Source organism: Thamnophis sirtalis, unplaced genomic scaffold, assembly GCF_051295495.1.
Source record: "Thamnophis sirtalis isolate CommonGarterSnake01/CBP01778 unplaced genomic scaffold, rThaSir2_p1.2 scaffold_2, whole genome shotgun sequence".
In the NCBI taxonomy this organism is placed as follows: domain Eukaryota; kingdom Metazoa; phylum Chordata; class Lepidosauria; order Squamata; family Natricidae; genus Thamnophis; species Thamnophis sirtalis.
In genome coordinates this window covers 17,010,175-17,153,690 of record NW_028261382.1, presented here as the reverse complement: position 1 = coordinate 17,153,690, position 143,516 = coordinate 17,010,175, and the positions used below count along the sequence as shown (strand labels likewise).

The 143,516-nt window shown below is 41.9% G+C and overlaps 6 protein-coding genes and 1 long non-coding RNA gene across 14 annotated transcripts in view; 3 read left to right on the top strand and 4 right to left on the bottom strand.

Annotated features, from left to right (window-relative positions):
* The window catches only part of UBAP1L (ubiquitin associated protein 1 like), a 23,641-nt gene extending 15,205 nt beyond the window's left edge, over positions 1–8,436 (bottom strand). The window contains exons 1-3 of the mRNA XM_087704356.1: positions 8,291–8,436; positions 6,457–6,609; positions 1,694–2,479 (exon numbers count right to left, since the gene is read on the bottom strand). Coding sequence (XP_087560482.1) covers positions 1,694–2,479; positions 6,457–6,588 — 918 coding nt within the window. The 5' untranslated portion in view covers positions 6,589–6,609; positions 8,291–8,436. The remainder of the gene's footprint in view (positions 1–1,693; positions 2,480–6,456; positions 6,610–8,290) is intronic.
* A 264-nt stretch (positions 8,437–8,700) lies between these two features.
* PDCD7 (programmed cell death 7) lies at positions 8,701–18,495 on the bottom strand. Its single transcript, XM_014057126.2, has 5 exons — positions 17,749–18,495; positions 15,070–15,208; positions 13,400–13,636; positions 11,814–11,901; positions 8,701–10,738 (listed from the first exon to the last, which is right to left on the bottom strand). The coding sequence occupies exons 1-5, from the start codon at positions 18,493–18,495 to the stop codon at positions 10,621–10,623; spliced, it is 1,329 nt and encodes a 442-aa protein (XP_013912601.2). The 3' UTR covers positions 8,701–10,620.
* LOC148048479 (uncharacterized) lies at positions 18,483–21,945 on the top strand. Its single transcript, XR_015695439.1, has 2 exons — positions 18,483–18,840; positions 20,430–21,945. It is a non-coding gene; the product is annotated as an uncharacterized LOC148048479 (long non-coding RNA).
* CLPX (caseinolytic mitochondrial matrix peptidase chaperone subunit X) lies at positions 21,605–47,801 on the bottom strand. Of its 4 annotated transcripts, XM_087704352.1 has the most exons (15): positions 47,566–47,801; positions 45,384–45,410; positions 42,845–43,005; positions 40,763–40,880; positions 37,788–37,942; positions 35,812–35,971; positions 33,979–34,020; positions 32,408–32,584; positions 30,761–30,925; positions 29,494–29,582; positions 28,776–28,940; positions 26,391–26,690; positions 25,444–25,536; positions 23,413–23,519; positions 21,605–23,154 (listed from the first exon to the last, which is right to left on the bottom strand). In XM_087704352.1, exons 1-15 carry the CDS (start codon positions 47,636–47,638, stop codon positions 23,064–23,066), a joined length of 1,923 nt encoding a protein of 640 aa, XP_087560478.1. In that variant the 5' UTR covers positions 47,639–47,801; the 3' UTR covers positions 21,605–23,063. The 4 variants fall into 4 exon arrangements, with proteins under 4 accessions (XP_087560478.1, XP_087560480.1, XP_087560479.1 ...); XM_087704354.1 differs by lacking the exon at positions 33,979–34,020; XM_087704353.1 differs by lacking the exon at positions 45,384–45,410.
* Positions 47,802–50,461: 2,660 nt separating this feature from the next.
* SPG21 (SPG21 abhydrolase domain containing, maspardin) lies at positions 50,462–82,612 on the top strand. Of its 4 annotated transcripts, none has more exons than XM_087704348.1 (10): positions 50,462–50,598; positions 56,661–56,761; positions 59,289–59,381; positions 71,853–72,014; positions 74,062–74,142; positions 76,867–77,012; positions 78,573–78,681; positions 80,207–80,314; positions 81,080–81,220; positions 81,851–82,612. In XM_087704348.1, exons 3-10 carry the CDS (start codon positions 59,319–59,321, stop codon positions 81,974–81,976), a joined length of 936 nt encoding a protein of 311 aa, XP_087560474.1. In that variant the 5' UTR covers positions 50,462–50,598; positions 56,661–56,761; positions 59,289–59,318; the 3' UTR covers positions 81,977–82,612. The 4 variants fall into 4 exon arrangements, with proteins under 4 accessions (XP_087560474.1, XP_087560476.1, XP_087560475.1 ...); XM_087704350.1 differs by having other exon boundaries at positions 50,472–50,558; XM_087704349.1 differs by lacking the exon at positions 50,462–50,598 and adding an exon at positions 50,621–50,688.
* A 259-nt stretch (positions 82,613–82,871) lies between these two features.
* On the bottom strand, positions 82,872–122,501 carry ANKDD1A (ankyrin repeat and death domain containing 1A). 2 transcript variants are annotated; one of them, XM_087704345.1, is made up of 15 exons: positions 122,232–122,501; positions 119,081–119,184; positions 116,746–116,844; positions 113,310–113,408; positions 111,040–111,144; positions 109,774–109,872; positions 104,589–104,687; positions 101,856–101,954; positions 100,386–100,484; positions 96,504–96,602; positions 93,735–93,833; positions 91,958–92,053; positions 89,445–89,646; positions 86,355–86,486; positions 82,872–85,510 (listed from the first exon to the last, which is right to left on the bottom strand). In XM_087704345.1, the coding sequence occupies exons 1-15, from the start codon at positions 122,263–122,265 to the stop codon at positions 85,446–85,448; spliced, it is 1,530 nt and encodes a 509-aa protein (XP_087560471.1). In that variant the 5' UTR covers positions 122,266–122,501; the 3' UTR covers positions 82,872–85,445. The 2 variants fall into 2 exon arrangements, with proteins under 2 accessions (XP_087560471.1, XP_087560472.1); XM_087704346.1 differs by lacking the exon at positions 93,735–93,833.
* Positions 122,502–143,080: 20,579 nt separating this feature from the next.
* SV2B (synaptic vesicle glycoprotein 2B) overlaps positions 143,081–143,516 on the top strand; it is a 79,668-nt gene continuing 79,232 nt past the window's right edge. The window contains exon 1 of the mRNA XM_087704344.1: positions 143,081–143,308. The gene's annotated coding sequence lies outside the window, so the exon portion shown is untranslated. The remainder of the gene's footprint in view (positions 143,309–143,516) is intronic.

Below are 143,516 nucleotides of genomic sequence, written 5' to 3'. Positions count from 1 at the left end.
CTGGAAGGCCAAATATCAGCCGGCCGGTGTGCGCACACACGGTGGAGCTGAGGGCTGCCAATGGCTGCCGTGTCAGCAAATATGGCTCCGCATGCCACAGGTTCACCATGAAAGCCTTATACCATTCTGGACAAGTGACTACCCAGTCTCTTCTTAAAAACCTCCTGTGATGGAGCACCCACCCCTTCTGGGGAAAAGGAACCGCTGGGATTTGAACCCCGATCTCCTAGACCAAGGGCAACAATGTAACCGCAAAGTTATCCAGCCACTCACCCCTTTTAAACAAATGCCATAAAAATGGTAGATGGTGCTTTATTAGGAATGTGCCATCAGCTCAAAAAAAACAAGGCAGTGTTACACCTGGGCTATTTTAAGAGCTCGAAGAAATGGTAGAGAGCAACTTCACTGGTTCGTTTTTGCTAAATGGGTATTTTGTGACCAGGCAAACACAGTGTAAGGTTGAAATGCTCTAGCTGCCCACTGGCCTACAAAGGCTGCCCCTCTCTGCTTTTACGCTACCACCCAAGTCAGTCCAATTCAACCCCTTTTTCATACAATACTCAGTTTCCATATCAGGCTAAGGCAGTAAACTAGAGATCTCCAGACACTTAATCCTTACTCAGCTCTTGGCTAGACTTTTCAGAAAGCGTCCATAGATCATTAAAAAAAAATATTATATCGCAGAGAAGAACAAAGCCATAACCCAGGGGCTGACAGCCCATATCAGTGCAAAGAGAGCAGAATTTTCATATGTCTATCCTGCAGCTTTTAAGTTTCTTCCCCCTGTGCTGCCAAGTTCATGGGTTATTTTGGTGTCTCCCTTGGGCGTTTGTTAAGCGACTTAGTGGCTAAGATGCTGAGCTTGTCGATCAGAAAGATCAGCAGTTTGGAATCTCTAGTGATGTATAAGCTCCCGTTACTTGTCCCAGGTTCTGCCAACCTAGCAGTTCGAAAGCACGTAAAATGTGAATAGAAAAATAGGAACCACCTTTGGTGGGAAGGAGTTCCATGCGCCTTTGCTGTTTAGTCATGCCGGCCACATGACCACGGAGACGTCTTCAGACAGCGCTGGTTCTTCGACTTTGAAACAGAGATGAGCACCGCCCCCTAGAGTCGAGAACAACTAGCCCAGATGTGCGAGGGAAGCTGGCATGACTAAACACCGTAGGCGCACGGAACGCTGTTCTCTTCCCACCAAAGGTGGTCCCTATTTTTCTACTTGCATTTTTTACGTGCTTTCGAACTGCTAGGTTGGCAGAAGCAAGCTCAGCGTCTTAGCCACTGAGCCACCGCATCCCTTGCTAGGTATACGTAATATAAAATTAAAAACCTGACCCCAAAAAAGAAGTTGTAGGCGCTCCATTGTAGGAGGTTTTTAAAAAGAGACTGGACAGTCACTTGTCTGAAATGGTATAGGGCAGTGTTTCTCAACCTTGGCAACTTGAAGATGTCTGAACTTCAACTTCCAGAATTCCCTGGCTGGGGAATTCTGGGAGTTGAAGTCCAGACATCTTCAAGTTGCCAAGGTTGAGAAACACTGGTATAGGGTAATGGTATTTCCTGCTTGAACAGGGGGCTGGACTAGAAGACCTCCAAAGTTCTGATGTTTGGCTTCCAGATCCTGTGATTTTATAACCATGAGTCAGAAAAAAGGGAGAAACAAAAAAGAAAGAAAGAAAAGATTGTTACTTACTGCCACTGTAGGTTTATGGTGTTGGATGGGTCGGACAAGCTCTGCCGAATGAATCTGACTTGGCTTACAACAGGAAGTAGGTGGTGGAGAGGGGATTAAAGTTTGTGTTAAGCCAGGAGGGGAACCGACATCGAATCTGAAGTTCCTGTTGCTTCTGGAGTGGTGATGGAGGGAGAAAGCCTTAGAAACCAAGGTGGAGTCCGTGGTGGTTCGGTTTGAGGGATGCATGACGGCCAACAGCTTCTTCTTGGCGCCTTGCAACTCATTCTTCACATTGTTGAAAAAATACGTGGATTGCCTCTGCTTGCCCAAAAGGGACCTTGGGCAACTGCTTTCTGACGCAGCAGTTAGATGCCCTGGAGAAGTCTTCGGCCTGCTTTGGGGAAGGTCAAAAAGCTGTGGTAGAGCACTAGGCATTGGCGCTAAAGGCTCTTCACTGTCATGTTCTTCAGAGGTGGCTGAGGAAGACTCCTTGTCTTCTGAACCTTCCTGCTCCTGAGGACACTGGTCTAAGTCCTCCCTTGTCGTCTTCTCTCGGCTACCAGGGCATCGGAGGCTCTCAGACCTGGTGCCCAGATTCATACAGCTTTGGAGACGTGACATTTCTTTGGTTTTGCAACTTGTTGCCTTGTGGCTATTGGCCACGTTTTCCTTGGAGTCCACCAACAGAAGCCAACAAGGAGGGGCTGTGGGATACGTACTAGTGGTCCTGTTAAACCAGGGAATCTCTTGCCTTGAGGCTGAGTCGATCCAGTAAAGGACCTTTTTCTCTAGTGAAAAATCAGGCTGTTGAAAGGCAAGATGATGAAACATTAGCATCTTCCCAGCCAAGCTAAACACGTAGAGAAGATGAGACAGAATATGTGATGTCATTCCAATATCCAATGTTACAACATCTGGAGCTTCTCTTTCCTTGAGCCAGATCCCAAACTATCTTTGCCCATCAAACCCCTTGGTTTCATCTTGAAAATATGATTTTGATATAAACAAAACCAAAACAAAACCCCCAACCTTAAAGGAACCATTTTAACTGAGACCAAATTGTACCTTAAATTCTACTATCAATAGTAATTGTCTTGGGATGCTTACAAGTACAGGGAGTCCTCCACATACGACCACAAGTGAGCCCAAAATTTCCATCGCTTAGTGAGACGTTTGTTAAGTGACTTTTGCCCCCAATTTATGATCTTTCTTGCCACAGTTGTTAAGTGAATCACTGCAGTTGATAAGTTAGTAACACGGTTGTTAAGTGAATCAGGCTTCCCCGCTGACTTTGCTTGCCAGGAGGTTACAAAAAGGGATCACATGATCCTGGGATACTGCAGCTGTCATAAATATCAGACTCAGTTGCCAAGCACCTGAAGTTTGATCATGTGACCATAGGGATCCTACAAGGATCGTACGTGTGAAAACCGGTCCTAACTTACACACTATTGTAAATCTGAATGGTCAGTGCAATGAAGTGCTGTTCATTTACCTTTAGTTGAGCAATATCTTTAGATGAGGTTGGTTTTAATTCATCCAATATCTTAAATTCTCTTGGCAGATTAGAATGTTGCCAAAAATATTAAAACTTTCTAAAAATATTACTGTGTTTTCCCAAAAATAAGACAGGGTCTTATTTTCCTTTGGCCACCAAAATAAGCGCTTGGCCTTATTTTCGGGAAGGTCTTATTATTTTTGAGGTACAGGAGGCAGTGAGCGTGGTCATCTCATGGCTGCTGCTGTGCTGCAATATTTTCGGGAGAGAGCTTATTTTAGCACATGTGCTCAAAAGCACGATTGAGCTTATTATCCCAGGAGATCTTATTTTCCGGGAAACAGGGTTAAAATTAACAAAAACAACAGTAAAACAATGTAACTAGTAAATAGTGCACCAAACAAAAATTATAAATCCATCACTTCAATGTAGAGATATCCAAAATCAATCTGAAAATTATTCTATCTGTATGCATATTTCTTGAGTAGGCAGGGATCCGAGGAAATAATGAATGTTGAACTGCAGGTATGATTCCATCAGAGGTGGGTTCCTACCAGTTCGCACCTATTCGGTAGAACCGGTTCGTCAAATCTACCGAACCGGTTAGAAGAGTTTCCACCAGTGGACCCGGAAAGCAAGTCACACCTACAGAAGAGGTTCCAAAAATTTTTGAAACCCACCACTGCCATACACACACACACACACACACACACACACACACACACACACACAGAGAGAGAGAGAGAGAGAGAGAGAGAGAGAGAGAGAAAGAGAAAGAAAGAAAGAAAAAAGAAAGAAAGAAAAAAGAGAAAGAAAGAAAAAAGAAAGAAAAAGAGTGAGAGAGAGATGAAATAAAAAAGAAAAAAGGGACAGAGAGACAAAAGGAAGGAAAGAGAGAGAGAGAGAGAGAGAGAGAAAGAAAACACATGGCCAGCAAGCCACTCCCACCAGGTCACATGGCCGGCAAGCCACTCCCACAAAGGAGGCCAAACCCACAGAGTAGGTTTCAAATATTTTTGGAACTGGATTCCATCTAAGACAAACTTAAGCCAATGATTGTAAACAGATCATAACCAAATTTAAAGTGGACTAAATTAAATTCTGCTAGCGAAAAGCCAATACTGTAGATATGAAAAACCAAAACACTAACACAGGATCATACTGACACTTCATTTTTATGATAATAAATAAACCTGATTCATTTAGAAACCTGAGTCAGCTTTCCCCCATCATTGTAAAGCTCCCAGAATTTGAATATTAATGCAGCTATATCATTTTTTCCCTTCCAACTTTACTCAACCTTCTTTCAAAAAAGGTGACTTTTTCTTCGGGAAAGCTTTGTATAGTAAATTAGATTAATAAGTGTTCCAGCTGTTATCACTGAATTTTAACCACATTGGTTTCTTCTTTGTATTGTTTAGTCAAATTACCCAAAACACCAGTTCTTTCCCTATTTTGTGCATATACAGATTTGAGTGTTTTAAATAGGAAGCCTCAGAAATCTAAGCAGATGCGTACACAAAGTGGCATAAGAAGTTCTGAAAATTTACGCTGCTGTATAATAGCAAAAAAGGATGTTTAGATGATTTCTGAAGAAGTTCTTATTCCAAAAATGCAATGATGCTCCCTGCTGGTGGGAATGCTCTGAATACCCAACACAATAAGAAAAAGAAAAATATTGAAATGTCCAAGCCCAAACTTCTAAGTTACTGAAGATTGTCTCTATATAGGAGCCTTGGGGTGGCAGTGGTTAGGATGCAATATTGCAGGCTAACTCTGCCAACTGCCAGCAGTTTGATTCTGATCGGCTCAAGGTTGACCCATCCTTCCAAGGTCAGTAAAATGAGGAGCCAGATTCTTGGGGGCAAGATGCTGACTCTGTAAACTACTTAGAGAGGGCTGTAAAGCACTAGTGCAGTGTTTCTCCACCTTGACAACTTGAAGTCCTATGGACTTCAACTCCCAGAATCCCCCAGCCAGCATAGCTGGCTGGGGAATTCTGAGAGTTGAAGTCCACAGGACTTCAGTTGTCAAGGTTGAGAAACACTGCACTAGGAAGTGGTATGTAAATCTATGTGCTAAGTGCTATTGCTAAAGGTAGCCCTCAACTTACAACAATTTAGTGACTGTTCAAACTTAGAACTGGACTGAAAAAAGTGACTTATGACTACTTTCACATTTACAATCCATGGTATTGTGATCAAAATTTGGTTGCTTGGCAACTGGCTCATATTTATGATAGTGTCTGTCCTGGGGTTAGGTGATCCTCTTTTGCAATCTTCTGACAAGCAAAGTCAATGGAGGATAGCAATAGCAATAGCAGTAGACTTATATACCGCTTCATAGGCCTTTCAGGCCTCTCTAAGCGGTTTACAGAGAGTCAGCATATTGCCCCCAACAATCTGGGTCCTCATTTTACCCACCTCGGAAGGATGGAAGGCTGAGTCAACCCTGAGCCGGTGAGATTTGAACCGCTGAACTGCTGATCTAGCAGTAGCCTGCAGTGCTGCATTTAACCACTGCGCCACCTTGGCTCAGCCAGCTTCATTTCACAATCATGTTATTATGCTAACAACTGCTTTTATTCACTTAATAAATACGGCAAGAAATGTCAGAAAATGAGGCAAACAACTGTCACTTAACAACTGTCTTCTTAGCAACAGGTATTTGGGGCTCAGTTATGGTCATAAGTCAAGGTTTACCTGTACTGTGTCAGAAATCTTTTGAGAATAACTGTAGGCTAGGATGTGTGGATGGACGGACAGACAAATAGCATTTTATTTTGAAACTGCTATAGGGATTGTTATAGAAATATACTTCAAAATTATCAGGAGACAGTTAATTATTTGCAGATGGATTTGCATGTGTAATAGAGAAAAACCAAAAAAAACGTACTGCATTGATAATGATCTAGCAATTGCATTTTTAGGATTAGCTGAAATACAATATTTCTGCTGTGAATAACACTTGGTTTGCAGAGATTTGTATCCAATTCCCCTCTGGCAATTCAGTTCTGTTTTCTTGATTTTAAGGCAAGCCAATACCAACTAGCTTTTTCAAACCCACAAACTAGGATTCAAGCTTGTTTTGCAAATTACAGAGAGAATCCAGACACTCACTGAGATGACCACTTTTAGCTAGTACAGCAAAAAAAAAATTGTTTGTAAAAATGGTGAATATTTGCAGCTCGGGTGTAGGATGAGGGTAAAGGTTCCTTCTTTGAGCTTATAGGTGGCCCATCAATGTAGTAATTAAAAGGTATTACAGCAATTCATCCATTTACCATTGTGCACGTTAAGACCTCTGCAGACTCGGGCAGTTCAATTTCCATCTGGCCGGCAAAGTTGGTGTCTCCCACAGGATCGTCCACAAAGCTTATGGTCACTCTGAAAGGTACACCTTCCAAGTAGCTCATTACGTCCCCAACTATGTTATTCTAATAAAAAGAAACCAAAAGACTTAAGACCCCGTTTAATTGCTACTGGCTATTTCAAAGGACTTATTGCCAGATGTCTAATGCAGAGATTAAATCACTTGGTGCTAACATGGAAGCCAGCTTTAATGTGCTGCACGTATATTTTTGTTAACTCGTTCCACAAGCGGCACTGTTGCGTTTCCAGAACATTAGCCATGTGTTGCTCTAACACAAAAGACTTATTAAGCCAAGTGTCATGGGAAGGTGAGGGACTGAACAAACTAAGCAGGAAGTGATGAATCACGTTCTTATTTTGCCCTGTCTTAAGAGTCAGCTAAGGGAGGACAGCCACCATCAATCTACTTGCTTTGGCCAGGAGTTTAACTGTTTAACTATAAATTTCAATTTAGTAGTGATTATATATATAATTACTGCTTCCCATCAGAAATATGGGACTGAAATTACAAGTACGACTGCATTACAGATCATATATTACTTATGTTTCTACATTCTCGATTTTGTTTGTGCAAAAGTTGGAAAAAGAAGATGTGTACAAGCTCCTTCCCATCTGCAACTTATCTGTATTTGTTAACAAGTCAAAATTAGACATTCCTAAATTCTAGGCTCCTGGCATGGTATACTATTTCACAGTAGAGAAGCTAGTGTGCCACACTCTGCAGTCACTTCTGCGACACAAGAAGAAACTAAGACAAAGAAACCTGTTCTTCTTAAGTCCAGAGAACTCCATATGTTGATCTAACTCAGGTATACATAGCACATAAAATCTGTTTTGAGTTTATCAACTGTTATCTTAAGGAACCTTTAGGCATTAAAATCAGTTAAGATAATTAATGACTTCAGATGGAAGTTATAGAAGATTCGAGGCAAGGAAACAAAATTGTCGATTTCCAGAAATCTGTTTCCATGTATCTATTAAATATTGTAATTGTTTTACAATTTACAACTTTCCTTTGTAAAACATTTAACAGGTAGCATTTTCACCTCTTATCTATAAAGCAACATAGAATAGAATTCATCATATTTCCTCCCAATTCAGCACCACAGTTCCCGTAACACCTAACAAGACCGATGTGAAAGGCATCAAGTTAAGAAAAAACTGCCCCAGTCATTTTAACAGCTGAATATGAATAGATTTAAAAGTGTCAGTTAAAATGATGAAGGCAATACAATCCTTTTATTGTGCCAGTTTGAATTAAGGATAGAAGATAAAAATCTGAATTAGCAATTCCTAGATGGAAAAAGATAATAGATTTCATGAACTCTCTAGTACTTGATCCCAGAATAGATCACAACTAGAATATTAGACATGTAATATTTATCTCTGGTTGCAATTTAAAATGCCAACTTTAAGTGCTATTAATTTTAAAAAATATTATTTTAAAAAAAAAATAAAGACTATACAAGCAAAAGGAGCAAAATATTAGAGAGAAATGTATTAAATGGAAAAAGGAATTACTAAGAGTGTGAATTTAGTACTCAGTACATGAACTATTGATTAAAAAAACAAGTACATTCAATTATTTTGTAAGGATTGGAATCCCCGAGCTAAAAAAAGAAATGTTAGATTTATATTTCTGTCTGCATACAAGAAACCCACCTATGAACTCCTACCTATTTCTACAGTTTAACATTCAACTCTCCAGATTACACACATTTATTTCTTAGGTAAAGGAAAACTCACCTTAGCAAGGAATTAGAAAGGCATTTGCCATTGGAAGACAAAGGCGACTTGCTGGAAATCACCTCCACTGTTGCAGAGGGGCCCTGGCCAAGCCTAATGATTAGAGCTGCTTGAGTAAGCGCTTGTCGTCAGGTTTTCCAATGGGGTAAGCAGCCTAATCAGCTCTAGAATCCATATATAGGTCACTGTGCCCAGTGAAAACATATAATCAGGACTGTCTCAATTGAAAATGTCTGGAAACAAGAAGATGCTTTTTGGGTATTTGTGTGTGTGTGTGTGATTCAATAATAATATGAAGTAAAATATGCAACAATTTTGTTTCCCACAGTGGCCACTGCTGCATCTTGTGGCTTTTTGCTTAAGGAGGTTCTGTGCCATGAAAGAAGCAAAATAAATGCCAGATACAAGCATTGAAATGCTGAGAATTTATTAAGTACAAACAAAAGGCAACCTTCTTTTATTAAACAGGGCTATCAGTCTCTCTGACAATTTACAGTTTCCCATTACAGCATCCTCCAGACTTTGTCTCCAACTTTACAAAACAATAAAGCAAGCTTTGCAGATGATTTGACAATTACCTTAAAACAAAAGTTTATTTATTGCACACATGTACCAGATAAAAGCTATAGTTTGCACTAGCAATTTGGGTACAACTTTCTCCTTTATGCTATTAAAAGCCATGCCTGGGGTTTCAATTTTTCTTAGGTCTGAGAAAAGATGATTTAACAGGGTTTGTGGGCGTATTATTTATACAAATAAAATGTGTTAAAATAGTAATATTTTTTTCTTAAAGAAATGCAGGAAGAAGTACGAGATAAAGAACACTCAGTCTTTCCAGTGTAAATAATGCTAAACTAAAACTGGTATTAAATACTTAGAACTTTGTTTCAGAAGTAAACAGATCTGAAGGAGCAAGTGGACGTAAAATAACCTAGTATCAAAATGGTATTCACCGAGCAGTAGAGAAAAGTAACAAGGTCTGGTATGAATACATTTCTTTTGGTCAACAATAGTAATTTCTAGGTTGTTGTTTTTTTTGCAATTTATGAATATCAGAATTTATACAGAAATGAACATTTTTTTCTTAAGAACTTTTTATAGGAAATCTGTAGAAGCACATACAGAGTTCCTAAGCAGTTAGTAATTCACAGGTAACAAAATCTCTATCCGCTTCCTCTTTACATTTTTTCACTTCAAGGAATGAATTGTGTTGCTGCAGTGTTTACCATTTATTTAAACTAGAAATGTGCCCTTCAGCTAGGGTTGTAAACTAGGCTAGCAAAGGGGTCATTTATTAAAACACAGAAAGGGGAGCAGGAGAGCACAGAAGTTCAAGATTCCTTTTTTGAATGCCAAACTATGCTTTGATGTTATAATGAAAATATGAAGAGGCAAAACCCTTTTAGATTATATCCCTATCCTATTATCCCACTTTAAGAGAAAAACAAAACGAAGCAAATGCTTCCCTAAGCATGTGAATCACATATGTGTGTATAAATGAAAGTCACTTTTTATGGCAACATGTAAAAAGCTAGTTAATTCACTCCATACAACTCCAATTTAATGCCATAATTTTTAAAAGCAGTCACTCGAACTTCAAAGGAAACTACTATCAGCCACATCTGTCAATTCACTTAACTCCTGCCACATAAGGCCAAGATAACCACAGAGGTGTTTTGGAAAATACCTTGAGTTTAAACATCTGGATACCATTCCAAAGAAATCATCTTTAATGTTGCCTCGGACAATAACTTCTGACTTCCCACAGTTTAGTTTACATTAAGAACACATAGAATAATGTTTAGCTGGTGCATTAATTGCATGGTCTCTGAAATGTATAAGCTCTATAGATAAGCTAAGCTTTACATCTGGCCTCTATTAGCCAATGTAACCTAGCAGATCCATTATTTTTCTATTGCTGGGATTACACTTTTGATTTTGTAGCACTTACATCCCTTTTAAGGTAAACTCAGATAAATTTCCGAGGAGTCATTTTAAAATATAAATCTATCCCACAAATTCCAATACATGCACAGCAGTGATTCATTGACACTTCTTTCATGATCAAAATCATTTGATACCAAAGTATAATTAGATGCTAGAGAGGATTTACAAGCACTACAATAAGTATCAATGCTTATCCTTTTAACAGCACCTTTAAGGACAAGGCTTGCCTTCTCAATCAATATTCTCTGGCAACCTTTAGCCACCTATAACACATTTAAACTCAAAGAACTCTTCTAATGTGAGTTGTCAATCACACATCGTTATGGCAGCCTTCCCAAACTGGCAAATCATGCCTTCTTATCTTCAACGGTGATTCAAACTCATCACCTGACAGCAGTGGCCCAGGTGTCACTGGAGGGAGGACTTGGAAGGACCCATCCTGGTGGAATGAAATCTCCTTCAGGATGATCTGTAGGCACCAAGTATTGATCCCATTCATGCCTTTAAGGGAAAAAGTTAGACAACACATTGAGCACTGTATCTATTCCTTGCCTGAATTATTTCACCCAAAGGATGCATTCAGACAACTGCAGCTGAATACGGAGTTCACAAATAGGTGCAAAATATTATAGTAATGTGGTTGCAGGCAATATGAATGAACTGTGGCTACTCCAGAGACCATCAAAAAAGATGTTCTATTTATATTTCATCTTTCTTTCAAGAGCATGCAATGGCATAGATTAGATCCACTCCAATTTTATCTTCACAATTAGCTTGTGAGGTAGATTAAGATATTGGATGCATTCACATAACAGGTTTGAATTAACTTGTTTTGTGGATTTGCACAATAAATCAAATGGCTGGCGTTTGTATAACAAATAAGTCATAAAGTACTAGCCAAATACAGCACGTTGTGCAAATGCAGCCATTAGGTTTATAAATGATTTAGTTCTATATACGGTATAAATGCAAGACTGTTTTTTGAGTGACCTGCCTGAACTTGAGTGGTGGGCTGAATCAAAATCTCAAGATTATAATCTACGATAGATATCCATACTGGTTCTACTCTGGCCAGAGAGATTCCATCATGCTGGAGACGGAATTTATATCTTTTGTTAGAGCAATGCGTATATATTACAAAAACAAATGATCTTTCCTATTTCAAAGAGAAATAAAGCAGACAAGGAAATTAGGTGGGAAGAAAGATACATAAAAATGGTCTTTTCTCGCCATTAATTTCAGTTTTGGGTCTCGTTAAAACCTCAACAGGTTTTATTAAACAGGACTATAAATCATTCTGGCAATTTATTGTTTCACATTACAGCATCCCGAACAGACAACTTTAATGCTTTACAGGACAATAAAATATTTACTTTACACAACTACTGACAGTTATACAACCTGAGTGGTGCATACTCAACAGTTGCAACTAAATATTAACATCTATAACAAATGGATTAAAAAGGAATTCATATGGAAGCCAGAATTCAAGACAGCTGAGAATTCCCAGGTTTTTATGTAAAATAATGTACACCAACACCTCAATTTGTTTTATTTACTAAACAATGGCTCTTACCTGATCTGGAGGAGAGCTGGCAAGGAATATTCAGCTTGCAAATAGTATTGTGTGAATGGCTCCAAGACGTGGCTAAATGGAAATTCTTCTAAAAATATAAATAAGTAAGAAAATCTTTACAGTCACCGAAATAAAAGCCTCCATTAATTGTAAGAATAGATCTCCTAGGTCAGCGATGGCGAACCTTATTTGGCTCGTGTGCCATAAGCGGGGGGAGCGCAGGGGGGGGGCATGCGTGGGTGTGCCACACCCATAATGCAATGTGTGACACTCCCCAGCGCGCATGTGCGCATGACAGGAGCTCCCCACCCCCATTTTTTGCATGCTTTTTCCCCCCTCCCCAGGCTCCAGAGGCTTTATAGGAGCCTGGGGAGGACGAAAACAGCCCCCCCCCTCCCTGAGGCCCCCCGGAGGCTTCAGGAGCTTCCCCGAAGCGCAAAAAAATGGCCCTACAGGCAAACCGGAAGTCACTTCTGGGTTGCTTGTAGGGCCGATTTTAGCCTTCCAGAGCGTTCAGGACAGAGGTAGTTTCAAAATTTTTTAGAACCTCTTCTGTAGGTGTGGCCTGCTTTGTGGGAGTGGCTTGCTGGCCATGTGACTGGGTGGGCGTGCCCAACTTGTAAAAAGTGGTGAAACTCACTTAACAATGCTCTTGCTTAGCAACAAAAATGTTGGCTCAGAAATTCTGGCATTTGAAGCACGAAAGTCTTAAAGCTGTCAAGTTACAAGACCCTTGCATCCCTAACCCTTTAGGAAAAAAAAAAAAACCCACGGGTGTTCAAACTTGACAGCTTTAAGACTTGTGGACTTCAACTCCCAGAATTCCTCCTCTCACTCTTCATCTTGATGATGTGGGGGGAAGGAGCTGGAACCGGCTCTAAACAGCACTGTGGAACCTCTTCTATAGAAGAGATTAGAACTGGCAGGAATCTACCCCTGGTTCAGAAGCCCTCAGGAGACTTTCCTGAAGGCCCCTGAAGGCTTAAACCGACCCTACGAACAAACCGGAAGTCCATTCCTGAACTTCCGGTTTGCCCGTAGGGCCAGTTTTTTGCACTCCGGAGGCTTCAGGGAAACTCCTGAAGCCTCCGGAGGGGGGGGGGGGGAGAGAAAGGAGCTGCTGTTTTCGCCCTCCCCAGGCTCCTATAAAGCCTCTGGAGCCTGGGGAGGGCAAAAAATGGCTTAAAAAAAGGCTGAACTCAGCTTGCCAGCGCGTACATGCATGCTGGCCACCTGACAGGGCAACGCCTCATGTGCCCTGACAAATGGCACCATGTGCCACCTGTGGCATGCGTGCCATAGGTTCATCATCCCGGTCCTAGGTTGTTTTTTTAAAGATGAAACTTAGTTTTAAATCCAATAGGTCAATTCTTATGTTGACATAGAAAAACTACATAAATAAACATTTTGGAGAATAGCTACTTTTTTTTTTTTTAAAAAAAACTTTGCCACTGAAATAAAAATAAACACTTTTAATGTAACTATTCTCTCTACAAAATCGCTACATAAATGAAGCAGAACATTCCTGGATTTCAAGGATAAATCCCCTTCTCCCAAACAATGAGCATCAGCATTCTGAACATTACCTGGATCCCCAAACAGTTTGGAGTCCATGTTGCGCTTCTGCTGCAGGAGTTTTTCCCTTTCCTTCTTCAGCTTCTTCTCCATGTCTCGTTTTCTTTCTTCTTCCTGCTCTCCTTCCAGCATGACTCGGAGAGCTCGTTCTTCAGCTTCGTAGAGTTCTGTGCGTTTTTTAATCGATGCTTTTAAACTCTCAACTTCGCTTTCAAAGGCTTCATCTGCAGCTGGCGGCGGACAAACACCTGCACCGAATACACACAAGGATTTATTGCTACTTTCTTTTTCTTCTTTTTGTTTCAGAAGAATCCCACAGCTCCTTTAGTTAGTAGTTCTTAACTTCCCAAGCTAAAATCCATCAAATGTTCGGTCAAAGAATATATGCCTCAACATGAAAGGGGAAAAAAAAAACTCAAATTCTTTCTCAGAAGGACATTTATATAGTTTATAAGAGCTGTGGTGGCACAGAAGTTAGAAAACTCTCCTGACTGCCAGCAGTTCGATCCTGATCAGCTCAAGGTTGACTCAGCCTTCCCTCCTTCCGAGGTAAAATGTGGACTCAATTGTTGGGGGCAATTTGCAGACTCTGTAAACTGCTTAGAGAGGACTGTAAAGTGGGATATAAGTCTAAATGCTATTGCGGGTCCTTTTTCTCAAAAGAGCCGAGGTGGCGCAGTGGTTAGGGTGCAGTACTGCAGGCCACTTCAGCTGATTGTTATCTGCAGTTCAGCGGTTCTAATCTCACCGGCTCAAGGTTGACTCAGCCTTCCATCCTTCCGAGGTGGGTGAAATGAGGACCCAGACTGTGGGGGCGATATGCTGACTCTGTAAACCGCTTAGAGAGGGCTGAAAGCCCTATGAAGCGGTATATAAGTCTAACTGCTATTGCTATTGCTATTCTCATTTACATTAGGTTTTATTTCAATAATATAGTTTCCCATCTAGATTTCTGGATTTGATTTAAATCAATGCCTTGGGGTGGGGGAAAGAATATGATCTCTGGGATTTTTTCTCCTCCTCTACTCCATTCCTCAATTATTTGCAGCTATCTTTGAATTACGACTACTTGTTTAACAGTGGTTTGCAGTTACAACGACAATGAAAAATTTAGTTTATAACCCATCCTCAAAGTTGCAACTGTAACACCACCCCAGTGGTGATGTGCTTACAATTTAATTGTAAACGTCACCTGGCAACCAGGTGACATTTACAATGATTGCAGCATCTTGCAGTCACATGAATGCAATGTGGAACATACTCAACAAGCATAGTCAATGTGGGAAACCAGATTCATTTAATAACTGCAGTAAAAAAATGGTAATAAAATTAAGTCTGGTCACATGACGACTGGCTTATTGACTATACTGATTAGCAACCAAAGTTCCCGTCCTAATTGTGGCTGTTAAGTCAAGGACTACTTGCATGTCTCTTATCGTCTATGCTACAAGATTGGATTGGTTCACTATGCAAGTCTTCTAAGTTTATAGTGAACATTAATATCTAAAGCAGATTTTAACAAGAAAATCAGAAAAAGCAGTGTGAGATCCACTGGCAGAAATGTTAGGACTTTTGCACCAAGTTTCCCAACCATACAGAGTACTGTACACCAAAAGGAGTAAACACAAAGTAAAACACGCAGAATCAGAATTAGGAATGATTTTAAAAATCCAGAATGTACCTTTCCTTCCTGCTGCTTCTTTTCTTAGTTTCCTAAGCTTTTCTAAGCCACGCAGAATTTCTGCCATCCGCTTTGTGTCTGCTTGCTTTTTTCTCACTTCTGATAACACACTATCGGCAGCAGCTTTAAGTTCTTTTTCCTAAATTAAAAGAGTATCAGTTAGAAAACAGAACAAGAAGGCCCACAACCACCTTCCAAACAGTAGGTAGAAGTGGGTTTGTTAGGTGCAAGGAAAGAGAGATCTTTGTCGAAAACTTTTTTGCTCAGCAACACCGTGTGAAAGGCACCCCTTGGGAAGTTCAAGATAATATACGGGCAAAAAAATGAACAAATGGCATCTCTGAGACATTCTGCCTTTATCCCCAAAGTACAGTCCAATAATACAGAAATAATCCCCCCGCAGTTTTTTAGTTTCTTTCTGCTATCAGTCATGCTTACAAGATAACTTGTAAAATAAGTAAATACATGCAGTCCTTGACTTACAACCACAATTGAGCCCAAAATTTCTTTGCTAAGAAAGATAGTTGTCAAATGAGGTTTACCTCATTTTACGACCTTTCTTGTCTGAGTTGCTAAGTGAATCACTATAGTTATTAAGTTAGTAACAAGGCTGATAACTGAATCTGGCTTCCCTGTTGATTTTGCTCAGCAAAAGGTTGCAAAAGGCAATCATATGACCTCAGGACACTACGACCGTCATAAATACATGCCACTTGCCAAAACTCTGAATTCTGATTGTGTGATCATGGGGATGCTGCAACCATCCTAAGTATGTCCCAAAGGTGCTTTTTCAAGAGGCAACTGGACTTTCTTGTTTTTCTTTGAAGATGTTTCACTTCTCATCCAAGAAGCCTCTTTAGCCCTGTTCTAAGTATGAAAAACGGTCATGTCACTCTTCTCAGTGCTGCCGTAACTTCGAATGGTAATTAAATGAATAAATCAAGGACTACCTGTACACAGCAAACCTTTTTTTTACTCCTATTGCCATGGCAAAACTATAGAGGTTTGTATTAGCAATGTCATCATAAGTTGAATTGTAAAATTATAAATATTTCCTGGTGAGTGTATATGTGAGTGGGTGTCTGTATGTCTTGTTCCTCATTGTCAGTGAAATCCATTACCCCGTAAACTGGCATTGAGGAAGAATAGGGCTAAGAATAGAATAGACCAGTTATGGCTAACCTTTTTTGGCTCGGGTGCCGAAAGCACGAACGTGCGATATGGCCTCCCTTCCGCCCTGCCCGCGAATGTGCACATGACCCCCCCCGTTGCCCCTCACATGCGTGCATGACACACACACACCCTTCTGAAGCCTGGGGAGAGTGAAAACGGCTTCCCCCGGCAGCTGGAAACAGCCTGTTTCTGAACTTCTGCTAGGCCCATTTCCCCCCCTCCTCAGGCTTCGGAGGCTTTACTGAAGAATGGGGAGGGTGAAAACTGTCTCCCCTGGCTCTCCGCAGGCACTTCAAAGGCTGAAAATCAGCTGGCCGGTGTGTGCCTGCACGCTGCAGCTAACCTAGGGCAACAGCTTGTGTGCCCTCAGAGATGGCTCCGCATGCCACCTCTGGCACGTGTGCCATAGGTTCACCATCAAGGGAATAGACTATTCTTTATTGGTCAAAATATGACTAGATGCACAAGGAATTTGTCCCCAGTGCATACGCTCTCAGTCTAGCTACAAACAACAAAGTGGTAACTCATAGCTCATAAATCCTACTTACAATAATAAACCTTAAAATACCTAAATCATAAGATGCCAACAAGAGAAATAGTAGAATAGATGAGAAGGATAATAACAATAACAGTCCTTACTACATAGTATAATATCTTTAGGCATAAGACAGGGTTGTGGGAGTTCAGCAAAGTGATGGTGGCAGAATATGCTGCCTCTACAGGCAGTCCTCGACTTATGACCACAATTGAGCCCGGAATTTCTGAGGCTAAGAGAAGCAATTGTAAAGGGAGTTTTGTCCCATTTTACAACTTGCTTTGCCACATTTGTTAAGTGAATCACCGCAGTTGTTAAATTAGTCATACAATTGTTCAGTGAATCTGATTTCCCCACTGACCTTGCTTGTCAGAAGGTCGCAAAAGGGAATCATGCGACCCCAGGATGCTGCAACAGTCATAAATGTGAGTCAGCTGTCAATCGTCTGAATGTCAATCAGGTGACCATGGAGATGCTGCAACTGTCGTAAGTGTGACAAATGGCCACAAGTGACTTTACCCAGCACCGTTGTAACCTCGAATGGACACTAAGTGAATTGCTGTATGTCGAGGACTGCATGACTCGGTGGCTCAGTGACTAAGGCACTGAGCTTGTCCATCAGAAAGGTCGGCATTCAACGGTTCGAATCCCTGGTATAGGTCTCCTGCGTGAGCAGGGGTTTGGACTAGATGACCTCCAAGGTCCCTTCCAACTCTGTTAATTAAACCTGTATTTTCTCTGCATTTCCACACCGGGAACATCCACCCAGCAAAAGGAGCAGAGCAGTAACAATAACAGAGTTTTGAAGGGACCTTGGAGGTCATCTAGTCCAATCCTCCCTGCTCACGCAGGAGGCCTGTACTAGGGATTCGGACCATCAGAAAGCCTCTGCTTCCCAAAGCCCGGCCAGCCGCTTCTCTTCTCTCAATGACCCGAGGAGCCCTCCCACCCCCATGGACCCCAAGACCCACCCGGTGCCGGTCCTCCTCCTCCTGGGCTCGCCGGGCCCTCCAGAGATCGATGCGGGCCTTGCGCTCCGCGCGTTGGGCTTCCTCCTCCTGCCGGGCGTCGCGGGCCTCTTGCCTCCGCTGCTGCCGCCGCTTCCTCTTCTGACGACCCCGCTCCAGCCGGCCCCGCAGCCGCTCCAAAGCGCCGGGATCGCGTAGCGGCCCCACCAGAGCGCGGAGCTCCTCCAAGCCGGCCTCGGCTTCGGCCGTCTCGCCCGGAGTTGCTTTATCGCCCCGCCGCCGCCAGGCAGCGCAGAGCCCGGCCACGCGCGCCACCGCCCGTAGCGCCTCGCCCGCCGCCTGCGCTGCCTCGTCCGCCGTCAGGCCCCGTTCCCGACGGGGAGGCGCGGCGATCGGCCGTCGGCGCCTGATGAAGCGGCTGAGCCAGGCTTCGTCGCCGTCGCAGGCCTCGTCGCCCGGCACGTCTGAGGCCTCGGGGGTAGGCCGCGGCGGGGTCACCGGTCTCCATGACAACGGCGGCCTCTCCGGCAGGGTCGGCGGCCACTGAGGTGGAGGATGAAGCGGCGGCGGCGGTGGCAGGAAAGGCGGGAGGCCTCCGCCTGGGAACGGTGGATAGAGGCCCCGCGGGAAAGGCTGAGGCGGCGGTCCCCGGAAAGGCCCCGGGGGAGGCAACGCGGGCGGAGGAAAGCCGGCGGGCTGCGGCGGCCCCGCGAAACGCGAGGCGAAGTGAGGAGGCGGCGGCTGAGACATCATCAGAATAGGCCGCGCGGCCTCGTCTACACAACGGCCTCTATTCCTGCGCTTTGGGAAGAGCGGCGCCCCCTGCAGGCTCGGGGGAGCGTCGGCAGGAGGAGCTTCTCTGTCCCCGGAGCGACTGTTGCGCCAGAACGGAGCAAGCTTCTCGGATGGAAGAAGTGATAAGTCTTCAAGGCAAAAGGAAGTCAGCACCTTTGCATTTTTTTGGAGGGGGTCGTAAATGGGGCAAAGAAAGACCCTTGATGGAAGCCTCCAGGCTCCAGAGTCTGTACAGGTAGTCCTTGACTTACGACCACAGATGAGCCCAATGTTTCTGTTGTTAAGTGAGACATTTGTTGAGTAAGTTTTCCCCACCCCATTTTATGGCCTTTCTTGCCGCAGTTTGTTAAGTGAATCACTGCAGTTGATAAGTTAGTAACACGGTTGTTAAGTGAATCTGGCTTTCCCATTGACTTGGCTTTTCAGGTCATAAAAGCTAATTACATGACCTTGGGACACAGTAATGGTCATAAATATGAATAGCAATAGCAATAGCAGTTAGACTTATATACCGCTTCATAGGGCTTTCAGCCCTCTCTAAGCGGTTTACAGAGTCAGCATATTGCCCCCAACAACAATCCGGGTCCTCATTTTACCCACCTCGGAAGGATGGAAGGCTGAGTCAACCTTGAGCCGGTGAGATTAGAACCGCTGAACTGCAGATAACAGTCAGCTGAAGTGGCCTGCAGTGCTGCACCCCTAACCACTGCGCCACCTCGGCTCTTATCACCTGCCAAGCATCTGAATTTGGATCACTTGGCCATGGGGATGCTACAAAGGTGGTAACTTGAAAAACAGTCATAAATCACTTTTTTAAACTTTGAACAGTCACCAAATGAACTGTTGTAAGTCGAGGATCTGGCCACAAGGAGATATAAACCTCTTGGGTTATGATCTGCCTGGGTTCAAATGCCTGAGTTGGGATCTGGGTGATTTTTGAAAAGCTAGCTCATCATTTTCCCGTTGATTCCTCAGGCAGAATATTTAAGATGGGGAAAAGAAGAGGGTGATTGGTGATAGATAGTGGAATTATTTCTTTGCTGCTGGCACCCTTAGCAAAGGGGGGGGGCAAGGGGGCCCAGCTTTTGATTCCTCCGGGATTGGGCGGCCTATAAATAAAATTAAACTTGAAACTTGATAGAGCTGAACTCTACATAAGCCTTCCCAAGTTAGTATAGTATTTTATTGTCATTGTACATCATATGTACAATGAAATTGGTTTTATCCTCACTGGTGCAATCCATGACAAAAAAATACAAACAACATATAGTATAAAGAATAATCCCTATGCAAGGAATTAGGAAAAGAAAAAAAAAGAAAGAAAAACATACCGGTACATTTCTGCCTGTGCGTGGAATGATTGTGGTTGTGTTTAAGACTGACAGCCTAAGGATAGAAACCATCTTTAAACCTGTTGGTTCGGCTGGCTATACTTGGATGTCTTCTGCTTGATGTGAGAAGTGTGAAGAGACACTGACTAGGGTGTGAATCATCTCTGAGTATCTTCCTTATTCTGCTAAAGCAGTGAGACCTGGCAATGTCATCCAGTGCTGTTAGAAGGCAACCAATGGTTTCTTGTGCTGAAATGATCATTCTCTGTAGTGCCTTCCTGTCCACAGCTGTTAAACCAGCATACCATACTATAACACAGTATCTGAGGACACTTTCTATTGTGGACCGATAGAAAGAGGTCATCAGCCATTGTTCCACATGATTTTTTTTGCAGGGCTCTAAGGAAAGAAGTCTCTGTTGGGCCTTTGCAAAGTTGCAATCTTTGGAGAGGTGAAGGACTGGGGTGCAGAGTTAACACAACAGGGTATATGATAACTTTTCTTTTTGCAGGAATTGATTGCACTTGTTAAAACCTCTGCTGCCTTTCTTTGAAACAGGCATGATTGGATTTAGTGCAAATTTCGGTCGTGGCCAGAAGGAATGCTGGAATTACTGGATCTATCATAACAACTATGTATATACAATGAACATTCAAATAAATGCCTGCTCCAGGAAACAGACTTTCAGGACAGTGGGATTCTCCCACTTTAAAAAGCAGACAAGGTAAAGCACCACTGCAAGCATCTGCCAGTCTGCTATACTGTATCTTCAATTTTCCAAGTACAGTATCTTTCGAATAATTATCATCCTGCACAATGGCAGCACCAATGGGCATTCCTGCACTGTGTTATCTGAAATCTAAAGACATATTCCCCTATTGGAAGCCTTCAGGACATCTAAAAAAACAGACACTGATCTTTTACAAATTGCCTTTGTAACATAATGGTGCATCGGATCAGGCAGAAGTGGTCAGAAATCTATGGAAAAGTAATAGACTTAGGAAGCTGGCAGGCTGCGAACCAGCAGTATTTTGTCTTTTGAATGAAAAGGCCTGGAGACAAAAACATATGAAGAATGGTTGCAGGAATTGGGTATGGCCAGTCTGGAGAAAAGAAGGACTGTGGTGATATGGTAGCAGCATTGAAGTATTTCAGGGGCTGCCACAAAGAAGATGGGGGTCAACTTATTTTCCAAAGCACCAGAAGGCAAGACAAGAAACAATGGATGGAAACTAATCAAGGGGAAAAGCAATTTGGAATTAAGGAGAAACTTCCTGACAGTGAAACAGTTAACCAGTGGAACAGCTTGCCTTCAGAAGTTGTAGGGACTTCATCACTGGAGGTTTTTAAGACAAGACTGGACGGGCACCCATCTGAAATAGTATAGGGTCTCCTGCTTGAGCAGGGACTTGGACTAAAAGACCTCCAAGGGCACTTCCAGTTCCATTCTGATTGATTTATACTGTCACACTAAAAAGTGAGGAGCTGTGCACAACGAATCTGCAGAGCACCGAAGATCAATTCTTCTAAACTCATACCCACCCGATGACTGATATCCACACATGGGTTGAGGAATTTGAAGTTGAGGTATCCCTCATCCACCATCAGTCATTACCGGTTGTGATGGAGATTCCCATCTGTTTTAACCAACTGGTTGAAATAATTATATGCTTAAGCAGAGGTTATAATTTGGTAACAGATTTACATCTCACACAGAGAGGAAAGACATCAAATTTGCAGGTAGAGACTTTAATTTTCAGAAATGAATCAAGAACATTAGCGATCCTTTTTCCGTGTTTTTACAGATACTGAAGGATCGAGTTAACTGAAAAACAAAAGAGATTTAAAAGTAACAGGATGCCGTATCAGCATTTGAGCTTATAATTTAAATAAGAATTTTGTGCAAACAGTGCCTACTGATAATATTGAAAAATATACAATTTTGTTATGTTCTGGTGTCCTTTTGTGGTATAAGGTAATCTGGGGAAAATATCTGGCACCAAAAAACTGATGCTTGATGGTTTCAGTAGGTTCAATTAATCTACAATATTAAAAAAAAATTGGCGTAACATTTTCAATGTTGTATTGGACTGTTTCTAAATCATTATTCTCATAAAGGGTGCAGCCCCTCCTTTAATTCACCTGTTCTTATAACACATCTATTTTTCCCCTAAGTGACATATATTTTTAAATATTAAAAACCTTTGGTATTACACATAATTATTTAATGCATTGCATTATGTTTTTAGGGAAACAGACTGCAATAATCTAAAATATGGCCTTTGTACAGTCTGTTTAGAGCAACCTGGATGCATGACAATAAATTTGTGGGTGAAAATACAGCCTTTTAAGCTTCAATATCCCATTTTTAATGGTGGTCTCCAAAATAAACATAACAAGAAACTCCAGCTCCCACTGCATTTAAAGGAGAGCTATTAACCCATACTGAATGATCCTCAAACCAAGATAACCAAAATCGTGTATTCATATATAAAATAACTTCCCCATTTTCCAGTTTCATTGCAAAAAATATCTAAATATTGCTGGTATCAGCACTGCATTTTAACTTAAGACTGAGCAAAATTAAGCAGGACTTGGGAAATTTGCCTTTGCCCAATGACCATTCAAATCTCTCTTTTTTTTTAATGATGGTGACAAACCACAAGATCAGTGTTTGTTTGTTTGTAGCAACTATAGTTGTTTGCGAACGTGTTGTTTAACCTCAGAGGGGAATTGCTGGATTATTCTTAGTTTTAGGAAAGACTGCAGGTTTCCTAAGATATTTCGTGTATATGTGAAGGTCCTGAACTCAACAGGATTCTAATTGGGAGTGGGGTTAGGGAGCACTTAGGGAGGAGTGGGGGTAAAGGGGAAAATGTGTTTGCATTACCATCCCTCTTCAGCCAGTTTAAAAAGCACATTTTTGTGGGTTTTTTTTAATTGAACAAAACTTAATATACAGTTCACTTTCTCAACATTATATCATTTTTAGTCCACGTGTCCACTGAACAGACCCAATGTGATGTTATAGAAACTCATGATCTGGTTTCCCATTAGAGAGAGGCCAAAGTTTTCAACCATGGGTCCTATAGTCAGGAGGAATCCAATGTTAGCAACAGCCTGCAGGGCCATGTATGGTCTCAAACAAAGACAGACACATTGGGTGCTTTTGCTGAGGAACATTCTGACTGTTTAATGGTTTGCGGCATCTGCTTGGCGGGCCCAACTTTCTTCTTCTACTCCCGAGTCATATTCTTCCTCCGAGGAATCTTTCGTTGGAGTCCTATAATTGAAATGGGAGCAATGTCAAATGTCTGAAATAATCAAAGTGGAGATCTTGTCAGGAAACAGAAAGAAAGAAAGCTGATTTGTGATTCATACTGAACTGAACGTTTAACAACAATCTCCATAGTTCATTGAAATTGCCCTTAGCAACGACAGACTTAATTGCAGAATAACCGCTTACCTAGAAAATTGTCTGAAAGGCTCTTGAGAAAGAAAAAGTCAGGAGCCAACCCAATCTAACTCTAATCAATTTTACCTGACGTATCCTGGTTCTTTTTTTCCTTCCACAACTTCTTTGTCCACTTCCACACATACTATGTCAGAGTTGGGTACTTCAAACATTGGTTCCAGCAGTAACTTTTCCTAAAGTTGCGGGGATGAAGAGAACAGTTCAGGTATTTTTCTCCTCCCCTCTAAATCACAGTACACAATTTCTGTTTTAACAACAATCTAACAATAGGCAGTTGTTTGGCCCATTTCTGGATCTGAATGAAAGTGCCAAAGTTTGTCACTCAAACTGTGCTGTGCACTTGCCAAGGAGACATACCCAAATGCTATTCCCTGATTTCATGATTATGAATGAAACCATTTCCTCCCAATCCTGCTGTTAGGCCTGGAAGCCATCTTTTGCATTGGGCCTTCAGGCCTATCACATTTAATGCTGTGGGAAACTGGGAGGGGGTTTATATGGAGTATGGGATATGTATGTATGTATGTATGTATGTATGTATGTATGTATGTATGTATGTATTTGTTTGTTTTCTGAGGTTTTCGCGGGTGTTGGTATGTAGGTCTCTAGTTATTCGGGTTTTCTCCCGCGTAAAATTGGAGATGTCTTGGCGACGTTTCAACGAAGTCTCATTCGTCATCTTCAGGCTTGGTGCTTCCAGGAGCAATGGTGGAATCCTGGAAGCACCAAACCTGAAGATGATGAATGAGACTTCGTTGAAACATCGCCAAGACATCTCCAATTTTATGCGGGAGAAAACCCGAATAACTTAGAGACATACATACATACATACACATACATACATATATATACATATATATACACACATATATATATACACATATATATATATACACATATATATATACACATATACACACACACACACACACACACACACATATATATATATATATATAATGTCTGTGTGTGTTTAAATAATATTCCTTTCTCAGAGAGCCAAGGTCGTTTTGTCCCTGCACCTGGACTGACATGGATGGGAGAGATGTTCCTTTGTGACTGTGGCTGATTGGGCCATATGATGGACATGTGGATGCTGGGCAGGGACTTTCATTCAGATTCGGGTTTTCCCAGATATGCCAATATGACATCTCTAATAAAGTGGAACTTTGAGGAAGCTCAAGCCTCGGAGTCTTCTTTTGTTGGGGGTGTTACTTGGAACCCTGACTCCTGCCTTCTAATCCCAAAAGCAGTGCTGTTACCCACAAGGCAAAGTGAGACAGCTCTTAGAAGGAGAAAAGTTTTGGAAATGAGGACAAAAGGCACAGACTGAAAGACAAACTTTATTGGGTTCATGGCATACACTCCTTCCACAAATGGAGAGGATGAATGCACAAAAGAAGCACTTGCCTTACAAGCCTCCTGCTTACTGAAGTCATGCAAGCATCAATGTATTTTTCCTTAAACCAGATTTTTATCTTAAGATGATAGCCAAATATGGACCCTCTTCATATTACCTATATTTTTCAGTTCACAGGGAAGAAATTAGAAAATCAATTACCATGGAATTGTCTCCTATCAAGGAGGATGGTTTTTTGTGTGTGTGTGGTCCCGTTCTTGACTCACCAACTACTTCCAACGATTTTATACACAGACCAGTGATGGGTTCCAGATCCCGTTCCAACTGGTACGGTTGGAACGAGCCTGGCAGCGCCCACATGGCGTGCGCATGCGTCATACCTACCCGCGACAACTCTGCAAGCCTCCGCAGCGCTCCAGCTGCTCGGCAGAGCATTGCGCAGGCACTGTACACACCATGTGTCTGTGCAGAAGCGCCAAAGGCTTAAAGGACAGATAAGGAGCTCAGGCGGGTGGACCGGCCCTCCGGAGCACCATACCGGAACGGTACCCAATGCTCCGGGCAGGCTCCGGTACGCTCGTACTGGGGCGGACCGCCTGCAACCCACCACTGACACAGACATAGAGAACAGGGGAGAGAGTGTAAAACATCCTGCAGTCGCCCACATAAAATTATTATATGGAGGATTAATGCCTGCACACCCGGTAATTAAGCAGCAATCAGGCAAAAGCTCTTACCATGATAGATCTAAGGCCTCTAGCTCCCGTCTTGCGGTCCAGAGCCAATCTGGCTATTGCTTTTAAAGCATCCTCTGTGACGTTTAATTCACACTGTAAGACATAAGATTATGGACATTTTAAGAATGCTACATTTACTAATACCTGATTTCTTTTATGCTTCTGGTTTAATAGAAGTGTAATAGACATAAAGGCAAAACAGATACAGTCACTACAGGTAATCCTCAAGCTTATGACCACAATTGAGCCCAAAATTTCTGTTGCTAAGCGAGAGTTGTTAAATGAGTTTTGTCCCATTTTATGACCTGTTAAGTAACTGCTGTTAAGTGAATCACTGTAGTTATATGGCTGTTAAGTGAATCTGGCTTCCCCACTGACTTTGCTCATCAGACTTTGAAAAAGGTCACTAAACAAAGCGTTGTAGGTCAAGGACTGCCTAAAATGACACACGAACACGTTCATAAGAAGTCAAAAGAAGCGGATGCTGACCGGCTGCCCTGAAAAAGGGATGTTCATCTGTCCTGGGGTAGTAAAAAACAACAGAAAATAGCAATAGTAGACTTATAATATAGCCGAGGAGGCGCAATGATTAGAGTGCAGTATTGCAGGCTAACTCTGCCCACTGCCAGGAGTTCGATTCTCGCCAGCTCAAGGTGGACTCAGCCTTCCATCCTTCCTAAGGCTATAAAATGAGGACCCAGATTGTTGAGGCAAGATGCTGACTCTAAACCACTTAGAGAGGGTTGTAAAGCATTGTGAAGCAGTATATAAGTCTAAGGGCTATTGTTATTAAAGATAAACCTAAATCATATATTATTATATTATACCTTTATTTTAAAAGGTAATCCCTTCAACCTCACTTAAGATCAATCCACTCTTTGAGCAAACCCAAGCTTGATCTACAAGAAATAATATGCTATCATAAGAAAATACCCTAAGAGGCAAACCTTGTCCATGCTGAATAACGCCTGGTACTGGGGAATGACTGCATTCCGGGGCTCTGTAAGTATCCGCACAAGAGTTTTCTCATCCAGGCTGTGCAGGGGAACGACCACCGGTAAGCGTCCCACAAATTCAGGGATCATGCCAAATTCAATCAGATCCCGGGCTTCGACGTGTCGAAGCAAGCGGTCTTTCTCTTCCATCTCTTGCTCAGAACTGGACTCGCTGCTCAGATTAGCCAAGTCGGCGGCAGCTGCGGCTCTTCTGCCTTTCCCCAGATTTGACGAGGCACCGAAGCCAAGATACTGCAAGGCAAAAGGTTCTGGCTTTAATAACAAAACTAAAGCTAATGTTTCGTTCTGGGGGTGTGAAAATGCATTGCAGGAAATTATACAAAGCCCATATGGGAGGAATCACCCTTTAGCTAAGGATCTTTTCCAAAACTGATGGGATAGAGGAAAACCTCTGTATTGTATGTAAGTAAGTTCAGTAGATACTGAATGCAACCAAGAGAACATGGAGTCAGCCTTTTTAAATGAATCATAAAATCCACTGGTTTATAAATTAGACTGGATGTTTACACACTTCATATAATTTGTAAATTTAGATACACGGAGATCCCAATGTTATATACAATGTTTCCCCCTATTTGGTTTGTAAAACTGAAGTTTAATTGTTGTCATTCCTCTATTTTTTCATGAGAAGTTTAAAGAGAGCGCTTTCAATAAGATCAACAAATCAGTCTAAATTGGATCTAGCTTATCCAGAAACTTCACAACAGGATTTGAATCCATTTTTTTCATCTAAAGGCCCTGGGTAAACAAATTTAGTCCAAAAGAAGTCATTATAGCAATTAAAGAACAAGATAGCTTTCATCTTCCAGACAATGACAGCATTTCTCCTAAAAAGGACATGGTTATTAATGAATATTCTCTTCTATTGGATTAACAAATATTTAGAGTGCTGGATGCAAACTGCCAGGCATCAGGACTTCTTGAAGACATTTCTGACTGGAAGCTTATAATTTAAAAAAGAATTTTATGCAAACAGTGTCAACTGGTCACATGAAAAGTATACAATTTTGTTATGTCCTGCTGTCTCTTTGTGATATAAGGTAGTCTTGGAAAAATGCTTGGCAACAAAAAATGGATGCTTGATGGTTTCAATTAATGTACAATATTAAAACATTGGCAAAACATTTTCAATGTTGTATTTGACTGTTTCTGTAAAACTTAATTCTCCTCATAAAGGGTGCAGCACCTCCTTTAATTCACCTGTTCTTATAACATCTATTTTTTCCCCCTAAGTGACATATATATTTAAATATTAAAAACTTTTGGTATTACACATAATTATTTAATGCATTGCATTATGCTTTTAGCAAAACAGACTGCAATAATCTAAAATATGGCCATTGTAGAGTTTGTGTAGAGCAACCTGGATGCTAGACAATAAATCTGTGGGTGAAAATACAGTCTTTTAAGCTTCAATATCCCATTTTTAAAGGTGGTCTCCAAAATGAACGTAACAAACTCCAGCTCCCACTGCATTTAAAACAGGAGAGCTATTAACCCATACTGAATGATCCTCAAACCAAGATAATCAAAATTGTGTATTCATATATAAAATCTCTTCCCCATTTATCAGTTTCCTTGCAAAAATATTATCCGTTTGGGTCACCACGATGTAAAAAAGATGTGGAGACTCTAGAAAGAGTGCAAAGAAGAGCAACAAAGATGATTAGGGGACTGGAGGCCAAAACATAGGAAGAACGGTTGCAGGAACTGGGTATGTCTAGTCTAATGAAAAGAAGGATTAGGGGAGACATGATAGCAGTGTTCTGATATCTCAGGGGCTGCCACAAAGAAGAGGGAGTCAATCTATTCTCCAAAGCTCCTGAAGGCACGACAAGAAGCAATGGATGGAAACTAATCAAGGAGAGAAGCAACTTAGAGCTAAGGAGAAATTTTCTGACAGAAAAATTAACCAGTGGAACAACTTGCCTCCAGAAGTTGTGAATGCTCCAACACTGGATGTTTTTAAGAAGATGCTGGATAACCATTTGTTTGAAATGGTGTAGTGTTTACTGCCTAAGCAGGGTGTTGGACTAGAAGACCTCCAAAGTCCCTTCCAACTCTGTTATCTGTTATCTGTTATTCTATTCTATTCTATTCTATTCTAAATATTGCTGGCATCAGCACTGCATTTTAACTTAAGACTGAGCAAAATTAACCAGGACTTAGAAAATTTGCCTACCATACTCAATGATCCTAAAATCTATTTTCCTTGTGAGCTGAACTGAATGATATCTTTGCCTTTTAATGGTGACCTCTGGAGGATATTTAGCAGAGTTCTCTTCTTTATACAGCTAAAGCATGCAATTTCCTTACCTTTTCATTTTTCCTCCGGCTGATGATTCTATCCAGACCATTAAATGCACCAGAAGCAACAAAGAGGATGTTGGTTGTATCAACCTGCACTGTTTCACCTCGTAATTTGCGGGAATTCTTCTCTGGGACATTCACAATGGTGCCTTCCAGTAATTTTAACAACCCCTATGTAAAAATAGGAGAGGCCTAAGCAACACATTCATTCTTAAAAACAAATTCAGGCAGTTTACAACAGTAACTAACTGCGGCCTATGGGAACCGTCAAACGGGCACTGAATGAATGTAATTACACAACTGTCCTTCTGTTTCCTCAACAGGTCTTGAGAGGCAAATCAGAGAGTTCCAATAGGAGAAAATGTGTGGAGCTCAGGGTTGAACTGTAGAGTCTTTTGTGCTCTCTGAGCTTAGTTGGTCCCAGATGTTTTATTACCCAACTAGGTAATAACTTCAGTGGGAGTGAGTGTAGAATTTGCTCAAGGTACAGAAGCTTGCTCTGCCAATTTTGGTAAGGGTGTGATTTTCTCCTACACAAAGATGCATGAACTTGTTAAGAAGGGGAGTGATGAGCTCCCATAAGCATTATCAATGCTTAGTGTGAACGCCCATGAAAGAGTTAAGAAGGCGGCTTAGAAAATAACTTCTGCCTCAGTCTTGCACCTCCCAGGGAAATAAAACTGGTTCTTCTCTCAATCGGGGCGGGAAAGCGAAGGTTACTTACTTGTTGAACTCCTTCTCCTCCCACATCCCGTAACTGGTGAATGCCTGGAACGCTGCCAATCTTATCCACTTCATCCAGGAAAACAATGCCTGCAAATTAGAGGCAGCTTTTGAATTACACAAACAATTAGCACATAAGGAATCCTGTTTTTTTTCTCTAGGATGATAGTGACAGGGGGAGAAAATGCTCCCTGAGACATACACTTGGAATAAAAAGAGGTGGTCAAAGATAAAAAAATATCTGGTTCAATAATAGCAAAGTTATAAGGAGCAACACAAAGGTGCATTTTTCAAGAGGCAACTGGATTTTATTTAAATCAAGTCAATTTAAATCACGATTTAAATCACTAGTAAAAAGTCTTGATTTAAATCAACCCAATTTTAAACCATAATTTTTGAAGAGCAACTGTCATCTCTGTCCCAGAGCGGCTCCTCCTCTGACCCGCCGTTGACTCACTGAACAGTCCCAATATGGCAGAATATACAGCCTCATGCTACATAACTAAGCTCCATTTCATGCTGAATAAACTAAATTAGGAATGTATCTTAAATAGAAAACTATAGATTTTTACTCCAAAAGCATTTTATTAAAATAAATTTGATAAAAATAAAAAAAATCTAATTTAAATAAAAAAATCCGTCTTTTTAATTATTTTGTTTTTAAAATAATCATCTATTTTTATCCACCCTGTTTTCTCTTCTCATCCAAGAAGCTTGTCAGAGCTGAAGAAGCTTCTTGGATGAGAAGTGAAACATCTCTAAAGAAAAAAGAAGGAAGTCCACTTGCCTCTTGAAAAAGCACTTTTGGGACAACCATGACCTGGAGGACTGAGAATCTCCACAAACATAAGGAGCAGCCCTTAGCTATGCTTTGAGGGAAGGGCACGGGAAATGGTTTTATCTTGTTGAGCCATTGGATTTGTAGTTGAATCAGGAAGGAAAAGAAAGTCAATTTGAGAGTAAGAGCAATGCTCCTTCAATCAGCCACATGGATAATTCCAGCTGGTCAGATCTCCAATGCTGCATGCTGCATGTGTAATTCTTTTCATTTTCCCACAAATCTAATCTTTCCCTAAAAATTACTATCAGGGGATGCTTTGGTACTGTTGAAATAATTAACTTCATTCCTTTCAACTAAATCCTATTTTATGATGGGAGTAGCATGTAACAAGAAGGAGAAAATAACTGAATGCAGCAACACTTAATTCTAAATGAAGGGGAAAAAAATAATAACACGACATCGTTTTGGAAAGGGGAAATGGCTTTACCTTGTTGAGCCTTTTCTACGTTGTAATTTGCGTCCTGCAGCAGCTTTGCAATGACAGACTCAATATCTTCTCCAACATAACCAGCTTGAGTCAAAGTGGTACAATCACAGATTGCAAAAGGAACATCCAGGCACTTGGCCAAAGTCTGGGCCAGCAGAGTTTTACCTATTTGTTATTTTTTTTAAAAAAAAATCTGTTAGTGCAAATCACAGAATTGGAGTTTCAAATGCATTTTATTTTGCCATGGAAATAATGATTACCAGTTGGGTGGTGTGACTGTTCTAGCTGGAAAAAAAAACCAATGCATTAAAACAGTGGTTCATAACCTGTGGTGCATGGATCCCCTGGTTGGGGGGGAGGCATGTCATTACAGGGAGGCCTGCAATGTGATGGTTTAAATCTTGAGTTTTGGGGGTCCATGGCCACAAAAGATATTTAAGGATCCGTGCTGAAGAAAAAGTTGAGAACCACTGCCATGGTTAATAGCACACACTTTTTCAAAATTTGCAGGGATTTGTCATGTAAGTTTGTCATACACACACAGCAGTAGATGTAAATATTCTTAATACACATCAAAGTACTTGAATTTTGAGTTATCACTACGATTCTGGTATTCAAGAGGACTTCTTTCTCCTATGACCAGTCTTGATAATCTTGTTTATCACTGACCAATAAATATGAAGGGCCCTCATTACAAGGCTTATGGGCTCTTTGTATTAAATCCAAATTAGCTTTTAGAGGAGCAAATCCTAATTGGATTCCTGGAACAAGAGGTGTTTAGAAAGCTGCAAAAGAGATGGTATGATTTATAGGCAGAGAAACGCAGGGAGGTGGCTATTATTTAAAAGCCAAACTGCATGATCATAAAATCATCAAACTAAGCTGAACTATTCTTCAAGCAGCAGAAATAAAAAAAAATCCTGTATTTTGGGCTAAAGAAGAATTTTGTTCAGTTTGGAAGGTATTTATTTTTTTCAGAGCATAGTGGGAAAGTGCCTGTGTGGGCTAATGATATCATTGTAGGTACAGTGGACTGGAGCTTTCCAATTGTTTCCTGTGATTGGGGAGGGAGTCTGTCCAGCAGCAGAGATAGGGATGCAGGAAGCTGCACAGAACTTTATGCTTTTTTTAAAAAAAGAAATCTGCTGCCAAATATCCATAAGGCCAACTGAGTAGCATCAGGGACAGCTGATCCACTCATGCTACATGATAGCTTCTGTTCCTTTTTGCCAATTTATGCAAACTTCATTTACTTTATTAAATGTACATAAATGTTTATGTACATAAATAAATGCACGTGTATTTATGTGCTTTCAACTAAATGTGCTTCAAACTTTGTATGTTTTTTATTCATTCTTTTACTGCTTTAAAAAACAGTAAACAAAACAAAACAACACAAAATATACTATGTACATCATGAAAGAAAAAGAAACCCCATAGATACAATGTTTTTAAAAGAAAAAGAAAAAAGTGTATCATTTTAACAATAACTATTTACAATTCTATGTAAAGTTAACTAATGCAATTATTATTCAAGTAATACTGTATAACTCTAGTACATTTATGAAACTACCATATTTGTTTAACCTATTGCATTTTGCACAATACTTTCTAAATTTGATTTACGATCCGACAGGGCTTACACACCTGAGCCAGTTGGTCCAAGCAGCAGAATATTGCTTTTTTCGAGCTTGATGTCATCATGGGCAGAATCTAATACTTCGCCTCCTCGTTTTTCTGGAGGCATCTGTTGATTCACCTGCTGCTGCATGGATGCCCCTAAAGCGTTGCCGTGCGGACTAATGCCAGCAATCTGGAGAAGTTCTGAAATACACAAGCATTCCACAAACTGAGAAACGAAGTGACTTGATGGGCCATACAGTGTGCACATTTACAATTCCAAACATTCTTCCACTTGCCTGAAAGTTACCAGAGAGAAGACCATTAGAAACTAGTCTTGCAGTACAACAGCTTAGTTAAGACACCTCAAAAATTTCTGGATTGCTTTAATATTGACTGTTTGAATTGGAGGTAACAATGCAGGTCACATTCAACACTAAGCCATTAACCGTGGTTCATAAACCACGACAGCTGCACTTGCAAAACATTCCAACGCACAGACAAAACAAACAAGCATTTGGTTCAGGTCAAGGGTGGATTTAGGTTCTAACAAACGGTTTAGCAACGCAAGAATATTCCATTTAAACCAAGTAAATAATTCAGATTTCCACAAAAATGACAGCTACGCATTATGCCTTTATGAAATATTGAAATATTTATTCTGCAAGTAATTAAAACACATGTTTGGTTTCTCTTCAAATCGTGTAAATCTTTCACAATAAAGTTAGGGGAAAGCTTTAAAAAGTCAAATGTTCCTGGCAACCCTGTAACATGTAATATTGCATCCTTTTTTTAAAGATTAATGTAGGACTTTGTGCCCTTCCATTCATTCATCACAGATCCCAGGAGTGTCCTTGCATTCTAGTTTCGGCATCGTTAATGTAAAATGAGAAAAAAAAATCCAACAACAGGATAATAATTTCATTCCATAGCCTACATGGAAATATTTTAAAAATAAATTTCTGACAGATTTCAGCCGGTAAAAACCTGAGGAACTATTCATTTTATCTCTCCTCGTTATTTACTGTGTGTTTATTTATTCCAAGTAAACATTGACTACAGTGGGGTAAAGAGGCCAAATTCTGATTACATGGAGAACCTTCTGAAAAAAAAACCAGAGATCTGAACATCCCTGAAGTGGGTAAATCTGTATCTGAATAGAACCACTGCAGTCTGCAGGAAAAGGTTCACAATTAAATCCTTTTCTAGCCAATAAGTGTTTCTTTATACACAGAAATTAAGCAACTATAATCTAATCTAATCTGATCTGATCTGATCTGGTCTGTCTATCTTTCTTTCCTTCCTTCCTTCCTTCCTTCCTTCCTTCCTTCCTTCCTTCCTTCCTTCCTTCCTTCCTTCCTTCCTTCCTTCCTTCCTTCCTTCCCATCAATGCCCTTTCATCACCTGTGAGCTAAAAATGGCAAAGGTGAGACACAAATTCACCTTCACAGCGAAAATGAGGCTCAGGTGTCTGGTTGAAAAGTGAACACACGATGGAGTTGTAATGTTTCTTCACAGCTGCAGTTTAAATGCTACTTGTGGTTAAAATAGGGGGGGGGGAGATATTGCAGAGGAGGCCATGAGGAGAGACCACTTACTTGTAAATCTGTACTCATCCTCCCGTCTTCTTATCTCTAATTCTAAGAGACAGGATGAAAATAGTAATATGATGGAGAAAGAGATAGAGATATATTAAAAAGCACTACATTTTCTTCACCTCTTGCCCTCTTCTGAATACAGGTTTATGGATCAACGGACATCACTAACAGCAAGGAAAAGACATGCTCACCCACACACATACACTCACCAGTGAAATATTTACAATTTTATAATGCAGCTTATAAATGACACAGAAGACTTGCTAATACAAGCATATATGGTTTTCACATGGCAATAAAAGGAAAAAAAAACAAATTCTGCAGCGTTTTATTGCGTACAGGTTTTATTGCGTACAGGTAGCCCTCAATTTACAACCATTCATTTAGTGACCATTCGAAGTTACAACAGCACCGATAAATGTGACTTATGACCATTTTCACACTTACAATCCATGGTCATGCGATCAAAATTTGGATGCTTGGCAACTGGTTCGTATTTATGATGGCTGCAGTGTCCCGCAGTCATGGGATTTACCTTTTGCGAACTTGTGACAAGCAAAGTTAGTAGGAAAGCCAGATTTATTTAACAATCATGTTACCAACTTAACAACTGCAGTGATTCACTTAACAACTATGGCAAGGAAGGTGTAGAACAGGGCAAAACTCACTTAACACCTGTCTCACTAATCAACAATTTTGGGTTCAATTTGGTTGTAAGTCAAGAACTACCTGTGATAAACGTCTAGCCAGAAAGAAAGTTCTGCTGAAATCAATAGGATTTCCTCCCAATATTGCAGTCACATGGGATAAAAATGAGAAAATATGGGATAAAAATGGGAAAATATTTCTGTATCATATAGTGCCAAAGAAGCCTTCATATTGAAGACTAAAGAACTTAGTAGTTCTACTCTTATAATATAGCAAATCCCTAATGCCCCCTTTTAATATCAGCATAATTATAGGAAATCAAATGTTTTGATTAAACTACACCCCTTAATAATACAGTCACCTACTCTCGTGATGGCTGCAACATTTCCATGAATTTTTAAAATAGTAATACTGCATTTTTGTCTGTCCTTGTGGACGGAAAGATGATTTGTATTAATCTGTTTTTTTTAAATTTGCTAATAATAGTATGTATGCCATGCTGAAAATAACTGTTGGCTTTGGCCCTATACAGTTTTTATTACTGCTTACAGCAGAATCAAAGGTATCTAAACTGCTTATCCATTAAGAGAATATTTGGCATTTGGGATTCATAAATTCCTTATGTGAATTTATTTGCAAACACCAGAAAGAATTTCAGCTGTTAGTTCCTATGTGTTGAAAGTACAGAGAATATGTAACTAAAACAGGTATTTAAAGCAGCTTTTAAAATATTTTAATAACGGGAAAGAAAAACTGCTCTAGGAGAAGACAGTAAAAATTTTTGGTCTGCTCTCATTGCATTCTTCCATTTTTTACCTCAAAAAACTGTATTTCAATTTGATTTATTTCGAATATATATATCTTCCTTCATTTTCTTTTCTGTGGCCTCTTTTAGATATGTGTTTTCTACCTTTTTTCAGCTTTATTTTTTATTTATTTTAAGTTATTAAGGAAGACTTAGGGCTAATCAGGGGGATAATACTTTTACTATTAAGGGCTAATTTGCAAAAAAAAAAAAATTAAAAAGGAGAAAATAACAAGTACCACTTATCCGCTCCTTGTGTTAAGTGAGCTACTAACACCAACACCCTCTGCATTTTTTTTAAACAGTCATTTTCACGTAGACCACAGGAGGAAAGTTTGTGCCAAGCTGTCCCTGAACACAACGTAAAATGCTCTACCAACCTCTTGGAGTCAGAGAAGCCTGTTTTTCAACTTCGGCTTGTTGCCTCAGATTAGCAGGGATATTGTTGTAGATTCTCTTGTAGTGATTGTACACGGCAACCGAAAGCACCTTCTTTGCGAAACACTGACCAACAACGTACTTGTCGAGGTAGTTATAAATCTAGCAGAAAAAAGCCAACACATCCTCAACGACACAAGGGGCTTCATTCAATAGAGAGAAAGAATAAAAATCCAGGGTCAGAGGGGGAGGGGAGGCCTGACTGCTAAGGCTTCAGGGCTGTTGTTTACCTTTCAGCTAGTTAAGATTCAAGAGGTTTTTTCCCCCCTCTGCAAACTGTTTTTAATACTGTGAGCTTTTAAGATTCTTTGTCTGCCCCATTGCTTTGGGGTGGGGAGTGGACAGTGCAGAGGGTTGTTGTTTTTTTAATGATGGGAAAGCTCTCAGGTGGCAACTGCAGCAAAGACTCTTTTTCTAAAGTTTTTCAAAACTATAGTGTTGGGATGGCGAACCTATGGGGCATGTGCCACAGGTGGTACCGCAGAGCCCTCTCGGCGGGCATGTGAGACGTCGCCCCAGCACCTCCTGCCGGCCAGCTGATTTTTAGGTCTGTGCCGCACATGCGCGGTGTGTGTGTGTGGATGCGCAGTGGGGTGCTGCACGTGAGCATTACATTATGGGTCTGGACGCGCACATGCACACATGCTTTTGCCACACTACAGCAAAAAGGTTAGCTGTCACAGCTCTAGTGCTTACAATATTTCAGGGAAGCTATAGGGGGCCTACAAAACTAGGGAAGCCAACAAGGTCTTTTTGGAAACCAAGAGGCTTTTCTTGTTCTTTAAAAGTGTAATTCTTGGAAAAATCGAGAATACGTGAGATGGCCCCAGTACTTTAAACGGGTCTTGGAAAACATGAGGAATGGAAACAAATTTTGAGATGTACGTGAAGTGTCACATAAAATATAACAGAAAAACAGGGCAGAATAATAGAGTTGGAAGGGACCCTGGAAGTGTTCTAGTCCAACCCCCTGCTCGAGCAGCAGACACTACCTCAGGGCTGTCAAACTCCTGGCCCGTGAGCCGGGTACGTCACGCACTGGCCACGCTCATGCTCGGTTTAGGGATGGCAAAAAAAGTCCCGATACGTCACGTGATGATTGCATGATGACATGAGTTTGGCACCCCTGCACTATACTATTCCAGACAAATGGCAGTCCAGTCTCTTCTTCAAAACCTCCAGTGATGGAGCACCCACAACTTCTGGAGGCAAGCTGTTCCACTGGTGCCGAGGTGGTGCAGTGGTTAGGGTGCAGTACTGCAGGCCACTTCAGCTGACTGTTATCTGCAGTTCAGCGGTTCTAATCTCACCGGCTCAAGGTTGACTCAGCCTTCCATCCTTCCGAGGTGGGTGAAATGAGGACCCAGACTGTGGGGGCGATATGCTGACTCTGTAAACCGCTTAGAGAGGGCTGAAAGCCCTATGAAGCGGTATATAAGTCTAACTGCTATTGCTATTGCTATTAATTGATCTCACTGTCAGGAAATTTCTCCTTAGTTCTAGCTTTGTTCTCTCCTTGATTAATTCCCATCTACTGCTTCTTGTCCGGCCCTCAGCTGTCTCATGGTAGATATTGGAACGTTGTTATCATGTCATCTCTAGTCCTTCTTTTCACTAGACATACTCAATTCCAGCAACCATTTTTTGTATGTTTTAACCTCCAGTCCCCTAATCATCTCTGTTGATCTTCTCTGCACTCTTTGTAGAGTCTCGACATGTTTTTTACATTGTGGCAACCAAAACTCTTGGACTAGATGAAAGGGTAGTATGATTTCACAAGAGATGGTAGATTAAGGGCCCAACTAAGGAAGATGGACAGCCAGCCATAGGCTAGGAAAATTTAGATGAATCATTTAAATTAAAAAAGCACACACTATGAAAGAGGTGATGTCCCTTCAGCTAAGGTTAACTGACTTACCTTTTTGGGTGGAGGTGGTGGCTTCTGTTGGAAGGCCAATTTTACAGCTTCTGCCGCTGTCTCTGGCTCTTTAAGGATGCTTTTCTTGGAGTCGGCTTCTGACAACACAACGAAGAAATGGTGGCATTTTTCACATTTCACAAAGCGGGTGGAAGCTGCAAAAAAGTAGAATCAGAACCTGCTTGGCAACGGCTGGTTTTCCAACCAGGCAAGTTAAAACAGTCTGTTTGAAATACGGTGCTTACAGAATGAATACATAAATAAAATAAGGATAGGAAGGAGGAGAATAGACCTTGGTCCACAAAGGGCCCCTGTCAGTTTGAAAGGTTTGATGTTAAAAGCACTGATTTTTGTTACTATAAGCCTCCCTCTCCTTTTTCAAATGAAAAAACGTCCTGGAGTCAATTTCACAAACTTCTAATGATAGACTAAATTCCAGCCATGCAAGTCCCAATTCAAGTTTCTCCTGAAAAGCCCCAGGCCACATAGCACTGCCTGACTTTCTGCACATAAGAGATCAGTCGCATGAAAACTGCTGTTTGATACCTATGTTCTTTCACAAGATTTTTGAAAACAATCGCCCAGAAAATGGGCTTTTCATCTACTTGAAAACTATGCACATTGTGATTGCAGTATATTTATTCCTACTGTGCCATGCACATTCTTAGACAAAGGGATGACATCATATATATATTTACATAGACTTAAGAATGAATGTACAGCAATTCTCAGGATCAATTACCATTGTTCTGAGTGGTGGTTGAGACAAATACTCCCTTTCCCATTGTTTAAAGTTATCTTAAGGCATGATTTCCAAATATTTTAAACAATTCCCAAAAAGTTTGGAATCTTCAGTTGGACCTAATGAGGCAACCTCAGGCTTTTTTTTCCTGGTGCTTATAAATCAGAACATTCAACTTTTGATCTAGAATTTTCACTGCCTTTCTAAATGTTTTTAAGTTCAATGCAAGACCTGAGTTTAACTTTTAAAGATCTAAGTATTTGTGGACCATCTCCATTATAACTCATTATAAACTCACAAGAATCATAAGGACTTTACTCTCCAGCTCATCTTGAGATTGAACTTAAAAGTTAAAAGTTCCTCAGTAGCATTGCAGCTTTGGCACTATGTCATTTAATGGCTTTAGGATGCCTCTTCTACGGGAAATTGACCAAACCTAAATTTTGATAGGATCTTTAACACATTTGGAAGACTAGAACAGTTTGCGGTAAACATTAATGGAATTTTGGTGTGACATTTGGAATTCTTTACTTGTTTTTAATGCTTCAAGTGTTAGATATATCTTATGTGATTACTGATTATATAATCTGGTGCACTGTATGGTTAAATAATTAATTTTGCATACCGGATATTTCCTGTAAATGAGAGGGGTATAAGGGAACTATTTTGAGGTAATTTAGACATGAAATCAAGCATAATATAGAACACCAAATCTATTCTACTTTCTAAGTAAAATTCAATTTTATTTATTCATTTAAGAACCATGGGTATTGGTGTATGGGATTTATTTTCTAACTGAACACGCTGAAGTGAGAAAAAATGGTCCTTCAATAGCCATTGTCCACATGAATTTTTCGAATCTTATTCTAAAAGAGTATGGCAAAAACAAAGGCCACAGATCTCTGCTGGAAACTGTGTATTACACCACAATGCTGCACAAAGCTTGCTAACCCTGAAATTCTGCCTGTCAATGGTGGTGATTAACTAGTATGGAGTTTGGGTTACTGCTGATATGCACCAGGAGATCTCATTCAGGTACAAGCTCTTGTCTAAAAATGTTCTTTATTACTTGCTTCTTGATAAAGAGTTCACCATAGCCTTCTATTCAAACCATTTAGGTGGGTTTGCTTAACACAGCAGTTTTTTTGTTGCTTGGATTACTGTTAATATTTATGACATGCTTTTAAGAAAATCTGGTGTTCTTTAACATTTTTCATATACCATATCAGTCAGAGGACTTTAGCAAAACTGCTGCCTTGTTCACAAACTAATCTACTTCAGAAAGCGGCTATGAGATAAACTTTCATTTGTCCCCTGAACTCTTACGAAGGTAAGAATATAAGTAAATAAAAAACATTAACATTCATTTCCTTGAAATGTAGCTTAAAGTCCCATGTTAAAAAAAAAAAGCTAGTTCTAGCAGATAATCAATTTCTAAAACATGAACCTATCTATTTCCAACAATCTTAGCTGCCAAGAGGACATAAACATAGATTTATAATGCCACTTGAGATACCAGAAAAGAAATCACATAAAGGGTTTTTTTCCTTGTCATGTTGAAAGATTGGTGAGTAAGCGGACGACAATGATAAAGCACGATTTTGGAACATGAAATACAGGTCCCACCCTTTGTTTGGAGGGAAACTGCCATGTAGCAATTAATGCAAAGACACCAGTAACTAGGGCTAATAACCACGCCTCTACCCTTTGCAGAGTATCACACACAAAGCTGATATGCTACATGTAGAACAAAATCACTCTGAAGTTAGCAAGAAAGAAAAAAAAAGAGTTAAGAGATCAAGATTCAAGCATATTATAAAGACTACCTAATATCAGGGCTTCTAATGCAGGTTGCATTGACAGCTTTTAAGAAGATCAGATGGCTGATTATTATACAGCTGAGAAACATGCTGTAGTATTTACCCTCCATTAATTTCTTTGATTAGGACATGCTGAATCAGCAAATAAAAGAGAAGGACCAAAACAGCACAAGGACATGGTTTCTGTAAACAGTAATATGTAGCTGTGTTGTTAGTACCACAGTTGTTATTCCAAACTCTGGATGTTAAGTGGAATGGTACTTATTTCCACAGCATTCGAGAATCGATATCTAAACTCCTTTGCAAAATGACTGACATGCAGGATGGATTGTTAGCACCTTAAGCAAATAATGCAGTTCTTTTTTTTTTTACAAAAACTGAGAAAGTCAGAAGATATGTCTTGTAGAACTTACAGACGAAAGTCTCCACGTGTGTGCATAAATCACCGCATTTTGGGCATCGCAGCTGGCCTCCACCTTTTCCTGAGTTTCCGGAACTTGACTTTTTACCACTGCCTTCCCCAGCAGTTTTCTAATTAAAAAGAAAAAGAAAAGAAACAGGATCTTAAAAGTCAGACAACAGATTTATAATTAGCTACTAGTTAGTCCTCGGCTGATGAGCACAATTAAGCCCAAAGTTTCTTTTGCTGAGACAGTTAACTTTGCCCGATTTTACAACCTTCCTTGCCACAGCCTGTTAAGTGAATCACTGCAGTTGTTAAGTTAGTAACATTAAGTGAATCTGACTTCCCCATTGACTTTGCTTGTCAGGAGGTTGCAAAAGGGGATCACATGACCCCAGGATACTACAACTTCATAAATATGAGCCAGTTTCAAAGTATCCAAATTTTGATCATGTGACCATGGGCATGCTCCAATAATCGTGTGAAAACTGGGCATAAGCCACTTTTTTCAGTGTTGTTGTAACTTCGGTCACTCAATGAATGGTCATAAGTCACGGACTACCTGTACATCTTCTGCTATGTTGAGATCAGCAACTACCCTCCCCTCCGCACAAAGAGTTGTGATCTCCACTTGTAACCTTGCCTTCCTTTTCTCTCTCAAACTGTGTGTTGTGTTCTTTAAAATCCAAACATAACACCAAATGTTCATAGGGAAGCAGATACCTCCAAGTGTGAGTGAAACTGGCATCTTCAGTGAAGTGTCACCATTCACTTGAACGTGCTTCTGATTCCAATAGATCAAGGGAAAAAAGTTGCCCAAAATTCACTATATACATACACACACATACACATACACACATACACATATATATTAACAATAAACCTTTAGGGAATCTCCTTCAGTTTCCTTTCCCTACTGTTAAAGCTACTCATAAATACTTTAGCCACCTAATGAGAAGGAAGGACTCACTGGAGAAGAGCCTAATGCTGGGAAAGATTGAGGGCAAAAGAAGAAGGGGACAACAGAGAATGAGGTGGCTGGATGGAGTCACCGAAGCAGTCGGAGTGAGCTTAAATGGACTCCAGAGAATGGTAGAGGACTGCAAGGCCTGGAGGAACGTTGTTCACGGGGTCGCGATGGGTCGGACATGACTTCGCGACTAACAACAACAAAGCTACTCATTTGCTTCCTCCTCAAGTCAGTCCCCAGGCTGTCAAAAAGAGGACACAGGAACAAGCAGAGAACACTTCTCCATTTTCTTTTTCCATACGCAGCCAAGGGAAATGGGGCCAGGAAACTCTCATCGTTGGCAGAAAACTCAAGTGGAGGGTGCCAGCTGTAGCAGATGCTCGATGTTGTTTCCTCGGCAAGCCAGCCATATTCGTAAGCCAAAGATAATCTTCATGCAGAATATATCAAGCATTTAATCCGAAAAGTATCTTTGCTGAATTTTAAAAGGCACCAATTTCTAAACATGAACATTGATTGCTCAACTTAACAATTACATTGAGTATTTCAACATAATTTATGCTCCAAATCACCATCTGTGCTTTTAAAAAAACCCAGACAGCAAGTTTGGGTTTAAAGTAATTTGTCTGTGTTCAGTTTTTCATTTACTTAGCTTTATAAGATCAAAAGTCCTCTGACAGCATGAACATGTTGCTTAAATTCAGACAACTGCATTCCAAGTCACAGTTAAGGTTGTTTTCTTTTCAAAATCAGTGACTTAGTTTATGGCCTCCGACCTGGTCCCTGTGTCCATCTCTCTATACTGAATTAGATGGGAGATGCCATGATTCAAGAGATCACTCAAAACATGTACATTTCTTTGCCCTACAGGCAGCCCTCGACTTATGACTTGTCACTTAGCAACCATTCAAAGCTACAACAGACTGCCCAGAAAGGTACTTATGATCCTGATGATTCAAAGTTCTGACAGCTATAAACCTGGGTCAGTCATATGATGACCTGCTTCATAACCGGCATGACTTAGGGCCAAAATTCCAGACACAATTGCAGTCATAAGTCAAGGATTGACTATGGTATGTGGGATAGGGTTGTGTTTTTTGAAACAACACACAAAGTGTTTACCTTACTGCCATCTCCCGAACCATCTTTACTTGCACCATCTTTAGAAGCAAAGTATGCTGGTGTTTCAGAAAAAGTTCTAAAAGGAACAATTCTTAGAGGCTGAGTTTCACAAGTCCCAATTATTCCTAAAGCAGAGAAGCAGGAACGGCCACATGGAATTCCTGAAAAAGGAAAAAGAAACGAAAGATATTTGATTATTTGGTGTATCTTTTCGGTGTAACTTATCCCTCACTTCATGGAATCCACTTGTTGAACCTTGAACCCAAGAAGTCATTAGATCTCATTCCCTTAAGAGATTTTCTCAACGGTGGCAACTTCAGATGCATGGACTTCAACTCCCAGAATTCCCCAGCCAGCCCTCCTGGATCATGAGTCTGATCCAACTCTCTTAAACTTGCCAAGGTTGGAAAACCTTGCGTTAAAAATATACAATCAAATCCCATTAACAAGTCCTCCCCTTCTATGGCCAATTTTCCTCCCTAATATGAATATTCTTTTAGGACTAGAGTGCAACTATGCTCAAAATGCAGACCAAATTTATACAACACATAATGGGGGATACTTTCACAAAGTAATTTGTGCTGAGGAACGGCATCCCAAAGGTACTTTTTCAAAAGGCAACTGGACTTTGTTTTTTTTTTTCCTTTTGGAAAAAAACAAAGTCCAGTTGCTGCTTGAAAAATCACCTTTGGGACAACTGTGACCTGGAGGACTGAGAATCATAGACATGAGGAATAGCATCTGTTATATATTAAGCCCCCAGCATTATTTCCCCGTAAAAGGTATTTTCTTCTTCTTTTATTTTGGTAATTTTTAAAATGACCAACAGTCTCAAAGCAATTTATCATAACAAGAACAACATAATAAATACTTACAAAAATAAATTGCCAGGGAGTGTACCCTTGACCTTACTAAAAGGACAACAGCAAAACATCAAGGATGTTGAAAATCTTTTGCCTGGCAGAATTTAGACAGCATTCCAAAGTTTATTTACCTCAATTACTGCTTGTTAACTGGATTTGTATAGCATTAGCATTCAAATTATTTCAGTTCCAGCATAACTCAGAATCACACAATGGCTGTCTTTGCAGAATAATAAGTTACATTTCTGTTTTCTGCATGAATGCTGCTCTGTTTGTGTCTTGATTCTAACGAACTCAGATCATGAGTCTGGCTTGCTCTCCTTTTCATAAATTAATTTCACAAGCCTATCTGTCTATGTGAAAGTACCTATTAATTCAGACTATGGCTAGTGCCAAACTACAGAATGTTATTATGCAAGATTCTTCCCTTGCAAATTCAGATTCAATTTGCTACTTTGGCTTTTACAACTCAAACCTTGCAGAGACGTCTGTATAGAACAGATTGTGCCTGTTTTCTATACTTAAGAACCAGACAGTTCTGAATTTTAGAGTACTGTACTAATACATATCCATTTATTCTTTGAATATAACAGAACCAGTCCAATGTCTGCAATTCTCAAAAAAGATTGCTTGAGGACATTTCAACTTGTTTTTCAAAAATGTTCACTTTCCAGTTTTTTAAAAATTAAACTGCAATTTAGCAGAAAGCATAACTACTTGATTATACCCAGTGTTAGGTTTGCAACTACTTATTTATATGTTTACTATTCTTATACTAATAATACCTGAAGTATATTTGAATATTTCAAGTGTATAATTATGATATGTCTAATAATACTACACTGGTGTATAATTATAAGATCAGACAATGATATGCTGAAATAAAAAAAGGTTAATTCTAAGCCCAGGCGAATGTGATAGCAAAAGACAGATAGGGCACCTGAGAACAATGTTTGTAAGTACATGAAGGTAGAATAAAAGATTGTGATATGATGTTAGAAAATAATATTTATTTTCAGCTTTGGTGTTAAATAATTCAAGACAATAAGTTGCTTCTCTGTAGCAAAGCAATTACCAGTGATGGAAGTTAGAATGTTCATTGTGCAAATTCTTAAAAACAAATACCCATGTTATTTTTGCACACATAAAGTCAGCCACTGTGGCTTTTTCAGGCAGAAAAAAAAATTGCCTAGCAAAATGTGTGAACCAGTCAGTATGTTGCTTGACTGTGCAAGTAACATGAAAGTAGGAATACACAGAATACTTTACAGATACGCTAACTAAACCCTACAGAAGCAGAATTTTTATTCATTTTTAAAAAAAAATTGGAGACATAGGCCAAACAAAATATGTTTGTTTCACCAAGATCACAGGGGTGTTCAAGGAATGCCTGTCAAGCAATGCCCCAACACTAAATCCTAGAAAAATCTTTCATCAGCACAACAGAGCAAAGAGTTTACACAATAGTTCATGAAGAATCAAAGCTCAGGATACAGATTGGGCATTATTTTGCAGTGAGCATGAACCCTGATCAATCTGAAGCAACATTACAAAGGTCTCTTCTCCACACATGGTATTCTGGCAAGACTATTTAAGACATAAACATTATTAAGGGCAAATTGGTACATACTTATCCATCACTAAGTCTAATGGAAACATCAATAAATGGGACTTACTTCTGGGTAGATAGGCATAGATCTGTCCTGTCAGAATAAAGTAGAGAAGAGAAAATATACAAATAAACAAGCTGAATTATATTTGTGGTATCGTATCTTAAAAAATGCTACGAGGATATGAAATAAGTAAAACTTTGCTCGGCTGATGAATGACCTTCCCTTTAATATTGTTTGCTCATTAATCCAAATTTGAAATACCCCAAATTGCCAATGAGTAATATATATATAGCTTTATGTGTTAAGACACTAAAGAATCTTATGATAAATTTAACAGCCTTCCAGGATACAATTATCAGTTTTATGATAACAAAAAAGCCAACAGTTGCACATAAGCAAACAAGATCTTAACAAAATTAAGCACAGATCTAGCAGAACAGAATACCACAAACACAAAGTCAACAAAAAAAGAAACAACACTGCAAATCTAGACATGTCTACGGAATTGTCAAGTTCTCACTGGGTTTAAGAGGAGCATCCACTCAAGAAAATTCAAACCTAAATATCCTTGACTTCCAACCACAATTGGGACCACAATTTCTGTTGCTAAGTGACGTTATTCATTCAGTTGTGTCAAACCTTTGGCAATTCTATGGGCCAGGTCTCTCCACAGCATTGCTAAGTAAGGAGGCTGTTAAGAATTGTGCCCACTTTTTCAATTGCGGTCATATTACGCTTTCATTTGTGAAATAGACACTGAAGCATTAACCATCCTAGAGCAGCCTCACCTTAAACAGGATCCCTCTTAGCAGATAGATTCTACTTTTCAGCTTATGTTTTTATTGTCCAGGTAGTCCTCGACTTACAACAGTTCACTTAGTGACCGTTCAACATTACAACAGCTCTGAAAAAAATGACCTAGGACTATTTTTCAGTTACAATCTTTGCAATCTCCCCATGCTCACGTGATCAAAATTCAGATGGTTGGCAATTGGTTCATACTTATGACCATTGCTGCATCCCAGGCAAAAAAAGTCAATGGGGAAGCCAGATGGACTTCACCACCTTATCCCACTGCAGGGGTTCACTTAACAATGGTGGCCATGAAGGTCGTAAAAAAAACAGGGCAAAACTCACTGAACAAAAGAGAAATGTTGGGCATTCCTGTGGCTGTAAGTCAAAGACTACCTGCATTTGTAAGGGCAATCTCCCAGAGTCCCCCACGCCTATGGCAAAATGGGGAGGAAATTTAAAATACATTTCAATTTATTTAATAAATAAACTCCATCCCCCTACAAAGACAGCTTGCTGGACGAAGGTGTCCCGAGGCTCAAACAACAGCCAGAAAACCGTCCCTCCCCATTTCATTCATACTCCTATTTATTCTTATACTTATTATCTTGTAAACAATTGACAAATCAAATAAATACATAAAGTAAAATAAAAAAATTTGAGGGGGGGGGGAAAGACAGGAAAGAAAGATGAGTGGTATTTGCTGGAGACCCAAAAAATCAACAAACATTTGCAGGTGCAAGTTTCCACAAGGTAGACATGAGAGGGAAGGGTACGAATGACAATAACTTAGTATGGAGAATAAGGATGTATACAATTATGCATATAAGATGGAAAAATTGTAAATACGCTAATGTATGCAGAAATTTAGTAAAAGGTCATTTTCTTTTATCTGTTTTTTTTGGTTGTATTACTATAATTACTGTAATATATACTGTACTATATATTACTGTTACAATTATTAGCCTGTATGTTAAGATTTGCTATTGATTTTTTTCTTTTGGCTTTGCTTTATTTGCAATTGTTATCCTGACATGGTGCTGTCTTTACACACACACAGACACACACACACACACACATATTAACACACACACACGTCAGGATAACAATATATGGGCGTGCATGCACACTTAAAGGCACACCTGCCCACCTCCACCCCACAAAATAAAAACAAACAAGTGCTTCTAATCCAAAGGTTGGGGAGGGGGGTTTGTCCTGCCTCCGCCTCCCCACGAAGAGAGTCGCTCCCCCACTCCTGTCACATACAACCCCCCCCCCCGAAAAGGGGATCAGATTAAGGGCCTCCTTCCCACCCCGGGCCTCCAGATGTGCAGCTGTGACCGATGAGTGTTGTAGTCCCCGCCTCAGGGACGGCAGAAAAGAGGAGGGGAAAGGGCTTGCTGAGGGGATACGGCGGCTGAGGGAAGAGGGTCCTGCGGCCGGGCGGGTTTACCTCGGCACGCCGATGGCAGCGATGAGCTGACGAGTCGCGCCGCGACGGCGGCGCAAGTGCTGCACCCGGCCATGTTCCCAGTCCCCGGCCGGGAGGGAGCGAGCGAGAGGAAAAACAGCCGACCGAAGAACCGCTCTCGGCCTACCCGCCGCGCTCGACGGCCTTGTGTGGCGTCACGGGCCTCGGCCGCTCCAGACGACGGAAGGCGGCGGGGAACTACGCCTCCCGGCAGGCATCGCACACCGCCCTTTTCCCCGAGAGACGGGAAGAGCGCGCCGCCTGCAGGTCGCGCGGGAGAAAGGAAGTCTCGCGAGAGGAGGAGGCGAGGAAGTAAGAGAAGAGTGGGAATAGAAAAGTGGGTGGATGGAGAGATAGATAACAGAATAACAGATGGAAGAGACCTTGGAGGTCTTCTAGTCCATCCACCCTCTACCAGGGATGACCTGTAAGCAGAGTCAAGTTACGCATTTTCCAAATGTTTTTCAGTTTTGAGCCCCAAAGTTTCAATAATCACTCATCTAACATTATCTGCTGACAGTTTGAGATCTCGTTAGCCTAAAAGCTTAGCATTCCTCAGTTGTATAAGAAATGTAGTGTATGGTTTATGGATTAAAAAGGGTGGGGGTGGGATTTCCCAGGGGTCCTTTTTCCATTTATTCACCAGGTTCAAGCCAGCTGAGGTTGCAGGAATTGGGTTTGGCTAGTCTAAAGAAAAGAAGAATTGGGGTGACATGATAGCAATGTTCCAATATTTGGGGGACTGCCACAAAGAAGAGAGGGACAAGAAGCAATGGATAAAAACTCATCAAGGAGAGAAGCAACCTGGAATTAAAAGAGAAACTTCCTAACACTGAGGACAATTAACCAGTGGAACAGCTTGCCTCAAGAAATTGTAGGCGCTCTGTCACTGGAGACGTTTTTAAGAAGAGACTGGACAGCCACCTGTCTAAAATGGTAAAGAGTCTCCTGCTTGAGCAGAGGAGTTGGACTAGAAGAACTCCAAGGTCCCTTCCAGCTCTGTCCTGATTGATTGATGACACAGTTGGTCACATACTGCTGCTTGCTAAATCATCATAATCCCAAAGATGTTTTTTTCAAGAGGCAACTGGACTTTCTGATTTTTCTTTGAAGATGTTTCACTTCTTATCCAAGAAGCTTCTTCAGCTCTGAGCTTCTTGGATGAGAAAAACCAGAAAGTACAGTTGCCTCTTGAAAAAAGCATCTTTGGGACAACCATGACCTGGATGACTAAGAATCTCCATTGACATTAAGCCATCATAGATTGTTTTTCTTTGTGTGGTGGAACTCAGCCACTGTGGTTTGTTAAACCATGATTGAACAAGTGGCCGGTTTTGCACAAAAACCTCCATTAACGAAGCATTGGTTGTGTTTCAAAAAGTAGGGGATGGTCTGGTAACAATATGAAAAATTTGTAGCTTCTTCCCACAAAGCATTGAATCACCAACTGACCAAACCATTTTAGCTTTGCTAAATTGTGTAATCCAAGCTATATTCTACAGCAATTCTCATTCCCAAGCCTGGAATTTTCAATGCATGTTGCAATTAATAGTGTTCACATGTGATATCAATCTCTCTATTATTGTAATATAGCTACCTGATATTTGAGGTTTCCAGCAGGAATTGTCAATGTACTAAATCTTGGTCCATTGATCTATTATTGATTGTGCTGACAGCTTATAGTTCTTTAGAATTTCAGATACTCTGACCTTTCTCTTTTGGCAACTGACTCATCTGACAATTTCTATTTGCAATTCCTACTGAATTTACCTTAAGTTATTGTCTTTCCTCTACTAAAAAGACAGGAGAAAGGGTACCGTACTGACATCCGCATCACTATTTTAACTATAATGGAGGTTATTCTCCTTTATTCCTAGGTGGAATTCAAACAGGATAGAACTAATTTATTTCTGAAGTATAAAAAGCAGTTTATATCTCTGTCAGTAAATACTAACCTTCACCTCTGGATGGCAGGCAATGTCCAGCTTTCAGAACAGACAAACTGGAATAGAATATATTGGGAGAACAAAATTCAATCTAAAATGAATTTCAGCATGGTACATTCTGCAACATTCTAGCAGTCAAACCAACAGGCTGCTTTAAGAGCAATCTTAAAACAAGTAGCTTAAAAGCACAGTTGTACTTTTTATACTAATTTTTATTAAAGGTTACCATTTGGAATAGTACAAAATACTACAAACGAAAAATTAAAAGAAACAATAGAATGTGGATAAAAAAATAGAAAAAAATAAAAATAGTGACATCCCACCTTCATCACAACAAGTATAAACAATTTTAGTAACTCATTACCATCTCTTAAAATACACCAAACGATCTCTTCTTCCATATTTATCTCTAAGCAAATACTTAAAGCATCCTTGGTTCAGTCCTAATGTCAGCAAACATGCTTTTACACCCTTCAGCACTGGGCTGAAATTCCTAGCAGGGGCCACCCGCAATCTAGAGCTCTCCAGATGCAAAAGACTGCAACTGATTCCCACAATCCCATGCTTCCTGGGGATTCTGGGAGTTGTAGTTCAACGTTTCTGGTGAGGGGCATATTTCAATGTTTGAGAGCTATAAATCTTTGAATGGGGTACTGAATAGGTAATACGGGCAGGATTATGCAAAATAAATAAGAAATGTAAATCCTCCTCGTAGGAAGGGGGCAATAGAGAAATCTCTTATTAGGCGATGGAGAACTACTGTACTTCCGCATTGACGGGACAGAGATGCTGTCCCGCCCCATCACGTGGCCCCGCGCATCCTCTTCTTCAGACTCTGTCCGAGCTCCCTCAGCGAATCCGCTTCCACTTGGAAGCCCGTCCCCTTTTTTTGGCGTGACGTCAGAGATCGGCGTGCCGCCGGGCTTCCCCGCCCACTGGGGAGGCGGGGCCGCTGAAGCGTCGGGCTGCTTTAGGGCTCGCCGAGCAAGGGGGGGACGGTACCATTTTGATGGCTGGAGGGGGGCGACCGTAAGTCCTCCCTCGCGTCCGCACGGCCGGCCCACGCCTGGTGAGCCCGGGGCTTTGCATGTTGCTTGCCCGCATTGAGGAACCAGGTTTGGCGCGGACCGTAGCGGCACCCTGAATACATGGGGCTGGGGTAAAAGAAAGGGCTGAGGGTGAGGTGGGGGGATGTCCTATTGTCCCCAAGCTTCTTGGGTTGAGTTGGGGCTGTTAAAAAGGAGTGGGCGCGGGGAGGGGGAGGGCAACTGACCTGGGGAAGGAATGGTGGGAATTGCATTGAGAACTCCCCCACCCCACCCCCCAGCCTCATTAGGAAGGCATGCTGGGCCACCTGCTCCCAGGCAGGTCTACCTTGCAGGGCTGTTGTTAAAGATAACACGAATGGCTCCTCAATCTAAAATCTCTACCAGGCTGCTGGTGTGAAAGTTGTGCAGTTGTGTAATTATAATGGAGGGGGGACGGGGGACCCTAGGTGGAAGGAGATGTGAGTGGAAGGGAGCTCTGCCCACCAAGACGGAAAGGGAAGGGCTAGAAGGCGAGGAGGGAGCAGGAAGATGGGTGTCTCACTTTGTTTATTTACGTCCCTTTTTAAGCATTTTATTTCTGCTTTTGTTTCCTTCCCAATTCCAACTGATCCACTTTAACGATAAAGAAAAACGGGGCTTCAATTTTAATTAAGGGTGCATTGCTCTGGTGCATATTTCATGCAGACCATGATTATTCCGTTGCAAAGGGCTGGATGCACAAAACCCTGGATTCGGGTTGAAGGAATGCCATTTCGGTTAGATGTTGCGAAAGGCTTCCTCACTTGAGAGCTGTTTGGAGGCGGAAACCCAGTGAAGGGTTTTTTTAAAAACATTCTTTTGTGGTTCTTGTGTTTTTTGGTTTTTTGTTTTTTTTTGCTGGGAATTGGGTGGTGTTACAAATTGAATAACTTCCATAAACAAATAATAGAGAGTATCACTTTTCTGCAGGTGTTCAGGCAGAGACTGCAAAGACGGCAATTAAAGATCCTTTTGCTTGGATTCCTGCACAGAACAGGGGTTGGATTTAGGGGCTTCGAAGATCATTTCCAACTCCCTAATTCCAAATGATAAATACAATGTATTGTTTTTAAGAGTTTTCAGTTCCAAGACGGTCTTAATTTAAAGTCTTTTCTTATATATTATTCTAGGAGGGTTTTTTTTTGGGGGGGGGGGAATAGAATGATAGAGAAGTATAATAAACACAGGTCGTCTTCAACTTACAATCACAATTGATCCCAACATTTCTGTTGCTGAGTGAAACATTGGTTAGGTGAGTTTTGCTCCATTTTACGACTTTTTCTTGCCATGGTTGTTAAGTGAATCGCTGCAGTTGTTCATGTAGTATCATGGTTGTTAAGGGAAATCTGACTTCCCCATTGGCTTTGCATGTCTCAAAAGAAGATCATATGACCCTGGGACACTGCAACGGTCATAAGTATGAATCATTTGCCAAGTGCATGAATTTTGATAATGTGATCATGGGGATTCAGTGCCGCTGTAACTTCGAACAGTTACTAAACAAACTATTGTAAGTCGAGGACTACCTGCATAATGAATGCTACAGGACCACATCTGTTTCCTCACCGGGCCTGGGACTTATTCTCAGCTAGTTTTTCTCTCATTAATCCTAGTTCTATTGTCCTTGTCTTCTCTCAAAAACTTTTAAGATATGCCTTTAGTTTTGAAGCAAAGAACTGTGTTCAGAAGACCCGATAGCAATAGCACTTAGACTTATATACCACTTCACAGTGCTTTACAGACCTCTCCTAGCAGTTTACAGAGTCAGCCTCTTGTCCCCAACAATCTAGGTCCTCATTTTGCCCACTTTGGAAGGATGGAAGGCTGAGTCAACCTTGAGCCAGTCAGGATCCAGCTCCTGACTGTGGGCAGAGTTAACCTGCAATACTGCATGCTAACAGGAAGGAAGGAAAGAAGGAAGGGCAGTAGCAATAGCACTTAAACTTATATACCACTTCACAGTGCTTCAAGCCCTCTCTAAGTGATTTACAGAGTCAGCCTCTTGCCCCAACAATCTGGGCCCTCCTTGTGGTGTAATAATAACTGGGTTTGGGTTTCAGCCTGCTGGACATGTAATATGAGATGTGTTGTTATGGAAAAGTGCATGTTTAAACTTATTCCTGGTTATCCTGCAAAGATCTGTAGGAATCAAGTTGTGTTGCAATTAAATAAATCTTGGGCAATTGTCTTGGTATGCGAATAAGAGATCAAATGCTCCTTTAACATGGAGAAGGAAATGATTCCTGCAAAGTCTGTTTGTATTTCATAAAAGGGAAAGTTGTAAGAGAATCCTGTAGTTTTCATTGGAGACCTAAGGGACTGATTATCCATTTCAAATGGCATGCCAACAATTATACTTTTTCTTGGACTAGGGAAAGTATGTTGTAGTAGCCTCACATTGCATTTATTCCCATGTGCTTCATGTGGGTCTCAAATTTTGTCTGGTGTGGAATAAGGCTGTTAATTTGTTGTGTATCTGCAGTACGTTTTCCGAAGTAAATGTGCTGGCTGTTTATTTGGCCATAATTCAGAGTTTTGCTTATGATGGACCTCTGGCCACACCATTGAAACTTTGCCTGTTTTATATGGGATGCATTCACAGCTTCTATCTTGAGTTTATTAATCTTCAGGATAAGTGAAGATCAACCTTCCTGATGCAGACCCTCGGTAAGGGGCTCCTTGGGCATGTCAAGAGTTACCGAGAGATACCTGTAGTTGCTCCTTGGAGAAGTGCTCTGTGGTGTCTCCAATGACTACTAATTCTCTTTTTGCAAATTTTCATATAACACCTTCGATCACAACTCTAAGGCACCTGTTGAAGTTTTCTCTTCTATCCAAGCTTTTTGTGTGTCTCTTCAAATGAATAGTTCTGTTTTGCTTGCATCATTCCATCCCCATGAGTTATTTTACAACAATATAATATAAGTGTTTATGCGTGTATTTTAATTTTTATTGTAAACTGCTTCGAAGAACAGTCTTGTGGGAAGGAGTTTATGAAATTAGGCATGCTTTTAAGTAGAGATTTGCTAGGTAAATACATGTATTGCTGTACATCTTTTTGTTTATTTCATTCCTCTCTGATTTTGTTGGTAGACATCTCTCTGCTTTGTGTGTGTGTAGCTCAGTATAACACATTGAAACTGATAAGGACTTGTAGTCCATCCTGCTTGAGCAGGGGGCTGGATTAGAAGACCTCCAAGGTTCCTTCCAGCTCATTCATTTTAAGCCTAAGTGCAAAAGCTACAATGTCTGTTAGTGGTGCTCTACGCCATTCTTTGTGGATTGAAAATATTTGGAATGTGTCTTGACTGTCGAATACTTTTTAATATGGAATATGTAGGTAAATGAATTCAAACTATCTTTTAAATAGGTAGCAGCTTTAGGCATTATAAGCTTTATAAGCAAACTGTAGCAAGAGATGGAATGGAGGGAGCTCTTTGATACAAACTGGAGATAGTCCTTTTATTCATAAATGTTACTCTTATATAATTTACTGCCAAATGAGACAGTTCTCCATGCTTGGATGATCATGGAAGATTTATGGCCAAAGCTAGAGGATCAAAGGAAAGGCCCAATCATTAACTGTACTGAATATTTCAAAACAGATTTCCTTAAGGTATCCTCAGCTCTAATTTAGTACACTGATATATAGTGATATCTAAAGATTCTTAATGGTTCAATAAAGATTACAAGCTTGTTTCCCTAATTGTCTAGCAAGTTCTACATCTTGTACTAAATCACAATGTATTGAAAAAGCCACCATGTTTGGTTTTCACACAACACTAAACAATGAAAATAGTTTATGAATTACAGTGGTTAGATTTGCCCATCAATTGTTAAAGAAATTAGCAGCAATTGCAGTCAGGGCCAAAAGGCAACGATGCCTTATTTTAAATTCTGGGATTGTTGAAGGCTAACATTGACAGGCTGTTTCTAGTTCTTGGTATACCTTTCTGCATGCAGCACTTTGATACAAGCTTTTAATACGTTTTTGAACATAAGCAAGCTCAAAATCAGTAAGACAGTTCACAGGGGAGAAAATCATTAGAAATGTCAGAGGGCCTTTTGATAAATCATTGATCCCTTTCAGAGTGTACTGAATTAGCTTTGTGTGTTGCTGCAACAATGCAGCACTGTATTCTCTGCTTTTTCCTGGAAAGGTTGCTTGGTTTCTTTAACAGAAGAATGATTAAGTGTGGGAAGATGCTTCCATGTTTGGAATGACCATACCTTAAAAACAAATCTAGCTCAAAATTCAGTTCAAACTAGAATCAATTCCTAGAATACAACATTCATCCTCCCTCCAAAATGTGTGTTTCTTATGCGCTTTTATGAGTATGCTGTTTCCCTGAAAATAAGACCTCCCCGGACAATAAGCCCACTGGGGTTTTTGAGCGCATGCACTAAAATAAGCCCTCCCTGAAAATATTGCAACACAGCAGCAGCCATGAGGTGACCTTGCTTGCCGCCTCCTGCACCTCAAAAATAATAAGACCTCCCCAAAAATAAGGCCAAGCACTTATTTCAGGAGTCAAAGGAAAATAAGACCCTGTCTTATTTTCAGAGAAACACGGTATATATTTTAATTTCCCAGTCTAACAGAAATTTTCACTAATATGGATTAGTTTTATTGAACACTACAATATTACTGGTGATTTATAGTAGGTTGATCATAGCTCTCACTATTCATTTTTAGTTTATGGCAGCAATTTTCAAACTTCTCTACTTTAAGATGTGTGGACCTCAACTTTCGGAAGGCTGGCCAGGGAATTCTCGGAGTTGAAGTTCACACATCTTAAAGTGGACAAGTTTGAAAAATGCTGGTTTAGAGGTTAATAGTGACTTTTTTGACTATTAACCAATAGGATACATTCATTTACTTAAAACTATATTATACTAGAAAATGATAACCACCAGATCTAAATCCTCTTCTTCATTCATCTGTATTTTACTCTTTTTTTTTTTACTTTTTCTTTACCCTTCTTTTCTTTTTATGCATTTTCTTTTAATGTTCAATAAAAATAGAAAAGGAGATAGGAAAAGGAACAAGGAAGGGAAAATTTCAGTGTTCAGATGGTTGAGCTATAATCAGCAGTCCAGAACAAAGTGACATGCCTTAGGTTTGATATAGAAATACTTTTTGTTATAGACAGGAAGAATTTTAAACAGGTGTGTTTCTAATCAGGTAATTTGCAATCTTAGTTCAGCTCTATCTGAGACATTTAATTTCTGCAATGGTGGGGAAAAGATTCACTTGGGCAGGCATTGAAATAACAGTGGAAGTGCAGGAATAAAAATTCAAAATTAGGGGAATGAAAAGGAAGAAAACACAGGCAGTCCTTGCTATACAACAGTTCATTTAGTGACTGTTCAAAATTACAACACTGAAAAAAGAGACTTACGACCATTGTGACATCCACATGGTCATGCGATCAAAATTCAGATGTTTGGCAACTGACTCATAGTTATGATGGTCACAGTGTCCCAGGACTATGTTTTGCGATCTTTTGACAAGCAAAGTCAACGGGGAAGCCTGATTCACTTAACAACCGAGTTACTAACTTATCAACCACAGTGATTCAATTAACAACTCTGGCAAGAGAGGTTGTAAAAGGGCAAAACTCACTTAACATCTCACTTAGTAGCAGAAATTTTGGACTCAATTGTCATCAGTTGAGGGCTATGTAAATAGGTTCTTTCTTAAAACTTGATGGGCTGAAATAAAACAAAGGAAAATGAAAGGAAACCTTCTTCCTTAAAGTTACATTAGCAAGAGTTCTCTAGAACGGGACAAAATGTAACAGGGAAAATACAGAGGAATATATACAATGCTCCCAACTCACTGAAAATCACAGGAAAACTACATCATGTTTTATGGTGAGGTGTAAATATAGTCACTGCCATTTCCCCGCATCCACAATATATCTCATGATGCAAGATGTGTCTCCAGATTCATAACTCAATGAATTCTGGAGAAAATGTAAATAGTTAAACGTGTTCTTCACCGTAATAGCACTGCAGATAACAATGGTTTGTTGGCATTTGTTTTACTGTGTTTTTGCAGGTTGGTGAACGTTTCCGCTGTCTTGAGATATTTCCTTCCATCGCTGACTTTCAGATTTTACCCTGCACTTCTGTCTTGGTTATAATTCAAAGACATTCAAGGTTGGTTGGTTTCGTTCTTGCAGAATTAAGTTCCTTGCTTAAGCTCTCCATTTAAATAGCTTGTGCAAATCCTTTGTGGGGATGAGTAGACTGTACCCACAAATGTGTTTTAATTCACATTCTCCAGCTGATTAACAGACTTGGGTTGAGTGAGTTGCAATAAAATACACCTTCTTTCCAAGCTACTTAGAAATGGGGAGAATTGGGGGAGGTCTAAAAGCCATGAAAGATACCCAACTGTAAAAAAAAAAAGCCTTTAAAAAGAAAATAAAAATAAAAGAAATCTGTGTTGGAGCAGATGGATTTGTTCAAAGTATTCTCTCCCTCTGTGGAGGTGGGAAGCTAACTAACATTTGCAGGGCTTAAAAAGCAAGCACTGGAGACATCTAAGGCAGTGTTTCTCAACCTTGGCAACTTGAAGATGTCCGGACTTCAACTCCCAGAATTCCCCAGCCAGCCTTCGCTGGCTGGGGAATTCTGGGAGTTGAAGTCCAGACATCTTCAAGTTGCTAAGGTTGAGAAACACTGATCTAAAGTGTAGTCAGTGTGATTGAATTATTTTCATTGCAGGCTCCTAAGCTTTAGTAACACAGCTTTAAAACAAAACCGGTGTCAGGGTTCCAAATAGCATCCAAAAGTAAATCAGAGTCCGAGGCAAAGTATTGCTCAATGTTCCAATTTATGAAGACAGCCATGTTTGTCACATCTGGGGAAACCCGGATTTGAATGCTTCCCGGTTTTCTCCATCCAGTTGAAAGTTCAAGATCTTGCCCCCACACCCACAAGTCCATCACATGGTCCAATCTCCCACTGCGATGTTGGCAGCTTCCACCCATCCGGTTCCGGTCAGGTGCAGAAGTGCAAAGGCAAAGGATGACCTTGGCTTTCTAGAAAGAATTTTGTTATGGCTACATATCATCTAACTCCATACAATCCCCCTTCCCATTTCCCCACAATAGAAAATGCATAGTAGAATAATAGAAAGTGTGACAGGCCAAAGAGCCAAAAGAAAAGATGGCTGCAGGCCTGACAACCGGATTTTTGGAGCTTCAGATATCCAAAAGAGCATCTCCACAACAAACCTAAGGAGAACTAAGGATAAATTTTCCAACAATGAGAACAATTAATCAATGCAACGGTTTGCCTCCCAGAGTTGTGGGTGCTCCATCACTGGAGGTTTTCAGAAATGGACTACACAACCATTTGACCAGGATGGTATAAAGGATTTCTGCCTCGAGCAAGAGTTTCAATCAGAAAGTAAATCAATAAGAATAGAGTTGGAAGGGACCTTGGAGGTCTTCTAGTCCAACCCCCTGCTCAAGCAGAAAATCCTGTATCATTTTAGACCAGTGGCTGTCCAGTCTCTTCTTAAAAGCCTCCAGTGATGGAGCAACCACAACTTTTGAAGGCAAGATGTTCCACTGGCTAATTGTCCTTACTGTTAGGAAATTTCTCCTCAATTCCAGGTTGCTTCTCTCCTTGATTAGTTTCCATCCCTTGTTTCTTATCTTGCATTCTGGTGCTTTGGAAAATAAGTTGACCCCCCCCTCCTCTTCTTTGTGGCAGCCCCTCGAAATACTGGAATATTAAGACCTCTGGGGTCCCTTCCATCCCTATGATTCTATATTCTTTGTTCATTTCTGAATATGTAATCATAGACTAATAGGGCTGGAAAGGACCTTGGACATCATCTAGTCCAACCCCTTGCTCCAGTCAGGAGATCTTGTGTCATCCTAGGCAGCCCATTCTTGAAAACATCCTGAAACATCCTGAAAGTTGGTGGTGTATCCTCTGTGACTCATGGAGCTGTAATCTTGGGGAAATCCATCAGATGTGCAATTCCTGGTACAATGTAGCTCCTCTGAAATTTTGATTCCTTTTTAAAGTCTGCACCGTGCCATCCTGCTTGCAGTTGCGTGAGTCAGGCTTGGCGTGTATCCATGGGCTTCAGTATTTCAGTTTCTGTTACACACTCCTGCCTCCGTTTTAATTTTGTAGCTAGAAGGAGAAATGTAGGTGGTCTTATAACTTGAGCTATAGAAGGAGAGCTGTATTAATCTATGGAACTATTTCTCAGCCTCAAAAACATTTTAAGATGGGTGGACTTCAACTCCCAGAATTCCCTAGCCAGAATGATTGCCGTGGGGGGAGGGGAATCAGGAGTATGGTTGCACCTTTCTCGGCTAACGTATTTAGTCGAAAGGCAGAGCTTTCGTCATGAAAGTTTATAATAAAACTTGTTAGCTGGAAAAAGATTGCTCCCAAATTCTTTGGATTTTTAATTCTACCTTGTTGGGTTAAAGAATAGATCAGAATACTTCCCACTTTAAATTTCCGCGTTTTAATCTCTGACTGCATCTCTTCTAAACATTTCCCACTGCTTTTATAAAGCAAAACATTTTGGACAGCAAGCATAACAGAACGACAGGATTAGAAATATTTATCCTGCGGGAGTCTCTTGCTTCTTCTCTGTCTTTTCTGCGATGCTGAATTTTTCATCTTGAAATGCTTTCTCTGTGTATTTCAGGTTTTCCTAACCTTGGAATTTGTCACCATCATGGGAGAGATTAAAATCTCTCCAGACTATAGCTGGTTCAGAAGTACTGTGCCTCTCAAAAAGGTGGGTGCAGATTAATTTCTCTCTCTGCTCCAATTTAGTTCAGGAGCATTGTTTTATACATTGCAAGCATTGTAAACATAGATGAGGTATGCTTCCAGCATTAGAATTATAATTATATTGCATGTCTTTCAGACAAACAAGATTTGTTATTTGTGTTGATCTTCTGCAGTCTATTTGGGGGATGCATTTCTCCTGCAGCTTTGCTTTCTGTTTCTCTCTGTCTCTATATCTATCTATCTATCTATCTATCTATCTATCTATCTATCTATCTATCTATCTATCTATCTATCTATCTATCTATCTACCTTGTCCATCTATCTAACTCATCCATCCATCCATCCATCTATCTATCTATCTATCTATCTATCATATCCATCTATCATCATCCATTCATCCATCCATCTATCTATCTGTCATATCCATCTATCTCCATCCATCCATCCATCCATCCATCCATCCATCCATCCATCCATCCATCCATCTATCTATCTATCTATCTATCTATCTATCTATCTATCTATCTATCTAATCATCTATCAATCCCATTCATCCATTCACCTACCTACCTACCTACCTTATCCATCTATCTATCTATCTATCTATCTATCTATCTATCTATCTATCTATCTATCTATCTATCTATCTATCTATCTATCATTTTCATTAGCCTATAGGCCATATCAACATACCAGTTCAAACACATTACCAATAAAATTCTAAACAAACAATTTAAAGTGAGAGTAGGGTAAAAGGCAATCATTTTAGGCTAAAATGCAATCATTTAATACATAAGCAAGTAAAATAGAATAAAATAACATGGAATTATATTTCTTTGTCACCCCTGCAATCTACCCCAATTAGGCCCACATTTGCCGATCTCAGTCAGACCATTTTAGTCAGAAATTGTGCTGTATTAAATGTCGTTTTCATTATTCCGGCCACACACGAGGTATGTTGTTTTAACATGGGCCTCCCACTGGGCCATATGTTTTAATATGTGAATCAAGGTACTTGTCTCTCGCCCCCTTATATACACAGCAATTGAATGATATATGAGTCAGATCTGCTGCCTCTACAGCTCCACAGATACATGTACATTCATTGTATGGTATAGAATGGAATCTCCCAAATCTAACCATTGTATCAAGCTGTTCGAATCTTGCTCGGGGAAATGTCTCCCTGAGATGTTTTGGCTGTTTGTGATTTTAAATAGTTGTGCAGAGAAATTCACAACTGCTAGCTGTATGGCTGGCTTTGGAGAGAACTGCGCCACTTAGAAGTTTTGGCTAACATTTAAGTTGTTTTCTAGGCTAGAAAAAAACCTTAAAAGCATGATAAAAAGTTTAAAAAAGTCTTCTGCAATCTAGTCTCTGCTGATTTGCACGGATAAATATTTGTCACATTTTAGAACTTCCACTTAAAGAGACGTGCTTGAGCTAGTCCCGTGCAAAGGGCCACCCAGGAAAGAGGAATAAAGTGCGCAGCAGTTTTTGCAGTTCGGTGTTTTGATGAAGTGAGTTCAACCTCCCTCTCTCTCTTCACAAGAAGCCTTTGTTCCTTTACAAAATCCTTCACTTCCTCCTGATTCAGTTGGTTCTTCAACCTGAATGGCAAGAGGGCAATTAAATGAAAAGATAGATCAGAGCCATTTAAAAGCATGTGGCCAACTGCTTCAGAGGGCTTTATTTTAAAAAAAAGATGAAAAAATGCAGGTCAAATAGTTCATTCTAGTGAACAGGATGTATCTCCACAGCTTCCCTTGAACCAGACTACTGCCCGATTGTGACTCAACTGGGGTTTTGTTGTGTTGACTTTGATAGAGGGGTGAAATGCTACAGGTTCAGGCTGGTTTGCCCAAGCTGGTAGTAAAAAAATTCTTTAAAAAGTTTTTTTTTAAAGTTCAGATGATCAGCTCTGCGACAATCAGCTATGCCCTGTGATCGTAGGAACTTTAAAAAAACTTTTTAAAGTGTTTTTTTTGCTACTGATCAGCTGTGCCTGATTGTCTGTGAGGTTCCTGCTTGTGGCAGGGGCCATTTTGTGTGAAGTCCAGCTGCGTTTACATTGTGTGTGAGTCAGTTGTGCAGCTTTTGTGTTATTTTTGTGTAAAGTGTGATAGTTGTTTTTTGAGCTCTCTGTGAGGTTCCTGCTTGTGGCAGGGGCCATTTTGTGTGAAATCCAGCTGCATTTACATTGTGTGTGAGTCAGTTGTGCAGCCATGCCCACTCAGTCACATGATCTCAAAGCCACGCCCACAGAACCAGTAGGGGACAAATTTGAATTTCACCACTGCTTTTACACTGTGGGTGAGTGAAGGATGCTGGAGGCTTTTGATGGAAAATGTAAGACAGGGGTGTCAAACTCAATTTCATTGAGGGCCACATCAGGTTGCATTTGACCTTGGGTTGTGTGTGTGTGTGTTGCATGGCCAGCTCAACTTCACTCATGTCAGGGGCACCTGTGGTGGCCAAGTGCTAAGGCAGGATTTCCCTCAGACCCTCCCTCCCTCTCATTATAATCTTCCCTTCCTTCCTCCCTCCCTCTCCTCCTTCCTTCCTTCCTTCCTTCCTTCCTTCCTTCCTTCCTTCCTTCCTTCCTTCCTTCCTTCCTTCCTTCCTTCCTTCCTTCCTTCCTTTCTTCCTTCCTTCCTCTTCCCTCTTCATTCTCCTTTCTTCTTCCTTCCCCTCTTTCCTTCTTTTTTTCCTTCCTTACTGTCTTCCCATCTTTCCTTCTTGTCTTTCCTCTTTCCCTTTCTCCTTTCCTGTCCTTTCTTGGATGCTCAAATGCAAACGGGGAAACATTTCTCCTTTGTTTTTAATTTGTTTTGCTAGTTCTCTGCCATCAAAAAGCGAAGGACCGGCCCACGGGCGGCCCTCCCGAGCTCTGTTCACTGGCAGAGGCACCGTGGGCCAGTCCTTTGCTGTTTCCAGGGTGGCCCTGTGGGCCAGATCTAAGCACCCTGTGTGCTGGATCCGGCCCACAGGCCTTGAGGTTGACACCCCTAATATAAGGTTTCGAGAAGGAGAATGTTTCTTATTTTATTTTTATTTGCTTTAGTTGATCTCTAAGGAATGATATTTCAAAGGGTGGGTAGGTGCCCTGGCAGTAGAAGTCATCTTCCTATGCCCTGCCAGTTGGCACTCTCTCATGGATGGGACCCAGAGCACATCTCTTCTGCTGGATGGTAGATAAGACTGAGAAGATCAGTCTGTAAGTAATCCTACGTATAGCCCTATAAGTAACCCAACCCCAATCCATGAAGGGCTTTAGAAAGATTGGTTTCAGAACAAACGCTTGCCTCGGCTATGGGAACTGGATATGTCTAGTTCCATGATGGCGAACCTATGGCACCCGTGCCACAGGGGGCACATGGAGCCATTTGTTAGGGCACGGGAGGCGCATGTGTGCGCTGGCCTTCCTAGAAAGTCTGGGGAGGGAGAAAAATGGGTCCATTGCATGCAAAAAGCAGGGAGGGGTCGGGGGTCGCATGCATAGAATTATGGGTGTGGGCACGCCAGTGCACGAAACCCCCCCCCCGCTCCCCCCCACTTTTGGCATACGATGGCAAAAAGTTTAGCCATCCCTGGTCTAGTTTAATGAAAGGAAGGACCAGGGGTGAGATGATGGCAGTCTTCCAGTACTTGAGGGGCTATCACAGAGATGGGGGTCAACCTATTCCCCAAAGGCAGGCAAGGAATGATGGGCAGAAAACCATTAAAGAGAGATCCAACCTCTCTTTAATGGAGAGGTTCCCAGGGGAATTGAGAGAGAAGGAATATGACAGGAGTCAAAGTACGTCTGGGGCTCTAGGATTTAGACCTGACGGACAGCCTCCCGGGGACTCTAATATTTTCCCTTTTTTTTAAAGATGGGACTCCTTGCAGCCTTTCCTTGCCTCTGAAGGGCTACCAAAATGTGAACCTGATGCTTTTTCAAAGACAGCTAAGGTTCTACCTCTGAATTACACCATATGCCAAATGGCTGCTTGCATAGGACAGAGTGAGCTGAGATCTCACCCTTGGAAGGAATCAGAGGTGGGTTGCTCCCGGTTTGGCCAAACCGGTAGTGGAATTGCGGCCTGGATCGCAGAACCGGCAGTGACCCAGGCTGGCCACCACCCCCCCGAACCGGTTCCCTGATCTCTTACGCTGTTGCCAGCATGTTTCTGCACATGCACAGAACAATATTTAATCAACTGTGCATGCGCCAGCAATGCACAGCTGGCATGCACACAACGAACCAGTACCAACCGGCATAGGAACCCATCCCTGGAAGGAATATGGATAAGAGCATTTGTATGTTTCAGAGAAGGAGCAGGGTGGCCTCGCGGTTAAGATGCTGGGCTTAACTGGAAGGTTGATAATTTGAGACCCGATCACTATGCAATGGAGTGAGCTCCCGTTCCTTGCTCCACCTCCTGCCCGCCTAGCAGTTCGAAAGCATGCAACTGCAAGTAGATAAATAGGTACCACTTTGGTGGGAAGGTAACAGCATTCTATGCGCCTTTGTCGTATAGCCATGCTGGTCACATGACCACAGAAGCGTCTTCGGACAATACTGGCTCCCTTGGCTAAGAATTGGAGATGAGCACTGACTCATAGAGTCAGACACAACTGGTCAGGGGAAACCTTTTATGTTTCAAAGAGACCACCTGTAGGTTTACATCAGGGAAGCGAAGCTTTGTGGTTGACTTGGTAGGAAGATGCCCCTACCTATGTGTGGTAATGCTGAATTGGTGGAACAGTTTCATGTGGGTGGATCAAGCAACAATATCATTTCTTTCTTGTTCCCCCCCCCCCCCCCTGTAAAGGGGAATTTCTTTTTTAGCTCTTGTTACGCTTTCTGGGTGCTTCTTGCCACTGTCACTGGCAGGAAATTGAAAGTCAGTGCAGTTGGCAGAGACTTTAGTGGCCACAAAAGGCATCAGGAAGTGTTGCAGGGGAGATAGAGCAATAGTACTTAGACTTATATACTGCTCCACAGTGCTTTACAGCCCTCCCCAAGAGGTTTACAGAGTCAGGATATTGCCCCCAACAACAATCTGGGTCCTCATCTTACAAACCTTGGAAGGGTGGAAGGCTGAGTCAATCTTGAGCCAGTCAGAATCGAACTGCTGGCAGCCGGCAGTCAGCAGAAGTAGCCTGGAGTACTGCATTCTAACCACTGCGCCACCACGGCTCATCTATATACGTATAGATCTAAAAATAATTGCATGTGCATAGAATAATGCTCCCTGCTAAAGTGTCAATTTTTCAACTATAGTTATTCCTTAATTTTAAACAAGATATGCTAAATATTGAATCCATACATACAACATCATTTTGCATCAATAGTTCAACTCCAGTTATTATTCCTACCATTTAAAAAAAATATTCTATATATTGAAATCATACATACAACATCATTCCATTACATCGTTCTACTCTGTTTAACAATGCTAAACCCTTATAGTTTGGCATATATAATTCTATTATTCTTAAACTATGAATTTTTTTTTCTAACCATGTATGTCCAGTATTTCTTGGCTTTTCACATGTACACCACATGTGCCTGGTTAAGCCCAAATTCTTTTTCAGCATGCAACCAGGCACTTAGTTTAGATGCGTTTTGGTCACGCGAACCTGATAAGCTTTTCCTGGGAGCAGTGCAGAGCTGGGCAGCCGTTTCTCACACCATGTGATTTTTCACATGCTCTATCAAACACTGTTCTCCGTCTCCAAGGATCTGTGAAGCAGTCTGTTTTCTGAATGTCAACCAAGGCATTCGGAGATGAAAGGGCATAAGAAAATCTTTTCCTTATTTCTGCACAACCTTTTTGTACAGGAAATCCAGCCGCATAACAGATATTTAGTCTGTTGTTGTTTAGCCTTTGCAACCACCAGAAGATTGTAAGAACTGTTCTGAGCGTGATGTTGTCTCGAGTTGTGTGCAGCTCCCAAGATGCTCAGCAAAGGCGCGTGTTGGCTGGGAACTCTGGGAACGGGAGTCGTAGCATATCTGCACCTGCAAAACTCCTGGATACTAGGTGCATAAGGATGCTACTTGCCATTGTTTTAAGAAAAGTCCTATGAAGGAATAGAATAGAACAGAACAGAATAGAATAGAACAGAACGTAGAATAGAAGATAACAGAACAGAATGTAGAATAGAATAGAATAGAAGATAACAGAACAGAATGTAGAATAGAATAGAATAGAATAGAATAGAATGGAATAGAATTCTTTATTGGCCAAGTGTGATTGGACACACAAGGAATTTGTCTTTGGTGCAGATGCTCTCAGTGTACATAAAAGAAAAGATACAGTACATTCGTCACATATCATAAGGAACGACACTTAATGATAGTCATGGGATACAAATAAGCAATCAAATCATACTAGGAAACAATCAGTATAGATTATAAGGATACAAGCAAAAAAGTTACAGTCATAAATAGGAGGGGATGGGTGATAGGAATGACGAGAAGATTAATAGCAATGCAGACTTAGTAAATAGTTTGACAGTGTTGAGGAAATTATTTGTTTAGCAGAGTGATGGCGTTTGGGGAAAAACTGTTCTTGTGTCTAGTTGTCTTCGTGTACAGTGCTCTATAGTGTCATTTTGAGGGTAGAAATTGAAACAATTTATGTCCAGGATGCGAGGTGTCTAGATATTTTCATGGCCCTCTTTTTGATTCATGCAGTATACAGGACCTCAATGGAAGACAGGTTGGTAGCCATTATTTTTTCTGCAGTTCTAATTATCCTCTGGAGTCTGTGAATGTCTTGTTGGGTTGCAGAACCAAACCAGACAGTTATAGAGGTGCAGATGACAGTATTTGGGGTATGTTGCAGTATCTCAGTGATGTATATTTATGAAATGTCTCCAGACAACAGAAACATGTGATGTGCCAGGTTGAGAGTGCTTTATTTGTTCGTAAGGAAGGTGACCTTGATTTAAAGATAATCCCCCTATAAAAGCAAGATTAGAGAGGAAAATCTCATTAGTCTCTATGGCCACGTTCAGAAAAAAATACGAAGGAATCTTTTTCATTTAAAAAACAATTTATTTACTTTCAGGTAAAAAAAAATCGCCCCTTGTACCATGGCGTAATCCTGTATGCATTTGTTGGAGAAGAAGTCGTCATCCTCAATAAATATAAATACATTTTAAAAAACTAAATACGAAAAGAAGTCATCCACGGAAATTTAAAACAATTGTTAAGTTTTTAGGGTACTGCAATACTAAACTTCTAAATCATCTTTTTCCCAGACTAGAGCAGATTACCTTACAGGTAACATTTCAGTTGGATTTTAGGTAAAATATCTGATCTGTAGAACTAGCTCAACAACACAAGAAAGGTGCCAGCTTCTATTTTGCCGTACCTGTTCAAACAGTCGCTCGCCTGAACATTTTAATTTATCCTGATTGAGCGAGATAAGGACGCTCCCAGGTTTCCAGAGACACGACAGCTAGCAGCTAATACTGTGGCATAATTAATGAAATAGGGGACTTCAGCACATTGTACCAAAAAGGTCTCAAGTATTCTGTGCTCATATAACCTGAACATTTGCAATTCTTTTTGGTTTTGTTTCCAGAACCTTTGAGACTTATTTGTATATCCTGTCTGAGAAATAGCCGCATTTCTCTATATTTCTCACTTGACAGAATCTCGGAAAACATATCTAAAGTAAAGGGCAAAACCCCTGTGTGCCACATGATCTTCATATGATTAGCCTCCCGTTTGGACTCTCCCTTGTTTGTTCTTGGCTAATAATTGTAATTCAGAGAGGAGCAAACATGGATTTGGGATTTGGATTTAGCAGTAAGCTAACTGGAGCAAGATCTGATTCAGTTCAGATAGTTAAGCAAATACTTGCCTTTGCATGACAAAAAGACATTTGATTTGCTATTTACCTCCATATCTTTCTTGGCAGCTGCTGCTTAATTTATATTGGGCCATATTATCCTTGACTCGCTTTTTAGAGGAGTTTGTTTTGGAGAAAAGCAACAAGGAGGATTAAGGGACTGGAGGCTAAAATATGATGAAGAACACTTGCAGGAATTAAGCATGTCTAGTTTAATGAAAAGAAGGACATGGGGAGACATGATAGCAATCTTCCAATATCTCAGGAATTGCCACAAAGAAGAGGGAGTCAAACTATTCTCCAAGGCACCTCTTCAAAATCATGGTGCATCTTATAGTCTGAAAAATACGGTACTTTAAAAAAAAATTACAAATGGGGCATATTTGTAGAATTGCTCTCTACCGAGGATGAAAATTAAGTTTCTGGTGGCGTTTCTGCTGAAACTGTTTGAGGTTGAGAAGAAATGTCCATTGAGCTTGTGACTTCCTTGTTCAGTGAAAAGGAAGTCGGACTTTTCTAACCTACCCTGGAGGGTGAAACCTTCTTATGCCTTTAGACTTATGATTTGCCAGTGCACAGTTCGGCAGCTGGGGGAAAAATTGGATTACTATTTCAAGCCTGTTTGTTTCTTAATATCTTCGCTTTCAAAGTGGAATGGTTTCAGTGCTCATGTGATGATCACCAGTTTCTAAGAGCAACCGGAAGTGAAGCTTCAGTTGGTTACGTTAGTTTTTGTTGTTGTTGAATTGCAGTTGTTTGAGGAAAAAAACAAAACACTTGGGTGGGAAAAACAATGCAGGATAAAAGAAACTTGATATGTCATTGTGGCCAGATGCAAAGTCAATAAATCCTTAAAACATCGTTGCAAACCCATTGGAAAAGCACACTGTAGGTCGTAATGATTTAATTTTTCGTGCCTTGTGTTACAGAACGTCGTGAGATAATATGATACTGTCTAGAGATGGTGGATTGCTTTTAGGATTGGCAAGTTGGTGTGACATGAATGGGCAAAATTGTGGTTTTCAGTAATAAAAGCAGTTGATTTTTATTTCACAACTTCACTGTTTCCTCCAGATTAGACAGAAGTGACATGTGTCCGCTGTCTTTTTTTTTTTTTTGTCTCTATTTGAAAAAGATGACCAGCCTCTTCCCCAAATAATTTAATTTTAAAACAGGAGGGTTAGTTTAGTTTAGTTTAGTTTAGTTTTGGTTTATTTGTATGCCGCCCTTCTCCAGGAGGGACTCAGGGCGGCGAACAACTCAAAGGGGAAAGGGAACATAAACAACAGTACACATAATTAAAATACACGAAAATCACACAGCCATACCAGTCGAGAGGGGAGGGGAACTCATCAACCCCAGGCCTGCCGGCACAGCCAGGTTTTGACGGCTTTCTGGAAGGCCTGGAGAGAGGTGAGGGTCCGGATCTCCGCGGGGAGTTCATTCCAAAGGGCCGGAGCTGCTACACAGGGTTGTTTTTATATTCATCAAGAGGAAGATAATAGAAGCAAACAAGGTTCCTTTTTGTCTAATTTCCTTTGGGAAGCAAGTGGGAGGAATTAAATGAAAGTTCTCTTATCCTACGCAAAATATAGTAATACTGATGTCAACTGAATGGAGCCTCTTGGGAGCCTCTCTCTGAATGGAGACATTCCTGTCTTGTAGGAGTTCAATTGTACGACCACAATTGAGCTCAAAATTTGTTGTTAAATGAGATGGTTGTTAAGTGAGTCTCACCCCATTTTATGACCTTTCTTGCCACCGTAGCTAAGTGAATCACTGCAGATGTTAAGTCAGTAACACGGTTGTTAAGCGAATCTGGCTTCCCCATTGACTTTGCTTATCAGAAGGTCGCAAAAGGGGATCGCGTGACTCTGGGATGCCGCAGCCGTCGTAAATATGAGTCAGTAGCCAAACGCCTGAATTTTGATCGCCTAATCCTGGAGATGCTGCAGTGGTTGTAAGTCTGAAAAACTGGTCATAAGTCACTTTTTTTAGAGTGCCGTTGTAACTTTGAATGGTCACTAAACGAACTGTTGTAAGTCAAGGACTACCTGTTCCATCTTTCTCATCCTTGGGTCTTTAGGCTTTGTTCCGACTGCCGCTCCCATGTGCTTGGCCGTACCAGGCTGGGAAGGATAGCACAGGCTGTCCATCAAGCAATTATTTGTCAGCACGCGTTGGCAATTTTTTTTTTCCATAAAGTTTTTTATTTTTCATTTTCATAACATATAATCACATGTATACTATTACATAGCTGTTCTGACCCCCTTCGTCCCTCACCCACACTCAGAGCCAAAGCTAAGTTACGGCATTTAATTGACAGACAGGTCCTTGGCAGCAAACCAACACAGATAAGTCGTGGCAGCAATTCAGCCTGCCAAGCTCACAATTCCAAGCTCACATTAGTTCCTGTGTTTACTTCTGCAAGAGGGGCGTGTGCACAAGCAGACTTTTTATAGTCTGGAGAGGAGCCTAATGACTACCAGTTGAGTGCAATTATCTCCTGTACTTGCGCAACTGTTCCTGACGCCTATTAGCTCTTCGGTGCCGGGCATCCAGGAACAACTCACTGCTGGCTTCTGGATCACTCTCCCTTGTCTCCTCCCCACTGGTCCAAGGCTCAGGCACCTCCTGGTGGCCAACCAGTCTCTCTGCGCCCTGCTCAGAGTTGGAACCCTAGGGTCCTCCAGAGCCGACTCATAGAGCCCCTTGCTGTCAGAGTCTGGTGGCAGCTCCAAAGGCTCCTGCTGGGCCACAACACATAGCGAACGTCGTATTGTATTATTAAATGTTTACATCAATTCATCTTACCATCAACTCCCCCCCCAAAAAAGAAAAAAAAACATTTATTGGCTCTTCGGCTCTCCATGCACTATATTTATGCGTTCACTTTCTTCTCCCTCTCTCGTCCCCCTCCCTACCTCCTTCCTTCTCTCTGTCCTCCTTCCCTTCTCTATTTTTCCTTCCTCTCTCCTCCTCCTCTCTCCCCTTTTCACTCCTCATTTCTCCTCTTTCCCCCTCTTCCCCTCTCTCCTATTCCTCCTTCCTTTACCTCTCTGCTTTTCTTCCCACTCTTCATCTCATTTGCTTGGTGTATTTCAGCTTCTGAGCAAGCTCCTTTTTATGTTGATGGTATTTATAGTTTCTTTTCAATATACATATTTAATTTTAAACATATATTCTTCTCCCTTTAAAAAAAAGAAAAGAAAAATAGAACAAAAAAGTATACATATATAGTCATTGTACTTTTAACCCCCCCCCCCCCAACCTAATTTTGGCGTTGACAATCTTTGAGGGCAAAATGTGGTCAGTTTATTAAAAGAGAAATATAATGAAGATACTCAGAAGAAGTAAATATGCCCTACCTATCACGTGGCAGAATGAAAACCCCCTCTTTTGTGAGGAAGGCTTTGGGAACGCATGAGCTACGAATGTACTGGCACCAGCTCAATTTCATCCAAGTGTGCCCACACATCAGAAAGTTTGCAGGAGATCTTGCCATGTGCTTCTCGCCGTCTCCCCAGCAATATTTCCCATCTTGCCAGAAGAGTCTTTAACGTATAATTGCAGTGGGATTTCTTTTGGAAACACTCCCAAGTTGTGAGATTGGATCTAAGGTGATCCGAGCTGATTCTTTTACAACCCATCAATTCTTTTATCTGGACATCTGTCAGAAATGGTGTAAGGTGTCCTGCTTGGGCGGGGGGGTTGGACTAGATGACCTACAAGGTCCCTTCCAACTCTGTTTTGTTTTGTTTTGTGTTCTGTTCTAGGAGAGACCTGTTGGTCTATGGTACTGAGTGATTACGAACACTTATGCCTTTTAATAAAATCCGGTATTAGTTGGGAAAGTTGCTAAGGGGCTCCGCCTGATGTTTTGCACAGCGATGGGATTTCCCTCCCCCCCTTTTTTAATGTGATGATACTGATAACTATGATTACAATACTTTCGGTTTTGAGAGAGAAGTAGGCAAAATAAGATCTAAGGACCATTTAATGGTGTTGTTAAACATGACGTTAGGTGTTTTTAAGAGATGACCAATCGGAGGCTGAGGACAGGGTCAAACACATCATTAGTTAGAATAGAATAGGAACGGAACAGGAATAGAATTGGGATGGGATGGAAAGGAATGGAATAGGAATAAGAAGGAATAGAATGGGATGGGATTGGAATAGGGATAGAATAGGATAGGATAGGATATTCTGGATATTGGAGGTCTTCTAGTCCATCCCCCTGCTCAAGCAGGAGAACCTATGCAATCTCAGACAAGTGACTTTCCAATCTCTTCTTAAAAACCTCCACTGGCTAATTGTCCTCACCCTTGGGAAGTTTCTCCTTGATTCCAGATTGCTTCTCTTGCTGATTAGTTTCCAAGTTCTCACGACTGACCTCAGTCCGAGCTCCCCATCAATTCCATTAACCCTCATCTTAGAGCCAGTTGGTCTGCAGTATTAGTAGGTCAGATTCTTGTAGCTAGACAACATGGAACAAACCTTTAGGGTTTTGAACTCTGCTCTGTTTCTGGCTTCTTGCAGCCCTGAGAGTCTTCAGTTGTACTTGCCAAGAATCACGACTGCTTAAAGGAATCACCTTTTGGTCCTCTCTGACGCCTGTTTTGCAGATCATTGTAGATGACGACGACAGCAAGATTTGGTCGCTCTACGACGCAGGACCCAGGAATATCCGGTGCCCCCTCATATTTCTCCCACCCGTCAGCGGAACGGCGGACGTCTTCTTCCAACAGATACTAGCCCTGTCTGGGTGGGGTTACAGAGTCATTGCTGTGAGTTTTCTTCGGAACACCGTCCCGTGTTCCGTTTTGTGAACTTGCCTTCAAGGCAGGGGCGGAGGCTTGGGGTTTATGCACTACAGGTAGTCCCCGACTTACAGCCGTTCATTTAGTGGCCGCTTGAAGTTACAACGATGCTGGAAAAAGGGACATTGATCCTTTCCCACACGTACAACATTGCAACCTCCCCGTAGTCACGTGATCAGAATTCGGACGTTTAGCAACTGGATAATATTTATGACGGTTGCGGCATCCCAGAGTCATGAGATCCCCTTTTGCGACCTTTTGACAAACAAAGGGGAAAACCAGATCCACTTAACGACCACGCTAAGTTAATAATGACAGTGGTTCACTTAACAACCGTAGCCATCAATTTGCCATCAAATGGGAAAACTCCCTTAAGAAATGTCTCACTTAGCAGCATAAATTTTGGGCTCAAATGTGGTCATACGTCGAGGACTACCTGTATACCAAATCAGCCAGACCTTAACTCAGTCACAACTCCCTTGTTCTTGTACCCAGCAGTCCCCAGTATCTGAATCAGTGGCTGCCATTCTGATTCTGGTTGGCTTGTTCCAGTCCCACTTGATCTCCTATGAGCCCATATGGCAGGAGAGTATCAATAAAGCTTCATTATGTTCCTGATGCTTTCCTTATTTGCCAGGCCTGGGCATAGCTTGAGCAGTGGAGCCCATCTGAATTTGAAATGAGTTTATTCTGTGGCTGCATAGCCTCCGTAGTATATTTGGAACAAGGAGTGTCACCCCTTAGTAATGGAGGGCTGGCAATTTACCAATAATTTACTCTCCTCTTTTGACCCCTATTTGGGTAGGGCAGTTCTGCCACATCAATACATTTTATATTAGTCTTTGTCTAGATTTAGACTAGGGATGCGGTGGCTCGGCGGCTAAGTTGCTGAGCTTGTCAATCAGAAAGGTCGGCAGTTCGGTGGTTCGAATCCCTAGCGTCGCATAATAGAGTGAGCTCCTGTTACTTGCCCCAGCTTCTGCCAACCTAGCAGTTTGAAAGCACATAAAAATACAAGTAGAAAAATAGGGACCACCTTTGGTAGGAAGGTAACAGCGTTCCGTGTGCCTTCAGCATTTAGTCATGCCGGCCACATGACCACGGAGACGTCTTCGGACAGCGCTAGCTCTTTGGCTTTGAAATGGAGATGAGCACCACCCCCTAGAGGCGGGAACGACTAGCACATATGTGCGAGGGGAACCTTTACCCTTAGACTACAATGTCTTAAATTTATATACCGTATTTTTCGGAGTATAAGATGCACCGGAGTATAAGATGCACCTTAGTTTTTGGGGAGGAAAATAGGGGGAAAAAATTCTGCCTACCAGGTATTCATCTGGATAGCGTTCTTAATCTAGTCATCTTCAGCACATACGTTTGCTGGTTTTGAGCATGTGTGGGTTTTTTATCCCTTACTTGGGAATAAAAAACAGCTTCTAAAGCTGATCATTGGAGAGAGCAGCAATGAGAAAGCAGGCAAAGCAGGGAAGATTGCTTCACTTGTTAGCACCTCATTAGGGCTGGGAAAAAAGCTACATTCGGAGTATAAGACACAGCCAAATTTTCAGCCTCTTTTAGGGGGGAAAAGGTGTGTCTTATATTCAGAAAAATACGGTATTTAGACTTTGGAGTCCACAAAAACAATATTGATGAGTGTACTTGTGAAATTGAAGCTTACAGTATTTACTCACTTTTTAAAAAAAATCGCAATTATCAGTAGATTCCCCATTTTAAGAGTTTGAGATGGTTTGGAATTGAAGATGGTTTAGATTAAGATAAATCAATAAGAAAACCGTCAATAATCCAACTAACTTCTGCAAGTAAAGCCATCCAAGAGCCATAGGATCTATGGGGATGCTGAGCTTTTCTTCAAAGTGGGATTTCTCCATTTGAGATGCAATTATGCCTCTGCTCCAAGTTCATCAGCTGAAAATGTTCGGAGTCACAATTAAATTTCTGTAATGGTACACTGCATATTTTCCTCTGTTTTTTTCTTTTCTTTTTACCATGTTAGTTACAGTATCCAGTTTATTGGGAGATCTTTGAATTCTGCGATGGATTCCGGAAGCTATTAGATCATCTACAACTGGATAAAGTTAGTGCTTACAATAAAATGTTAGGTAAAAAGCCTAGAGTTTATTCATGTTCGTTGGCTTAACCAAAAGAGAAGCTCCTTAGTCCGTACTGAGTACACTAGTACAGTGATGGTGAACATTTTCAGCACTGAGTGCCCAAACCAGAATGCGTGTGCAGGTATGTGCATATGTGTGCGCCCGAGTGCCAGAAACCCGGAGACTACTGGCTGGCATGCGCATGCCTGATTTTTGGCCAGTTTGGCCATTTTCAGGCTGTTTTTTTGTGCTCTAGCGCCTTTAAAGACCAGCTGGCCACTCTGGCGCCCACGAAGAAAAGTGGCCCAAAGCCATGAAACAACCCCAAATCAACCTGGAAACGGCCTGGAAAACAGCCTGGTTTTTGTCCATTTTCAGGCACTCCAGCACCCGTGAAGACCAGCTGGCCAGTGCGCATGGAAATCAGAAGAGCAGCTGGTTATGGCGCATGTGCCCACAAAGAGGGCTGTGTGTGCTATCTCTGGCATGCCTGCTGTAGTTTCACCATCACAGGACTAGAAGATTAATTTTAGGCATTTGTTTCCTTATCAGATTTCTAAACTGTCCCCTTACTAGGTGATGTACAGAGGCAAACACAATATTGAGACCAGTAGGATCAAAAGCTGTAAAAATATTAACAATTGTGAAGAAAACTGATGTTGTTTGAAAAAAGTGGGACCCCTTGGAATACTTGTTCTGTCTTTCTTGAAACAGACTTGAAACCAAAGACTCATTTCATAAGGGTACGAAAAGAGACTCTTACTTTTAATAGTACTTCAAGTAAAAAACAGAGCATTCCTCACCTGAAACAGAGCTATTTCGAGTGGAAAACGTATCCAAAATAATGCAGCCGCCTGCCTTGCATTTGAAATGGGCTTTTAAATTTAAGAGGCATTGACTCAAAACATTCGGCCTGCCCTTAAATTTTAGCATAACGGTTTAAAAACATAGCTTCTGAACCAGTGGTGGGTTTCAAAATTTTTTAGAACCTCTTCTGTAGGTGTGGCCTGCTTTGTGGGAGTGGCTTGCCGGCCATGTGACCGAGTGGGAGTGGCTTGCCAGTCGTGTGACCGAGTGGGAGTGGCTTGGCAGTCGTGTGGGTGGGCGTGGCCAACTTATAAAATGTGGTGAAACTCACTTAACAACGCTCTTGCTTAGCAACCAAAATGTTGCTCAGAAACTCTGGCATTTGAAGCATACAAGCCTTAAAGCTGTCAAGTTACAAGATCCTTGCACCCCTAACCCTTTAGAAAAAAAAAAAAACCCAGGGGTATTCAAACTTGACAGCTTTAAGACTTGTGGACTTCAACTCCCAGAATTCCTCCTCTCGCTCTTCATCTTGATGATGTGTGGACGGGCGGGGGGAGGGAGCTGGAACCGGTTCTAAACAGCACTGTAGATTTGTGGAACCTCTTCTATAGAAGAGGTTAGAACTGGCAGGAATCCACCCCTGTTCTGAACCGATGCTTGCATAAATGATTTTTTTTTAAAGTGTACATCAACTTAAAAAGGCATTTATGTAAGATCCGGGGTTTGTTTACTGATAAAATGAATATATTTTCACCAAGCAGATGTTGTTTCATTTCTGGGAGGACAGCTATGTTGCATCATAACTGATAAACTTCAGAAACTTTGAATGGAAGGGGAAGAAGTGTTTTTATTTGAAATGATTCATTTCTGCAGATGGGGGAAACCAACGGGAGATGACAGGGATTATAGAATGAAAATGAGAGATTAATTGGAAAGTCCATTGTCTTGAACCTTTAATATGATTTCCGAATTTGCTATACATTGGGGGTCTCCCATCACAGCAACTTTAAGACTTGTGGACTTCAACTCCCAGAATTCCCCAGCCAGCCATGGTTCCCAAGTCTTTAAAGGTTGGAGATCCCTGCTGTAAATGTTTTTTGTTTGCTTCTTGGTCTGTCAGTAGGTGGGAAAAGATCTATCATATTTTTTCGGAGTATAAGACACACACACAAAGAAAAGAAAGAAAATTTGGCTGCGTCTTATACACTGAATGTAGCCAAAAACGCGAGGCACGGAAGAGGCAATGGTCTGTGGCAATCCCTGCAGCCTGGAACAGGTGATTGGGGGTATTCCGATCCACCCACCAATCAGCTGTTCATGCTGAATCAGGCTGCAATAATGTGCTGAAGCTGACCTGGCTGTTCGCTATTTGCTGCAAGGACTTGTGAGAGTTTGCAGCAGCAATCACATTCAGAAAGCACACACAGGTTTCAGCAGGATTCAATAACTTCTCTTTATATAATGTATAACACATTAAGTAAATATACAATACCAAAAGCAGGTTTTCCAATGTGGTAGTTCAGCAGAGAAGCTTCTCTTTCAGTTTTAGTTTCAGATCTCAGCACAGCATGCAGCTTTAGTACAGAGGAAGCCACGCCCAGGCTCCTGGCTGTCTCCTTCCTTGTTGCTCACACAGCAAATACTGTTTGTTTCTAAACAGCCCTCAACTCTCTCACACACTGACAGGACCCTAGCCAGACGAATACCAATGGATGCTGGTAGACAGAGGCAGATTTTTTTTTCTTATTTTCCTCCCCAAAACCTAAGGTGCGTCTTATACCCCAGAGCGTCTTATACTCGGAAAAATACGGTAATTTCCAAGTGCTTGGAACCGTAAAATGTGTTCGATAAAAAGAAAAATAATCACGGGTGTTCTTCTTTCGTTGTTTTGATATTAGGTTCACCTTTTTGGTGCTTCGTTAGGAGGTTTCCTTGCTCAGAAATTTGCCGAGTACACCCACAAATCGCCCCGAGTCCAGTCCTTGATTCTATGCAACTCTTTCAGCGATACCTCGATTTTCAATCAGTCGTGGACAGCAAATAGGTGAGACGCCAGTTCAATAAATCCACTTTTGACTTTTTTTTTAAAGAGACAAAACCCAGTTAGATGATCATCAGAACATCCCGTCTGTGAAGTTTGGAGCTGGGCAGAATGAGGGCAAGAGTCTCTTGTTGAAAGTAGGGAATGCAGGTGGAAGCTTAAATCTGATGTTACTATGAAGGGTTCGGATGCTGGTTCCTTTCCTTCCAAGGGGTTTTTCAGTTTGAAGCATTTTGCATATTTGTCCATCTCTCCCGTTAGGAGATGGTTATTAGTCAAGATCTCACCTGGAAAAACAACACGTCCCTGGGGATTGGCAAGGCCCAACAGAGGAAAGTCCTGCGGAAAAAATCAGGTGGAACAACGGCTGATGACCTCTTTCTATCAGTCCACGATAGAAAGTGTCCTCACATACTGCATGATAGTGTCAGCGTTCCAAATATCATTCAAAATTAAATCAGAGTCCAAGGCAGAACTTTCCTCAAACTTCCAATTTATTAAGAGAGACATGTTGGCACATCTGTGGAAAACCTGAATCTGAAAGCTTCCTGGGTTTTCCACCCAGTTGAAAGTTCATGATCTTGTCCCCACACCCACAAGTCCATCACATGGTCCAATCTTCCATTGCCATGCTGGCATCTCCACCCATCCAGTTCTGGTCAGGTGCAAAGGTGTGGAGACAAAGAATGACCTTGGGCTTCTAGAAAGGAATGTTTTATTTTGGCAACAACACATTCTATTCCATTCCCCCTCCCAATTACCCCACTAATGAAACAGCATAGTACAATAATAGAGAGAGTATGGCAGGCCAAAGATCCGCAAAGGAATATGACTGCAGGCCTGACAGATAGTATGATACGCTGATTTAACAGCTGCGGACAGGAAGGCACTACAGAGAGTGATCAATTCGGCACAAGAAACCATTGTTTGCCTCCTAACACCACTGGATGACATCGGCAGATCTCTATCTGCTGATCCTTGGGATGGAAGAGCCTCCACTGCTAGCGAAGCCCCACCCTAGCTCTGGGGATAAAAGGCAGGGGGCGGAGATGAATAGGGGAGTTAACTATTCATCTTCCAGCCCGCTGGACTTGTTAGCCTGTGAGAGAAACTTTTTGCCGGGGCTGCCAGAAACCTCAAAGTATAACCATACAACATGGCAATTTTGCGCAACACAAAGCCACCATCATTAGATTATGCATATTCAGCTAAGAAGGAAAAGAATAAAAGGAATTAAAATTGGAAGTTACAGAGTAGAAAGCTTTGTTATTCAGTGGTGATGTTCAACATTAAGTAGTCACTAATACTTGAAGTGGCCAATACTAGGCTAAATTCTAGCAACCTTCTATGCAGCATGTCTTTGTCTACAATAATGGATAGGATAGTTTAATAGTCATCTGGGAATTGTTAAAAGATGGACAGATCGGCTTTACTAGCATTGTGAAATCAGGTAAGCAGAGGCTGTGTGTAAAGAGATTTTTTTTATATATTTAACTTGACAATGCAGGGCTTCAACTGAACTTTGAAGTCCTAACTTACCTTTATATTCCTCTCTCTTCCCAGCTTTTGGTTGTTGCCTGCTTTCATGTTGAAGAAAATTGTCCTTGGGAATTTTGCCTCCGGTCCCGTAGATCCTGAAATGGCTGACGGAATTGATTTCATGGTGGATAGGGTAAAGATCCATAATGGTCAAGTTGGTTGCTTGATGGTGTTCTGAAGTTTGTCCAGGAAATAGCAAAATACTGGGTGTTTTGAATATTCTTTTCCTTTTCCTTTTTCTGTTCAGCGAGGGTGTGTGCGCGCGTGTGCAGGTAGTTATCGACTTCTGTCAATGTTCCTACTGATGGAACCCAAACCAGCAAGCGCCATCGAAATGATCCGATCTCTTAATGCAAAACTTTATTGAGTACATCATTTCGGCACAGAATGAAAGAAAAACCAACTCTGGCTAATTCCCATGCAATTCAATATATTTAAAGTATAGAATCCTCCCTCCCTCCAATTACATTGTCCAATTAAGTGCCACGGTATCGTTATGAGAAGATGTCTGGAAGGTCTGGCAAATGCCTGCTGAAGTGACCTTGGTTCTCACAGGCTGAGTGCTTGATGGTTACAGTCCACATTCCAATTTCCCCTTCCCTCCCTCCACCATAGTTTGTTGAAAGTGAAAACAGCATGAGTACGTTTCAAATCTTGACAAGTTCATTTAGTGACCGTTTGAAATTACAACGGCACTGAGAAAAAATGACTTATACTGTTTTGTCATACTTAACGACCGTGGCAGCATCCCCATAATTACATGATTAGAATTTAGATGGTTGGCAACTGGCTCATATTGATGATGGTCGGTCATAAGTTATTGCGACCATAAGTCAAGTCAATACATACCTAGACTCGATTTTATAACTGTTTTTTGCAGTGATTCCTAAATCACTATGGTGGTTAAGTGACTCGTGGGGGGGGGGGGTCATACAATTCCCGGGATCATGTGATCACTTTTTGCGACCTTCCGACAAACCAAGTCAATGGAGAAGCCAGATTCACTTAAATGCCATGTTACTAACTTAATTGCTTCACTTAACCACTCTGGCAAGAAAGATTGTAAAATGGGGCCAAATTCACTTAACAAATATCTTACTTAGCAATAGAAATGTTGGGCTCGATTGTGGTCGTAAGTCCATAAAGCTACTAAGTCCTGGCTGTTCCAGCAGGCTGGGGGCTGTTGAAGTATCCAGCCCCACTTCACCTGTGAATGTTGTCGTATTTTAAATTGTTGTATTGTCTTGTATTGTCTTATTTATCCCCTTTCCCTGTTTTATTGTAAGCCGCCCGAAGTCCTTCGGGAGTGGGCGGCATACAAAACCAATAAATGAAATGAAATGAAGGAGTACCTGTATGTGTGTACCCTATTTTCCCTAAAATAAGACCTCCCTCAATAATAAGCCCAAGTAGGCTTATTATCGCTCCCTGCCTCCTGCACCTCAAAAATAATAATAAGACCTCCCCCAAAATAAGGCCAACCGCTTATTTTGGTGGTCAAAAGAAAATAAGACCCAGTCTTATTTTGGGGAAAACACGGTACTAGGAGGAACGCAAGATCCCTTCCAACTTTGGTATTCTGCATTCTATTTCTTGGTCATCAGATTTCAGACCCAAATTGATGGTTTTTGTTTTTTGTTTTTCATAACGTCGGACAGCTGGAAACTTTGGGCCAGAGCGAGCTGGCTTCAAGACTCACTCTCAATTGCCAGAATTCCTACGTTGAACCTCATAAAATCCGAGATGTCCCTGTCACCATCATGGATGTGAGCAACCTTGGGCGTATTCCTAGCTGATAAGCATGAGATGAAACTGGTTTGGCTGGGTATTGATTAGTGGGGATCTCCAATCCAGGAGGACTGTGGTAGTCGCGCTTGCATCATTTCCTGCAAGCATTGGGACCTTCTGGAATAAAAGATAATATAACTACAAAGCCCTAGTAAGGCCACACCTAGAGTACTGCATCCAGTTTTGGTCACCACACTATAAAAAAGATGTTGAGACTCTAGAAAGAGTGCAGAGAAGAGCAACCAGGATGATTAAGGGACTGGAGGCTAAAACATACAAAGAACGGTTGCAGGAACTGGGCATGGCTAGTCTAGTGAAGAGAAGGACCAGGGAAGACATGATAGCAGTCTTCCAATATTTGAGGGGCTGCCACAGAGAGGAGGGGGTGAAGCTATTTTCCAAAGCACCTGACAAGGAATAATGGATGGAAACTGAACAAGGAGAGATTCAACCTAGAAATAAGGAGGAACTTTCTGACAGTGAGAACAATCAACCCATGGAACAGAAGTTGTGGGAGCTTCATCACTGGAGGCTTTCAAGAAGAGACTGGACTGTCATCTGTCAGAAATTGTGTAGGGTCTCCTGCTTGGGCAGGGGGGGGGTCAGATTAGATGTCCTACAAGGTCCCTTTCAACTCTGTTAATCTGTTTAAAAAAAGGAGAGAACTTCTGCTTCAGGGAAAGATCCTGGGCTCAATGATAAGGGATGGCAAAACTCATGCTGATGCTGTTTTTGACTTTTAGGTATTTGATCAGAGTGCCTTGTCTACAGAAGCCAAGGAAGAGATGTATAAATTGTATCCCAACGCCAGGAGAGCTCATCTTAAAACAGGAGGCAATTTCCCATATCTCTGCAGAAGTGCTGAAGTAAACCTTTATATCCAAGTAAGTCCTGCTCATTCATTCATCCATCCAATTTATTGTATTTTTTGCTCCATAAGACACACTTTTTTTGTCTCCCAAAAGTGGGAAATGTTTGTTCGTCCTATGGGACAAATATTGCCAAAGCCCTACCCACCCACCGCTCCCCACCCTTCAGCTGTTCTTTGGCCTCTGTGCACCCCGTTTTCGACCTCCACCCATCCCTTTTTGGCTTCCATGCATCTCGTTTTTGGCCTCCGCATGCCCCGGGATGTATGGAGGTCAAAAATGGGGAATGTGGAAGCCAAAAACAGGACAGGCAGAGGCCGAAAACTGGACGGGTGGAGGCCACAAATGGGGCTTGTGGAAAACAAAAATGGGGCACACGGAGGCCAAAAACGGGGAGCGCAGAGGCTGAAAATGGGGTGTGCGGGGGCTGAAAACGGGACACGCAGAGGCCAAAAACGGGAGTGCGTCTTATGGGCAGGTGTGTCTTGTGGAGCAAAAAGTACGGTATATCCGCCCATCTCACAGTTCAGGCAACTCTGAGCAACAGTTTCCTCCCTCACAGGTGAAAGTAGAGTCAATGTCAATGTTTTATGGTTTAGAGGGGAAAAAATGAATAGATTCTACTTCTGTCCGTCTGTCCTACAGATACACTTGCTTCAGTTCCATGGGACCAGATATGCTGCTATTGACCCCTCCATGATCAGCGCAGAAGAGCTAGAAGTCCAGAAAGCCAACCTCCAATCTAGCAACGAGCCAGAACTACCATCGTAATTGGATGACCGGCCATTCTTTCATCTGAAGGGCCCCGCCTCTTTCCTTGTTGGCAGATGTCCTACCCAATCACATCTGACCTTCTCCTTGTCTTTCTCTTTTTCCCACTAAACTGGTTAGAATTGGGTCCTTAAAACTCAGCTGGATGGATTTCATTACATGAAATAAGGCTACAGACACTCGCTCCCGTTTCTGTTTCACACGCTAAGTTTGGATAATAAAAGTTAAGGATGCAACTTTGGAAGACTCATTATAAAGAAAAGAAAACAAAACGAATGCAACTGTCAAGAGACAAAACTTTTAGTACCAAAGCCTTCATTACTGTGCTCTTAATCGAGAATAAATCTTTTTAATATATATATATCTATATCTGTACAAATCTATTATCTCCATGCAGAGAGGGCCTACTATGAACAAATTACAGATGCCTGTACGTTCATTTATAATTTGAATATTTAGTTTTAAACTATGTTGGAAGTGTCAATGTTGCTGTTATGTTTCTTTATATACTGCTGCCGCTTAATGACTTGAAATCAAAGGGTTTTTTTTGTAAAATTTATTTGCTATCGTACTTTTGTTTTTGAATAAAATTTTAACTGGGCGTGGGGAGGACCCCAGTTATTCTGCTGTTAAGAATTTGCAAGGTAATAGCTTTGCTTTGTCCTTTAAGGTTTGGAATTTCGTACAAATTTTGTAATATCCTGTGTGGTCTGGAGCCCTCCAGTTAGATTAGAATTATATGGATCTCCAGAATTTTCAGTTGTGCTGTTCAAAATTCCTGGAGATTAAAATTCATTGAAAGTAGGAGATGTTTATTGAGACCTGAAATGATTCAGGTTTTTTATAATGTGACAGTTCCCAAGTTTTCAGCAGCTACAAACAAACAAACTACACAAGAGGGGGAAAACCATTTATTTGAAAACCAGATGTTTCGACATTGCTTTTAAAAATACAAAAACGTCATGACATATTTAAGAAAAGTGTACCGTCCATAGATAAAACACTGTCGTGTCAGCACTGGTGAGAACAAAACAACTGTTTTGAAGTTGAAAGTGCATATCTGTACAGCTGGAAACGGGAGTGAATCCCGGGCCCGGGGATCTTCCCCGAGACTTTGGGATCAGAGCAAATAATGATGGAGGCTGGGATCAGCCCCAGGCTTCTCCCCTGCAATTGGTATCATCCCATCACCTGGAGAGAAGCTACTTCAAAGTGCAGGAAATGACATAGAAAAACTTCTTCCTGCCTTCCCTTTTGTCAGAGATAACCAATGCCCAAAGAGAGTAAGTGTGTAATGCACCTCCAGGCACCGATCTCAGAGCTGTATCCTCACTCATTGCCTTTTCTGGCAGATCACAGCGAAGGGCCAGCTGGTGTGTAAATCTCTTCCTCAAAGGGAAACTCAACTCAAGGCTGAAAAAGGCCAGGCTAAAGAGGCCCAGATAGAGGCAAAGAAGCCAGCCTCCCACCCTAGCCAGCTCCGTGTGCATAGTTGAGATAAATAAAATGAAAAAATAACAATGGACTACAAAAATGTTGGCTGACACAGTAAAATGGTTCCCCCTTGCATTCCTAAGCCACCTAGCATTAAATGCCATATGGATTGAGACGGCTGTTCTCCCCAGATGTGGACATCCAAATTTGGAGCAATGTTCAACAAAAGGATGTGGTGAACTGAAGCAGAAGTTGCCAGGTCTCCATAGAGACCTGAGGTGCTTTTGTATTAGACCTTGCGCTGTTTGGAGTGTTAGTGCAACTGTAATTTTGGCTCTGTTTCCAGAAGACATATTATCCCTTGATTGTTCACCCAGCACTCTGAACCAGGTTAGTGAAAGCTAGCAGATATAAGTGTGTTTCATTCTAATTGTGGCCAGTTTTAACCACAGTTACGTTTTGCTTGATGACTCACCTTGGGTAAGCTTACGGTTCAGTTTATACAGCACATGAGAGCATAACTAGGTGGAATATACTGTGTGAACTCAAAAGAGTTCAAGACAGATCCGTTGAGTCTTAAGAGGATCATTCTGCTATAATCCATGGTGAGACCTGGATGTTGTGATATCTACAATCATCAGATATTTAGCCAAAGGAGCTTTCAAAAGGCGTTGGATGAAATGAAAGTGACTTAGAATGAAAAGATATGAGTTTCTAGGAAATTTTCAACTGGAAAATTTTCCCATGCAAACGAGCATGATCCCAATTGGAATAGTCACCTCGGTGTAGCCCAACTCTGTACAAGTATTTGGGCTACATTATATGTTGGGATGTGGTGGCTCAGTAGCTAAGATGCTGAGTTTGCCAATCAGAAATGTCGGCAGTTCAGCAGTTTGAATCCCTAGCGCCGCATAACTGAGTACGCTCACGTTACTTGTCCCAGCTTCTGCCAACCTAGTTTGAAAGCAGGTAAAAAATGCAAGTCGAAAAATAGGAGCCACTTTTGGTGGGAAGATAACAGCATTCCGTGCGCCTTTGGCGTTTAGTCATGCTGGCCACATGACCACAGAGACGTCTTCGGACAACACTGGCTCTTCAGCTTTGAAACTGAGATGAGCAGAGACTTGGGAATGACTACCACATATGTACGAGGGAAACCTTTACTTTTATCTATGTGTTGGGAGGAAGAGGCATAAAATCCCCGCTTCTCTATTATTATTTTTTGAACAGTCACTCAAAAAGTAAACATGGCACAACTTTCGAAACTCGGATTAATCTATAAAGTTGAACTGCCAGATTATTGCAGAACATTCTGACCCATGTGTCTGCCTACAAAGCATGCTTTTAGGATAAGTTTCCATTGAAGGAAACACGCCTTTATGAACTCTTAATTGGAAAACAAAGAGAGCAATGTGAATAGGACAGAAACAAGTTAACTCTGGACCAAAGAGGGGCTTATTAGCACCAGAGCGATGATCGTCCTTAGCAATGCTGGTTTGCAATTGGGTGCTGTAGTGTGAGGTGTAGTCAAGAGTTTTAGAGGCATTAGTTGTCTTACTACAACACAGAACAGCAAGAAGCTGGATGGATGATGAATGTCACCATGAGATTTTCCCAATGAAAGACATGTCTAAAGAGGTGTAAACCTCTTCGTTGTGAGTTATTCCAGAGATCAAGTCAATGGGCTGGCCGAGAATCTCCATAAACATTAAATCAATGGGATCGTATGGCAATGCTAAGAACAGATACAAATCCCTTGTAAAGTCAGCTTTAGACCTTTTTTCAGACCTCGTGGGGAGCAGTGGAGGAGGATAAAATCCGTTATTTCCCCTTCTCTCCAACTGAGGCCCTACAGATGCATTGCTGTGATTTAGAGTCTGCCCGTAAAACGGTTTATGCCGACCTGACCTGGATTGGAAAGGTTGCCATTCAAGATGGCAAGAAGCCCTTGGAAACGGTGGCCCTTTGGATGCAAAGTTCTGAAAGAAACCTCTGGCAGAGTTGCATGGAGCCTTGTTGTGTAGCACCTCGGAGCTCACATTGCTGAACACCTGCGTGGAGATGCGGGTGAATCTGCATTCGCTTGTTTCCGGATACTTTCTGTTGGAAGAGAAAACACACGCATGTGTCATTCCCCCGTCTGAAGAGTCTGAATCCGCGAAGGAGGACAAGGCGGAGCTATAGGGGATAGAGATCAAGGGGGCAGCTGTGTCGGCTTCGGAGGAATGTGGGGAGGAGCAGGCCAAGGCAGCCCAGGGCCCCTCAGGATTGGGACGGCTTGTTAGCAGGTAGAAATGTGGGCAGTGTGACCGAGAGAGGGCAAGCAGTGAACACGAGAAGCGACAGAGCTCAGGTGATCAACAAGGACCGACTCCCACTCCTGATCTCTGAACATGAAGAGTGGAGAGAAGGCAGGAACAGCGCAGGCCGACCCAATGACTCGGGAGAAGAGTGCTCCACCCCTCTTCTCAAGGCACACCTGGAACTGAGATTTAAGGAGACACTGTGGGGAGGGGCGTTTGTCGGGAACAAACACTGAATTGGTAGAGTTTGGTGTGCCGGTACAGACATTTGGCGTTTGCGGAACTTCTTGCTTCTTCCTTACTTGTGGACTAAGTGTTTTCTTCCTGACTTCGTGGACTCATTGTTTGTTCTTTGGGTCATGGACTCATCTCCATGTTTCTTTGTTTTGCTGGACTGGGAGAAACCAGAGGCTGCTGTGTCTGTGTCTGTGTGTGCTTTGCTCTAGGACTTGCCAAGAACGTGGGAGTGTTTGAGGGGACATTTGGAGAATTAAAGAGGAATTTGAACCTGGCTGTGTGACCTTTGTGCCTTGTCCCAGGTCATCACAGTATGTGTCTAAGCTGGACTTTGACTTCATCCAGCTGTTCCTGGGATGGACTAGCTCATTAGGCCAAAGAGAAAGGCCAAGGAGTCACTATACCTGCTAAATCGCTCCTCCCAATGCCAACCAGCCCTTCATACAATCCTTTGATTGGGTTGTCTCCTGCCATGATGGCCCCATGAAGCCAAATCAGCAGCATCCGATGGCCGTGTTCTCGGTAGCTTTTGGTGCCTGGCAAAAAGGGAAGAGCAAACTTAGGTTAGAACAATTACCAGACCCGGGTAAATAGGCACTGGTGGTTTTCAGATATAGCCTCCAGGCTAACAAATTGTGTTATATATTTTAAGAAAGCTTCAGCCTTTTAATAAAAGGGAAGAGTTTGAAAAGGTGCCGCTAGAGACCAACATAGCTGTCCTTTGGTCTTTGAGTATGTCACTTCTCAACGCTTTTGCTGAATTGCCAATGTTTGAAATCTTTTTAATTTACTGTAACTGTTTTCAATTGCTGTCCATTGGGATTTTTTTTTAACATTAAAAAGAAGTTTCTGGCTTGAATTGGAGATGATGAAGGGAGCACAGTAGTAAATCCGCTTCCCCAGAGGGTTGGGCTCGCTCACTGATGCAGCTCTATTTCTCTGTAAAATGCTGCCTGGGGTTGCACATATCCTGGGGGTGGGGTGGGGAGAGAACAGAAAATCCAATACAAACATGCTTCATCCAGCTTTTTTTTAAACATGAATAGCCGGTCACAGCTGAACCAGCTATTTCTAATATGGACTGGATGGCAGCCAGGTTAGAGAAATACCGGCTAGCAAAGCGGTTTTGGATTTTTACTTCTTTTTTTTCTTGCAAACCGCTTCTTGGTTTGGTCTCCTCTCTGAAAAAGACGTGTCGTTCATATTTCATGAGATGTTTTCCTTCAGCGCTGGTCTCACAGTCAAAACGCTAGTCTTGCATTTTTAAAACTCAGGGCTATGGCTATTTTAGCCTGTTTGAAAGACCTGAGAAGAAGTACAGAGAAGAGCAACAAAGATGATGAAGCATCTGGAGGCTAAACCAGAGGTGGTATTCAGCAGGTTCTGACCGGTTCTGGAGAACCGGCAGAGGAATTTTTGAGTAGTTCAGAGAACCGATAAATACCACCTCTGACTGGCTCCACCCCCATCTATTCTCTGCCTCCCGAGTCCCAGCTGATTGGGAAGGAATGGGGATTTTGCAATATCCTTGTCCTGGAGTCGGGAGAGAAAGGAGATTTTGCAGTATCCTTCCCCCAGGGTGTGGAGGCAATGGAGATTTGGCAGTATCCTTCCCCTGGAGTGGGGAGGGAATGAAGATTTTGCAGTATCCTTCCCCTGGAGTGGGGAGGGAATGCAGATTTTGCAGTATCCTTCCCCTGGAGTGTGGAGGCAATGGGAATTTTGCAGTATCCTTCCCTGCCATGCCCACCCAGCCACACTCACAGAACTGGTAGCAAAGTAAATTGAATCCCACCACTGGGCTAAATCATAAGATGAACAATTGAAGGAACTGGGTATATCTATCTAACAAAGAGAAGGACTAGGGGAGATAGGATAGTTGTCTTCCAATACTTAAGGGGTTGCCACAAATAAGAGGAGGTCATCTTATTCCCCAAAGCACCTGAGGGCAGAAGTAGTAACAGGTGGAAGATCATTAAGAGAGAGAACCAACCTAGAACTAAGAAATTTCCTTACCAATTAATCTGTGGAACAACTTGCTTCTAGAAGTTGTGGGTGCTCCAATACCAGAAATTTCCAAGAAGAAACTGGAATAGTATAGATCTCCTGCTTCAGCAAGTTGGACTAGAAGACCTCCAAGGTCCTTTCCAGCCTTACGATTCTATGTTCTAAAAAAGTTGGACCCTCTTCATAATACAGATGTTTTAGTGATAGTTTAAAGTTATCATGGCGCTGAAAAAAGTCACTCATGATCAGTCCTTCCCCTTAGGATTGTTGCAGCATCCCCGGGGTCACAAGATCAAAATTCGGGCCCATGGCAACCAGCATGTATTTATAACGTGTGCAGCATCTAAGAGCATGGGATCCTCAAGTCTGACCTTCCCAGATAACTTCTAACAAGCAAAGTCAATGGGTGAAGCTGAGTTTATTTAATAGCCTGATTCACTTGACTGAAGTGATTAGCTTAACAACCAGCAAAACAATTTTTTGGGGTAAAATCAGATATGATTCACTTAGGGTCCTCCTGGGCAGTGGAAATTCTGGTCCCAGTTGTGCTTGTAAGTTGAGGACTTCCTGTAGACATGGCAAATTCATTTTTTTACTACCGGTTCTGTGGGCATGGCTTGGTAGGGCGTGGTGTGGCTTGGTGGGCATGGCAGGGGAAAGATATTGCAAAATGCCCATTCCCTCCTCACTCTGGGGCCAGCCAGAAGTGGCATTTGCTGGTTCTTTGAACTACTCAAAATTTCTGCTACCGGTTCTCCAGAACCTGCATGCAGTGGTGGGATCCAGCCAGTCCGCACCTATTCGGGAGAACCAGTTGTTAACTTTTTAAGCAGGTCGGACAACCGGTTGTTGGAAGAAATCTCCTTTTGGTTTTTTTCCTACTTTACAGGTCTAATCCTGTAAGGAAGGCAGGAAGGAAATATTCTGGTTTTGTTTCTAGCCTAATCTTGATTGCCCTGCTTATAGAAACTGCCTCTCTAGTTAACCCTCATTGCATCGTAACAGCTAAAGTGAAGCGCCCATCGACCTGAGTGACGTTGAGTTGGCCACGCCCACCTGGTCACATGACCATCAAGCCACACCTACCCAGCTGATCATTACGGCAGAGAACTGATTGTTAAATTATTTGAATTCCACCACTGCCTGCAAGACACTCTTCTCATATGTTCAGGAACGGTGGTGGCATTTAGCCTGATTGGACTGGTTTGGATGAACTAGTAGTGGCGGCCTCTGGGTGGGCCTACCTACCCGCCCCGGCGCTATGCTGTCCTATTTAGCTACATTTTCTAAGATGCGTGTATACATGCAAGTCGTGTGTGCGAGCAAAGCGCATGCGTGGAAGTTGACATTTTTGGTGCTTGGCGAACCGGTAGTAAAATTATGTGAAACCCACCTTTGTTCAGGAACCACCGGAATGAAGATCTTGGTCCCTGATCTCCTACTGCTACTTAGCAGCAGCTGGGATGAAGGTCATCTCTGTTACCTACCTGTCCACTGGTGTTCAATGGCCCGGATATGCGCCTCCGTGAATTTCCAATAATGTGCAAGTTTCTTCCACTCATTGGCCTTGAGGTATTTGGTTGCCAGCCGCCATATCACCGAACGGATATGTTGCGTTTCCAGCCGATGGTCTTGCTTGAAAGTTAAACGTTCTGTTATCCAGGAATCAGAGTCGCTGTTGAGGTTATCCTGTAAAAAAAAAGGTCACAATTTCCTTCACGGTTCATGTTACGAAGCCGGATGCTTGTGGTTATTCAATAAACCATGGTTAAACCAAACCCAAGATTAGTGTAATGATTGAGTACAATCCCTTAGTATCACTGTCTTGTCAGGCAAGATTTGATTCCTGTAACTCCTCTAGTGGGGAAATGGAATAGTCATGGGGTAAATCATCCCCACAGATCCAAACATGGAATGGGTTATAATCCTTATTAACTGATTTCTAATTCTTCATCTGCCTCTGGGCAGTATACACCAACCTGGTTTGCCACGGTTCATTTAACACAGTTTTTCCCAACCTTAGCGACTTAAAGCTATGTGGACTTCAACTCCCAGCTGGCTGGGGAATTCTGGGACATCCACACAGCTTAAAGTTGCCAAGGTTGAGAAACACCGATTAAACCACTAGGTAGGGTTGGCTCAGTGGCTAAGTGGACGCAGTGGACTCAGTGGCTAAGACGCTGAGCTTGTTGATCAGAAAGGTTGGTAGTTCGGCAGTTCGAATCCCTAGTGCCATGTAACAGAGTGAGCTCCTGTTACTTGTCCCAGCTTCTGCCAACCTAGCAGTTTGAAAGCACATAGAAATGCAAGTAGAAAGATAGGAACCACCTTTGGTAGGAAGGTAACAGCGTCCCATGTGCCTTTGGCGTTTAGTCATGCCGGCCACATGACCACGGAGACGTCTTCGAACAGTGCTGGCTCTTCGGCTTTGAAACGGAGATGAGCGCTGTCATCACTGACAGGGCAAGCCTTTTGCATATAAAAATAAGAATCAACCCTACTCCTGTCTAGAACTGATGGTGTTATCCAGTTGGGTCATGAGATCTCTGCAAGCCAACCATCAAGCTCAGAGAGAACCAAGGACCCCACAGTTCAACCCTCAGCTACAAATATTCTCTTCTATCTCATTACTCCATTTGACAAAAACAAAGTGTCTTTCAAAAAACCATTCAAAGGAAAGAGGATTATGGTTAAAAAAAAGGTTCTACATGTTCTTGCAGCTATTTAATGTCAGGATATAAATAAATATCCTATCTACTATTGGCCATCCTCTCCCCACTCTTCTGTGATCTCTCCGGCTTTTCATATTTCCTTCCTTTTTATTGGATCATTTTTACCTGTTGTGACCCTCCCAGAGGTGTTTTAATGAGATGGGAAGCCATATAGCTCAATCAATCAATCAAGTCCCTAGGCTTTTCCCAATAACATCATGACTGTTACCACAAAGAAAGATTTCTATCCTTGAGAAACAATTGCAGGGTTTCGGTTTCCTCTGGAGAAATTCTCCCAGTTTTGACAGAGTTCTTTGCGTCTGACTCCATCCCACAGCTACATTTTCCTGTTTGCTTGGTTTCCCCCACCACCACCACACAATTAACTGCTTATTGTTCAAACTGTCCAAAGAGCTGCTGATTCAGTTCTATAGAGGAATTATTGAGTCTGTCATCTGCACCTCTATAACTCTGCAACTCAACAAGACAGACACAGACTCCAGAGGATACTTAGAACTGCAGAAAAAATAATTCCTACAAATCTGCCTTCCATCCAGGACCTGTACACTGCACGAGTCAAAAAGGGGGCTGTGAAAATATCTACAGACCCCTCACATCCCAGACATAAATTGTTTCAACTTTACTCTCAAAACGACGCTATAGAGCATTGCACACCAAGACAACTAGACACAAGAACAGTTTTTCCCGAATGCCATCACCCAGCTAAACAAATAATTTCCTCACCACTGTCATATTACCTACTAAGACTTTATTATTATTATTATTCTCTTCCTTCCTAATACTTATCTCTTCCCACTTATGACTATAACCATGTTGCTTGTATCTTTACATTTTATATTGTTTTATTTGTTTCCTAGTATGATTTGAATGTTTATTAGTAACCTATGACTATCATTAAGTGTTGGATCTTATGATTCTTGATGAATATCTTTTTCTTCTTCTTATGTACACTGAGACCTTATGCACCAAAGATAAGTTCCTTGTGTGTCCAATCACACTTGGCCAATAAAGACTTCTATTCTATTCTATTCTATTCTATTCTATTCTATTCTATTCTATTCTATTCTATTCCATTCCATTCCATTCCATTCCATTCTACTTCTGTTCTGTTCCATTCCATTCCATTCCATTCTTTATTATTGAAAACCATTTTGTGCTTCTGCCCAGTTAACCTCTTTCCATTTGGGGCCCGTATTTCCTCAGCCCCCAATTTCCTTCACCTCATTTGGTCACCTCAGAGTCACCTCAGAATCACAAAGCACACTTACTTTTTCCCACTTGTAAAACCTATCCGCTTTGATGATCATATCAGCCAAAGTGATGTGGTTCCCACGAGCAGCTACGTCCAGTGATGTTTTTCCTTGCTGCAGAAAAAATATATAAATCCCCCAAGTTGAACAGGACAAATCTTTGGGGCTTTTTAAAATTAATGGGCAGCAAATATTTAACTCCTGCTATGTCATGACTGTATTTATTCCAATGATCGATAGGTACTCGTCCTTGCATTTTTAGTAAAGATTTAGTTTTGCCTGATGAAAATTAAATCTTTATAGTTGATGCCATGGAAATTATTAGATACCAGTTTTATACTGTGATTTTTTAAAGCATGGAGGAATTTGCAAGCATTTTATATTTTCCTGTTGAGCTGAATGTCTATGGAGATTCCCAAACAAGCAGGTCATGCTTGTTCCAAAGGTGTTTTTCTAAAACGCAACTGACTTCCTTGCTTTTTTTCCCCCTTGAAAACATTTGGCTTCTCATCCAAGAAGCTTCTTCAGTTCTAACTGACCGGTGGAGAAAGAAAAGATTTAGCCTGACTGCAAAGAATGTAAACCCTTCCATTCCCCACCATTACTGCAACGTGCTCTTCATGGGGCAGCCCTTGAAGAGTATTCGGCGACTTCAGCTTGTCCAGAATGCAGCCGCGCGAGCGATTGTGGGTGCACCTCGGTTCACCCACGTAACACCTATCCTCCGCGAGCTGCACTGGCTGCCTATCGGTCTTCGGATACGCTTCAAGGCGCTAGTCGTCACTTATAAAGCCCTTCATGGTATTGGACCTGGGTACTTGAGAGACCGCCTGCTGCCAATTACCTCCACCAGACCGATTAGATCGCACAGAGCAGGCCTCCTCCGAATTCCATCCACTGGCCAGTGTCGGCTGGCGACTACCCGGAGGAGAGCCTTCTCTGTGGCTGCTCCGACCCTCTGGAACGAACTCCCCGTGGAGATTCGCACCCTCACCACCCTCCAGGCCTTCCGCATAGCCTTTAAAACCTGGCTGTTCCGACAGGCCTGGGGCTAAAGAATCGTTGCCCCTATCTCGAATGGTATGATTGTTGTGTTTTAACTATGTATTGTTTTTGTGTTGTTGTTAACTGTCTGTATCCCCCTTCCCTTGAGTTGTGAGCCGCCCTGAGTCCCTTCAGGGAAAAGGGCGGCATACAAATGAAATAAAACTCAAACTCAAACACACACCAGTAAGTAAGAAATATAATAAGCGTAATCTTTATTGTCATTGTACTTAAATACAATGAAAATGGGACAGGGTGCGCACTGAAAAACATCGTTTTTGTAGATCAAGTGTGGGGTGCATAAAGTAATTTGCAGAGATGGGTTGCTACCGATTCAGATCGGTTCGGCTGAACCGGTAGTGTTTTGGCAGCCTGGGTCACTGGGAGCAGCAGCCACCCAGGCCCACCACCACCACCACCACCACCCGATCCAGTTCTCCTACGGGGGTGCCATCTTAATTGCACAAATGTAATTTTTTTCTTTTTTTAATGTTTTGTTCATGCGCAGACCTATTCGTGCAGAGTGCGCATTTGGCGTGTGCATGAGCGAAGCAAGCGTGTGTGTGTGTGCAAAAGTTTTGCGCGCACTGAACCAGCAGTAATGCCGGGAGCAAACTATCCCTGGTAAGTTCCCTTTAAATCATCCTCTGTGCATTTTCATGCTAAAATCCTGTAGGCACGGCTGGTGCCTACAGGTTTGCAAAGAGGTAACATTCCATGCATACAGAAAGAGGCAAGACAGCGGCATTACCTTATCAGTTAATTTTAAATTCACCCCAGCCATGAGGATCAACTCAGCAATATCTTGCCTTCCGTGCTCCGCAGCAATATGAAGAGGACTCTGTTGCCTCTGAAGGCAGAAAGGAGAATCAGAAATCAGCACTGCAAAGAATTTGGGAGAAGCATCCGTTCCTTAGCATTGAGATAAACTGCTTTTTTGGTATCTGGTTAAAAGCTTTTTCTGTGGCCTCAAAGAGGCCTTCTCATAGAATACAGTACAATGGCAGAGTTGGAAGGGACCTTGGTGGTCTTCTAGTCCAACCTCCTGCCTAGGCAGGAAACCCTATACCGTTTCAGACAAATGGCTATCCAACATCTTCTTAAAGACTTTCAGTGTTCGGGCATTCACTGGAAGTCTTTAAGAAGATGTTGGATAGCCATTTGTCTGAAACGGTCTTCTATCTTTGGCACCTCATGGGGACAAGAAGCTACAGCAGGAAGGAGCCAACTGAATCAAAGGGATAGGTAAGAGATTTGTAGCCTTTACTGTCATTATTCTGTGTACATAATGAAATGCATTAAGATGGAATTTCAACGCCCCCTCTCCAAAGAAAGAAAGAAAGAAAGAAAGAAAGAAAGAAAGAAAGAAAGAAAGAAAGAAAGAAAGAAAGACCCACCCACCAAATAATGCCAGCATCCCAAGGATAACAGTAAGATAATAAAAGCCGCAGCATCCAAGAGTGCCAAGTTATCCAAAATGACAACAAAGATTACACTCACACACAGACACACAAATATATTAATCACAGTCTATCTTGAATACACAGCAGAAAAATGTTGTTACGTGGGCCCCAATGCCAGCTGAATTTCACCCCAGAAATAATGAGAGAAACCCCTTCAATAATTCCTTGGACTTTGGGGTAGCTGCCTGAACTCAAAGGGAATTTTTTCCACAACTTCCATAATAATTTTATTACCAGGATGCGCTAAGACAAAAAGGGCTATAAGATTATGTATGTATGTATGTGTACTTCCTATTTATGAACTGCCCATTTCTCTCAAAGAAAGAGATCTTATTTAGAGATTTAATTAATTAATTGTTCAATAGTCCACCGTTATTGTTCTTATCAATAATTCAAGACAGCTACCTTATTCAATATTCCCCCCTCCTCCTTTTGTCTTTACAACAAGAAGAAACATGTGAGGTGAGTTGGGAGGAGAGAAAAGGACTGGCCCAAAGGACACCCAGCCAGTTTTGATGCCCAAGGTGGGACTAGAACTCCTGGATTCCCAGTTTTCCAGCCTGAGGCCTGAAGGGCTGGTATTAGACAAAGAATTCCAGCAAGGGAACTCAATTTTCAGTTTATAACCAGTGCATATAGCTCCAAGAATCTTCAACCAAGCAATGCCATCTGCAAAGACACAGGAAGTGCCCTTTCCCTGTCATGGCATCTGCTTTCTGGAATGAGATCCCCTTGAGATCCTGGTGGATCCTGCTCAGATGGCATCATCTTCTCCCAGACAGTCATTTAAAGTGACTGAGCTATTATCTGCGTATGTTTGTTGGGCTGTTGGCCATAATTGTCATATTGGTCTCAATTTTTTCCTTGTTCTTCCTTTAAATTGTTTTTTTCCTTCCTTTCCCTCCCTATTCATATTATATTTTATCCTCCTTATGTTCCGAGCAGCCCAGAGGTGTTCCAGAGTGGAGTAACGACTAAATCGGATAAATAATTTAATCAAAAGAAATGAAAGTGGTGCAGCGCCGAGGATTTGAAGAGTAGAGCTATGCTTCAAAGCGCACAGAAGCGTACACACCATCCAGTAATGGTACCCTCATTTCTTCAATACCGGTTCGGTAGTGGGAGCGTGCGCGCATGCACAGAAGGTACGTAATGATGTCTCCGTAGCCTCGCGCTGCCGCCACTGGCAGTTCACCTGAACCGGTGCGAACCGGCAGAAGTCCATCTCTGACACCGTCCCTTAAACTAAGCATCCCCTTTCCCACAATTGTTTTGACCTCATTGAAAAGCCATCAAATTAGGTGAAAAGCTTGAGTGGTGCGGTGGCCTAGAGGTGGAGCTTTCGGCTCACAATCAGGAGGCTGTGAGTTTGATCCCAGGTAGAGGCAGATATTTCTCTCTCTGGGCACACATGAGAATATATCTGCTGGGAAAAAAACTCTGCATTGGCGACAGGAAGGGCATCTGGCCAGTAAACATTCAGATCTGTTCAGTTGCCCAGGCTCCACCCCACAAGGGATTATGGGCTCGTTAAAAAAGGGCGATGAGGAGGAAGGTGAAGAGCTTGCAAGCACACTAACCTGCTGCCAAAGCTTCGTCAGGCCTGCAGCCATATTTCTCTTGGATCTTTGGCCTGCTACACTTGCAATTATTCTACTATGCATTTTCTACTGTGGGAAAATGGGGGGGGGGGGAGAATTGTACGGAGTTAGATGCTATGTAGCCATAACAAAATTCTCTCTAAAAAGCCAAGGTCATCCTTTGTCTTTGCACCTCTGCACCTGACCGGAACTGGATGGGTGGAACTGCCAGCATGGCAGTGGGAGATTGGACCATGTGATGGACTTATGGGGGTGGGGGCAAGATCTTGAACTTTCAACTGGGTGCGGAAAACTGGGAAGCTTTCAGATTCGGGTTTTCCCAGATGTGCCAACATGGCTCTCTTATTAAATTGGAACTTTGAGCAATACTTTGCCTCGGACTCTGATTTAATTTTGGATGCTATTTGGAACTCTGACACTTAAACACATTGGTTGCCATAGTTTAAAAAATCTTACATTATCAGGAACATCAAGGTCACATTCAGCATCAATGAGAAGTTTGACAATGGCTGGGTAGTTCCGTAGCACTGCAATGTGCATGGCTGATGCATTTTGCTGCGGAAATTTAAAAAAAGCAACATTAATGTACTTAGAGCATTGAGCAAGTCTAAGCTTCTAAGTTGCATTTTGTTGATTAGAAAACCCACACTGGAAATTCACACAAGTTGCAGTTATTTGTTACATTTGGTTGCACAATGTAAGTAGTCCTCAACTTACAACAGTTCATTTAGTGACCACTCGAACTTACAATGGCACTGAAAAAAGTGACTTAGAGCTGTTTTTCACACTTATGACAGTTGCAACCTCCCCATGGACATGCGATCAAAATTTGGGTGCATGGCAAATGGTTGATATTATTTACAACGGTGGTGGTGTCCTGGGGATAAGTGATCACCTTTTGAGGCCTTCTGAAAAGCAAGATCAATGGGAAAGCGAGACTCACTTAACAACCTTGTTACTAACTTAACAACTGCAAGAGCCAGGAGGTTAGCTGCCGGAGCGTGTTTGCAGTAACTCCTCTTTATTTTATCAATTTTTGGTATTCCCACTGAATACTTTTTATTTAACTACTGCATTTTTCAGACTATAAGATGCAGCTGTGTATAAGACACACCAAGATTTCAAAGAAGTAAGTAAGAGAAAAACATTTTTGTCGTCCCCGGCCCCCAGGAGCACTCTGCAGGCTTCAATAGGGCTGGGGGAAGGGAAAAATGCCCCAGTTTTTGCAAAAAAGGGTAAAAAACGGGTCATTTTTTCACAAAAATGGGGGCACTTTCTCCTTTCCCCAGCCCTGCTGAAGCCTGCAGTGTGCTTCTGTGGGCTGAAGGAAGGGGAAAACGCCTCAGTTTTCCGCCCATTTTTTGCAAAAATGGGATGCAGGGGTGGGATTTTGGGATGCCAAAAATGGCTGTAGTTGGTGTATAAGATGCACCAACATTTCCACACTCTTTTAAGGGGGGGAAAGGGTCCATCTTATAGTAAAAAAAATACGGTAATATTCTTTGGATGAGATAATAGCGACGAGACACAACACAGATAAAGTTGTGTTGTTGTTTTTTTGCCTGGGACTGATAAGACATGGGAAAAAGAAAGAAATGCCATGGTACCAGCCTGGGAGCTCTCCCGCACATGCAAACTGCAAAACAACCAAGAATTGAAGAACATTTTGCCGGAAAGAGAACTGTAAGTAAAACTAGCCCCCACTCCATCTCCAACAAATTTGAGATGTTAGAATGGGACCTTCAAAGAGAATTGACAAAACAACAGCTATCAGATGTTCCCGGTCTTGTGGGAAGGCAGCAAACTGACAGCCGGCTGTTCTCACAAACGATTAGACCAGCTACATCCTGTATGGAGTCTGAGATAAAGGCTAAAGAGGCTAAGAACAACAAGCTAATTCAGAGTCCAAAGAGATTACCGTGGGAAAATACAACGGAGTTTATGGCAAAGCAATGCCTTCTCACAGCGCCAACGGTTGTTTCAATATTTGAGCAGCTAATAGCCATACAGCTGCAACGATTCCCTTAACAATTGTGGCAAGAAAGAGCATAAAACAGGGCAAAGCTCACTTAATAACTGTCTCGCTTAGCAACAGAAATTAAGTAGGGGACTACCTCAGGGATGGGTTCCTGCCGGCATTATCACCGGTTCGGTGCCCGAAAAACTTTGCAAGTGTGTGCGCATTTGCACTTAAAAAGGTCTGTGCAGGAGCACACCATTAAAAAAGGAGGGGAAATTACATGTTTTCAACGAAGATTGTTCTGCGCATGTGCAGAACAGAAAATAAAGATGATGGCACCCAGAATAAGAACCGGTATGGTCGCGGGTCCAGCCGAGTTACTACTACCTATTCGGCTGAACCGGTCTGTATCTCTGGATTACTTGTACATTCCCCTGGGCCATGGGGAACAAAGCAGATCCAGAGGATTAATTCAGAGGAATCCACGTTAATCCCAAAGTGCCCCACAAATTAAAACAATGCTCTCTGGTCAGTTGTGTATGTAGTGGGTTTAATGGTCTTCTCCCTGTTCTAAGTCAGAGTCAGAGTCATAGAGAAGCCCTAGAAAAAAGGTCTCTAGAAACGCCATCTTGATCGCTGTTGGGTTCAAACAGGTCAAAAGCAAACAATCTGCCCACAAGCTAGTTTATTCATTAATAAACTTTCCTGCCACACCAAAGGTGGGAGATCTTTTGTCAGTTGTGCTCCGCAGGTGGGAGAAACAAAAATAGGAACCGAACCTTGCTTTTACTATAAAAAGGGCTTGCAGTTCATATATGACAGTTGCTGAGTTCCTTTCTTCACGTTTTTCCTTGTTCTTGTAATAACCTTATGCATCTGACAGCTGAATCGCAGAATCATTGCACACACCATGTCCGATTCTAATAGTAGCCAGGAGAAGCCTGACACTACTGGAGTTTTCAGTTGCCAATGCTCTGGCTGCACCAGGGGAGGTTCCAGATAGTGATAGGGTAGAATAGCAATAGTAATCGCTCTTATAATTATATAGTGTTTCACAGTACTTTAAAGCCCTCTCTAAGCAGTTTAGAGAATGCGCCTATTGCTCCCAACAATCTGGGTCCTCATTTTACCCATCTCGGAAGGATGGAAGGCTGAGTCAACCTTAAGCTTGTCAGGCTCAAACTCCTGGCAGTGGGCAAAGCTAGCTTGCAATATTGCATTCTAACCACTGGGAGGGAAGGAAGGAAGATAGCAATAGCACTTACACTTAGAGTACATCCTGCTCTACAGCCCTCTCTAACTGGTTTACAGAGTCAGCCTCTTGCCCCCCAACAATCTGGGTCCTCATTTTACCCACCTCGGAAGGATGGAAGGCTGAATCAACCTTGAGCCGGTCAGAATCGAACTACTGGCAGTAGGCAGAGTCAGCCTGCAATACTGCCTTGCAGGCATGGAGCAGGCAGGGCAATAGCACTTAGACTTATATACTGCTTATATACTTAGTGTATACTTATATACTGCTTCAAAGTCCTTTACAGCCCTCTCTAAGCAGTTTACAGAGTCAGCCTCTTGCCCCCAACAATCTGGATCCTCATTTTACCCACCTCGGAAGGATGGATGGCTGAATCAACCTTGAGCCAGTCAGGATCGAACTCCTGGCAGTCGGCAGAATTAGCCTGCAATACCACATCCTAACTACTGTGCCACCACAGCTCCTATGTCTGTGATGGCGAACCTAAGGTATGTGGAGCCATTTGTCAGGGCATGCGAGGCGCTGAGTTTACCCTTTTTAAAAGCCATTTTTCGCCCGCCCCCCCGAGGCTCCAGAGGCTTTATAGGAGCCTCCCCGCCCCCAGAGGCCCTCCGGAGGCTTCATGAGCTTTCCTGAAGCCTCCGGAGCACAAAAAACCGGCCCTACAGGCAAACCGGAAGTTCTGGAACGGACTTCCAGTTTACTAGGAGGGTCTTTTTGACTGCTCTGGAGGCTTCAGGGAAGCCTCCTGAAGGTCCCTGAAGCCTCCGGAGGGCTTCCGGGGGGCGGGGGGTGGTGAAGTCTGTTTTTGCCCTCCCCAGGCTCGTATAAAGCCTCTGGAGCTTGGGGAGGGTGAAAAAAGCATGCAAAAAATGGTGGGGAGTGCCTGTAGTGTGTGCGTGTGCACTGGGGGGGTTGCGCATTGCATTATGGGTGCTGCACGCCCATACACAACCCCCCCCTGCGCTCCCCCTACTTATGGCACACGAGCCAAAAAAGGTTCGCCATCGCTGTCCTATGTGATACTTCGAAGGGAAACCCAGCTGAACTCAGTGGATGTACCTGTTCCCGCTATTTGGAGATAATGAGGATATTCTGGTTGCAGTTGATGAAACCAGTCACTTACGTAATTCAGAGCATCTGTTTGGATTCCTGCACCAAGGAAGGTTTTGGCCATATCTACATAGCCATTCAGTGCAGCATAATGAAGGCAGGTCATTTTTTTCTGGGGGGAGAAAAAAAATCAGGAGGACATCTTCAGGCAACACAAGCTCACAAAAACCTACCACAGCTAGTTCTTTACATACAACTGCTTGTTTAGCGACCGTTCAGGGTTACAAAAGCACTGAAAAATGCCACTTATGAATGTTTCTCATACTTACAACCCATGATCACGGGGATATAGAAATGATGCAAATAAACAGATCACTCTGCTAAAAACTAATTCCCACAACCCTGTTAAACTATTTGCTAAGACTGCATTACACTATATTGCCAAAAGTATTCGCTCATCCATCCACATAATCAGAAGCAATTGTGAGTGAATACTTTTGGTAATATAGTGTACTATTCTTCTTCTCATCCTTCCTAGTACCTAGCTCCTTCTAATAATGACTATAACCTTGATATATAAACTTTATTGTCATTGTATGTATATACACAGTGTACACATACAACAAAATTCACATAACACTCAGAGACCAGGACCAATGGTTCCACCACAAATCCGCGGTAGACTAAAGCGCGCTCGATGAAAGCGCGTATGTGACGTCATCACAGTGCGACGAAAACGGCATGCTGTGAGCGGTAAATTTAAAATTAACGCGAAAACCTTACCCTAACCCCCCCAAACCTAACCCTAAACCTAACCCTAAGCCTAACCCTTAACCTAACCCTAAACCTAACCCTAAACCTAACCCTTAACCTAACGCTAAACCTAACGCTAAACCTAACCCTTAACCTAACCCTAAACCTAACCCTTAACCTAACGCTAAACCTAGCGCTAACCCTTAACCTAACCCTAAACCTAACCCTAACGCTTAATGTAACCCTAAACCTAACCCTAACCCTTAACCTAACCCTAACCCTAACCCTAAACCTAACCCTTACCTTTATGTGAATCGGCTTGCTTTAATTTTATTTTAATTTTAATTTAATTTATTTGTAATTTTATTTGTCGCGCTGATGATGATGTCACGTACGCGCTTTGATCGGGCGCGCTTTAGTGGACCACAGTTTTGACGGGTCACGGGACCAACACACATGACAATCCCCAAACACCCCCCGCACTCCCCCACCAAAAAATTCCCACCCCTTGTTGCTTGTATCTTTATGATTATATTGTTTCATTTAGTTTTCTAGAATGATTTATGTTGATTGCTTATTTAGTATCCTATGACTATCACTAAGTGTTGTATCTTATGATTCTTGATGAACGTATTTTTTAAGTACACTGAGAGCTTATGCACCGAAGACAAATTCCTTGTGTGTCCAATCACACTTGGCCAGTAAAGAAGTCTATTCCATTCTATAAACGAACAAGTAAATATTCCTCCTATATGTCTTGACCAAATCTTTCGAATCAAACTAACCATACCTGCGTTTGGGCATTGACTTCACAGCCAGCTTCTAGAAGGAGATGGATGCAATCGTTGTGTCCTCCCTCAGCAGCTAAATGCAGGGAAGTCATCCCTTCCTGGAAAAAGACAGAAAAAAATAAGCCCTAGGTCTGGTGATATAATGTATAAGGTTAAGAACTTATTATAATGATATTTCGCTGCTGATAAGCAGTTCTAATAGGGGAACAAATGAAAACTGGTATATATAGGCAGCGATGTTTTGTTGAAAAATGAAGGAATAAGATCTCTGTTTGAAGGTATGAAATGCAAGGTTAACAATAAATATAAGTATACTTTCTGGGGAAAAATAATGCTAATGTTAACTGAATATATATTATAGAATGAAAATGAGGCCTTTAGTTATATTAGACCAAGAAGGTAAATATTATTTGAAGATGCAGATGTTAAAACACCTGTAACCAAACGACATGCTGCATGTGATGATGGTTTTTTTTGTTTTTGTTTTGTTTTGTTTTTTCCCCCTTTTTTGGGTCTTTCCCTTTCTTTTCTTTTTTTAAACCCTAGGTTATTGTGATGTCTATTAAATATATAACAGAGAGATACGGGATGTGTGTATGGGGGGAAATGTAGTAGGGATGCACCTGTAATCAAATGACATACTGTATGGGATGATGGTTTTTTTTTTCCTTTGTGTGTGTGTGTGTGTGTTTTTTTTTCTTTTCCCTCTGCCTTTCCTTTTCTATTGTTATGTGATTATGTTGTCTATGTAACAAAAATAAAATAAAATTATAAAAAAAAATAAGCCCTGGTTGTCCTTTTAATCCGGGAGAATTAGTTCTCACACAGTCAGGGAAAAAGAACGTGGTAGCATATCTGTGGCCATTGCACGGATGAATGAGAAGCCCAAATTAGTCCTCTCAGGAAGAAGATGGAATTGGTGTAGGGCAGAAGGAGTACTGGGGAAATTTAGGATAATGGAAATCTGGAAGGGCAACTTAATAGAAAAGAACCTCTGTAGCTCAGGGTTCAGCTGTGAAGTTTTTGATATTCTCTGAGCTTGGTTGTTTTCTTGAATATGTTTTTTGTTACCTCACCAGGTGATATTTTCAGTTGGGCCTTTGTGCTTCTGGCCTTGGTTACTTTCTTGAAGATGTTTTGTTACCTCTCCAGATTATATTTTTACCGTATTTTTCAGAGTATAAGAGGCACCAAGATTTCGAAGAGGTAAGTAAGAAAAAAAAAATGTTTGTCTTCCCCGGCCCCCAGGAGCTTTAAGATGGCTGGGGGAAGGCAAAAATGTCCCCATTTTTGCAAAAAATGGCCCATTTTTTGCAAAAATGGGATGTAGGTGGGAGCAGGGGCTAAAGGCTGTATTCGGTGTATAAGACACACCAAAATTTCCACGCTGTTTTATGACAGGGGGGGAGGTGTACTTATACTCTGAAAAATATAGTATTTTACTTTTATTTATTTAGTTTGTCACTCATGTACAGGATAACAGGAATAAGAATAAACATGAATAAAAAGGGAGGAAATGGGTTCAAATAAATAGGGACAGTAGGACTGGGATGTTAGGCATACTGGTGTGCTGATGCATGCCCCCTTACAGACCTCTTAGGAATATGGTGAGATTGACAGTTTAAGGTTAAAGTTATGGGGGTTTGAGGATGTAACAACAGAGTCAAGTAGAGCAGTGGTCTCCAACCTTGGCAACTTTAAGACCTGTGGACTTCAACTCCCAGAGTTCCTCAGCCAGCTTTGCTTGTCCCAAAGGAGTTTTTCTAAAACGCAACTGACTTCCTTGCTTTTTTTCCCCCTTGAAAACATTTGGCTTCTCATCCAAGAAGCTTCTTCAGTTCTAACTGACCGGTGGAGAAAGGAAAGATTTAGCATGATTGCAAAGAATGTAAACCCTTCCATTCCCCACCAGTCAGTAAGAAATATAATAAGTGTAATCTTTATTGTCATTGTACTTAAATACAACGAAATTGGTTCTTAAATATGAAATTATACTTAAATACAATGAAAATGGGGACCGGGTGCGCACTGAAAAACATCGTTTTTGTAGATCAAGTGTGGGATGCATAGGTAAATTGCCAAAGATGGGTTGCTACGGGTTCTGGGAGTTGAAGTCCACAGGTCTTAAAGTTGCCAAGGTTAGAGACTACTGAGGTAGAGCATCCCAGGCGTTGACCATTCTGTTGCTGAAGTTGTATTTTCTGCAATCGAGTTTGGAGCGGTTTACCTTGAGTTTGTGTCTATTGTGGACTCGTGTATTATTGCGGTTGAAGCTGAAGTAGTCATTGACAGCTAGGACATTGTAGCAGATAATTTTGTGTACTACGCTTAGGTCAGACCGTAGATACCTCACCAGATTATATCTTCAGCTGGGTCCTTGGTGCTCCTCGAGCTTGTTTGTTTTCTTGAAGATGTTTTGTTACCTGACTAGGTTAAATCTTCAGTAAAATCCTTGGTGCTCTCTGATCTTGGTTGTTTTCTTGCAAATGTTTCATTATCCAACCAACTTACATCTTCAGTGCTAGCTCTGGAGAAAACCACGGAGAACATCCGCAAGAAAACAAACAAGCTCAGAGACTGCCAAGAACTCCACAAACAATTAAATCATGGCAAGGGATCAAGATGAGGATGACTGGGTCACAGACCTGCCTTATGTTGTGTAGCCTGCTTTAGCTATTACCAAAACTCAAGAAAGTTTTGGCATTGAACATATTTTTTAGTTTTATACTCACTGCATTCTTGTCATCCGGATCCATGCCAACTTCTAGAAGTTTCTGTAATACGTCTGCATGTCCATTCATAGCTGCCAAATGAAGAGCTATGTTCTTCTCCTGCAAACCAAGATGACATTCCACATTAAGTGAGAAGAGTTCTCGTGGGGATCTAGTGAGAGAACAGGTAGAAATGTCCCTCTAACACATTGTTTCTCAACCTTCACCACGTTAAGTTGCATGGACTTCAACTTCTTCATAGAAGAGCAGTTGAGATGATCAAAGGCCTGAAGACTAAATCATATGAAGAATGGCTGCAGGTTTTGGATTTGACTAGAAGAATTAGAGGTGACATGATAACTGTATTCCAGTATTTGAGGGGCTGCCAGAAAGAAGAGGGGGTCAAATTATTCTCCAAAGCACCGGAGGGCAGGACAAGAAATAATAGTTTCAAGGAGAGAATAATAGTTTCAAATAATAATAGTTTTAAGGAGAGAAGCAATTAAGGAGAATTAAGGAGAAACTTTCTAAGAGGAAGAGATGGAGATTTGTGGGCCCTTGCTGTTCTCTGAAATTGTTTTCTTGCAAACATTTCATTACCCAAATTAGGTAACATCATCAGTGCTAGCTAGTTAATGCTCTGGCACTGATAATGTCACCTAGTTGAGTAATGAAACTTCTGCAAGAAAACAAGAATATAGAGGAAGAGGTGTTGGATAAAATATGGATAAAAAGGTTCTTTTTAATAATAATAATAATAATAATAATAATAATAATAATAATAATAGTAACCAATGCCAAATCCAGCGAAACAACTGGCCGCTGTGATACAATTGTACAATAATAATAATAATCGCAATGATCCCACTATCAGTAATCTTAAAAAAAATGAAATTAGGCTACCAAACAGCCAAAGAAGCTGAAAATTTTTCGCATTTACTATATATGGATGATTTGAAACTCTATGGAAAGCAGAAATAGAAATCCAATCATTGACAAACACAGTCCGAGTATTCAGCACCGATATTTCAATAGCAATAGCAATAGTTAGACTTATATACCACTTCATAGGGCTTTCAGCCCTCTCTAAGCGGTTTACAGAGTCAGCATATTGCCCCCAACAACAATCCGGGTCCTCATTTTACCCACCTCGGAAGGATGGAAGGCTGAGTCAACCTTGAGCCTAGTGGGATTTGAACAGCCGAACTGCTGAACTGCAGTCAACTGAAGTAGCCTGCAGTGCTGCATTTAACCACTGCGCCACCTCGGCTCTTAATGCAGTTCAATGCAGTTTGGCATGGAAAAATGCGCCACTGTATCCATAAAAAGAGGCAAAATCACTGCATGTGAGGGAATTGAAATGCCCAATGGCCAACTAATTAAATGCAATGAAAATGATGCCTACAAATACTTAGGCTTTCTGCAGTTGGATAACATCAACCATGGAGAAGTAAAAACTATTGTCATGGGAGAGTACATCAACAGAGTTACGAAAATTTTGAAATCTAAATTGAATGGTGAAAATACAATCAAGGCCATAAATACCTGGGCAATACCAGTTATAAGATACACAGCTGGTATAGTTAACTGGACACAAGCTGATTTGGACATTTTGGACCGAAAAACCAGGAAACTAATGACAATGCACTACAGTTTACATCCACGTGGTGATACTGATAGATTATACCTGCCCCGAAAATCAGGTGGCAGAGGATTATTACAAGTGAAGCAAACAGTTGAAGAAGAAAAACATGCACTGGCTGATTATTTAAAAGAAAGTCAAGAACATCTATTAATTGAAGTAAAGAACAAAAAACTACTGAAGGCCCAACAGACGAAACAAGAATACAGAAAAGATGTGATAAAATCAAGAATGGAGAGTTGGCAGAACAAAGCACTGCATGGCCAATTTCTGGAAAAAATAAAAGATAAAGTGGACAGTGAACAAACTTGGTTATGGTTAACAACAGGTACTTTAAAGAAAGAAACAGAGTCACTAATCCTAGCTGCGCAAGAACAAGCTATCCGCACAAATGCCATTAAGGCCAAAATAGAAAAATCCTCTGATGATGCCAAATGCAGACTTTGCAAAAAAGCTGATGAAACTGTTGATCACATACTCAGCTGCTGTAAAAAAATCGCGCAGACTGGTTATAAATTGCGGCACAATTCAGTAGCACAAATGATCCATTGGAATTTGTGCAAAAATTATAATATTAAAACAGCAACAAACTGGTGGGAACATCAGCCTGAAAAAGTCACCGAAAATCAGATGGTCAAGATCTTGTGGGATTTCCGTATACAAACGGACAAAATACTGGCGCATAATACACCAGACATCACACTGGTTGAGAAAAATAAGGTCACAATCATAGACATCGCAATACCAGGTGATAGCAGGGTCGCTGAGAAGGAAGATGAAAAAAATCGCAAAATACCAGGACTTAAAAATCGAAATTCAACGACTATGCCACAAACCAGCAGTGGTAATTCCAGTGGTAATTGGCACACTGGGTACTATTGCAAAAGCACTGGAATTACATTTAAAACAGTTAAAAATTGACAAAATCAACATCAGTCAAATGCAAAAAGCCGCACTGCTTGGATCTGCACACATATTACGAAAATACGTTACGACGTCCTAGGCCCCTGGGTGGGGCCCGACTAGTAACCAATGCCAAATCCAGCGAAACAACTGGCCGCTGTGATACAATTGTACAACAACAACAACAACAATAATAATAATAATAGATAAAGTGGAAATAAAAGATAAAGTGGACAGTGAACAAACTTGGTTATGGTTAACAACAGGTATATTAAAGAAAGAAACAGAGTCACTAATCCTAGCTGTGCAAGAACAAGCTATCCGCACAAATGCCATTAAGCCCAAAATCGAAAAATCCTCTGATGATGCCAAATGCAGACTTTGCAAAGAAGCTGATGAAACTGTTGATCACATATTCAGCTGCTGTAAAAAAATCGCGCAGACTGATTATAAATTGCGGCACAATTCAGTAGCACAAATGATCCATTGGAATTTGTGCAAAAATTATAATATTAAAACAGCAACAAACTGGTGGGAACATCAGCCCGAAAAAGTCACCGAAAATCAGATGGTCAAGATCTTGTGGGATTTCCGTATACAAACGGACAAAATACTGGCGCATAATACACCAGACATCACACTGGTTGAGAAAAATAAGGTCACAATCATAGACATCGCAATACCAGGTGATAGCAGGGTCGTCGAGAAGGAACATGAAAAAACCAAAATACCAGGACTTAAAAATCGAAATTCAACGACTATGGCACAAACCAGCAGTGGTAATTCCAGTGGTAATTGGCACACTGGGTGCTATTCCAAAAGCACTGGAATTACATTTGGAACAGTTAAAAATTGACAAAATACCATCAGTCAAATGCAAAAAGCCACACTGCTTGGATCTGCACACATATTACGAAAATACGTTACGACGTCCTAGGCCCCTGGGTGGGGCCCGACTAGTAACCAATGCCAAATCCGGCGAAACAACTGGCCGCTGTGATACAATTGTATAATAATAATAATGGCAGTACTGAGAATGAGAATAGATTAAAGAGATTAAAAAAATAGAATTAGGGGGAATATAGTTGTACATGATTTTCTATAACATCTAAAGTGAATGTTAGAGGTTAAGATTAGATTTTGAAAAAGGATGATATTAGATATGCCTAAGAATAGTGTTATGATTATTAGGATGTAGTAAATATTAATTTTATATAATAATACTAGAATCGGACTATTATAAGGATGCAGTAAATATTGATTAATTGAAAAATGAAGGAATATTAATATATATAACAACATTAGACTATACTTGTTAGATTAATGTAGTAATTTTTATTTGCATTAATATTGGTTTTGTACCAAAATGAACGATGCTCAGATTTCAACCTTGAGCTACAAATATTTTCCTTTATTAAATCGAGGAAGAGGGAGGGGGTGTTTCAAGTTTCTTTTTCGTGCCTTTTCCCAAACTGAGTTCTCTTTTTATTTTTCACTTAACAGTTCTCAAATACTTTTATTAAGACCGTCTTTATGTTCCATTATGGCAGTAAAGCTAAATCCCCAAAAGGGCCATTTGATTTTATACATTTCTGTTTTTCATGGCTGTGAAACCCAAGAGGGCAGTATGGCTGCATCTCGCTGAATTGGACACCCAGTTATGAAGCCACTGCCATATCCCCGAGGGACGTTTTGTATATAATTACGTGGCCTGTGTGTACAGGGAGTCCTCCACTTGCAACAATTCATTTAGTGACCGTTCTAAGTTACAACGGCACTGGGAAAAGTGACTTGTGACCATTTTTCACCCTTATGACCGTCCCCATGGTCACATGATTTGCATTCGGATGCTTGACCACTGACTCACATTTATGGCGGTTGCAGTGCCCCATGGTCATGCGATCCCCTTGTGCGCCCTTCCCGACGAGCAAAGTCAATGGGGAAAGCCAGATTCACTTAACAACCGTGTGACTAATTTAACAACTGCAGGGATTTGCTTAACAACCGTGGCAAGAAAAGTTGCAACTCATTTAAAAATGTTTCACACAAGTTGTAACATGGCACTTAACAAATTTTTCACTTGCCAACATCAACTCTGGGCTCAATTGCGGTCGTAAGTTGAGGACTGCCATATACGTTTGCTTCTCCTTTGTCATGTTCTCTTCAGAAGCTAAATCAAACAATAATTATAGCAGGGATTTCTATTGAATGGAGCTCACAAAGAGGTGAAAACCGGGAATAATTCTCTTCCTAGAACGTGTGAACCCGCACTTGGCTCAAACTCTGAATGATTGTTTGATTTGTTTATCTCTAATGGTACCTCAATCAGCCCTCCTGAAGGTTTCATTGTCGACGTGACTTGTTTAAACACCAGCAAACAGAGCTATACCCGTCTATTTACAAAATTTATTTGCCTTCTATCACACCAAGCCTCTCCAGGAGGCCTACAACAAAGCAAGACCTTCTCTAAACTTTATAATTCAATAAAACTGGCTGCAGCTAACACAGATATAACCACAGTTCCTTACTTATATTGTTCTGGCTGTTAAAGTTTAAGCCACTCAAAGTCATTTGGAGATGGAGGGGTTCTATAGTAAATAAGGCAAGTAAATGTTGGCAGGTACATCTTTGGCAAGACAATTCCCAACTCTTTTTGCAAACCTTGTCTTTGATGCTGTGAGAAGAGCCCAGGGCCAGGAGAAACTCCACTACCTCCACCTGCCCCTTCTCTGCAGCCAGGTGAAGGGCTGTCCTGCCCATCTTCAAGGAGAGAAAGAGAGAGAGAAAAAGAAGGAGGGGGGAGGAAGAGAAAAACCAGACTGTGATAATTGCTTATACAGGTAGTCCTTGCCTTATGACCACAACTGAGCCCAACATTTCTGTTGATACGTGAGACATTTGTTACTCTATCCTACTCTACTGTACTCTACTCAGTGGTGGGTTGAAGGTGATACACCCCAGTACGGGCGTACCGAAGCCTGCCCAGAGCATCAGATACTGTTCTGGTACGGTGCTCCGGAGGGCCCACCCACCTGCCCAAGCTCCTTGCCAGACTTTTAAGTCTTCAGCGCATGCGCATGCACGACACTCCACTGAGCAGCTGGAGCATCACAGAGGCACTAAGATGAATGTGCGCGCTGCGTGTGGGTGCACACATCCATTTGGACACCGCCAAGCCCATTCCAACTGTATTGGTTGGAACAGAATCCAGAACCCACCACTGACTCGACTCGACTCGACTCGACTCGACTCGACTCGACTCGACTCTACTCTACTCTACTCTACTCTACTCTACTCTACTCTACTCTACTCTACTCTACTCTACTCTATTCTATAGTATAAAATGAAGCAGTCTATGGAAGGAGATCTTTTTGGTCTGATGGAGCCATCTGGAATTTTGGGGGTGCTCTCAGAAATTGACTGCCAAGGAAGACATAACCAGTTACAAAGTTGGAAGTCAACAGAAATATCCATCTGGTTCTATATTTTAACCTCCGAACTCCTTAGAGCATGAGGTCTACACCAGTGATTCTCAACCTTCCTAATGCCGCGACGCTTTAATACAGTTCCTCATGTTGTGGTGATAAAATTATTTTATGTTTTGTGTATTTTTTCAAAAATATGTGTTTTTTGATGGTCTTAGACGACCCCTGTGAAAGGGTCATTTGACCCCCAAAGGGGTCCCGACACACAGGTTGAGAACCATTGGTCTACACAATCCCTATTTTACAATTAAATCCTGGTGTGATAAGGTGTCAGATTCGACAAGAAATCTGTCAGGGGCCCAAGAAGAATCTATGGATACATTAGAACCTACTGGCTCCATGTTGGGGATCCCAAAATAAAATGATGGCCTAATGGGATCTATCAGCCTTCCCAGTTCATCTAAGTGGGGAAAGGGAGTCTACACACAGCCTAAAGGTTTACCTTATCTTTCTTATCCAGCCTCACATCTTCCAGATCTTCCACGATGAACTTCATCACCCTGAGATGACCCCTTTGGGCAGCACAGTGTAGGAGGTTGTGACTATTCTGAAAAACATAAGGATGAGGGATTCAAGGTGTAGAAGAATAAATCAGCCACCTGTCCCATCTTGGTCTTTAGGTCTCAGATAATACCACTGTTCAAAGCTGGGACCCCTAAGCAGGAATGTCCTAGGGGAAGGTCATAAAAGTCAAGGTGGAGCAGGGTCTCCAACTTTGGCAACTTCAAGACTTGTGGACTTCAACTCCCAGAGTTCCTCAGCCACAAGTCTTAAAGTTGCCAAGGTTGGAGACCCCTGAGATGGAGGATAGGATTGTAAGGTTGAGGCCCCGCCCATTTGGAATGCTGGTAAAAAGCGGGTGGGGCTTCAATCATGCAATTGGAGCAGACATTTTAACTTTTTAAAAAATCACTCTGTCCCTCACCCCCATTTGTGCCACTCCCTCTAGGATCAGTTGAGCCCCTAACTTTATAGTTTTGTCTTAAAATAAGGGGAAGGTCGAGAAATATTTTCCAAGATTGAGTTTTCGGATGTGGGCATCGTGTATGAAGAAAGCAGCTGTCCATTTTTTGAAAAAATTAGTTCCTCCCCCCCCCCCGCACCGTGTGAAATTTCACTGCCTGTTGCCAAGCAAATGAAAAGCTGTCATGAAAGAAGCATTTTCTTTCTATGCTTTGCAACTGTCAGCTCATGTTTTATTCCTTCTGAGTTAGTAATGATTAAAACATGCGCAGGGTTGCATCGCTGGTTCCATGCAGTATTTGGGATGAAAACAATTCCAGGCTTTTCCCCTTAAGCAAACACTGCTGACGTGTGTGTTCTTGAATGCCCCAGCCCACAAATCTTCTTCCCTGAAACTACTTTTAGAGTAATTTCCTCGTATTTCAGCTGGGTGTTGTCTCAAAGCTATTTGAACCAACTCAATCCATCTCCTACTGCTCTCTTTCACTCCTAATGCAGACCCATTTGGGCCCCACCCTAGTTGTCTTCAAAAAAGCTCTGAAAACTTGGCTCTTTTCCCAGATCTTTAGTTGAGTTTATGTTTGAGTTTGATTGTCTTTAATAGCTATTTTCCTTCTGGCATATTTTGGGTATGGTTGTTTTTATTTTATGCTAGCCAGAGAGGTATGGAGGAGATGGGTGGCTTTCTACACTTCTCCATAAATATACTGTGTGAGCAGCCACTATTTCTTTAATAGACCTGGCTATATGTGTTGCACGGACAAAGCATGGTGTTTTCACAGTCAGAAGACTATATATATATATAGTATGTGTATGTGTATGTATATGTATATGTATATATATAATTTAGTGTCACAACCCCTGGTATGCCCCAATTATGGGAGGAAGCTAACTGCTTCCATTCTCTGTCAATTGGCTCGTCACAAGAGTCCATCACGACAGAAACCCAATATTTTTTACTGTTGCCTTTGTTATACTTTGTTATATTTGTGTGGTATTTGTACTGATAAATAAAGTCTCCCTTTATTTATTTATCAGCACAAATACCATATATCTTTGTATGTATGTATGTATGTATGTATGTATGTATGTATGTATGTGTGTGTGTGTGTATGTATATACACAGACAGATATACATACACACACATATACATACATATACATATACATATACATATACATATACATATACATATACATATACATATACATATACATATACATATACATATACATATACATATACATATACATATACATATACATATACATATACATATACATATACATATACATATACATATACATATACATATACATATACATATACATATACATACATACATACATACATACATACATATATATATATATATATATATATATATATATATATATCAATCATTGTGTCCATACAATACTTGTTTCACCCTCTCATAATGTCATAGTCATGTTCAGGGGTGAGTTTCCAGTTTTTTTACTACCGGTTCACTCGGGCGCATGCACAGAAGTGTCCGGGTGGTTGGGCGGAACCTCCCGCCGCCACTACTACCAATTTGCCCGATCGGGCCGAACTGGCAGAAACCCACCTCTGGTCATGTTGCATGGAAGTGTGCCAAGAATGGAATTTGCATCCCGATGTCGGATTGCCTCCTTTGGATATCCATGTTCTTGCATTCACTTCTTCCTATGGAGCCCAGGTATGTCCTCAAGAGGAGGCCCCCGAGCCAGAAAAAAACCCTACCCTACCTTATTTACAGAGTTGGTTTTAGCACCGGCATTGACCAGGATCTGAAGGACACGTAAATGACCGAACCAAGCAGACAGAAGAAGCGCGCTCATCCCAAACTGGAAAACAGGAAGACGACAAAAGGAAAATTAGAACATAGAATCATAGGGCTGGAAGGGACCTCAAATATCTTCTAATCCAGGGGTATCAAACTCGATTTCATTGAGGGCCGCATCGAGGTTGTGTTTGACCTTGAGGGGCCAGGGTGGGCATGGCTAACTCAACATCACTCATGTCGTGGGCACCTGTGATGGCCTGATAGGTCCCAAGCTCCGTTTCGGCTGCGACGCCCTCCTGCAATCCTCTGTCAGCAAAAACGGAGCTTAGGAGGGCTCCGTTTTCACTGGCAGAGGCCCTGCAGGCTGGTCCTTTGCTGTTTCCAGGGTGTCCCCTCAGGCCAGATCTAAGCACCCCTGGGCTGGATCCGGCCCCTGGGCCTTGAGTTTGACTCTCCTGTTCTAATCCAACGCCCTGCTCAAGGCAGCAGACCTTATACCGTCCTGGTGAAATGGTTGTTCTTTCTATTTTTGAAGACCTCCAGTGATGGAGCAGCACCCACAGCTTCTGGAGGCAACCCGTTCCACTGATTAATTGTTCTGACTGTCAGGAATTTTCTCCTTTGTCCCAGGATGGATCTTTCTTTAATAAGCTTCTACCTGTTACTTCTTGTCCTGCCCACTGGTGCTTTGGAGAATAGGTGACCTCGGTGGTGGGTTCCGGATCCTGTTCCAACCGGTACGGTTGGAATGGGCCTGGCATCGCCCACATGGATGCGCATGTACCATACCAGCCAGCGACGCCTCCGCAAGCCTCCGCGACGCTCCAGCTGCTCGGCGGAGTGTCGCGCAGGCGCTGTGCGCACCATGCATGTGTGTGGAAATGCTGAAGGCTTTAAAGACAGGTAAGGAGCGTGGGCGGGCAGGCGGGCCCTCCGGAGCACTGTACTGGAATGGTACTCAGTGCTCTGGACAGGCTCCAGTACGCCCATACCGGGGCGTACCGCCTGCAACCCACCACTGGGTGACCTCCCTCTTCTCTGTGACAGCCCCTCAAGCACTGGAAAACGGTTATCCTGTCGCCCCTAATCTTTCTCTTCAATAGGCTAGACACACCTAGCTCCCTCAACTATTTATCATTCGATTTAAACTTCAGAGCTCATATAATCTTGGCTGCTTTTCAGCAACAAAGCTTTATCCTTGGCCAAAGAAGCAGAAAATCGAATGATCTTGATTTCCAGAGAAACTTACAGTGTTAAAGGAATGCAAATGATCAGATAATCCTATTTTTCTCCACACCCAAAAAGGCAATAAAACAAGCTTTGGAATAAAAGAGCATGAAAACAAGAGGACAGTTCCGGCAGGTTTTTCCCGCCGAAAAGGATTGCTTCAAAGTAGACATTACTTTAAAAATGTAACCTCCCATGCACTGTTAAATGTACTCTCCTAGCTTCTCAAACACAGAAAAGTGTTTGAGAAGCTAGAAAAATTCTCTGACTTTAAATGACATTTAAATAAAATAAATGTTTAATTCCCCCGCCCCCTCATTTTTTCAGTGTGTACATCCTGCTTTCTTTGCTGTCCTGTCTCACACTCGATGTTCATTGGAGTGAAAAGGTAAAGGTTCCCCTCGCACATATGTGCTAGTTGTTCCTGACTCTAGGGGGTGGCGCTCATCTCTATTTCAAAGCCGAAGAGCCAACCCTGTCCGAAGATGTCTCCATGGTCATGTGGCTGACATGACTCAATGCCGAAGGCGCACAGAACGCTGTTACCTTCCCACCAAAGGTAGTCCCTATTTTTCTACTTGCATTTTGACATACTTTCGAACTGCTAGGTTGGCAGAAGCTGGGACAAGTAACGGGAGATCACTCCGTTATGCAGTGCTAGGGATTCAAACCGCTGAACTGCCAACCTTTCTGATTGACAATCTCAGCATCCTAGCCACTGAGACACAATGTCCCTCTCATTGGAGTGAAAGCAAGGTGCTAAATATTTCCAGACTCATTTGGCAGAAATTTCGATTACAACAAATCAATGCTCTTTGGGAAAAGACAATTTAATCCAATCTGATGCCCTGCCTGGGAAACTCTATAATGTAGCAGCAAGTTATGAAAGATGAAAGAGGGGGAAAACAGTCCACTGGGGAAGAGTCTATTCCAAAGATGCTTTTCCCAAAAGGCAACAGGACTTTCTTAGGTTTTTTTTTTCTTTTTTTCTTTTCCTTTGAAAACATTTCTCTTCTCCAAGAAGCTTCGTCAGTTCTAATTGACTGGTGGGGAATAGTGGGGAATTGTTTTCAAAGGAAACAAACAAAAAAAAACCTTTGCCTTTGGAACAACTATGACTTGGATTATTGCGAATCTCCATAAATGGAAATAGTCTGTTCTATCTGAATGGTCCAAAGGTCTGTGAAAAATCTCGTTCCCTCCCCCCAAATAAAGACCCTTCAGGACCCCGATTAAAGATGTGCAGTTCAACTACATGCGGACAAAGACATCTGGACAGGAATAGAATGACATTGAGTCATGGTGGCGCGGTGGTTAACATGCAGTACTGCAGGCTACTTCTGCTGCCTGCCGGCTATCTGCAAATTGGTACTTCAAATCTCACCAGGCTCCGAGGTGGGTAAAATGAGGACCCAGATTGTTGGGGGCAAGACTCTGTAAACCGGTTAGAGAGGGCTGTAGAGCACTGTGAAGCAGGATGTACTCTAAGTGTAAGTGCTATTGCTATCTTCCTTCCTTCCTTCCTTCCTTCCTTCCTTCCTTCCTTCCTTCCTTCCTTCCTTCCTTCCTTCCCTCACTCCCAGTGGTTAGAATGCAATATTGCAAGCTAGCTTTGCCCACTGCCAGGAGTTTGAGCCTGACAAGCTTAAGGTTGACTCAGCCTTCCATCCTTCCGAGATGGGTAAAATGAGGACCCGGATTGTTGGGAGCAAGAGGCTGACTCTGTAAACCACTTAGAGAGGGCTGTAGAGCACTGTGAAGCAGGATGTGCTTTAAGTCTAAGTGCTATTGCTATCTCCCTCCCTCCCTCCCTCCCTCCCTCCCTCCTCCCAGTGGTTAGAATGTAATATTGCAAGCTAGATCTGCCCATTGCCAGGAGTTCTATCCTGACCAATCTTCTGAGGTGGGTAAAATGAGGACCCAGATTGTTGGGGGCAAGAGGCTGACTCTGTAAACTGCTGAGAGAGGGCTGCAACAGCACTATGAAGCGTTATATGTCTAAATGCTATTGCGTGTTGCTGTTGAATAAAGAATGCAAAATACACAACATGCATCATTTTTCCCTCTATGGCTGCTGTGGATATGGGCTAGTGTGTTATATACAGACCTCGCCCTCCATATAAAGAGATGTTATGTTCAAGCTAGTAAACAAAGCATGGAGAAAAGCTCACACTGTCTTCATCATTCACGCCGGCCTCGTGTTCCAGGAGGAGGCGGACTGCCTGTTCATGGCCAGCTCCTGCAGCCCAGTGGAGAGCAGTCCTGTCTAGCTGGAAAGAAAGAGAAATTAAGCAGGAGAGGAGGAAAAAAGAGAGCAATTTTGTTCCCCTTGCTTGTCTCTGCCAAGGTCTAAAGTCAACTGCATTCTTTTCCTCATTAACTTAGTCTTTCGGTCAAGAGACACACTCCCAAGGAGCAAGCTAAAAAAGACTGCCTGAGCCTGGATCACCACGTGGTGACTTTGCCAATGCCAAATATCCATGGAGATTCTCAGCCATCCAGGTCATGGTTGTCCCAAAGGTGCTTTATCAAAAGATAACTGGACTTTGTTTTTCCTTGAAGAAGTTTCCCGAAAACTGAAGAAGCTTCTTGGATGAGAAGCAAAATGTCTTCAAGGGAAAACAAAGTCTGCTAATCTGCTAACTACAGCTAGAATAGCATTTGCCCAATGCTGGAAACAAATTAATACCCACTCGGACGAATTAGTGATAAAAAAAACTTTGGATTGTGCAGAGATGGATAAATTATCACTGAAATTAAAAGATAGTCGGAATATTATGAAATTTGGAACAATTGGTATAAATGGCTGCAAAACAAGAATAAAATTCATTAAGCCAAAAAACTATATATAAATATATATAGAACTGTGTATAAAGGTGTGTAAATATAGAAGCGAAATATTATATACATGTACAGGTATGATGTCATAACAATGTTGATATAATGACTGTAAGGTGTTGTAGAAGGGAAAAAATAATAAAAAAATCTGCTAAAAAAAAAAGAAAAAGCATCTTGTGGGACTTGCCAGTGGCAGTTCCCTCTCCCAGTCTCTGCTCCTATCCAACTAAGACAAATTAGAAACACTCAGTAGTAAGACTGGTGGATCTGAAAGAGCAGAGCCTTACAAAGGAAGCAACCTGATGGAAACTTCTGAGCAATATCTGTATCTGGGTTGTCTTTTGTTAGGGGCAGTATATCATCATCATTTAACGTCCCCATAATCCTTTGCGAGGTGGAATCTGGGCAACTGAATGGAGCTAGCAGAGCATTTAATGGCCAGATCCCTTCCTGTTGCCAATATGGAGCTTAGTTCAGCAAATATATTCTCATTATGCCCAGAAAGAGAAATATCTGCCTCTACCTAGGATCGAACTCACAGGCTCCTGATTGTGAGGTGAGAGCTCCACCTCTAGACCACCAAACCACTCTGCTGTTAGGGACAGTATATGTGGACTGTAAATCTGTGCATGACCACTAGGTAGTAGTAGTGAGATGCAGATCATATCTCTTGGCTCCCACCTAGTGGCTGATCAGTTATCTGCAATTCTGAGATGAAAACCCTGATTTTGTAAGTCCACGGGAAGAAATTTTTACAACCACATTCCACTTGTTTGTGGGTAGGACTGTTTTGGAAAGGAAAATGGACACCTTGTGTCTTCTTCAAGCTACAGAGCTACCTTTCTTATTATTTCCTGGATCTAGCATTGGTTACCAGATCCTGCTGCTTTATTAATTATCAATTAACCAGTGGAACAGCTTGCCCTTCAGAAGTTGTGGGTGCTTCATCACTGGAAGTTTTTAAGAAGATAGATGGACAGCCACCTGTCTGAAATGGTATAGGGTCTCCTGCTTGAGCAGGGGGCTGGACTAGGAGACCTCCAAGGTCCCTTCCAGCTCTATCCTGATTGATTAAAACATTTGTGATAAGAGACCAGCAATCTCTCAATAGAATTTGTCACCTCTGTTTATTTTCCCTGTCCCTCTTTCATGCCATCCTCATTTGCCAAAGAGCATTCCACAAGTAATACAAAGCATCACACTTTGGGATTTAAATTTTCAAAAACAGGGACACGGAGAGAGGTACAAATCTTTGCCAAATAACCCCATTCTGTAGCTCCCACATGGGACGTGGTGATTCAGTGGCTATGACGCTAATCTTGTCAATCAGAAAAGTCGGCAGTTCGGCGGTTCGAATCCCTAGCGCCGCGTAATGGAGTGAGCTCCCATTACTTGTCCCAGCATCTGCCAACCTAGCAGTTCGAAAGGACGTAAAAAATGCAAGTAGAAAAAATAGGAACCACCTTTGGTGGGAAGGTAACAGCATTGCATGCGCCTTTGACATTTAGCCATGCCAGCCACGTGACCATGGAGATATCTTCGGACAGTGCTGGCTCTTTGGCTTTGAAATGGAGATGAGCACCGCCCCCTAGAGTCGGGAACGACTAGCACCTATGTGCAAGGGGAACCTTTACCTTTTATAGCTCCCAAACCCAGTTAAATACCCACATTATTCTTAGCTTTGACGTCAACCCCTCTCTTAATCAGCTCGATCATGTTCGCTGTGTCGTTTCGTTTGGCTGCATCATGGAACATCTTTTCCGAAAGGAGCACTGGAGAAAAGGAAAAGGCTTATTAAAGATTGTTAAAATTATAAAATGAAAATTCCTGGCAGGGTGGGGATGGGGTGGTGTATGCAGAGTAGAGGGTCAGCACAGATCCCTTTTCATCTTAATTCATAAATACCACCTTATTTAGCAATAGTAATCCTGGTCTCAGTTGTAGGAATAAAAGTCCAGGACTACCCAGGTTGGTGTTTCCTTTCCTGCTTTCAGAGGAGGGGAAGTTGCAGCATAAAAAGGAAAAATTAAATTAAATTACAAAAGTGTTCTGACCTAGACTTCCCCCAAAACCAGGAGGCAGATTCCTGGTCCCCACAAAGAACCCCTTTTATTAAACGAATGTGAATTCCTCTACTTCACATTCAGCATAGGCCTGGTGAACAGTCTTTCAAAGGTGAATATATGATCACAGATCTTATCTGGCTTGGAAAGCTGCCCTGTAAATCAGGTGCTGTGCAAGGAAAGACTGGGCACAGAGTCTCTGAGATTCACGGACAGATCTTCACACTCCTGAAATGAATCTAATGACCAAACAAATGAATTGTTTCCTGCGAAAGCCCACTCCCCTTTGCTCCTCTTTTATTTCCTATGGGAGGGGCCATTCACCATCCACCTGTGGCTTTACTCCCAAGTTGACCCTGATTTCTGAGTTGTTCTTTTCTTCTGACAGCTCTGCGCATGCGCACACTGGGAACAGGCTCCAGCTGTTCATCTGCCTCTGAAGGCAGCTGTGAACCTCCAGATGGCCTTGGCCCCATCTCTGCCTCCGACACAGAGCCCTCATCTGAGCCTTCCCCAGCCTCCAGGACCGGCCCATGTTCCTCCCCAACCTCCTCATTGTCCGAATCTGCTGCCAGCTCTGCTGGCCACTGGTGAGCCACAACAAAAAGCTCTCCCATAACTTATTTTTTTCTCTTTATGTCACAACGGTCTACCTCAGAAACACTCCCACAAAGATCACCTCCTTCTATTGTTCCACTTCATGTCAAAAGGGACACAAAGCATGATCAGGAAATAAATGCAGAAATACGACCTACTATGTCAATTCTCTCCCTTTCTAGGTAGTAATTTCTGGAGAAAGAACTGTTTACATGACTCATTGCTGAGTGCAATCTAACAACACTATAATAAATCACATTAAGAGGCGTACAAATGGACTGTGTGTTTCTTTGTTTTGTTGTGACTTTCTAGTCTAGGCCACCAGCCTGCCATTGTAAGTCAGTCAGAGACACTTTGAATAGTGAGGAGGTTGGCCTACAGGTAGTTCCCGACTTACGACCACAACTGGCCCCCCAATTTTTGTTTGCTAAGCAAGACAGCTGTTCAGTGAGTTTCCCTCGTTTTAGGACCGTTCTTGCCAAAGCTCTTAAGTGAATCACTGCAGTCATGAAGTTAGTCCTACGGTTGTTAAGTGAATCTGGCTTTGCTGGTAGAAGGTTGCAAAAACAGATCACGTGACCCTGGAACACTGCAACCGTCATAAATACGAGTCAGTTGCCAAGCATCTGAATTTTGATCACGTGACCATGGGAATACTGCAATGGTCGTAAGTGTGGGAAACAGTCACTTTTTAAAGTGCTGCTGTGACCTCATAAGCCGAGGACTACCCGTGTAAGTGTAATAATGTAACATAATAAATAAATAAAATCCGAAAGATTCTTGTATGATCAGGATATAAATCTACACTAACCCCACTTCCTTTTCTGCCCCCCCCCCTCCCTAAAGCAACAGCAACCAGAACCCCTAGAATCACTCCTCTGGTGAGACTGGCAGTCATATCAAATAAGAAAGTGAGAAAGAGACAGAGACAGAAAGAGACAGACAGACAGAGAGAGGGATATGAGAGAGAGAGAGAGAGAGAGAGAGAGAGAGAGAGATGAGACACACACACACACACACACAGATGAGAGATGAGAGAGGGAGGGAGACAGAGAAAGAGAGATAAATGAGGGCGGGAGACACACACACACACACACAGACACAGACAGAGATGAGAGAGAGAGAGAGACAGAGAGAGACAGAGATACACACAGAGAGAGAGACAGAGAGAGAGATGAGGCAGAGACACAAACACACAGATGAGACAGAGACAGAGAGAGAGATGAGAGAGAGAGAGAGGAAGACACACAGACACACAGACACACAGAGATGAGAGGGGGACAGAGAGAGAGGGAGGAGACAGAGAGAGATGAAGACACACACACACATGCACAGAGAGACAGAGAGAGGAGACAGAGAGAGAAAGAGAGAGAGAGAGAGAGAGAGAGAGAGAGAGAGAGAAACTATATTTTAACTGATCTGATGGGTTTAGCTTGTCAGTTCAGCTCCTGCGATTTGAAAACGAAACATCTGGCTTAAAGTTTGCAAAACGGACAGTTTGTGCCTTACAGGACAAAGGGACAAACCATTAATTTCTGCCGCTAAACATTGCCAATGCGATTCCACCACCTCCCCGACCCCCGTGGCATAATTTTCTATCCGTTCAACGGCTTGATAAACAGGGTGGGGAGTTGGTACGTGTGTGTGTGTGTGTGTAACCCCAAATACTAAAATTACCCAGCACCTTAGAAACCAAGGAGTTTCTGCCGACCCTTGCAGGATTTTGACCCTGAATGAAAGCCGGTTGGTGGCAACGACCCCTCCCCTTCCCCAGTCTTCCAACTGCTCCCCACCCCCACAATCTAAAGGTTGCGATTTTTGCTCCAGGAGTTGTGAGAGTTGGACTGATTCCCCCCGTCTTTTCACGGATTACAAGCAGGCTGGAGATCGCGCAGCGATGCTGGAACCCAGCAGGGATCTGGTCGCTGCTTCGGGCCACCCCCATTCCGTCCGGTTCCTGCCCCACCAACGCTCCTTGGAAGGGAGCCTTTCACGACCCTTCTCCTTTTCCTTCCCCAGCCCTTTAAGCGATGCCCCGCCAGGCTGATCTGGTCGCTCCCGGCTCCCGGCCTTCCGACCTGCACGTGCCCCGGGGCAGGGACCTTTTGCAGGGACCCCCTTCCCCTTCCCCACGCGCGCCTCCCTCGCCCGATCCTCACGCGTGTCCTCCTCGGAAGCCAAGTCGTCCTCCATGCCCTCCGGCTAGCTCACCGCCCGAGCATCCCCGTCGTGCCCGGGGACGCCCCTTCGAGGCGGACACGGCCGGAGCCGGGTTAGGCACGCGCTTGGGTCCGCCCGGGGTTGCGGCTGCGGCTCCGGCCTCCTCCGTCCTTCCGTCCCCCGCCGGAGCCGGACTAAAAATAGCCTGTTTAAGCGTCGCCCAGAAAAAGAGAGGCGATTGGGGGGGGGGGGAGGCGAACCTGCCTCGATCCGAGGACGAGGCTGCACGCGGCCGCGCTCCATGCGCGCTCCCAGGGCCGCGCCCGCGCCCGGGCGGCACCCGCCTTGCTCGACTGGGCGCCTTGTGGCCGCGCCCGAAGGACCCGACGGACGACTAGAGAAGGGCAGGAAAGTGGAAACGGAGGAGACCTCCGGGGGCTGTTGGCGGGTCCCCCCCCATGCAGCAATTTCTTCCCCAAGTCTTCCCACAAATTAGATATAGTGCATGATATATTATTTCTTTCCCTTTCCCTTCCTGTTCCCCTTTCCCTCGGTTCCATCCCCCTCAACTATCCTTGCCTCTTTCCTTCATTTCCCTTCCCTTCCCTTTTTTTTAATAGCAATAACAGTAGACTTATATACCGCTTCATAGGCCTTTCAGGCCTCTCTAAGCGGTTTACAGAGAGTCAGCATATTGCCCCCAACAATCTGGGTCCTCATTTTACCCACCTCGGAAGGATGGAAGGCTGAGTCAACCCTGAGCCGGTGAGATTTGAACCGCTGAACTGCTGATCTAGCAGTCAGCCTGCAATGCTGCATTTAACCACTGCGCCACCTTGGCTCTTTTTCTTTCTCCTTCCCCTTTCATCCCTTTCCCTTCCCTTCCCCTCCCCTAGCCTTTCCTCTTCCCCTTCTCTTCCCCTCCCTCTCCCTTCTCTTAACCTTTTCCTTTCCTCTTTCCTTCTTCTTCCCCTTCGTTCCATCTCCTTCCCTCCCCCTTCCTTTCCTTTCCCTTCCTAACCTTTCCCTTTCCTCTTTCATTCCCCTTTGTTCCATCCCCTTCCCTTCCCCTTGGTTCCCTTCCCCTATCCCTTCCCTTGCCTCTTCCTCTTCCCCTTCCTTTCCCTCCCTAACCTTTCCCTTTCCCCTTTCCTCTTTCCTTCCTCTTCATTCCATCCCCTTTCCTCCCCCTTCCCCTTGGTTCCCTTCCTCTATCCCTTCCCTTGCCTCTTCCTCTTCCCCTTCCCCTTGTCTTGATAAAGACCCAAGATCATGTTAACACCCAGAGGGCAGACACCGGCTTGTATCCCCGCCCTCAGCTTTGAACTGAACCCTGCACGGGTTGATTTGGGAACCGGAAAGAATGAAGGAAAGGTCTCTCCATTGAAAGTTGCAGGGAGAATATCTTTAGGCATCCTAGAGGGGGCGAATAGGTTAATTTGGTCCTCCTTTTGGGACACCAGACACATTGCGGCATCCTTCGTTGTTACAGACATGCAGATTTAACTGTACCGTTGGAAGAGTTGAAAGACCAAGTTAAGGGACAGATCACCTTGGAGGAATATTTATCTGTGCGGTGGCTAAAAGGAGTAGATTAGATAGATTAACGACATATAATCATTATTCATCAATGCAATTGTATTTATCTTGTTGATTCTTTGATTCTGCTCCTGCGTGAAGTTCCTCGGTTAACAACTCAGCTCGTTTCTTTCCAACTCAAGGAAAAACTTCGGCGTGGCCATTTTCCTCGCTTTTCCGGATTCCCGCCGAGCCCCCATTCCTAGCCTTGCGCTCTCCAGGGTCCTGAACGTCGTGGAGCCCCGTCCTTTTATTATTATTATTATTATTTTTAAAATTATTATTATTCTCTGTGCTTCATGAGTAACTTCTTCAGTCTTTTCCACTCTGGCCCCTCTCTGGATAAGTTCCCAAGCTCTTCATTTTGCAGTTCTCCTTCCCACCAGGGGGCGAGAAAGTCTGCAGGAGGACAATTTCATATTGGAAGGCTGGTGGGATAGGATGGATCTTTGCAAAGGCTTGGAAATGCTGAGGGCCAGATGGCCAAACTTCCAACAGTAATAAAATGCCCTGGCATTTCTTTGCAGTCTGCAGTTCTCTCATTTTTGAGTGGTAATGTATCACACTCCCTCTGTGTATCTGTAACACACACACACACACACACACACACACACACAGAGAGAGAGAGAGAGAGAGAGAGAGAGAGAGAGAGAGAGAGAGAGAGAGAGAGATGGAGAGATAGAGAGAGAGAGAGAGAGATGGGGGAGAGAGATGGTGAGAGAGATGGAGAAAGATGGAGAGAGAGAGATGGAGAGAGAGAGATGGGGAGAGAAAGATGGAGAGAGAGAGATGGGGAGAGAGAGATGGAGAGAGAGAGATGGAAAGAGAGATGGAGAGAGAGATGGAGAGAGATGGAGAGAGATGGAGAGAGAGATGGAGAGAGAGAGATGGAAAGAGAGATGGGGAGGGAAAGAGAGATGGAGAGAGATGGAGAGAGAGATGGAGAGAGAGAGAGGGAGAGAGTGCTAGAAGAAACAGCTAGTACATTTAAAATGAGCATAGTAGGGGGGGAAGGAAAGGAAGGAAATATAAATACATAATTCCATATTTACTTTTGGATACATATTATATATGGTTAAATAGTGATTAAAGTACCTGGCTAGGAACCTGGAGACCAGGAGTTCTAGTGCCTCCTTAGGTGTGAAAACAGCCAGGTGACTTTGGGCCAGGCACTCCCGTGAAGCCCTATGAAGTGAGCAGTGGCAAACATCAAGAATCACCAATAACTTGAAGGGATCCTAAACAAAAAAAGACCGTTCAATGGCTGAGTCTGCAAAGTGAATTAATTCTGAATGTGGGGCTGGTTTTTAAAAAGAATTTGCTTTAATATCTGGCCACTTAACTATTAAGGCTCGTAAACCACACGTTATCAGCCAGTTGTGATTCACTTGCTAAAACATTGTTAAAGAAACTGTAAGCTCAGCACAGTGTGTGACTAAAACCACCCCACTCCTTCTCCTGTTATTTCCCACCATCAAAAGAAGCAAAGTCATAGTAGATATACTTTTTAGCCAACTCATACTGCATCATTTAAGTCTCTTTGCAGAAAGTACGTGAAATTAATTTTAATTTATTAAAATTAAATAAAGGAGCTGGACAGAAGGGAAGCCAACTTTTATTTTATTAGGTTGGAGACAATAGCAGACAGAAATACAAAAACTAGCATCCTTTAATGTTGTTAGAAGCTACAAATGTAAGATGTCAATGAATGTTGGAGACTGATCTTAAATATCCAGATAAATGTGGGGCAACTTCTTTCAGGGTAGAGCCACAAAACAGCCTCCAATCTTCCAAACTAGTGATGTAGTTAACATGGTTGGAAAGTATGCAGTCACAATCCTTTGGCTGGATTTAAGGGAAGGGATGTGGGACATGGTGGCTCAGTGGCTACAAGGCTGAGCTTGTCGATCAGAAAGGTCAGCAATTCAGTGGTTCGAATCCCTAGTGCCGCATAACTGAGTGAGCTCCCATTACATGTCACAGCTTCTGCCAACCTAGCAGTTCCAAAGCATGTAAAAATGCAAGTAGAAAAATAGGAACCACCTTTGGTGGGAAGGTAACAGCGTTCCATGCGCCTTCGGCATTTAGTCATGCTGGCCACATAACCACAGAGATGTCTTTGGACAGTGCTGGCTCTTTGGATTTGAAATGGAGCACCGCCCCCTAGAGTTGGGAATGACTAGCACATACATATGTGTGAGGGGAACCTTTACCTTTACTTTTTAAGGGAAGGGATGTGACTTCCTTTCTTTCCAGCTCCTTGAAAATTGCCTAAATTAAAAGTAATTTCAAGAATTTCCAAGCACAATTCTTGCAGAGTTCTCTTTAACAAGGTTTATTGAGATTGAAGCAATTGGGTTAGGAGAATGCAGCAACTGAACTTTCCCATTTAGAACCAATATATCCTGAGTATATTAGGATTATATATATATATATATATATATATATATATATATATATATATATATATATATATATATATATATATATATATATATATATATATATATATATATATATATATATATATATATATATATATATATATATATATATTAGGATAAAGGATATACCGTACTTTTTTTCTAAGAACTTTCCTGTGAAGCATGAGGAGATCTCTGACCATAAAGACCCTTGTAGTGGTTGTTTATATGGAGATGGTCCTTGTTTAACAACCACTTGTTCAGCAATCACCTGAACCTGTGATGATGTGGTCATTGCAACTGGTTCTTGAAGCTCCAGCCATTTGCAGACCCCCATAGTCATATCATTGTGATAGGGATACTTGGCGCCTGATTATGATGTCACACAGCATCCTGCAGTCACATGAATGCAATTTTTGATGCCTGTGCCTGCTACCCACAAGCAAAGTCAATGGGAAAACTAGCAGGAAATCAAAAGTCACAATCACATAACATTCTTGCTTAAGGATGGCAGCTTGCAGACTGCTGGAACTGCAGTCCTTATGCAATGCAACCATATGATATCATACTTTTTAACTGCCTTTCTCAGCAGTGGAAATTCAAGTCCCAATAACCATCATTAAGCAAGGACTACCTGCAATAGCTGCCTGGGAATGACCTTCTCCATTATAGACAAGGTTGATTACTAAGAATATTAGGGATAATTCTCTTGTGTTGAGAATCAATAACTGTTGTTTTACATGTGCTCGTGGGAAGGTTTTCTCTATTTTGTCCCCTACATTCCTACATGCTCTTTGACTTGCAATTGGACTTGTACTTCCTTGCACAATTGTTGCTCTGCTTCCATGTACACTTTTGTGGTATTTGTTGAAGGTCTCCCTCTTGACCTTTTCAGAATAAATTGCTGGATTAATGCCCTTTCATTCAGCTCTTGTTTTTCTCTCTCCATATTTATTGCACACAGTTTTCGGCATTATATTTGTATTTGTTATTTATTAGTTGGTCAAACATATGCAAGATACCAGGTAAAAATATAAACATGGATATAAACAAAAGAAATGGATACAAATAGATGGGGACAGTAGGACAAGGATGTTAGGCACGCTGGTGCGCTTATATTCCGTTATTAAATTTGATGGTGGGTTTTATGTGTTGTAAACGGCTTTGAGATGCCTTTGTACAAGAATCATACAAACTTGTAGGAAAATATGTAACAAGAGCAGCAGCAACCACTAGGAATTGGAGCAGGAGACCTTTGAGAGACAAACTGCTACGCTTCCCACTGGCCTACCCCAACAGATGGTTGGAAATCTGTGTCATCTGAGAATTTTATTTGCTGTGGACTGGAATCAGAAAGTTCTTTTCTAGCCTAGCCAGAATTCTCGAATAGAAAAAAGGCTGTCTCTAACCTTCTTTCCTTCCTTTTTATTATCTACATCTTAAAGCCACCCATTAAAGAAACACATTCTCTATTATGTCTCTCCTGTGATATATTTTATTCTTCTGGCGCCTGTTTATATTGTCAGGGAAACATTTGCAATAGCACTGTTGCTAAACGTACATGAAAAATGAATGTGGGTTTAAAGCCGGAAAGATTGAAAATCGCACCTGATGATAAGGAACGTGGGACTGAGACAGCTTGAATAAGGGGAAGGTATTCAGTCATAGACACGGTGGCTGAGCTTATCGATCAGAAGGTCAGCAGTTCAGCAGTTCAAATCCCTAGGACTGCGTAAGGGAGTGAGCTCCCGTGACTTGTCCCAGCTTCTGCCAATCTAGTAGTTCGAAAGCATGTAAAAAATGCAAGTAGAAAAATAGGAAGCACCTTTGGTGAGAAAGGAACAGTGTTTCGTGTGCTTTCAGCATTTAGTCATGCCGGCCACATGACCACGGAGACATCTTCGGACAGCGCTGGCTCTTCGGCTTTGAAACGGGGATGAGCACTGCCCCCTAGAATCGAAACCTTTACCTTTGCTTTTATTCTGTCCTGGGAACTGAATAGAATAGTTCTTCTGGGGATTTCTGATGCTTTCACTTGCTATTGTGTATGGTACAGATAGTCCTCGGTTTACAACACTTCCTTTAGTGACCATTACAAAGTTACAAAGACATTGAAGAAAGTGATTTATGACTGTTTTTCACACTTACAACCATTGCAGCATTGCCCATGGTCATGTGATCAAAATTCAGATATTTGACAACTGACTCCCGTTTATGACGGCTGCAGTGACCTGGGGTCATGGGATCCCCTTTTACGACTTTCTGATAAGCAAAGTCAATGGGGAAACCAAATTCACGTAACAACTGTGTTACTAACTTGACCACTGCAGTGATTCACTGAACAACTATGGCAACAAAGGTCATAAAATGGGGGCAAAATTCACTTAAGAATTGTCTTGCTTAGCAACATAAATTAAGGGCTCAATTGTGGTCTTAAACCTGTATTTTCTGGCTGTCCAATAAAGCTACGTCCTGAGAAGGTCCATGCTCTGAAGATTGGGCTGGAGGGTTGTTTCCCTAAAATAAATTTTCAATTGGCCACTAGAATTAATGTCTAGTGCTCATGAGCAGGATCAGAAGTAGGCTTCAGTTCCACACCTTCCCTTTCAAATTACAGTAAAGAAAAATATGAGAGAGATCAGGGATGTCTGCAGAGAGAATAGAGTAGATTGGTGTAGATTAGAGTAGAATATAGAATATGGAATATGGAATATGGAATATGGAATATGGAATATGGAATATGGAATGTGGAATATGGAATATGGAATATGGAATATGGAATATGGAATATGGAATGTGGAATGTGGAATGTGGAATGTGGAATATAGAATATAGAATATAGAATATAGAATATAGAATATAGAATATAGAATATAGAATATAGAATATAGAATATAGAATATAGAATATAGAATATAGAATATAGAATATAGATTAGAATAAAAAATAAAATATAGAATATAAAATATAGACTATAGACTATAGAAAATAGGAAATAGGAAATAGGAAATAGAAAAGAATTGAATATAGAATAGAATGGAAGGGAATGGAATGGAATAGAATAATCAAGTTGGAAGGGACCTTGTAGGTCATCTAGTCCAATCCCCTGCTCAAGCAGGAGACTTTATACCATTTCTGACAGCAGGATAAAACAAATCAAGATAGTGGCCAAGACTGAATAATCAAAGTCCCTGTAATCATATGTGGGAATGACCTTAAGACAGGAGGAATCCCCAAAGCCACAACAATGGTCGGATAAGAGGTAACTGAGCTCACAGAAGCAATGGAGTGTAGCAAATGTCTCAAAATGGACCCTCTCTAATTTCTTGAGCTGTAAAGGTGAGAGGGAAGAGATATACAGATAGTCCTTGATTTTCAACCGTTCACTTAGTGACCATTGGGCTTAAAGTGGGTTTTACACCAGAGGTGGGTTCCTACCAGTTCGCACCTATTCTGTAGAACCGGTTCGTCAAATCTACCAAACCAGTTAGAAGAGGTTCCACCAGTGAACCCGGAAAGCAAGCCACACATACAGAAGAGGTTCCAAATTTTTTTGAAACCCACCACTGGTCCTTGGATATGATTATTCTACACTATCATGCTCATATTTATAAAACTCAGTGCCTCTGTGAAAGGTAAGGATGACTACTGCGTTTGTGGTGCAATCAGAACATTGCGTGTGTTGAAGTTGTTTTAACGCAAACCAAAGATACCTTTTCAAAAACAAGTTTACATCCTATTCTTATGCATGCCAGGGCTGTGTGTGAGGTAATTTAAGGTGGTTCTGACAAGTGTCGTCGGCATCTTCATATCCGGTCACATGGGTGGCAAGCCACTCCCATCCGGTCACATGGGTGGCAAGCCACTCCCACAAAGGAGGCCACACCCACAGTAGATTCGAACAATTTTTGAAACCCACCACTGTTTTACACACACACACACACACACACACACACACACACACACACACACACACACACGTATGCTTCTTGTCTGGTCCACCTCGCAAGTCTGACATCCATCTTGCAAGTTTGAAAACAAGATGGAAGGAAGGCCTGTTAGTTAGTTTCGGATTTATCAGCAAAGATCAGAAATTCCTATGTTGTTCTTATTGCTTGCTTCAGGATTTCTTTCCTGAAAATCTCAGCCCATGTACTGTTTACCGGCTTCCCTCTTTGCAATTTATCTCCCTTGCCTGCAGTCTCTCATCTGTGGTCCTTTGGGACTCCAGAGAATGGCGCAATATGCACCCAGTGTGCAAACTCAGCACTCATTTTTTAATATTTGTTGTGTAGTTGAGGGTTGCAAAGTGGACGGAGAGCAGACTCCAGGTGTGGGCTGAGCCAGGTTTACAAGTTTGGAAATTCACTTTGTTTGTTTGGTTTAAAAAAAAAAAACAGTAGCAGGCATCACAGTGTCCCGTTTTGAAATGTGTAGGAAATCATGTCTTCAATTTTCAGCTGTCATTGCCAGCGGGAGAACTGTAGGGTGCCCACTCATAATGAGCTCATGATTTATTTAATGCGCGATTTACTGAATTAATCTAACAGGTATGGGATTTATATGTCTTCCTGTTCCTGGATCAAAAAGCTTTCTCAAATGAGAGGGATAACAAAGAAGAAACAGTGGTGAGAGGCCATCAGGACCCAAATCTTTATGATTCAAACCTGGAACTGGAGGCTTACCCCTCAGCCCACAAGGGGGCCATCAATTTCTCTGTGAAGAGTCATCAAGCAGTCAAGTGGTGACAAACTGAAGGGATCCCCTGATCCAGAAAGCTCTGCACAGGAGGAATTGGATGCAGGAAATTAAGGACAATCAGTGACAGCAGCTGGAGACCTTTCTGTGTTGAAGTTCTTCCCTCTGAATGCAACCTGGTATGGGATGGACTCTGTGTTCAAAAGAAGCCTAGTCTGGATGGTATGTTTTTCTCTTTGCACTACAACCTTCGCCTTTTAGTCTGCATTATCCTAAGAATTTTGCCATCTCTAATGAGATCTCTGTTGTGTTTGAAGCTGGATGGGATTTACAACTGGGCCTCTGCTTGCTTAGAGTCCTGACATTAAAACTGCTAGTTAATTGACTTAAGCCTGATAAGAATTTGACAAAGAGAAGGCTGGCCAGCCAGTAAATTAGCTGATAGAAGTGCTTTTCATAGAGAGCCAGTAACTCTTGAAGTCTTTTTATCCCCCACGTAAGGAGGAGAGTAATTGAATAACTAAAGGGAGAACTGTGTAATGGTTGAACTTGAACAGTTGAAATAGTACAACTTGGGCTGGGGTTCCTTCAAGATGTGGACAAGAAAGTCAACGCAGTACTGTTATGAATGGGTCCTTGGTGCTCTCTGAGCTTGCTTGGTTTCTTGCAGATGCTTTATTAGCCAAACTAGGTAACATCATTTCAGATTAACAGAGTTGGAAGGACTTTGAAGGTCATCTAGCCCAAGCCCCTGTCCAAGCAGGAGACCCTACATTTGCCTCTACCTGGGATCGAACTCACAGCCTCCTGATTATGAGGCCAGAGCTCCGCCTCTAGGTCACAGAGATGACAAACCTGAGCTACAAATATTCTTCTATATTGGTACCATTATGGCTGGCATCTTTACTCAAAGAGATAGAATCAAGATCACGTGAAGGGTTAATACCACTTTATAATGCCTTGGTAAGGCCACACTTGGAATCCTGCATCCAGTTTTGGCCACAGTCTCCAGATGTCTCCAGAGACTCTAGAAAGAGTGCAGAGAAGAGCGACAAAGATAATTAGGGGACTGGAGGCTAAAACATGAAGAACGGTTGCTGGAATTGGGCCTGTCTAGTCTGATGAAAAGAAGGACTAGGGGAGACATAATAGCAGTGTTCCAATATCTCAGGGGCTGCCACAAAGAAGAAGGAGTCAAGCTATTCCCCAAAGCACTTGAGAGCAGGACAAGAAGCAATGGGTGGAAACTAATCAAGGAGAGATTCAACCTAGAACAAAAGTGAAATTTCCTGACAGAACAATTAATCAGTGGGACAACTTCCCTCCAGAAATTGTGAATGCTCCAACACTGGATGTTTTTAAGATGAGATTAGATAACCATTTGTCTGAAGTGGTGTAGGGTTTCCTGCCAAAGTAGAGGGTTGGAATAGAAGACCTCTAAGGTCCCTTCCAATTCTGTTATTCTGTTCTGTTTTGTTCCATTCCATTCCAATCTATTCTAATACCGCTATGGCTGTCATCTTTATTTATTTTTTTGACTGCACCCTACAGACTGTTTCATTCTATACATGATCTCTTCTTAGGGAACCTCCATTTTGCAGTTTCTGCTGTTAAAGAAAGCAAAAACATTGGAGCCTAATACTGGCATTGATTATTCTAAGATATGAGTTTAGACACAAGTTGTTAAATGAATCCTTGCTGGGCGGGATACAAGTAAACTGCTATAAATATGCAAGTTAAATACTAAACAGCAATCCAATATTCATAAGTAAATTGTGGGCCACATAATAAAACAATGTTTTTAAAAGAAAATACTGGTTGTATCCAATATTGCTGTTATTGCAAGACAGCTTTGAATTGTTGAGCAAGAATGGCAAAATTCATTAGAGTCAGTGCTGCCATAGAGACCAAACAGGAATCAATATGTTTCTTTTGTGATTTTGGCAAATATCTGTCTCATCTCCGTTAAAGCTACTTCCTTACTCGTTACAAATACGAATAATACATAATGGAATAGAATAGATTAGACACACATGGAATTTGTTTCTGGTGCGTCAAGTTCTCAATGGACATACAACAATAGTGATAGATTATTAACATAGTCATTGTAAAATACATTCATCACAAAACATTAGCTGCAACACTTCGCGATAGTCATGGATACTAAATAAGCAATCAACATAAATCATACTAGGATACTACGTAAACAATAGAATTGTAAGACAGAAGCAACAACGTTATAGTCATAAAAAGATAAAGAAATAGGGAATAGGGAAGATGCGAATGATGATGATAATGCTGCCTTTTTAGCTAGTTTGACAGTATTGTGGGAATTAGTTGTTTAGCAGAGTGATGGCATGGGGGGGGAACTGTCCTTGTGTCTAGTTGTTCTGGTGTGCAGTGCCCTATATAGCGTCATTTTGAGGGTAGAAGTTGAAACTGTTTATGTCCAGGATGCGAGGGGTCTGTAGATAATTTCACAGCCCGCTTTTTTGACTCATGCAGTGTACAGGTCCTCAATGGAAGGCAGGTCGGTAGCAATTGTTTTTTCTGCAGTTCTAATTACCATTGAAGTCTGTGTGTGTCTTGATTGGTTGCAATGCCAAACTGGACAGTTATAGAGGTGCATAAATAACTGGAGCTGACAATCCAATGATGGCATTTTGCATAGTGCAGGATTTAGAGCATTTAAAGAAATATCTCTCTCTCTTCCTCCCCCCTCCCTCCCTCCATCTCTCCCTCTCCCTCTCTCCCTCTCTACATCTCTCCATTTATACCTCTCTCTCTCTTCTCTCTATCATCTCTCTCTCTCTCTCTCTCTCTCTCTCTCTCTCTCTCTCTCTCTCTCTCTCTCATCTCTCTCTCCCTCCCTCCCTCCCTCCCTCCCTCCCCCCCTCTCTCTCACAACAGGTGGGCTCTGTTAACAAAGCCAAAAACAAGTTGCTCTTGGCAAGGATCTTGCTTGGCAGGAATGCCGTGTCAATGCAGCAGGATCTGTCCTTCCTTCCCTGTTCCTTGCTTCTCTTCAGCCTTCTGCTTGCTCACTCACTCTGCCCTCTTTAGTATATCGTCCACGTCTCTGCTGATGCAGCAGTAATCCATCCTGGAGGAGATTTCTGCAAGGAGTGAACCTCTGATCTTGCCAGCAAAACAAGTTAATTTATTGAGGCTGGGAAGGGACTGTTGTAGGCTGGGCTGTAGCAGTGGTTCAGATTTCCAAGAGAAACACAATCTTTAATGAACAGCCGTTCCTATTACAGTGTCTTTAAGGACAACCCCGAGAAACAAGAACGAAAACCAACAGCCACGTTTACACAGCATGACAAGCCCTTTGATGGTTGTCTTGAACAAACTGCAATTGGTTGGGTTCACACAATACAAAACTGCAAACAAGGAAATCAGACTGTACAGGTAGCCCTTGACTTACAACCACAATTGAGCCCAACATTTATATCAATTTGCTAAGTGAGACATTCATTAAGTGAGTTTTGCCCCATTTTACGACCTTTCTTGCTACCGTGATTAAATGAATCTCTTCAGTTGTTAAGTTGGTAACATGGCTGTTAAGTGAATCTGGCTTCCCCATTGACTGCAAAAAAAGGAGATCCCATGACCCCGGGACTGTTGCATATCAATCCCACCCTCGTTGCCAGTATTGTAACGTGTGTGTTGTTGTTGTGAGGGAATTGACACGCAGGAGCCATGTGCAAGACAGATCTTTATTATAACACAGGTGACAAGCGATTCAAACGTTCCCTGCAACTGTCAGGGTATTTATACTAGCACTCAGACCAACTGTCAAAACGACCAACCAATCAGGTCGCAGCTGGTATTTGCATAAAACCATCATAAACGTGAGCCAGTTGCCAAGAGTCTGGATTTTGATCAGCTGACCATAGAAATGCTGCAACAGTTCTAAGTATGAAAAATGGTCATAAGTTCATTTTTTTCAGTGCCGTTGGAACTTTGAATGGTCACAAAACAAACTGTTGTAAGTCGAGGAATACCGCTAATAACCCAGATCGTACATATAATTTAACTGGCCTGAACAAAATAAAACAAATGATTGATTATTGTTAATTTTAATCGAATTTTAAATGTTATTGTTAACCTTAATTGGGTTTGTTTTTTTGGATACTCTAATTTTTAAAAAACTTTTGTAATATGTGTTTTTTAATGTTGTACGCCGCCCTGAGTCCTTGGGAGAAGGGTGGCATATAAATCCAATAAACAAACAAACAAACAAACAAGTAACAGATTTAACAAATTAACAGAGTTGAAAGGGACCTTATAGGTCAGTGATGGGGAACCTTTTCAGCACCAATTGCACAGGTGCAGCACCAGGGACCAAAAAGGGAGCAGTTTGTGTGTGCTTGTATGGGCCGCAACCAGGAAGAAGAGCTGCCCAGGGATCGTGCATGCACCAGAAAATGAACTTCTGGTTTCCAGCGTGCTCATGCGTGCCAGCCAGCAAGTCTCCTGGTTACTGCCGCGAATGCACACCTGCCAATCAGCTAGCTGGCACATTTGCTCGCGCTGGAAAATGGAAAACCAGCTCTTCCGGTTTCCGGCACTGCTGCATGCACAAAGCCCAGCTGATTGTCATGTACGTATGCATGCCAGAAACTCAGAAGAGGAACAGGTGATACCATGCGCACCAGGCAACATGACACAGTGTGCCACTTTGGGCATGTGTGCCATAGGTTCGTCATCAAGGTTATTGATCATCTAGTCCACTCCACTCCACTCAAGCAGGAGACCCTACACCACTTCTGACAGATGGCAGTCCAGTCTCTTCTTGAAAGTCTCAAGTGATGAAGCCCCCATAACTTCTGAAGGCCACTTCTGTTCCATGGGTTGATTGTTCTCACTGTCAGGAAATTTCTCCTTATCTCCAGGTTGAATCTCTCCTTGGTCAGTTTCCATACATTCATCCTTGTCTGGCCTTCGGGTGCTTTGGAGAATAGCTTGACTCCCTCCTCTCTGTGGAAGCCCCTCAAATATTGGAAGATTGCTATCATGTCTCCCCTGGTTCTTCTCTTCAGTAGACTAGCCAGGCCCAGTTCCTGCAACCGTTCACCATATGTTGGAGCCTCCAGTCCCCTCATCATCTTTGTTGCTCTTCTCTGCACTCTTTCTAGAGTCTCAACATCTTTTTTTATAGTGTGGCAACCAAAACTGAATGCAGTACTCTAGGTGTGGTCTTACAAAGGCTTTATAGAGTGGTATTAGTACCTCATTTGATCTTGTTTGCATTGATTGTAATGAAAGCTGATTTTGGGCCCGTCCCACTCTCTCAGTCCAACCTACCTCATAGAGTTGTTGTTGTGGGAAAAAATAGGAGGAGGAAGAAGTATTAAGATGTGTTCACTGGCTTATCCTTAAAAATAAAGGCAGAATACAAATAAATGAATATGATTTATACACACACGCACACACAAACACATGTATAGATGTGTGTGTGTGTGTGTGTATGTATGTATGTATGAATGAATGATGTGTGTGTATATATATGTAGGTATGTATGTATGTGCGTATATATACATATACATATACATATACATACACACACACACACACACACACACTCACACACACACACACACACATATAAAGCAGTGCAACTGGAAACTGCATATACAGATCTGATTAAGGTAAATTTTGTAGGGTTGATCCAGAAATACGAATTGTATTTTGTTTTAGTTTTGCCTTTTGCTCCATTGTGTTAGGTTGTGGCTTATTATTATTATCTTGCATGATAAAACATGACTAATTTATAGGATTATTATGGTTGGTTGCACAGTCAGCTAGGTATTTAGATTGGACTTGGCATATTTATTCACCTAATGAGTCTTTCCCAAGGACTGAGGCAGGCAGATGTTCTCATTGGATGGTGTTAAAAGGTATTGTTGCAGGATATAGCACGTCCCAGGTGAAGCTGCCTTTCGCAGGTGATGGATGGTGATTTTGTCCATGTCAATGGCATTCAGTTGGTGCTTCAGATGTTTTGGGATTGCACCCAAGATGCCCGTCACTACTGGTACTATTTGGTATTCCTACCAGAGAGTTGTCTTTTGCATGCTGGTAATTACTACCCCCACCCCTCTCATTTTGGAATCCAGAGGGCAGGTTAGTGCCTCCTTTCCACAAAAGATATACATATTTGGTGACAGATTAAGGGACCTAGGAGTGGTGTGGTGGAGCTCTTGCCTCACAATCAGGAGGCTGTGAGTTCGATCCCAAGTAGAGGCAGATATTTGTCTCTCTGGGCACAATGAGAATATATCTGCTGAACAAAGCTCTACATTGGCAACAGGAAGGGCATCTGGCCAGTAAAAACTCAGCTCCATTCAGTTGCCCTGACTCCACCCCACAAGGCATTATGGGATCGTTAAACAAAGATGAGGACCCAGATTGTTGGGGGCAATATGTCGACTCTGTAAACTGCTTGGAGAGGGCTGTAAAAGCGCTATGAAGCGGTATCTAAGTCTAAGGGCTATTGCTATATTAAGGGACCAGAAAGCACAATGGAGTGCATTAAATTTATATACACAAAAAATTATTTGTGCCTCTTCCAGATTCATGGAAATACATACAGCGATTTTTAACTAAGATACGCACAAGTGACTCGAGTATTGATGTGATATGTATGGGTGTTATATTCTTGGAATATGTCAACTGCCTTACTCATGAAGAACATAACACCTCCTCTTAATCATCCTGCTGATGCTATTTTATCTTGTAAAAAAATATCCTCCCAGCCACTTTTATGGCTTGAGGGGAAGGTGGACGCCATCACAGGTTGCATTCGTTAGCACAAATATTTGAGTGCAGGCCCTTTGATTCCATTTGCAAGATATGCATTGTTGTTTTTTAAGCATTCTATTTATAGGAGCAGGGAAAATGAGGTTGCTGTGTTTGTGTTATTGGGGTCATTGTGGTGGAATGTAGCCTGGATTCCCAGCAGGGAAGAGCTGAATTCCAGAGGGCCAAGAGACAGCAAAGTTTAGAAGGCTTGGTTGGAAGGCAGGAAGAGAGTCAAAATGGTTCCTCCCTAGCAATTCTCAGATAATCTATTTAATGGTGCAAGTAAGTTGCTTTAGTTTGGCAAGATTCTGTCTATTGGTGAGGAACAATAAAGGAATCTGCTCAGAAGTAAGTCTTTTTCTCTGACAATCATGAATCTCTTTTGGTGGGATTAACACAGGATTCTTTGACAGGGTGGTCTTGTCAAAGTAAAACCAGAGGAAGCAAAATGCTCACAGGGAAAGAGAGAGAAAAGGGGTCCTCCAATCTCCGTTTCCTTAAAGATTAGCAATCAAAAGAATATTGATGCTTTTTCAATACTAACATACAGTAAATGTGTAGAAAACATCATTTGGACTTGTGCATACCATATTTTTTCGAGTATAGGATGCACCTTTCTCCCCCCCCCCCCCGCAAAAAAGAGGGTGAAAATCTGGGTGCACCTTATACATTGAATACAGCATTTTTGGTCTCCCCAAACCCCACCACCTTTGCAAAAATGAACATGCATAGACTTTGGGAGGCCTGCAAAGTGCTCCTGGGGGCTGGGGAGGGCAAAATGAGTGAAAAATGTGCTGGTTTTTGCCCATTCCCCCCCCCCCCAGCTCCCAGGAGCAGTCTACAAGCCTCCCAAAGCATATGCATGTCCTTTGTTTTTGCAAAAAACGGGCCCATTTTCATGAAAAATCGGCTGTTTTTTGCTCATTTTGGCCCCCCAGCGCCCAGGAGCACTTTGCAAGCCTCTCAAACTCTCTGCATGCCCCATTTTTCACAAAAAACAAGGCCTGCAGAGGGTTTGGGAGGCCTGCAGAGTGCAAAACCTTCTTTAAAAATTTACCTCTTCAAAATCTTGGTGCATCTTATACTCGGGTGCATCTTATAGCTTGAAAATACAGTAATTTTTAGAAGGAAAATTGATGTTAAAAATAGAAAACCTGAGGATGTAACTTGAGGTGACCATTAGAAAACCAGGTTTATTCAAAAATAAAATTAAAAGAAAAAGAAAACCAGGTTGGGAACAGTTCCTGTCAGAGAAAATCTATCTCTGGTATAGCTAAAAGTCAACAGCAACTAAATGGCAGTTTGATGTTACTGTCTTAGTCTACTGCACCAGAGGGAATCAGATGTCAATGCCTTTCCCCTCTTCTTTTCTAGACTTCTCCCTTCTCCTTTCTGTCCCTTATTTTTCCTACTATTTGCTTTTGTGTTTTATATTATAAACGAATAAAAACTAAACAATTAACAGAAAAAAAAAGATTTCTGAAAATCGGGAGGGATGATACCCTTTGAATACCTGATATGAGTGGGGAGATGGTGGCTCCTGCATAGGAGATGACGTACAAATGGCCCACCCTTGCCAGATGTTATTAGGAGTGTGCAATTCTAGAGATATTCAGGCCTTGAACCATGAAAGCTTTAGTCTCTGGTTTAATTGTGCTGTGGCTTTTATATTTTTATTTTGTGTCAACCACTCTGTGTGATGCACGTGCTGTATAAATATATGAAATAAAATTGTATAACTTCTGCATTGATTCTTGCATCACCTGCTGTGATGTGGGTAGGAAAAAATATACCATCCTAGAAAATATCCAGGCATGGGAACATCTATGCCTAGAAGAGACAAAAAAGCAGGTCTAATTTTAGCTGAGGGCAGGATAGGTAATCCTTTTTATCTGACATATTTCATTGGAGGGATTAGGGGCTCTTAACTTGTTGCCAAGATTTTTCTGATAAGGTCATTAGGAAAGAAGATAGCATTTAGGCATTTATGTGAAGCAGCCACAGAGCAGAGGTGGTATTCAGCAGGTTCTGATCAGTTCTGGAGAACCGGTAGCGGAAATTTTGAGTAATTTGGAGAACTGGTAAATACCACCTCTGACTGGCCCTGCCCCCAACTATTCTCTGCCTTCCGAGTCTCAGCTGATTGGGAGGAAATGGGGATTTTGCAATATCCTTCCCCTGAAGTGGGGAGGGAATAGAGATTTTACACTATCCTTCCCCTGCCACACCCACCAAGCCATGCCCACAGAACTGGTAGTAAAGCTTTTTGAATCCCACCACTGCCACAGAGGGTTTGGCTATAACAAGGAGGGCTGTAACTTGATGCTACTTAGGGATCTATCTATCTTAGACATGGCTGATGTGGGTGTGAGGATTAGGCAGAAGGACAATCTGGTCCACATTATCAGGTAAAAAGGAAGAATCTTCTTAGGGTGGTAATTACCACCCAATCCCATTGATTCTCCAAGCTTCTTTATTACAACTTATGAAGAAATGCATTAGCCTCTCTGCTCTCTTTTCATGACTGTCTGAATTGAAAAGCAAAACATTTGCTCCAGTAGTTTAGAAAGTAGCATTTTTTTTAGCATTTCGGCATTCATTTTCATTCTTAATGTGATTTATGCATGGCTCATTTTTTTAAAAAAAATCTAGATGCCGTTTACAATAATTACAAAAAGAATGATTAAAGAAAGATGATTGTGGTATACAAGCAAAATAAAAACAAGTAAGGGCGAGTGGTTTGTTAATGGCTAGAGAAGGCAACAGGAAAAAAGTAGATTTTTAGGAGATACAACAGACTAGAAATTAAGACTGTTGGAAGTCAAAGGAAGGAATATAAAGTTGGTTTAGTTGATCAAGACTAAAACAAAATATGCTGTTACTTCAGGCTACCCTTTATAGACTATCTGTTGACAGCAGGAGTAAAAAGATAATGTTTAATGGATTTTTTAAAGATAAGAGCTGAGGTGGCGCAGTGGGTAGAGTGCAGTACTGCAGGCCACTTCAGCTGACTGCTATCTGCAGTTCAGCGGTTCAAATCTCACCGGCTCAAGGTTGACTCAGCCTTCCATCCTTCCGAGGTGGGTAAAATGAGGACCCAGATTGTGGGGGCGATATGCTGACTCTGTAAACCGCTTAGAGAGGGCTGAAAGCCCTATGAAGCAGTATATAAATCTAACTGCTATTGCTATTGCTATTGCTATATGGAATGAAGAGATAACTGTTGGTAACTTTAGAGACCATGCCTATGAAGACCATGAAGCCACTTCTTCCTTTATTTCTTTTCTCTTTCCTTGTTGTATTTTTACTTTTCTTTTTCTTCTCTCTTTTTCTTTGCGTATTTTGCTCCTCTGTTATATTTTTTAAAGCTTAGTTTGCATTAGATTTTACGATTACAACCAAAATTCTATCTATCATCCATCCATCTATCTATCTATCCATCTATCTATTTATCTATCTATCTATCTATCTATCTATCTATCTATCTATCTATCTATCATCTATCTATCTATCTATCTATCTATCTATCTATCTATCTATCTATCTATCTATCTATCTATCTATCTATCTCTAGATGAAGAGACATCTGAAAAGAACTACTAATATTTTAATTCATTCAAAGACTTTGTAAATAATTAACTGTCCATAAATGAGACTGGAAAATTCTTATTGCAGTTTCCAAAATTTCCTGCTTATCTCACAACTAGTATTAAACACAAATTTTTGAATTCTGCATAGCTCATGCTTTCTTGGTCTTGAATAGATATGTAGGGCTCAATCCCATTATAGGTAACTGACTTATGCCCACAATTGAGTCCAAAATTTATGTTGCTAAATGAGATGATTGTTAAGCAAAATTTGCCCCATTTTATGACTTTTTCTTGCTGAAGTTTGGCCAAAGGTTGGTGAACCTTTTTGACACCGCGTGCCAAAACGGGAGCATGTGCATGGGGAGGGGAATGCCAGAAAACAGAAGAGCAGTTTCCCAGTGTGCACGAGCTTTTAATTTCTGGTCATGCATGCGCACCGGTCACCTGGTCTTTCAGTTTCTGGTGCATATGCATGCGTGCATGCATGAAGGCCAGGGTACATGTGCATGCCGGAAACCAAGTTTTCCAGTGCGCACATGCGTGCCAGGGAGCTGCTCTTCCGGTTTCTGCCACTTCTGCATGCACAAAGACCAGCTGGAAGAGCAATGGGTGACGGCTGGCCTGCCCGGAGAGATGGTTCTATGTGTCACTTCCAGCACATGTGTCATAGGTTCGCCATCACGGACATATGATATTAAGTTCCCATTTTTGGGAGTTACATTTTTCCAACATTTGCTAGACATATTTTTAAACCTTTCAGCTAACCCAGCAGGTGGTGAGTGCCATCTATAGAACATTTTATATACATTTTCTAGATAAGGAGTTGCCATTGTCAATTTATAGTTCTTTTCTCATAAGTTTTGCCGTTTCTCTCATTCTATATTATAACCAAAGGTTTTTTGTTTTTTTACCCACTGTGTCATAGTGACTTTTACTTGTTCATCCTTCCATTTTCCAGTTTAGGTTATATATATACACATACATACATACTTCAGCTGATAAGGAGGAGAGCCTGTGGCTTAATGGCTAAGACATATGCCTACCATGTAATATAGCACAGGCTCGAATCCCAGTAAGGGTATGGCTAGCTGATGAGAGCTAAATAGCTTGAAATAGATCTATACTAGTCTCCCTTTATTTATTTATCAGCAAAAATACAACATACATACATACATACATACATACATACATACATACATACAATGTTCTTAATTATTTTTTCATCGGAGTTCAACAATATCTGATCAAAACTGCTTGTCCTTTATAAAAGCCATACTTTAAAGAAAAAAATAGGCATAATATCAGAGAAAAGAGAGCAGTCACACCCCTTTCCACTCTATCCCTCAGCTTTGTCTTCATAAGCTTGGCGAGTTGACATATTTCCCCATTCTCGGACAATAAAACATTCCGCAGGAGTATTTCCCCGCTTTGCACTAGCCCCCCCCCCCAAGACTAATAACAAGAGACCCAGAATGGCTGAGGCGTTAAAAGCACCTTCATTTTTTAAATACAGGCTATTGTCTCTCCCGGCCATCCTCCCACGCTGAGCGCACCATCAATTTCCCCCATGAAGTTCAAGGCTGCACATCTGCTGTAATTCCCTGCCCGTTCCCTCTCTCATCCGATCTCTGCCAGCAGTCTCTTTGTCACCCCTCCTCCTCCCCACCCACAATCAGCTGAGTGGGTGGCGTGGGAGTGGATCCGACAAAGGGGGGGGGGGAAATCTCCCTTTTGCTCTCCAGTGAGTGGCTGGACTTCCTCCCTCTCTCTTCCCCCTCGCCTTACCTGGTCGCGCGCATCCTCAGTGGGTTCATCTCCTCTCCGAGAGATTTACTCCTCCTTAATCTCCCCCCCCCCTCCCTCCATCCATCCACCCCCGGCTGCTCCATCTGAACAGCCGGCGACAGAAGGAGAAACAACCGAGGAACAAATGAACGGACGGGTTGGCTGTCGGGCAAGAGGAGGCATTTGCTACTTTGGGTAAGAAATGTTTCTTTTTGGGGGGCGGGGGAGCTGTATTATTATTATTTTCTTCCTTTTGATGCACGAGCGCATCAGGGGTAGCAGGGACTGGGGGAAAAATGTGCTGAGGTAGCAGGGTGGAGCGGCTACGAGAGATTTTGCCAAGTCTCTAAAGCTCACCAGGAAACGGTTTGGATAGCAAAGAAAGAAAGCAAAATACATCGGG

What these genes read in the sequence shown, in the direction of transcription:
- CLPX (XM_087704352.1), bottom strand. Translation starts at nt 47,638, where the DNA reads ATGGCCGGGTGCAGCACTTGCGCCGCCGTCGCGGCGCGACTCGTCAGC. An exon ending in GTTCGGGAGATGGCAGTAAG is followed by an intron (nt 40,881 to 42,844) that starts GTAAACACTTTG and finishes CTTTTTAATTAG; the next exon opens with AAAACTGCTGGGGAAGGCAG. An exon ending in ACACGTGGAGACTTTCGTCT is followed by an intron (nt 37,943 to 40,762) that starts GTAAGTTCTACA and finishes ACTTTTTTGCAG; the next exon opens with CTTCCACCCGCTTTGTGAAA.
- SPG21 (XM_087704348.1), top strand. Translation starts at nt 59,319, where the DNA reads ATGGGAGAGATTAAAATCTCTCCAGACTATAGCTGGTTCAGAAGTACT. An exon ending in GTACTGTGCCTCTCAAAAAG is followed by an intron (nt 59,382 to 71,852) that starts GTGGGTGCAGAT and finishes CCTGTTTTGCAG; the next exon opens with ATCATTGTAGATGACGACGA. An exon ending in CAGTCGTGGACAGCAAATAG is followed by an intron (nt 77,013 to 78,572) that starts GTGAGACGCCAG and finishes CTCTCTTCCCAG; the next exon opens with CTTTTGGTTGTTGCCTGCTT.
- ANKDD1A (XM_087704345.1), bottom strand. Translation starts at nt 122,265, where the DNA reads ATGGAGGACGACTTGGCTTCCGAGGAGGACACGC. An exon ending in ATCCGGATGACAAGAATGCA is followed by an intron (nt 101,955 to 104,588) that starts GTGAGTATAAAA and finishes GTCTTTTTCCAG; the next exon opens with GAAGGGATGACTTCCCTGCA. An exon ending in CATTGAACACCAGTGGACAG is followed by an intron (nt 86,487 to 89,444) that starts GTAGGTAACAGA and finishes CCTTTTTGCCAG; the next exon opens with GCACCAAAAGCTACCGAGAA.
- PDCD7 (XM_014057126.2), bottom strand. Translation starts at nt 18,495, where the DNA reads ATGTCTCAGCCGCCGCCTCCTCACTTCGCCTCGCGTTTCGCGGGGCCG. An exon ending in AGAAGCAGCAGGAAGGAAAG is followed by an intron (nt 13,637 to 15,069) that starts GTACATTCTGGA and finishes TATTCGGTGCAG; the next exon opens with GTGTTTGTCCGCCGCCAGCT. An exon ending in CAAACTGTTTGGGGATCCAG is followed by an intron (nt 11,902 to 13,399) that starts GTAATGTTCAGA and finishes TTATATTTTTAG; the next exon opens with AAGAATTTCCATTTAGCCAC.